The 137500-nt window shown below is 35.6% G+C and overlaps 3 protein-coding genes across 3 annotated transcripts; 2 read left to right on the plus strand and 1 right to left on the minus strand.

The window, feature by feature from the left end:
- Window positions 1-27162: 27162 nt before the first annotated feature.
- Window positions 27163-68657, minus strand: LOC144977343 (DNA topoisomerase I, mitochondrial-like). The gene is made up of 20 exons (XM_078922435.1): window positions 68511-68657; window positions 68150-68177; window positions 62808-63766; window positions 61429-61550; window positions 57786-57885; window positions 57458-57552; window positions 57117-57232; window positions 52974-53095; window positions 52193-52315; window positions 50527-50714; window positions 49698-49842; window positions 48199-48342; window positions 47278-47416; window positions 46899-47014; window positions 46430-46544; window positions 41857-41984; window positions 35679-35773; window positions 34562-34640; window positions 30464-30534; window positions 27163-29316 (listed from the first exon to the last, which is right to left on the minus strand). Exons 1-20 carry the CDS (start codon window positions 68550-68552, stop codon window positions 29214-29216), a joined length of 3030 nt encoding a protein of 1009 aa, XP_078778561.1. The 5' UTR covers window positions 68553-68657; the 3' UTR covers window positions 27163-29213.
- A 2229-nt stretch (window positions 68658-70886) lies between these two features.
- Window positions 70887-85994, plus strand: LOC144977344 (GPI-anchor transamidase component PIGU-like). The gene is made up of 11 exons (XM_078922437.1): window positions 70887-71068; window positions 73244-73308; window positions 74108-74176; window positions 74372-74434; window positions 75239-75443; window positions 76095-76192; window positions 78383-78540; window positions 80343-80486; window positions 82185-82309; window positions 83778-83920; window positions 84390-85994. Exons 1-11 carry the CDS (start codon window positions 70936-70938, stop codon window positions 84501-84503), a joined length of 1317 nt encoding a protein of 438 aa, XP_078778563.1. The 5' UTR covers window positions 70887-70935; the 3' UTR covers window positions 84504-85994.
- Window positions 85995-95203: 9209 nt separating this feature from the next.
- Window positions 95204-118046, plus strand: LOC144977345 (uncharacterized). Its single transcript, XM_078922438.1, has 9 exons — window positions 95204-95508; window positions 101064-101158; window positions 101954-101987; window positions 103826-103934; window positions 105550-105631; window positions 109872-109891; window positions 115440-115484; window positions 117029-117107; window positions 117763-118046. Exons 1-9 carry the CDS (start codon window positions 95376-95378, stop codon window positions 117874-117876), a joined length of 711 nt encoding a protein of 236 aa, XP_078778564.1. The 5' UTR covers window positions 95204-95375; the 3' UTR covers window positions 117877-118046.
- The last annotated feature ends 19454 nt before the right edge of the window (window positions 118047-137500 follow it).

Genomic DNA, 137500 nt, shown 5'->3' on the forward strand with positions numbered 1-137500 from the left:
CATTCTGCACTCATCACTACATTTACTTTGAGCACTCTCTCTCTCTCTCTCTCTCTCTCTCTCTCTCTCTCTCTCTCTCTCTCTAACACACACACACACACACACACACAAACACACACGCAAACACAAATCAATAAAGTGCACCAGATTCTTTTGCCTCGAATATTTTTCACTGTTCATCTTCCTGTACTTACCAATGATAGATCATCACAAACACATTGATCTCACTCTCCCCCTCTCTCTCTCTCTCTCTATCTATCTATCTCTTTCATATATATATATATATATATATATATATATATATATATATATATATATATATATATATATTAATATTTACCACAATGTTTGAGACAGTCTACATTAATGTTTCAGGCCTAATTAGCCATCGTCAGGACTGTGTGTTACATGAGTTTGGTTTGTTGACTGTTGTTGTTTGTTGAAGTGATTCCGGTTTGTTGTTAATCAACTACAACACGGAACCACTTCGACAAACAACAACAGTCAACAAACCAAACTCATGTAACACACAGTCCTGACGATGGCTAATTAGGCCTGAAACATTAATGTAGACTGTCTCAAACATTGTGGTAAATATTAACATAATAATTCGCTCCATTGCTACATGTCGAGCACTTTTCGTACCATATTTGTATCAAACACGATTTATATATATATATATATATTTATATATATATATATATATATATATATATATATATATATATATATATATATATATATATAAATATATATATATATACATATCACAATCTCAAAGTGTGCGTGATTAAAGACATCAATAAAATTTGGCACATCGTTGAAAAAAATGGTCAGTCAAACGCAAATAGACCGTGGGCTGGCAGTCGAAACCCCCCCCCCCCCCCCCCCCCCCCCCTTGGGATTTTTGTACACCCATATTTTCTTAAAGAGTACCCATAGAAGTGTTCAAAAATCGATGTTAGCCACTTTGCAAGTGTAGCCTTTACAGAGTTATCGCCCCTGACAGGTCACGTGGTGCAGAAAAATTAGACAAGGACTCACAAACTTTGAAGGTCGATAACTTTGCCAAATTTTGTTGTAGAGCCTTAATATTGGTTTAAAAGAAAGCCTGGAAGTTATTTTATACGTCCATATTAAAAAATACGGTACTGAAAACGTTATCTTTTAAAATATCGACGTTAAAAGGTCGAAAAAATATTTTTTTGCGATTTTGAACATCTGTCAAACTTTTTAAAACAAAAACTATAAACAATTTTATATGTCTTTAAAAACAAAAGTTGTAGAGAGTGCAATGTACAAAGTTTATGCCAAATTTGGAAGTATTCGAAGAAGTTGTTACGGAGTTGGCGCTTATTTAAGATCAAAATAGACCTAAAATTGTCCAAAAATGACTATTTTAGAATTTATGTAAACATAGTCTTGTAGCATCTCAAATAAAAGATCTCAATGAGTGGAGTGCTGATATGAACAACAAAATCACATATTTTATCTTTTGTATGTTAGTGACACTACAAAGCACAGTTAAGCAAGAACGACTTAATAGATCGATAGCAGATGACATTTGCTATTGTGTCACCAATGGGCACTGGAAGATGCCCAAGCATATACTGCTGGGTGTATCAGTAAGACACCTTACAGGTAATGCACAACTCATTCATATATTGAACAGATTTGGACACACTATTTCATATTCAGCAATTCTGGAAATCAAAACTGCCATTTGTGACAGCATTACCAACTCCAGCAACATTCTTCCTCAGCAAATCAAAACAGAGAACAACCTTGTAACTCACTTCTGCTGTGAGAACTTCGACCTAGCTGAGGAAATATTATCTGGTTCAGACGCAACACATACGACACACGGGATAGTGATTCAGGAAGTAAGAGAAAAGCCTAACGAGGAAGTGACCAATGAAAAAGAAATTGATGGCTGCCAGACAGACACAGGTCAAACAACTGTTACACAGAGTAAAAGGCGATCCATGAATTACCAACCCAAAGATTTACCACCGTGTTTCTTAAATCAAAAAACAGAACCAACCATACCGACACTTGAAGTATGTGGACCATGTTCTGTACTAGGTGAAGTTCCACTGTCAGATTTCCTGTGAATGTTTTGTAGATCCAATCTAGAGGGATTGAGAGAGACAGTTCCTGGCTGGCAAGGATGGGTTTCTACTTTGGGAAAACTCATGCAAGGGACAGGTTTAAAAGAAGTTATCATAGAATCTGGCATCTGTGCAAGTGGTTCTATGAACAAAGTGATGAGTGGAGAGCACTATAATAGAGCACTGAGAGTTCACGTGTTGATGTTAGAGGCTCTAGAGAGATGATTATTTAAACAGTTTGAGAAGCATACCAACTCCAACATTCTCATCAAATCTGTGAAAAAAGAATCAGAGAGTCCATGCTCTTCATGGACGAAACTAGTCTCGAGTTTGCATCAGAGAATGAAGACTTCAAAGATTTGTGGATGCGATACTCACACTTTAGGGAAGGAGTTCACCAGGGACGTCTTGGAAAAACAGTCCAATTTTGGATTAGGTATATGGATAAAGTTTGGCTGTTGCTAAAATTTCTACGAGACACAAAGACCAACAACTTCATTGTTCATGTCCAGTGTCTTCAGGAACTATGTCCCTTATTCTTTGCAATGGACCATCAGAACTATGCTAGATGCGTCTCTGACCAATCTTTCCCATTCGCATCCAGGTGCTGATGAGTTGCTGAAAACTGGGGCTTCAGTGTTTCTCGATCGGACGTTCCAGCATCAAGAACAGCTGTAGACATGTCGATCGAGCAGACTATCAATTGGCAAGCAAAATCTAAAGGGGGGATTATTGGCTTCAGCAGAAATATGCCTGCATATCATCGCTGGTGTCTTACCAGACCCACAAGAGCTGAGTATTTAAATGCCACTCTCGAACAAGCCGACATGAATAAGGAAGACACCTCCATTCACAAAGAAGAAAGACCATCAAAAATACGGGAAAGTGAGGCTGCTATTCAGCGTGTGCATTCTGCAGTGAGCAGATTCATAAATCCCTTTGATATTGACGAAAAGGAATCTTTAATAATATGTTTATCTTCAGGGATGAGAGCAGCAGAAAATATTTCTGATGATCTTTTGTCTGTTGACCAAAAGGGCCAGGAACAATTTAATGAATTTGTTCAAAAACGTCTGGTGGAGAAAGAACATTCCTTTCACAAGCCCATAAAAAAGACATCCCTGAAGACGTTTCATAACGACCATAAAACTGTCACTGTAAAACCATCAAAACAACAAAGTGTACAGATCGCTGCACAGAGAAACATTTTTGGGCAGTTATTGATGGTCAGTACACATCGTGACTTGGATCTGCAAAAAGTGTTGGCATATCCTCTAAGTCCAATCCCATGGGCCCTTGCAACACCAGATGGACTTCCAACAAAAACAGACAAAAGTGCATTGATGCATAAATTAGAAAATCCTGTCGCTTATGTTGATGTCACAAAGAATACGAATACATGCAAAGAAGTTGTAATTGATGGAAATGCTCTGTTTCATTCCCTAAAAAGTATTCCGGAAACTTTTGGCCAGCTGTCAGAAAAGATCTTTCAACTTTTACCCTCAGCTAAACGTATTCATTTTGTGACGGATTCGTATAACACAAAATCCATCAAATCTCTTGAACAGACCAGAAGACGCTCCAGTCAGACAAAACCCTTGTTATTGCGGGGACTATCTACAAAAACGCCAAGAGATTGGAAGTCTTTTCTATCTAATGATGACAACAAGAAAAATCTCATCAACCTTATTCAAAAGTCATGGGAGGATAATACAAAGGCAAGGAAATACTGTTTGTATCAGAAGAACAGTGCACTTGCTTGACAAGTAGAGATGGAGTAACAACAGAAGCCACCATCGTACACTCATTGTGTTCATCACACGAAGAAGCAGACAGCTGCATTATACTTCATTGTTTCATGCAGCCAAGAGTGATTGTGATGAAATTATTGTTCACTCTCCGGATACAGATGTCTTTCTACTGATGATGTACTTTGCCACTGAAATTTCAAAGCCGCTGTTTTTATGGACTGGAACAGGGTGTCATCGCAGACTTATCTCTATTATCTCAGATGCATGACACAAGTTTGATTCGTGCAATTTTGGGATTTCATGCTTTTACAGGATGTGACACCACTAGTGCATTCATTCGAAGATGAAAAATTAAGCAATTGAAAATCATGAAGGCAAAACCAGTTTCTTCTTGCATTCGATGCTCTTGGTGTGAATGAAATTGTGGATTCTAAGCTTCTATCCAGAACTTGGAACAGTTTGTTTGCTTTATCTACAATAAAAATACTTATTCAGATGTGAACATATTGCATTTTGATATGGTTCGTCAACGGTTCCACACAGGGTCTGGAAATATTCTGTCAAACTCTGTTGGAATTGATTTAGCCTGCTGCCCCCATGCCGATTCACTCTTCAAATGCACATCATGCGTGTGAATTATCAGACGCCTCTTTGGAAGAAATCCAATATCTCATTTCCAAATCTGCCACCTCCTGAGGATCATGGCTGGAAGATGACTGCTGATGGAGACCTAGAATGCAACTGGTGTGCCTGAGACATTGTTCCACAAGATCTGGTGGATATCATGTCAACTGATCAGCCAGATGATAGTGAAGATGATGTTTTCAAAACCCTTTCAGCCGATGAATTTGCCAGTGACAACAATGAGGAAGAAACGAGTGACAGTGGCAGTGACAGCGAATAGGAAAAAGATTACCCAGTTTCTGCAGCTGAGTTGGTGGAGCAAAGTACATCTTGAACTAAGCCCGTCATATGCTGCCATTGATAAAATGTACGCTTTACACTGATTTTAACACTTTAGAGACTTTTATGTCCTAAATAATGAGGAAAATTATTTTAATGAAATAACTATATTTTGTTAATTGAGAGCTTTAATTTGATATCCAACATGAATATATTTACTCAACTTTGAAAAAAAATAAAAAAATTCACGGGCTTTCGGTATTTTGGACATTAAATGACTTTCCATTCAAAAACTATCACTTCAGATGCTTTCAAATTTGGCATGTACGTTAAATTACAGTACATCTACATTTTCATTTATTTAGAGCATATTGAACTATTCATTTTTCAGTTGTTATTCTTAAAAATAGATATTGAAAAACACAAGAAAATTGCTTTTTGACCTTTTGTCATGGATTTCCTTCAAGACAAATATCTTGAAACCTTAATATCGTAACTTATGTTTAAGGTATAGACTGTGGCCTTTCATTTGGAACCGATTTGAATGTTCTAGAGATAAAACTAAAAAAGTTATGAATATTTTTAATGGGTTGGTGCTTTTTTATTTATTTTTTTTTTTTTTGCACCACGTGACCTTTCAGGGGCAATAACTCTGTTAAGGCGACACTTGCCAAGTGGCTAACATGCTCAGATCACTTCCTTAGGAGGTTGCCTAACATAAAAAAAGTAGTGGTATAAAATCCCAAGGGGAGGTGGGGGGGGGGGGGGGGTTATAGCCAGCCCACGGTCTAATAATGAGGTCAATCAGGAGTCAGATAGTCGTCAAGGGTGAAGATTTAATGACTTTTGGATTTTCAGCTAAATGTTCGTTCGTTCGTACCGTGCTTACCGTTGTGAGTGGTAAGTGAAGGCTTCCGAAAAAACGGATGTCTCCTATCTCCATGTTTCTATGGACATGGGGCCTTAAGTAAAACGGTCCGAGCAAATAGTTTTTATGGATTTTACGAAGTAGCAACACTTCTAGGTAATTTCTGCTTCCATAAAATGAAAAATGAAAGAATAGTAAAAAAACAAAAACAAAAAAAAAAACTTAAATGAGTACAATGGAAGCCTGGCAAAGCCAACACCGTCGGACCAGAAAGATTGGTTGACGTTAAGCGATGTTTACTTTAATCATTATCAATGGAACACAGATAAAGAACAGAAAATGTCCACTCTCTGCCTACTATCAGTATGAGTATGAGTGTACGTAGTTAGTGATTTCCTTGAAGTCTCGTCCAGACACAAGCACAAGATCCCACCGAGAGGATTACACGCAAATGCTTACAAATCATTTATACGTATATTCAAACAAACAAACAAACAAAATATGGCAGTAAAGAACAGATGATTTAGAAGGGGAAAAAAATCATCTCCCAAAACTCAATATATATTTGATTCTCTCTTGCCAAGGATTCTTGTACGGCCAGTACAAAACCAAGACAATGACAAAGCGCGTTGGAAAACTTATACTGTATTAGGGAGATAGAAGACACAGCTAGTGACCTCCCTGCTCACTATGCGAAGGCAAAATACTCCCCCCCCCCCCCCCCCCCCCCCCCCCCCCAGAGAAAAGGTAGAGCACAATAGAGAGATCATTTTTAAGAGAAAAAGAAAGAAAAAAAATCATCTAACAATAATAATAACAGTTTTCCCCCTTCAACTAACCGAGAACCCCGACCAGGGTCAGGAGAAACCCCAAGTAATCTCATTCCAAGACAATTTGTTTTTTTTTAAAGGGTTTTACGGCGCTTGCAACACATAAATGTCATATCAGCGCCAGTAAAAAGGAAGAAAATGGTTTAGTAAAAAGTTCTAGAATTACAATCAAAGCACACAAGAAAAAGTAAGACAAAGGGGAATTGCTTCAAACAGGAAACAGATGTAGATTCCAAGAGCACACTATCAAAGTACTTAGTTTGAGATCACCTTAGTCCATAGCCCTACTATAATACTGGCCGAAGCACCAGGATGATTGACCTTAGGGGTTAAGGCTATCGTATTCGTTACACAAGGCGGGGAAATTGAATGCGATTGAATGTGATTAGGTACCGTGTGTAGTCAGTAATAAAATTTTCGCCATTCTTTGTTTCGTTGTGTTCGTAACACAGAGAGGGGTTATTGAATACGTAATTAGGTACCGTGCGTAGTCAGTAATAAAATTTTCGCCATTCTTTGTTTCGTTGTGTTAGTTACACAGAGCGGGGAAATTGAATACGTAATAAGGTACCGTGTGTAGTAGGTACCGTGTGAAGTGAGCAAGCACATTTTCATTCTTTGTTTCGACTTCACTGGTCACAACTGCTTTGTTTTCTCTCGCTTCATTCAATTCGCTGGATTTTTTAAATTTTATGTTTTTAATTAAGTGGAAATGTGATTATCATTGTTGACATCAGGAATTTAGTTTACTATTTCTTTATCGGATTATTTATTCATTTTTCTAAATCACTACTTGACTTAGAATTCCATCATCATGGGAAAGAAATGCAGCACGTATGGCTGCAAGTCGGGCTATGCTAGTGCGACAGAAAAAATTCCAGTGTACAGATTTCCTCTTGATCTTAATGAAAAGTTGAAATGGGTTCAAGCCATGCCTGACCAATTATCTGTTGATCAAGTGACCAAATATATGGCTAAACATTTTCCAGATTCAAAAATGAAGAAAGCAGGAAAATTTATGGTACCAGCTGTCAGCTGACCCTCCCACATATTTCCCTGACGCACCATCATCGTGTGCTGGTGTCCCTCAATCAAAAGGTAGAGCAACAACAAAATCAACCGCTGCATCTAGGGTTCCTGATGAGGATCAACAATTGAAAGAATTTCGTATGAAAGACATATTAAAATCCTCTACATTTCCTGACGATTTGCAGAAAAAATTAGAAAATTACTCAGGTACTTTAATTTGGGGAAAAGACGATAACTTTTCTTTCCTTAGTGAATCGAGAGATGGGCCTATTTAATTTATGCTTTTTCAATTCATTTTACTTCCTTGGGTGTAGACAAACACGGAAACATAAAGGGAATTATTTATGAAGCATACGCAGGTGTCAAAAAAGTAAAGCACCCTGCTATTTGTAAAGAAATCAAATGCTGGTCACAATTCCAGGAGCTAGTTAATTTCATTTGCTCATCTATTGACACCCAGGATGACAAATTCAAATTTATTGAGAGACAAATATTTCTGATGTACCTTCCAAAAAACAAAAGGATATATGCAATGGATGATTTATGCAAAGCATTTTCATGGTATGCCGTTTCAAGACATCTGTATTCTCAATTGAGAGAGGTACTTCAACTTCCATCAATAACAACACTTCAAAGAGTAACGAGATCAGCAAAGAACATTGATGATGTCAAACTTTTTTCGTCTTTTTTTAATTCTAAAGAAGAAAGGAGCAGGGCTTGCATTATAATTGCAGATGAAGTTTGTGTCAAAGCTTCATTAACGTACAGAGGTAATTTTATTTATGAGGAATATCAGCTCCATGAGTGATGCACATTTTTGGTGTTGTAAAAAAATGTATTAATTAAATTAATAAATATTTAGTGAATAGTACAAGGGCTTACTTTTCCGAATTGAAACGATAAACAAATAAATAATCAAGTAAATATAACACAATAAATAACCATTTGACCATTTATATGTAATACATTTTCATAGATTCACCCAGGCCATTGTGTCCGTCACAGGGTTACATTTACCTATCTAAAAGTGTAAAATAAAATCGTAGAGTATTGAAATGTAAATTAATATGGCATAATTTAAAAATTCTGTTTAAGACAGTAAGGAAGTATCAGATAAAACTAGAAGGAGCTTTGAATATTAAAGTGACAAATATTTCAGAATCATTGCAATCAGGTTTACAGTAAGTCTTAAAATAAAGGTCATACTTTAAATTTCTTGTAAATCTCATTAAACCATATTTATCTAATATCTTTTCATAATACAGTAATTATGTTACAGTGCCTATTACTGGGATGCCCAATGCTCATGTATAGAATCGATTTAAGAATAGAATATTGTGGTTACAGGCATATACAAATTGAATCTGGTGTGATCAGACAGGTAATATTTAAAAGTATGACCTTTCATTTTTTGATACAACTTATTATTACAATATATTTACATTTTAGGAGGGGAGGTATTCGGCAAGGTCAAGATCAGCATGGAAAGCTTGCAAGAACATTATTTTGTATTATGGTGAAATGTTTATTTACGAGGAAAAAGTTTTTAGTCTCGCTAGTTCCATGCCATTTCTTAATGCAGAGTTCGCCTATCGGTACATCTCTAGTGTTATTCAAACTCTTGAAGCGTATAATTTTAAAGAGACACTGCCTAGCATTTCCATCAGAGAATAAGAGTAAAGCAACAAGAAAAGTTGCCAAATTATCATCAACATCAATGTAACCGACTAAAACATCGCCACTGTTGCTTGTTTAACACCGCATTTAAGGTAAGATGCAATCTTCATCATCATCATTGACACCACATATCATTATCATCATTGTCATCACCATCATCATTTGTCCCTTCCCCAAACTTTTATTATCTCTCAAACATAATATCTTTTTCATTGTATGACCTACCCCCTTCCCTCTCCAACATTTTTCTTCCCGTTATAAATTTTTTTGCTCACTATAAAATTATCACAACTATCTTCATCATTTCCTCTTTAACACTACTACTACTGCTACTACTACTACTACTACTACTACTACTTACCATCACCACCATCACATTGAGGTGCTTCTTTTCCACAAAACTATGTTCGTTGTTACTCATCAAAGTTCAGTGTTGACTATCAAACTGCCCACTACTGTTAAAAAGAAACAAAATCCCCCAAAGTTCTCTCTCTTCTCTCTCTCTCTCCTCTCTCTCTCTCTCTCTCTCTCTCTCTTCTCTCTCCTCTCTCTCGTTGTTGTATTTTTAGTCCATCTCAAATAAAGTTTTGTGTACGCTTATTTCTATACAAAGCTTAACTTGCTATCTCGTCGTGATTTATAATTTGAATATAATATAGACTATTTATTAGTAAATCATCCCTCCGACACGTTTAATGAGATAAATAATTACAACTCGCCTCTTACATCACTGCCCATTGCATACCGGTCTTTAGTAATTCTCACTAACACTAGACTAACACACTACCTGCACACTACACAGCGCTAGTCAATGGCCTTAACCAACTCGGCTCGATACGCGTGCGCCAAGGCCTTGACTCTTTTAGTACGCCATGCCTTAGTCTCATCCAGACACGAACACAGGTCCCCACTAAGAGGAATACACTCAGATGTTTACAAATTTATATATATATATATATATATATATATATATATATATATATATATATATATATATATATATATATATTATATATATATATATATATATTATATATATATATATATATATATATATTATATTATATATATATTATTATATATATATATATATATATATATATATATATATATATATATATATATATATATATATATATATATATATATATATATATATAAGTATCAATCCACTGTTAAGGTGACCACTGTGAAATGCACCAATTGGAGGACCAAGCATATGTCTTGTTCAAATTGATTAAACTGTTCAATCTTTGTTCAAATGAGTATAGTTTGATGCCCTACAATGATTTATGAACACAATTCTGATGCTTGATGATCACAATGGTATATAGAAAATTACTCGGTCCCCTACTGTTTTATAAGTGTTTCTGTAGCTTTAAGGAGACATTTGGTAAAAACATGTTTTTAGGGAGACCACATTAAAAAACCCTTTTAGGGAGCCCAGTATATGTTTATATATGTGTATACCTAAGAGTGCATTTTCAAGTGAGCTACCACCAAATTGTCTAAAATAAAGTAAGTCCTTAAGATTAAGAGCTTCATGGCCATAGTGTCGAAGCTTATCCCAGTGTGCGTAGAGTGAAGTGGCCGAGCAACGCATTTACTAACTCCCGGGAAGGTCCATCCCTCAGAAGGGGCGCTCAGGGAAATAACCTGGGACTCAAACACGGCAAAAAATATTCCCAGTTGCTCCGTGCGCCATTGTTTTTGCAGTCCCCGACCCCTTTAGAAACCTGACGACCCAGGTTAAGATCAGAGATAGAAGGGACCAGGCAGAGGAGTTTATTTGTTGTTGTTGTATACCACTGAATGGACTTGGTTTGTTTTGTTTTGTTTTTAAGGGTTTTACGGCGCTTGCAACACATTAAGGTCATATCAGCGCCAGTAAAAAGGAAGAAAATGGGATAGTAAAAAGTTCTGGAACTACAATTAGAGCACCCAAGAAAAAGTAAGGCAAAGGGGATTTGTTTCAAATAGGAAACAGTAGATTCCAAGAGCACACTATCAAAGTACTTAGTTTGAGATCACCTAAAAGTCTCATTCAGACACAAGCACAGGTCCCAACAAAGAGGGATACACTCAAATGTTTACAAAGCATAAATAATATGTAAACAAAACAATAAAGTGCATAACAGACAGATGATTTACAAGGGAAAAATATAATCTCCCAAAACTCGAACTATACATTTGACTGTTTCCCTCCCAGCCAGGTCCTGGACAAAACCAAGTAATCCCATCCCGAGACAAAGACATAAAACAAGTTGGAAAACAGACATAGGGGGATAGAAGACGCAACGAGTACGTCCCTGCCCATTATGGGAAGTCGGGAACCCCACCCAGTGAATGGAGTTGGATGGATAGGACAGCAGATCTGATGGACACAATGAACGGCTTCAATCAACATCTCATTCACTTTAACTTGCACAATGCTTGCTTTGGTTTCGTGGTAGACAGTTCGTCTGCTGCCCGAGTTGCCAGGGTTCGAATCCATATTTGTGGCGATGCAGAGTCATTGTAAAAGTCTCATTTACAGTCTCACTTGTGTTAATTGGAGTACGTTACTGAATTGTAACAACGTTGTTCGTGTCCATATAAATGTACTACCAGCTGCACGTTGAGCTCATTGTGGGTTTTATGATACATCAAGCTCGTGTAAAATTACATTTACATTTGACCGAAAAATGATACATAACGATAGAAGTCTACAAATCATATTGCAGGTTTATTTCAGTTCCAAAAGCCATCAAAACATTCATCCACTGTATCACATAAGTCTTTGGTCACCAAATAAAAAAAGCATGAAGTTTGTTATGTGTACAGTGCAACATAAAAGGATAGAAACAGTTTTACTGATAAAACCCTCAAATGATAACAAACCAATATGTTGTTGCTGGTAAGTTGCTTAATTGCATTTGTTAAAAGCATAAACTGTGAAGCAAAAGTGTTGAAAATCGTTTGAATAAAGTTTAATGCAAAAAAAAATAATTCTTAAGCACTTTATGCCGTTCTAAGCTGTCGTTGCTGCATTTTTTTTCATTATTAATTATTATTATTATTATTCTGATTAAGGATGAGGGGATAAAGAAAGAATGAAATTAAATGCACAGAGGTGTCATTTCTTGACAGTCACCTCTAAAGATTGCAACTCTTAAAATTATCATAAAAAGAATAGTGAAGTTTTACATTAGGTATCGAGAAAATGCTGAACATAAAGCTACATTGGCCAATTAAGTTAGGGTTAGTAGAAAGACTTTTTATTCTGTCATATCTGATTCTTTCAGATAGTTCTACATAGCTGCCAACTTTTCAAAAATAAAATATTGTTTGTTTGTTTTTAAGGGTTTTACGGCGCTTGCAACACATTTAGGTTATATCAGCGCCAGTAAAAAGGAAGAAATGGGATAGTAAAAAGTTCTAGAATTACAATTAAAGCACCCAAGAGAAAGGAAGACAAAGGGGAACTGGGAACAAATAGGGATCAGATGCAGATTCCAAGAGCAAACCATCAATGTACTAAGTTTGAGATCACCTATAAGTCTCATCCGGACACAAGCACAAAATCCAACAAAGAGGAATACACTCAAATGCTTACATTATACATTAAAAATAACAAACATAATAATACATAACAGAGAGATGATTTACAAGGAAAAAAATATCATCTCCCAAAACAATAAATATGCATTTGACTGTTTCCCTCCCAGCCAAGGAATTCCAGCCAGGGTCAGGACAAAACCAAGTAATCTCACTCCAAGACAACGACAGAAAACAATTGGAAAACGGGAATGGTGGGATAGAAGACACAGCATGTACCTCCCTGCCCACTGTGGGAGGTCAGGATCCCCACCCAGAAAAATAAAATAAAATAAGGAACGCTCATTTGGCCCGGGATGAGGGGACGACGTGTGCCGAAGCTCGTGTAAAATTACATTTACATTTGACCGAAAAATGATACATAACGATAGAAGTCTACAAATCATATTGCAGGTTTATTTCAGTTCCAAAAGCCATCACAAACATTCATCCACTGTATCACATAAGTCTTTGGTCACCAAATAAAAGCATGAAGTTTGTTATGTGTACAGTGCAACATAAAAGGATAGAAACAGTTTTACTGATAAAACCCTCAAATGATAACAAACCAATATGTTGTTGCTGGTAAGTTGCTCAATTGCATTTGTTAAAAAGCATAAACTGTGAAGCAAAAGTGTTGAAAATCGTTTGAATAAAGTTTAATGCAAAAAAAAATAATTCTTAAGCACTTTATGCCGTTCTAAGCTGTCGTTGCTGCATTTTTTTCATTATTAATTATTATTATTCTGATTAAGGATGAGGGGATAAAGAAAGAATGAAATTAAATGCACAGAGGTGTCATTTCTTGACAGTCACCTCTAAAGATTGCAACTCTTAAAATTATCATAAAAAGAATAGTGAAATTTTATATTGGGTATCTAGAAAATGCTGAACATAAAGCTACATTGGCCAATTAAGTTAGGGTTAGTAGAAAGACTTTTTATTCTGCCATATCTGATTCTTTCAGATAGTTCTACATAGCTGCCAACTTTTCAAAAATAAAATAAGGAACGCTCATTTGGCCGGGGATGAGGGGACGAAGTTCTAGAATTACAATTGAAGCATCCAAGAGAAAGTAAGACATAGGGGAACTGGGAACAAATAGGGATCAGATGTAGATTCCAAGAGCATATCACCAATGTACTTAGTTTGAGATCACCTATAAGTCTCATCCGGACACAAGAACAAAATCCAACAAAGAGGAACACACTCAAATGCTTACATTATACATTAAAAAATAACAAATATAGTAATAATACATAACAGAGAGATGATTTACAAGGAAAAAAAATATCATCTCCCAAAACAATAATTATGCATTTGACTGCTTCCCTCCCAGCTAGGACTCCGGCGAGGGCCAGGAAAAAAAACAAGTAATCTCATTCCAAGACAAAGACTGAAAGCATGTTGGAAAACAGATATAAGGGGATAGAAGACACAGTGTGTACCTCCCTGTCCGCTATGGGAGCTTTCCACAATGAGATCAAAATTCAGAACGGACAATATAAAGAAAGAATTCAACTGCCTCAACTTTGATAAGGACCAATACACAAGAAGCACAATTGTAAAATAAATGAAATAACTTAAGATGGTTAGAAATGCATAACTACCAACCTGGTACATCACTTGAGAGGGCGTTTTGGGGTAAAAATTAGGTGAGTTCAGATAAAAAGTAGACGATTGCATATATGTTTTCTTTCATGCAACATAATGGTCTTTAAGTAGTATACTATAATAGTAGTTATAGTAAAATGCACCTCTAAATATTAGAGAATTCCTACTTCTTTACTTTGACAAGATAAACACACCTAAAAATGGAGTATACTTATTTTTCTTGAACCTAAACCGTTACAAAAGCTTGCTTGAAAAAAAAAAATTAAAATCAGATGAAGATGTTTTTAAAGGGATTAAATTTATATATTTCATAAATTAATAAAGGGAAATAATCATTGTCATCTTTAATCAATATAAGCAATTGATTTTCTGATTGAATACCTTCCAATCAAAAAGGTGGATTTAATTTTATTCTTAATTAAAATAATATTTGTAACAAATAGTGAAAGTATCAATACTGTCTTAGAATATTCAAAGTATATCGAGGCTAACATCCATATCCTATGCAAATCTCCAATACATTATGAAAGGTTTGAGTAAAATACAGGCGTCATATAAACGAATGGAACTTTTTTAATTGTTGAAAATCATTTATGATAGAGGCATAATTCAAATTAAAGAGCTACACAAATGGAGATTATGCTCTCACTGGACACCAATAATAATGATAATAATAATAACAACAATAGTAGTAGTAATAGTAATAATAATGGATCAATAATAATAATTCATTAGGCTCACATGCCTTTTTTACCACAAATTAGTCAAAAACTACAAAATACGGATTTTGAACTAAAAATAAGCACTTACGGACTCAGGAAGTCAAATACGGAACAAATCCGTTTTTAACAGAACGGTTGGCAGCTATGGTTCTACAAAGCATTTGTCTCTCAAGCTGAGCAAATGAATGTTCATATAATATAAAAAAGGATATTGCAATGATGAACAGATTGTACTATATAAAGATAAAACTTTTTTGTAAACCCCCAAAATATGTCAATAACACTATACAATACAATGAATGTAATACAAATCAAATTCATGATTGTCATTACACCGATTGAAACGCTCTTTCCCTTCTATATTTATTTCTTTCATTAAAAATCTTTGTCTTCACCAAACTAATTAGTGTACCTTCAGGGATTCCTTTTTGTGAAAATACCCTGTGGTGTTTTAAGAACAGAATAATTTCAGACTTTCCAGGTAATGATCCCCTCGAACCATGTGCTGAAACATCTTCGACAAAGTTTTTAAAATATGACTTGACTCTATCTGTATCCTCATCTGACCATGACATGTATCTCCGATTTTTGCTTGAATTCCTCTTGGGTTCAGTTTGTTTTGAAGAACACGTAAGCTGATTTGGCACTCCTGCTTCACCATCAAATATTTCTTCTTGATTTGCAGTGTTACTATGGATGTTCCAAAATTTGCATTTGAGTCTCTATTCACTACAGAGTCATTTGTTTCAATGTTACAATTTCCTTCCCCAGTGACCGATGCTGAGTTATCAATTTGACCCAAAAAATGACCAACTTCTGTTATTTCTCGTATTGCAAGTGGACACTGATAAATGTTTTGATTGATTGATTCACTGTGTCCCATATGTCGATAGAAGACATCTCTCTCGTGTTGTGGGACATCAAGTAAGGCAAATAATGTCGAAGCTCGGTGCCTGAATTTATCAGCTATTAACAACTGGGGTTTCTCTAAATCCTTTACTAAGGAAGTGACATATTTGATGGCAATGTAACCACTTACATGATCTTTGGATATTCCTGTATTTGGAAAAAGAAATGGGTTGTCTGAAATATCAACAGCTTTACGCTCCTGTGCAAGTTTCCTTAAAGGCTGAATTGTGTCATTGGGTATCAACACAGGGACCAACATCTTGCTTCCCTTTCCAGACTGATAGGCCAGCTTATACTTCTCAAGTAACGCTTTTTCCAGAGGATCAGTGACATGTTGTACAAGCTGGGGATCAACCCATACACCTGAATCTGCATCATTCCAGTCTTTTAACAACATCCTTGCGGGTTCTCCGCCTCTCCTCGCATTAAACATTGTAAGCCTAGCTACGATGACATTGCGAAGCCTAACAAACATATGTGAATCAAATAATTGATAATCATCCTCACAAATACGGACCATCTCTTCAGTAATAAATTGCCGTAGCTTCTTTATATCATTCTCTAATGGCATCTCTTTGGGTTTTCTCAAATTTGTTCTCTTTGCTTCACATTGAACTCTGGCTGTAAAAAAAATACTATCCCAATTATAATCCAGGACAGCTTTGAACAAATCTATCTCTGCGGATTCTTCCATTTTGTTTTGCATTATATATTCCCCTTTTAAGAAATTAATTAACTTTTTCAATATAAATCCAATTGAAAGCTTCAAGCCTGCTTTCAATGTCCCATCCTCTTTCAAAGTCATTTCAGAAATGGTTTGCGATATTTCATTAAAGTTACAACGCTTCACCACGTCCTCTCCAGAGAAAGAAGGTTGATTTGTTCTCTTCCTAGTTTTTAAAATCAAATTTCCTAAGATGCGTAAATCACTCATAATAACTTTTCTCTCCTTCTTTGAACTTTTACTCCACAATTTTGTTCCTAACAATACTATAGCTTTGTCTGATCGACACAAATTTCCCACTTCATCATTCCGAAATTTGTCAAGAATATTCTCCTTTATTTCTTTACTTGCATTGGGAGCCACGGGATAAAATTTTACAACCCCAGTACACAGAGCATGCTCAGTACTACATTTCTTTTTGTGTTCATAAACCCTTCGTCCAGAGTAAAACCCCTTACAGCCAGCACACATAATAACTTCATGTGACCCTTGTGCTCTCTCACGCATAACTATTGAATTGTTTCTAGTGTTTGAATAAAAAATGCCCTTTTTCTTGAGATACTCCATTGTTCTATCCCTTTCCTTTACAGGCTGTTTCATGGCCTCTGTAACTTCTGTCTCATCTTTGTGTTTCCTCATCAAATGACTTGAGAGTTTTGTTTGCAATGTCCACAGTATGGACAGGGTCTCCTTGGCTTTTTGTATTTCTCTGGAAAAAAAAAGAAGAAATAAAGCACATCATGCTATGAACTCTGAAAATAAATCAATAGACAGATCGTATGCACATCAGCTACATGACAGCGATAGAGAGGAATAGCATTCCAAATATTTAAGGCCTGGACAAGTAACTGTCATAATTCCTTCTTGTTATATACTTTTCTACCATCTATTCCTTTGGAAGAGGTATGTTAGATTTGTGGAGACCTCTGCCACATAACAAATCCAGTGAAAAGACGCCATATTTTTGTTTTGAAATAGAAATAAATAGATCAATCCACCCACTTCACTGGGTTCAGGTTTCCCTCTTCATTATAATCAAAATATGAACATAAATCGGAATAGTAACACATTGAAGTCTCATCTGAATACATAGATTGTCCTTTGTTGTTTCAGCGAATAATCAGACAGAATGTCAAAAGAATTTTAGGTTTTTCCCCAACCACCCCTTGGAGGTATCAGTATCAGCGGAATGGTAAGCGTCATGTTTTTTACGTTGAGCAACAAAATTTACTCCAAATGCTTCACTCGACCCAGGCGGAAAAGCAATCAAGAATAGACCCAAGTCCTATCCAAAGACTAACATTTCATTTAAGTTTATTGTAGGCCCTTGGCCAATCGACAAAATTCAATTCACATAAATTATTTACAACAATCAGAAATTAATTATATCAATAATAGTAATAGAATGCAATGAAGGCAATATCATAATAATAATAATATAATAATAATAATATAATAATAATAATAATAATAATAATAATATAATAATAATAATAATAATAATAACAGTAGCGGCAATAAGTAACAATTAATATAGTAACAAAAGTAATAATAGACTATAGTTCATAGTCATAACAATGACTTTCTTTGTCATTGAGGGAGTGAGAAAACATCACCGGCTGGCAGAACAAACAGCCGACATCAATCAAACGTCCTCCAGACCGGTTGAGCATCGGCTTCATTAATTCCTTAAAGACTTCCCCCCAACTGCCTGAACGATGCTGATGCCCAGACAACTTAATCCTGATTTATATTTTGTGGGAATGAAATATGACATGTATATGCCGGAAATATTTCAATAACAAACACACTGTTCAGATAGAAAATATTTGAGTCTTGCCTTTGTTAATTGACACAGGTAAGTTAGGAAAATAAATGCTAGTAAAAACGATCAGCAAGTTCGTGAACACTGCTTCTCAACTCGAACATATGTTTTCATCAAATCTACACACATCATGTTGTGAGCTGAATTTTAATGATCTCAGTTGTCATTGAAAGGAAACCCAAGAATTTTAGAATAAAGAAAAATATTGAACCTGGAAGTCAAAAGGGTTTGTAGCACAGCAGACATTATCAAAGTATAATTTTAGTACCGACAAATTAAAAAGAAAATGTGCTTTTCTTTAAATGCTCCCAATCATCATATACTGTTTAGGTTGCAAGATTAATAAAAATGTTATCTACTCTGATTCTCGTTAAGTTTCCAGCTGGTCTGTGAAAAAAAGCCTTAAGCATCATAGAAATACAAAGAAACAGTTTTAATATATAGATGGGTTGTAACAAAAAAACCATTTTAACACTTACAATACAAGCAATTTAAGTCTATTACAGACAAAAAAAACCCCAATAAAATAAACATGAACATTTTTATGGCTGGTTTCACTGATATCACTCACACATTGGGGTTTCAGATTCTAAGATGTCCACCCTATCAAATTTGGATTTGTGCTTGTTATGTAAATGGTAGCATATTTTGCGACGCAGCACTGCCAAAACAGAAGAAAATGCAATAACACAAATGCAGCACCATGGAGGGGGTGGAAGTTTTCTTTTAAAAGGAATGGGTAAATTAAAATTGATCCCACAAATATCAAAGGAGAAGAATGACAAAAAAATGACTCACCATTGCACGTAACACGTTGGTTTGCAAGTGTATAGCATTCGGGTTGAACCTGGGTCCCAGACTGGCAACGAGGTTCAGTCTGTGATAGTTGTGGATGAGGCTCTGACTGAGTTGGGGAATGAGCACTAGGTTCCAAAGACAATGATGTACTCAGCATTGGGTACCTCACAGAGTACGTAGAGGAATCAGACTCGGAGTCAGCAACAAAATCGGGACCCTGTATATTTTGTGGAAAAGATGACAGATCAATCAATTTATTCATGTTGACAATAAACATGAAGAGCCATTGTTTAATAATCCAACTAAACAATTAGCTGGTTAATAATGCAAGTATAATAAAAAAGAGTTGAGAAAGGCAGACATATTGTCTAAGTATTTAATATGTTCAACTGTGCTTGGATAAATATAGATACACCAACCAGGGTTTCAGTAAACCGTTTTTAACCAACTCTTTAAATCCTACACCAGGACCAACAACTAGAAAACAATTTTTTATATCACTACGATTCTGGACATATAAACTGTTGTCATTGCAACAATATGAACTTCCTAACCTTGCAACTGCAATATAGTTAACAAAAAAAGTTGATAAACATTACGATGCAAGAGAATTTGGACAAAATGCGAGATCAAAAGTATAATCCCAACAGAAGCTATTTTAATTTTTCCTGGAAACGCATCATTTTCACATTTTGTCAAATAAAAAACAAACGACTTCAAATGTGAATGGCTCATCAATGAATATCACTTCAAAATATAACGAGGAAGGTTTAAAATAGTGTTATTGTTTGCGAAGTCCACTGCAAAGAAAAAATTTTAACAACAAAAAACTAGGAGATCTCACTGGTGTAAAACAGTGTTGTCCTTGTCCTGAAATATTGTATTGCGCCTAACAGACTGCAGGTCTCATCTTTTGTGGCAAATGTGTTTTGTCCACCACAAAATATGGTGATGTGAAGCATTTTGAGCATGGTGCCAACTGTGGATAAACGCTATACAAATGTTATGATTTTATTTTAATGTACATACTTACCACAATGAATCATGTGATATGGAACTTTGTTCTGCATCACTTTCAGGCTCTGAGTTGGAGTCTATATAGAAAATAAAAACAACAAAAAAAAGCTGAAGACTATCATGTGCAAGTTTTTCTCTAAACTCTTAAACAAAAAATCATGCCATCTTGTGCTGTAAAAGGATTTTTATTTTATTATTTACCTTATGACTATTGTCCTTTGGAAAAAAAGAAAATTAAGTCCGAAACCTTCTGGCAATTTTCTTTTAAATTTCAAGAACGTCAGAGTTGGCAAGGGAGGACGGAAATATAATTCCAGAAACCAATCTGTCTATAATCATATCCATATGATAGTTTTTCGTTCAAGATTCAGGTACAGTCCACTTAGGATAATCGCAATACCTTGGGATCATCGAAAATGTTGCGATTAACCGAAATTCAGTTTCCTGTCCACTATTTCAACATTTTACACATTTATTGTCAACTCAAACCAGTAAATAATATTCTTAGTCCACCACATACAGAGCAATTTGATTAAAACAAAAACCATATGGCAGCCCCGTGTAGATTTGTCAACCAAAAGCAGCTATGAAGCAAGCCGATACCTTATTCAGATTGGAAGAAGTTTCAATCTTTTTTTCTCAACAATTCAACATTTGTCAGAGTTAAAGAGATTAGCCTTAATGAGAGACAATAAGCTCTCACCAAACTCGTTGGTCACAATGCACAGTTGTTAATCCTAAAACAAAGGATATCGCTCAGTCTCTCTTTATAACTGTCATTTATAACCTGTTGTCAAGATTATGACCAGCCCCACCCCTCTTCTATTTAATGGCCACCGATGACGTCACAAACCCATACCGCAGAGCCCCGCCCTCTTTCGACTCTAATAGAGTGGTGACACACTACTGTAGCATTAAATCCTGCTCACTCTCGATTCTTCAACCTGTCACGATTTCATCCATGATGAAATTTAATCATGATATACTGTTTGATTTCTTGAATTTACCACTTTTTCAAAAACCGAAGTTTGTTGCAATTAACCAGTGACTTTTATATAGAATTATTTCCATTGCTTAGGAAATATTGCGATTAACCGAAAGTTGCGATTAAACGAGTTGCAATTATCCGGAGTGGACTGTAATAGTATTACACATCATGACTCAACAAAAAAAATAATAAAAAGCAAACTATGTGTACCTAAATGTTATTCATTTCCTCATCAAATTACATTCTTACCATTAACATCATAGATCACATCAAAAGGGTTGTCTGGATTGACAGCAAGACATTTTTCAGGATTTTTAAAGCTCAAATCTCTCTGATCTGAAGTTACAAAAGAAATAGCATATTCTCAACATTAAACTATGATTTTGTGATATGGCATACTGTATGCATAAAGCCAGATGCAAAGACAGGTTTAAGTTTAAATTATTTTATATTCTTTTCAAAAATCCATTCTAGTTTTGCCAAAATAAAATAAACACGAGAAGTGTTGAGTTGGATAGCGCTAAAACTAAAAGTAGTAGTGGTAGTAGTAGTAGTAGTAGTAGTAGTAGTAGTAGTAGTAGTAGTAGTAGTAGTAGTAGTAGTAGTAGTAGTAAACGACAGATCTTACTCACTAGTGTGAATCTACAGTCTACAGAAGTTCCCGAATTATCTGACTCCACTTTCAAATGACTGACTGACAAGTGACAATCATCAATCGGTGTGTGTGTGATGTCTACCCTATTGAAAATCTTAAATCAACAGTGATGTAATAAGAATGGCCAATAACTTACCATTTAAATTATCTCGGTGTCTCTTCAATGATGCCTCCAGCATCAATTTACCCCACGATGCCATAGACGTCTAGTTTGGAACTCAGCAAGTGACGAAAAAATACTTGCGGCTATAGAGAGGACGTCCGTCGGCCACTCTCTTCGCAAGTCAGTAGTCAGTGGTTATCAGCTAATCCTTGTTTTGTTTTTGTTTTTAAGGGTTTTACGGCGCTTGCAACACATTTAGGTTATATCAGCGCCAGTAAAAAGGAAGAAAATGGGATAGTAAAAAGTTAGGGAATTACAATAAAAGCACCCAAGAAAAAGTAAGACATAGGGGAACTGGGAACAAATAGGGATCAGATGTAGATTCCAAGTAGGTACCACAAAGTGATTTTTCAAATGCAGTATAGCTCTTTTTGCGTTACACAGTCAGATAGAATACAGCAAAACTAGAACTTCAGTCTTTAAATCATCAAAATCGGACAAAAATTTTAAAAGTTATGAATGTTTAAATTTATTTTTGGACTCCAACAATAAGCGACAATTTTCAAACAGCATAAAAGACAATGTTCACAACAAGATTGCAAAAAATATATGGGAATGAACTAATAACTGTAAACATATTCTTATTCTATACAACTTTTTCTATCCATATACATAATTTCAAAGGTATACAGTGAAAGGTAAAAATTTTATACCCATGTCAATTCGAGAGAAATTAGTTCGGACTTAGTCATTTTTTACGAGAAATCAGCATCTCCTATCAAATACTGGAAGTTCGCAATGCTACTGTGCAATGAAATTCACTCGTAAACTGGTGAAACTTCTCGGACTTGTTCAATGTGTACTGAAATTTGATCTTATTTTTTTTTACTGTGATTGTTTAATAAAAAAGTATTGAAATGCAGTGGCGAAGTTGGCGAAAAGCTCCATTTCGCAGAATGTCCACAAAAATACGACAAATATCGAATAATTGACCATAACTTTGAAACCAATGCTCAGAATACCTTGAAACTTGCTATGTCTATGTATTTTCATGCACTGAATTCAAATCTGATGCTTACAAGTACATAAAAACACATATTGGGATAAAATTTTACATTTTGAGGGTAAAAGTAAAATTAACGCGAACACGCCACAGATGAATCACGAGCATCTAATAACACAGCGTAAAAATCTTCTCAGTTCATGGAACGGAATGAAACTTTGCTTGCATATACAATACGATGCTCTGATATCAAATACCAAGCTCAATTACAAAAATAAAGCTCATATAATGACTTGACTTGACTTAGATGCCTTTCGCGTCTCGACCGAAAGATCGGGTCGCCTTGGCTGTTTCCAGTATTTCCTGTGTGAGGTGTCTCCAATATTGCCGGTCCTCTGCTAGGGTTCTCAGATTTTCAAGGTCCCCTGCCGTTATGAGACTAATGCTTTGTCCAAGTGTTGTGAGGTTTTTGTTTAGGATCACAGGGAGTGTTGTGATCGGTCTTCCTCTGAAAAGGTTCCCGTGTTTTTGGAAGTATCCCGACATGGCTTGGTTAGCTGGTATGTTTTTGTCCCTGTGTAGTATGTGACCGCTAGAGCATCATATCCAGTATCTCCTGTAATAAGAAGCAAAATACCTATGAAAAAATATTCAAGGTGACTTATGGTATAAAATGTTTATAAATAAATTGAAAGAATCCCATCTGTATCGAAGCAAAACAATTCGTTGACAACAAACCGGAAGTCGCCTGTCGATTTCGTTGACTTGACTAGGCATACCCGGTTGAAAGGATAATAAAGTTACTAAGGTGATAAAATAAGAAAGATTGTCATTTTTCAGTTTTAAAACGATACCTTACTCTAATAAAAAAAGTTGGTTAGGTCAACCAAGGCCTAATAACCTATCGAGAACAGCGTAAAGTAGCGAATCGAGGACAACAAAGTTAGGCTGTTCCATAGCTGTGCTTACTCCCACTGGCAAAAAAGGAAAATGGAACGTAATATTTGATATAATTAATCTTGGTAATTAAACTGCATTTAATTTTATTAACAAAAACACTTACTTAGCACAGACATTGGGTCAGTATCCTTTTTGAGAGTCTTTTTTTCACAGTCCGTTGAGTCGGACCGCAGGTCACGACCAGCCGGTAGATCTGCATCGAGTTCAACGATTGGAATGGCAGCCATAGTTCAGAAGTCAGGAGAACGGTATAATATAGGGTGTCGTTGCGTTCAAATCGCTGTCGCTGTGATTTTGCTTTTAACTTTTAATAAATATGTTTTTGTTGATGAAAAATTTGTCTTTCTGATAGTGTAACACAAGCCAAGGCTTATATTCGGCGTCGGGTGAAAAATTAGAGCTTTCGCTTTCACAACGATATTTCGACGGCTTCGCGGATATAAACCTTAGCTTGTGTTACATGTTTGTAAAGCTTAATTCCCGCTCTTTTCAGTGGTGAAAACCGTAAGTCTCTACGACACACACAGCTAAAGCGCGACCCGTTTGTTTACAACCACTGCAATCCGGTGCGTGGTTCACCCGCCGATATCGTAACGAAAAAGTTAGAAAATTAAGCTGTTCATTCTAGTAATTGCCGAAAAACAATACAGCGTAACAAAACAACATTTACAAATTATTAAAGAGTGAACTTTGAAGTTTATACAGATATAAATTTTCTTTTTCTTTTATTAATATCTTTATAACAACGATTTGTTGAAAAAGCCCAACTTACTACACTTCGACGGGCTTACGATAGATTTTCAACCGATTCATTGCGTGACTTTGCGGTACCTATTCCAAGAGCAGACCACCAATGCACTTAGTTTGAGATCACCTAAAAGTCTCATCCAGACACAAGCACAGGTCCCATCTAAGAGGAATACACTCAAATGTTTACCAATCATTTAATATAATATGTAAACTCAACATAATACAATGCATAACAGAGAGATGATTTACAAGGAAAAAAATATCATCTCCCAAAACTATAACTATACATTCGACTGTTTCCCTCCCAGCCAAGGAGCTCCGGCAAGGATCAGGACAAAACTAAGTAATCTCATTCCAAGACAATGACAGGAAACAATTGGGAAACGGGTATGGGGGGATAGAAGACACAGCATGTACCTCCCTGCCCACTATGGGAGGTCAGGATCCCCACCCAGAGCAACGGATTCCACCAAGATGAATGCACTCAAATATTTACAAAATATAGTATCCAAAAAGTAAACATAACTTACAATACACAACAGGGAAATGATTTACAAAGGAACATAAAATACTCTCCCAAAACTAATACTAAACATGTTACTGTTTCCCTCTCAGCTAAGGACTCCGCCAAGGGTCAGGACAAAATCGAGCAATCCCATTCCAAAAGGAAGACAAATATGATAGAAGACACAGCAAGTGACCTCCTGCCCACCATGGGAGGTCAAAGGACCCTACCTAGAAAGAAGAAGAAAATGGCACCACAACATGTTGAGCACATCGTTTATTTATTTATTTATAAAACATTACTTCATCATTTAAAATTTTATCATCAAATTCAATGTATAATAAATCCATATTAAAACCTGTGACAAATTCAAAGCATGTACCACATAACAAGTGACAAATGGCATGAAATATTAATAAAAATCAGCTACCCCACACGAATGCAACAAAGAGCTGATTGAATTTTAATCCAATGTGATAATATATAACAGATCACGACCCCCCCCCCCCCCCCCCCCCCCCTTTATAAACAAAACAAAAACAAACAAACAACAACAAAAAAGACAATTAAAAAAAAACTTGCCAAATGCGACATAAAATATGTATAGCAATTTTGTTTTTCATTTATGGGATTTTATGGCAATCGCATCACACTTTTGGGTCATTCAGCACCAGTAAAAAAAGATAATAGAATGGCGAAAAATACTTGACAATCCGAAAAATACTTGACAATCGAGCTGACAAGCAGCAAAGAAAATGTAAGTCAAAAGGGTTTGTTTGTTTCTAAGGGTTTTACGTCGCTTGCAACACATTTAGGTTATATCAGCGCCAGTAAAAAGGAAGAAAATAGGAAAGTTTGTTTTTGTTTCTAAGGGTTTTACGTCACTTGCAACACATTTAGGTTATATCAGCGCCAGTAAAAAGGAAGAAAATAGGATAGTTTGTTTTTGTTTTTAAGGGTTTTACAGCGCTTGCAACACATTTAGGTTATATCAGCGCCAGTAAAAAGGAAGAAAATGGGACAGTAAAAAGTTCTAGAATTACAGTTAAAGCACCCAAGAAAAAGTAAGATATAGGGGAACTGGGAACAAATAGGGATCAGATGTAGATTCCAAGAGCATACCACCAATGCACCTAGTTTGAGATCACCTATAAGTCTCATCCAGACACAAGCACAAAATCCAACAAAGAGGGACACACTCAAATGCTGACATTATACATTCAAAATAACAAATATAATAATACATAACAGAGAGATGATTTACAAGGAAAAAAATATCATCTCCCAAAACAATAACTATGCATTTGACTGTTTCCACCCCAGCTAGGACTCCAGTCTGGGCCAGGACAAAACCAAGTAATCTCATTCCAAGACAAAGACAGAAAGCATGTTGAAAAACAGATATAAGGGGATAGAAGACACAGTATGTACCCCCCTGCCCACAATGGGAGGTCAGGAACCCCACCCAGAAGACAAAGTGACTCGCTGAACAGAGACCACAGGTAGAAAAGGATCAAATATCCTTGTCGGCATTTTGTTTGTGCTTTGATGGGGTTTACAGCGCTTGCGACACATTTAGGTCATATCAGCGCCAGTAAAAAGGAAGATTTACAATTAAAAGCGCACAAGAAAAGTAAGACAAAGGGGAATGGTAAAAATAGAGAACAGATGTAGATTCTAACAGCACATCATCATTATACTTTGAGATCACCTAAAACTCTCATCCAGCCACAAGCACAGGTTCCCTGTACCCTTTACCAATCTCTCTTCCCATATCAGTCAAAATCACATTACTAACAAAAACATTGTCCTATACTAAAAATAAAAAAAACAGACACAGAGCCTCAAATCAAGCAAATGTATTGTCAGTTATCGAGACTATTTTGTCACCAAAACAAAATAATTTTTTTAAAAACAACCAATTCTCACTCAATTGATAATATCAAGTTCAGATGCAATCAACATAATATGAGGTCAGGATAAAATTCTCATCATTTTTGACAATCTGTACAAAGGCATAAACAAACATAATAAATAAAAACAACTGGCAACAAACCAAACGGATGTGGCTTTAATATGTAGCAGCTTATATCTACAATTGAATGCAGCGGATCTGCCAACCTCAATATTGAAAGAAACAAACAAAAAAAACTGTAAGATTGCTTTTCAAAAAGGGTAAGACTTAAGAGAAAAATGTACAATTTAAAATAGAATCCTGGAGCCATCCTTGATCTTTGAAAAATTGGTATAAATTATTGGTGAGATAAAGTTCTTACTGGCAATAAATTTACTGTATATTCTTTATTAACTCAATCGAGTTCAACATGAATGGAAATTAAACCGTTTTTTTTTATTCACCTGAAAACAAGAGTGTCATTAGAAAGTCTTTAAAATTCTATTATACTGCATAAAATATGTTTCTGACAATTTTACTCCTTGATATGATCATATATGGCTTGCTTGCTTGCATGTAAACAATAAGAAATAATCAAATATATAAAAGTAATAGAACCCTTTCGACCCCTTTAGGATACCTGTCCCAGTCTTTGTTTGTTGATATCTATGCAGACATTAAATTAAAAAGGCCGTAAAAGGTGATTAAAAATCGACATAGCATCAAACAAAAGGAAAAGACAAGGGGCATCATAAGTATCATGCACAAACAGATAATATAAGTTAAAAAATGGAATAAAACCAGATGCTTCCCCCTCTTTCCATCAGAATGAACTCCTATCTGTTACCTCTAGCAATGCGTAACAACAGCCTAGTTTACCTAGATAGTATTCAAAACAGTTTTCATGACTGCTATATAGGGTAAATTTTATTTTTCAATAGATATATGGCTGTGAAAGAAGGTCATATTTTTAAATTTCTTCACATAAAAACACAATTGATATTACATACTCGTAGTTTGAAGAATTTTAGAACTGATCTCGCTTTCTTCAGTTTCCTTGGGTTAAATAAAGACAAATGACCAAAATAATTAACAAAACTGGCACCAAACGCAAAGCAGGAATATCTTCTTAAAGTGAGGAAAAGGTGTGAACTAGATTGATACACTGCCCATACGTATTTCATTCACAATTTGAGAAGCTATTCTCATTATTAATTTGGTGACAGAGTGTCTCTTAGATTGTTTTTCATTTTTTTTTTAACCTAGAGAGATGGATGAAAATGATGATAGCTTTACAAAACAATATATATTGATGTCTTTCTAAGCCATATAAAGACGTAAGAGATATTTAGTAAATGACAGTTTGTTACCCAGATTTATAGACCAGGCCCGGTATCATCGCACAGCACCGAAAAGCAGACATGAACAGGCATGTACGTTAAATACTTTGATTAAAAAACTAGACACGACAAGAAACATGCCAGCCAACGATTAACAACCAATCTTCCGACATGTAAAATGTCAGCTAACGATTACCAACCAATCTTCTACTTGACCTCATCCATCATGACAATAATGGAAATATATATTCTTTCTCCTTAATAAACACAGCATTGTCAGATGAAAAGTGGGGGACCCATTTCTGATTACTGGCTACGCGTAGTTCATCGTTCATCGGGAAGGATGGGTATAGTTATATGTAAAATGATCAAAGGATCATCGCATTTCAACCACAGTGGATATCCATCAATGAAATCTGATAAAGATATGGATTGGTTATTGCAGTCAAGCAGGTAGTCAGCCTACTCAAAAATGGAATCTCACGAGTTGTAAAAAAAAAAAAAATCAAACCAATTCATGAAAAACATTGGTAGCAATAACAATTAAAAAGTTTTGAAGTCAGTCATCATATTTCAACAGTTATCGTCATCATCATCATTGTCTTTACAGAATAACACGGACCAATCCTTTGGTATTGAAGGCAGTCCCATCAATACGTCATCAAAACTTGAAATGTTCAGTAGCCATGTCAATGGCCCAGCGGAATTTGTCTCTTTGAGTCTTGTTGTATACTTTCTCAATGGGAACTTCAAACTTTTTGCACCTGCAATTGAAAATTTTAAAAATAATCATTTCATTCTCATTGTATAGATATGAAGTTGTGCCAAGAGGTTATATTTGTGATGTTTGCCACAAAAATACTCAAATACTAAGTTATCTGGAAAAACTAAGGAAAAAAATTGCTATCATAACTTTGTTCTCTGGATTAATACATTGAGAAATTAACCAAAAACGGACAATCTATCATCAAAATTATAGTAGTTAAAGCTTTTTAAAGTGTTGAAAAAAGTGTAGAAAAAGCTAACACTGTCCATACTTTTTGAACCTTTGATAACATATTACTGCCATTCTATTGGATCTAAATCGCCAGTTGTTTTTTGTTTTTTGTTATTTGACATTATTCAACTGATAAAAACTGATGAAAAATAGTTTTTCCCTTAATTTTTTCCAAATAATTTAGTATTGGAGTATTTGTGTGGCAAACGTCACAGAAACAACGTTCAGGCACATCCTCATATGCATATTATATTTGGAAAGTATTAAGGACAAATAAAAAAAAAAAAGAAAGAAAGCTAAAGCAACCACTCTATACCATTCAATACATAAGTTTATTGAAGTTCCCCAAGGACTTGAACCTGCAACACGATCACAGATTCCAAAATCCACGCTTAAGAGTGCAATAACATGAACAGTGGTTTTTTTCCATCAACAATTAGAATTTGGAACAGCCTGTCTGCGGTTGTAATTAGCTCTGAAAACCTGAAAGCGCTTTGAACTTGCTATATAAAAACCATAGGGAGGGAGGTCCGAATTTCAAGAGAAACAAATTGCATAAATCCAAATGAAATGTTTCCCTTCCTATTTCTCTTGAATCGTCATATTGAATATTTTCTAATTGATGTTATTTCATTCAATTCTGCCCTTCACCCATTTCTTTAAAAAGTAACAATCTTTCAACCAGTTTTCTACAAAAAATGGGAGAAAAAAGAAAAAATATTCGAATTTGATCTATTTTGACTCTTAAAATTCTCAACATGGCAATTGAGTGTAAAGTCTGACTCTGAATCATCCTTCTTATTATAAAAAAAAAATTCCTGTGACTTATTTCAAATTTTATAAAAATTTTATAAAATTTGAAATAAGTCATAGGAATTTTTTTTTTTAAGGGTCAGTAAGAAGAGTCTACTCACCATGCCACAGAGATACGGGGATCCAAATAGTTGAGCTTAGAGGTACCCAGTGCAATTTCTTTGTTCTCGTCCTGAAGGAAAACAATATTGTAATCATTACCCTTTTTATAGCACCAATCTTTTTTGTGAAAATCAATTATTCAACTTAATTGTGATGACAATTAACCAAGGCCAATTTTAACAATCATCTTATATAATTTTGCCTATTCATATCCGATAATGCACTCCTTGTAAAGCAACTTCAAACCGGTAATATTAAATTCAAACAGCAATTGGAAGATAAAAATGAAAGAAAATTTATTAGTCATAATATAGCACATACATCCAAAGATCACTAAAAATTGGCAGATAAACAGAACCCTTATAGCGGTTTAACTCCCTTTTACTTATTCCAAGATAATAAGAAGAAGAAGAAGAAGAAGAAGAAGAAGAAGAAGAAGAAGAAGAAGAAGAAGAAGAAGAAGAAGAAGAAGAAGAAGAAGAAGAAGAAGAAGAAGAAGAAGAAGAAGAAGAAAAAGATGATGATGATGATGATGATGATGATGATGATGATGATGATGATGATGAAGACAAACGAGAAGAATATAGTCAATGATGATGAAGAAGGAAAAGAATACAGTCAAGGCCGGTTTATTGGTTTATTGTTATGTGTGTATGTGTTTCATTTGTTAATCATAAATATTAAGTTAACGTATTTCATGTTGGCAATTGCCAGGAAATTAACATTTTAATTGAATCATGCATGTATGTGTGTGTGTATCATTGCCAAGTACAGGATGATGAAAAGTGAAAACTTATCGAGGCTAAAGAACAGGGTGCACTTTACTGATGTGTGTGTGTGTGTGTGGGGGGGGGGGGGGGTTGTGTAAGAGAGAGAGAGAGAGAGAGAGAGAGAGAGAGAGAGAGAGAAAGAGAGAAAGAGAGTTTTGTTCCAAGGATTATCACGGCGCTAGCTTCACTTGTAGGTAATTTCAGCACCACTTAAAAGATAGAAATGGGGTTGTAAAAAATATATAGATTTAAGTAAGATCAAAAGCACTGGAGAAAAGGTGAGACTGGTTCAAATAGGTGACCTCAAACTAACTATATTGATAGTTTGATCTTGGAGTCCGTTTGTGAGAAACAGACTCCAAAATCAAACTATCAATGTAGTTAGCTTGAGGTCACATAAAAGTCTCACCAAGACACAAGCACAGAATCCTTGTGAGAGAAATACAAAATTTAGAACAACAAATCTAACATCACACAAGAGAGAGATGATTTACGAGGACAAACATATCATCTCCCAAACACCACGACTATACATTTAATTGTTTCCCTCCCTGCCAATGAATCCGGCCAGAAAAAAGATCAAGCCAGGACAAAGACAGAAAGAAACTCTGATCTATGCAAGTCAAAAGATCCCACCAGGAAGATGATGTGATACTGGTGCTTGCTCTAGAGGTTGTACTGATTATAATGATGACAGTGATGATGTGGTTGTAGAGATGGCTTTATTGATGATGTGATAGTTGCTGTCGTAGTGGTAGGGATGGTGTCATGATGGTTCAGGGGTGAGAATGACTGGTCACAAAAATGGAGGAAATTTTTCGGTGAATAGTTCAAGACCCATCTATGCCACGATAACTTATAAATTTGAATTTCATTAAAATCTACTGAGATGCAATCCAAAATGTGTCTCGCAATAATTTCTGACACAACTTGGAGGAATTTCAAAAGTTGAAAGTGTAATTACAACATATTGTAGTTGTTGTAAAAAAAGGTGGCGGTAGGGATAATGATGTGGTGGTGGTTGTAGTAGGGTCGTGATAAGGATGATGATATGGTGGTTGTAGTTGTAGAGGTGTTGGGAATGATGTTGTGGTGGTGGTTGTAATAGTTGTGATAGGGATGATTTGGTGGTGGTTGTAGTAGTCAGGCCTGTAAATGGTTGGTGAAAAAATTGTCGGAACTTTTTGAACACGCGAAAATAGACACAACAGGACAAATACATGGACACAACACAGATATGACATGTCAATTGACTAGTCAAATCATGTCACTTTCCCCTACTTATTTATAACGAGGTCCTTATTTTATAGTACCAAATAAAATCCCAATTATTTGAGGGCCCAGGTCTGAATTAGTTGTAAAATGAAAGGAAGAGAACAATTCCTACCCTTTTGAAGGATGTATATCTCATGCTTGACATGGGAAGCTGTGTATCTTCGCTCTTGTTTGTGTTAAATGTTTACGCTGATTCTTTCCTTTATTTGGATTAATTCTTATAGAAGAAGAAGAAGAAGAAGAAGAAGAAGAAGAAGAAGAAGAAGAAGAAGAAGAAGAAGAAGAAGAAGAAGAAGAAGAAGAAGAAGAAGAAGAAGAAGAAGAAGAAGAAGAAGAAGAAGAAGAAGAAGAAGAAGAAGAAGAAGAAGAAGAAGAAGAAGAAGAAGAAGAAGAAGAAGACGACGAAAAAGAAGGCGACGAAGAAGAAGAGGAGGTGGTGCGGTCGTGTGACTGTCGCAATAGACTTAACAGGAGATACAGATAAATTCTATTGTTCTTTTTGTTTTTATGTTTTTAAGGGTTTTACGGCGCTTGCAACACATTTAGGTTATATCAGCGCCAGTAAAAAGGAAGAAAATGGGATAGTAAAGAGTTATAGAATTACAATTAAAGCACCCAAGAAAAAGTAAGACATAGGGGAACTGGGAACAAATAGGGATCAGATGTAGATTCCAAGAGCACACCACCAATGTACTTAGTTTGAGATCACCTAAAAGTCTCATCCAGACACAAGCACAGGTCCCAACTAAGAGGAATACACTCAAATGTTTACCAATTATATAATATAATATGTAAACTAAACATAATACAATGTATAACAGAGATGATTTACAAGGAAAACAATATCATCTCCCAAAACTATAACTATACATTCGACTGTTTCCCTCCCAGCCAAGGAGCTCCGGCAAGGATCAGGACAAAACTAAGTAATCTCATTCCAAGACAATGACAGGAAACAATTGGGAAATGGGTATGGGGGGATAGAAGACAGAGCATGTACCTCCCTGCCCACTATGGGAGGTCAGGATCCCCACCATAAATTCTATTGTTCACACTGTGTAAACGGTACAAACACACACACCAGGTTGACCGCCCCATTGGACTAATTTGCATTTATGAACCATCATTATAAATGATTGAAGGCAACAAAAATTCTCTTATGGGGATGGTCATTGTCAAATTTCTTCCCCATTATTAAGCAGTTTTTTGTTTGTTTGTTGCTTTAGGTCTCTTCCAACACAATTTAGGTTATATGAGAGACCGCTGAAACAAAAAAACAAGCAATCCAACAAAAATAGTACAAATGTAAATCAAAATCATAACCTAAAGATATCATAAGCTAAATTATAAATAACCAAGAACAAACAGGCAGAAGATTTACAGAAAAAAAAATATCCCCTGTCAAAAATACAATCACAAACCAAAGAAGCAGGATAGGCTAGTAAAGAGAAGAAGAAACGACATCACTATCGGATCGTACACCCTTGCGAACAAAATAGGTATATGATTCAAGGGTGATGCTCCCATCCAACCACCCGCCTTATTAAGCAGTAGAACGTCCCAATTAAGTGGCTTGGAATTGGAAAGGGTATGATTTTTAATATAGAAAGGAATCGTCCCAATAAAGCGGCGTCCCCAATACCAGCTTGGGCTGTAATAATAATAAATGACACTTGTTGAGCACTTAATCTCAAAGCGCTTTACGGATAATGAATTACGTCATGAACACAGACAGTCAAATTAAAACATGGAAACAAAAGAACCTAATTGCTAAAATAATAGTTACAGTTGACATGGTGTAAACTGAATTGCAAAAAAGTGGATTTTTAAAGCAGATTTAAAGTTTTGAGATATTCTCGACATCTCTAATGGGTTGGGGTAGGGATCTCCAGAGCTTAGGGCCATAATATTGAAAAGAGCGATCAAGGTTTTGTTGTTACCATAACTGATTTTCAAGATTCATGAGCATTTCAGAAGATAGAACCCAGTACCAGTAATTGCTCTCATTTTCACATTTTCAAAGGAACAATACAGACAACGAAACTTTCCTACCTTATCTGTTGCATCTACTTCCAATTTGGTAAGCTGCTCCTCCAGTCTGGCAAGAGTTTTCTTCTTCTTCTCATACATGCTGATGATGATAATGAATAATAATAATAATAATAATAATAATAATAATAATAATAATAATAATAATAATAATAATAATAATAATAATAATAATAAAAAACAGTAAGTAGAATTTACACGTCATTGCAGGCTTATTTTTGTTTGTTTGCTTTTAATGGTTGCAACACGTTTAAGTCATTTCAATGAAAAAGGAAGAAAATGGGATAATATAAAACATCTAGATTACAATAAAAATAACAAAAGTAAGACAAAGGGGAATGGTACAAAGAGGGAACAGATGTATATTCCAAGAGCATACCATCAATCCTGCTTAGTTTGAGATCTCCTTAAAGTCTCATCCAGACACAAGCACAGGATCCGACAAAGAGGAACACACTCAAATGCTTACATTATTAATTTAAAACAACTAATATTTCAATGCATAACAGACAGATGATTTACAACGAAAAAAATGTCACCTCCCAAAACTATTACTATACATTTGACCCTGTCCAAGGAAAGGACAAAACTAAGTTTCATTCCTAAGTCTCATTCCAGGACAAAGACAGAAAGCAAGTTGAAAAACAGATACAGGGGTATAGAAGACACATTGCCTCCCTGCCCACTATGGGAGGTCAAGAACTCCATCCAGATTACCAACCAAGTTTAAAATACTAAAATTTGTAGATAATCCAATTGCTTTGAGTCAAAGATGAACATTTATTTGGTTTTGAGAGCAGCGACATAAACTGAACAATTTAATAATAATGATAAAAGAAGGACATTCATAACAATCCTATCACAAAGATCAGAGGATCTGGGAGTATTAATTTTTTTTTTTTTTTAATATATAAAGAAATATATTGGAATAAATATTTTGTGGATAGATTTTATATCATTTTCAAAATACAAAAGCTTTTCAAAATTTTATTTTCAAATCTTTTACAAAGTGCACAAAGAGATTTCTTTGTGAGGTTAGATCATTCTCAAACTTAAATTAGAAAGTAAAAAAAAAAAATCTCATAAGAAGAATCATTATGATCACTACACAAAGCCTTACGTTTTGGTCTTGACAGATTTCTGTTGTTTGTACTCAGCTTTAATCGCCTTGATGTCTTTCTTGACTGATTTTATTTCATCATTCTTGGAGTCAATCTTTTGAGTGGAAAGATAAATCAACACAATTAATTAGAAACGCAATATCAAATATTTTTAACAGCTTGAAATAAATTCTAAGAAATGAGACTTGAAGCTCTCAAAGAGAAGGCGAAAGTTCAGCCAAAATGATCTTCCAATGGGAAGAAAATCCAACTCAATTTGTCATTTACAGTCTGAATTGAAATTTTATTTTCTGAAAGGATAGTTACAATCAAACTAAATTATATAACAGTAGGATTTCCAAAAAATACATTGAAAATGTCTACTGATACTAAAGAGGTGCAAATTCTCACGAGCTCAGATGAACAGTTCTTGTTATTATTTAATATTATATCAGACATGTCACAAGCTACAAACAAATAAAAATCTCCATACTTTTTGTTTAAAAATGTGAACCTACTCTTAAGAATATTAGGGGTCAAAATTGTTCCCTACAATCCATATTAAATTTTTGGCAACGATCACAGAATTACTGGAACATTAAAAAATGATAAAACTACTTTAAACAGATTGATATAAACGTGCAATTCGTAAATCTTTTGTAAATAAGGGTAATTGTATAAACTGTTGACTCAAATGATTATTTATAAAATCTGATAGGGCATAATGATTTGTCATTTGATGTTGGGAATCACCATCTGGCTGCCTTGTTGCCAGATTCACTTGTGTGCATCTACATACTTTATTACCAGACCGATTTTGATGTTGATGGCTCAAAAGAATCGTCTCAGTTTGTTGATTTCCCAAGTATTGCTGGTTCTCCACTAATTTTAAGAGAAATATGTATGAATACAATAAGTATAACTTATAGCTAGTTTCCATGAATTTTCACCTCAAAATGCTTTTTTGTAATTGTAATTCACAGACCTGCCAACCTTCCCAGAATGAAAAGTATATTCTATGATCCTAAAAAGTGTATTTTTTAAGCAAAAAAGTGTATTTTGTCCTCATGTGTGGAAAATAAAAGTGTGCAAAATACAAAAATTTATATAAAAGCTAACATCAAACCCAAATCAAAAATAAACTGCGATCTTCATCATTCAAACATTCGTTTGCAGCAATCACGAGTAATTATAAAATCATCGGTTTATCGAGAAACTAAAACTTAATGACCATTTTAAATCAGTTTAAGGCTCAAATTGCAAATATCTAAGGATATTGCTTTCCAAACACTCAAAGAAATGACCAAAAGACCCCAAATATGTTGGTAGTATTGATGCTAGTGCCTGTCAAAGAAATGACCAAAAGACCCCAAATATGTTGGTAGTATTGATGCTAGTGCCTGGTGGTGGTTGTAGCGATGGTGCTCTCGTGGTGGTGGTGAAGGAAGTGATGTGGTGAAGGAAGAAGTGATGTGGTGGTGGTGGTGGTTGTGGCAGTGACAATGCTGTGATGGTGGTTGTAACTGTGATGATGGTATGAGATGATGATGCTGATGTCCCAAATGAAGTTGTGATGGTGATATACCAGCCCAGTAAATCAGTTGAAGGTTTTGAGATAAAATATTTGTGAGAGTGGTCTTCAATCTAATAGAGATGACAATTTGCAGCAGTGACAAGATAATTTCCATTATGTTATCAAATGATCCATATCTCTATCTCCCTTTTTTATAGCATTTACTACTACTCCTTCTACTACAACTACAACAATTCCTACAACCACTACTAGACTAGTACTATTACTACTACCACTACTACTTCTACTCCTACCACTATTACTACAACTACTACATGCTAATACTATTACTGTTGGTCAAATGATGGGAAATTCACACATATCACAGACAAGTTAAATACTTCTAGAGGATCCATATTGTTCCTAAAGCTGCCCAGTTGGTAATGAAAAAAAAAAAAATCACTCATACAAAATAATAAATCTTAAAAAAAAGATCATTAAATTTTTAAAAACAAAATAGAGTAATTTTAGTAGTTATAAAGGGAAATAATCCATTTATGTTTAAGCTTATCAGCAATACAGTTTTTAATTGAAAGCTTCATTGCCAAAGATGTTAGTTAAATTTAATTTTCACTTAAAATTTTCTATTTAACAAGTGGTAAAAGCTTAAATGTGGCCTGACGCCATTTAAAGTATAAAATAAGCTTAAATGCATAATTCTATGCAAATCCTCAAAAAGTTATGAGAAAAATATTGGTGAAAACCGGCAACATATAACTAACTGAAATGATAACAATAGTACAAACTGTGATGTATCATTCAGAAACACGGTCAACAATTGATGTATAACATGTTGTCATTTTCAACATCATTCATGCTTGAGAAGAAAAAAAATCAAAATATTACAAAAACAAAAATCGTACTAAGGAATCGTATCCACGTATTTGAGTCCAAAAATCGTACCGGTTGGCAGGTCTGAATTCATAGGTCCAGAGACGCCAATTTTCAATTTGACTCACAGGAATTTCAGACACCACTCGGAGGAAAGAGAAATTTCTGCACACATCAAAAGGGAATTGGGATGATATTTGGTATTGTGTTTACATATTGTATAGATCTAAATAGATAACTGATTACAAATATTTTCTGATATATGAACACATTGCCAAATACAACCCCAACGTTTCCTTATTTCAAGTGAAGAAAAGCTCCAAAACATAATGATGGTAGTGAGGATGATGTTGTGTTGGTGGTTGTAGTAGTAGTAGTAGTAGTAATAGTAGTTGTAGTGATGATGACGATGTCATAATAGCTGTTGTAGTAGTGGTAGTGATAATGATGTGGTTGTGGTGGTGGTGACTGTGGTTGTAGTAGTAGTGATGATGTGGTGTGGGTGGTTGTAGTAGAAGTGATGATGTAGTGGTTGTAGTAGTAATGACGATGTGGTGGTGGTGGTTGTAGTAGTAGTGGTAGTGATGATGATGTGGTGGTGGTGGTTGTAGTAGTAGTGATAATGATGTGGTGGTAGTGGTTGAAGTAGTTGTGGCAGTGATGATGTGGTGGTGGTGGTGATTGTAGTAGTAGTGGTCGTGCAGTGGTGATGGTTGTAGTGTGTGTGTGTTTGAGAGAGAGAGAGAGAGAGAGAGAGAGAGAGAGAGAGAGAGAGAGAGAGAGAGAGAGAGAGAGAGAGAGAGAGAGAGAGAGAGAGAGAGAGAGAGTATGTGTGTGTGCTCAAAAAGCATCAAGTGATAAGTTGAGCAACACGAACTTTAAAAACAAACGAGGCTTAAGTTTGAGGTCAAAGTATTTGTTATTAATCCAGTGAGCGCAATTTATTGATTTGTGTATGTGTGCGTGTGTATGTGTGTGGATAGAGAGAGAGAGAGAGAGAGAGAGAGAGAGAGAGAGAGAGAGAGAGAGAGAGAGAGAGAGTTAGTTGAGCTAAATTTGTTTAAAGGGTTTTTACGGCGCTTGCAACACTGGTTGCAGTGGTATTGGTGGTGGTAGGGGTGGCGTTGTGGTGGTTGTAATAGTAGTTGCAGGGATGGAGATGTAATGGTGGTGGTAGAGATGATGAAGTAATAATGGTTGTAGTTGTCGTGGCATGGATGGTGATGTGGTGGTTGTTGCAGTAGTGGTGGTAGGGATGGTGATGTGGTGGTTGTTGCAGTAGTGGTGGTCGGGATGGTGATGTGATTGTTATAGTGTAGTGGTAGTGATGGTTGTAGTCAGAGACGCCAAATTAAAATTTGGCTCACAGGAGTTTCAGACACCACTCGTAGGAATTTCAATGCCGAAAGAGGAATTTCCGCACATCAGAGAAAGGAATTGGAATGTTACATTAACACATTGCCAAATACAATCCCAAAGTTTCCTGTAGTATACTGGTGATAGTGGTAGTGAGGATGAGGTGGTGTTCGTGGTTGTAGTAATAGTGGTAGTGATGATGATATGGTGGTGGTTGAAGTAGTAGTTGTAGTGATGATGATGTGGTGGTGGCATAGTGGTTGTAGTGTTGTGGTCGTGATGTTGATGGTTGTAGTACAAATGGTAGTGATGATGATGTGGTGGTGGTGGTTGTAGTAGTAGTCGTGATAGTGATGATAATGTAGTGGTTGTGGTTGTAGTCGTAGTAGTGGTAATGATGATGTGGTGATGGTGGTGGTTGCAGTAGTAGTGGTAGTGATGATGTGGTGGTGGTGGATGTAGTAGTAGAAGTGGTAATGATGATGTGGTGGTTGTAGTAGTAGTGGTAGTGATGATGTGGTGCTGGTGGTTATAGTAGTAGTGGTAGTAATGATAATGTTGCAGTGGTGGTTGTTGTAGTAGTAGTAGTTGTGGTGAAGATGATGTGGTGGTGGTAGTCGTAGTAGCAATGGTAGTGATGATGATGTGGTGGTGGTGGTTGTAGTACAAATGATAGTGATGATGATATGGTGGTGGTTGTAGTAGTGGTGGTAGTGATATGATGTGGTGGTGGTGGTTGTAGTACAAATGGTAGTGATGATGGTGTGGTAGTGGTGGTTGTAGTAGTAGTGGTAGTGATGATGTGGTGGTGGTGGTTGTAGTAGTAGTGATAATGATGATGTGGTGGTGGTGGTTGTAGTAGTAGTGGTAATGATGATGTGGTGGTGGTTGTGGTAGTTGCAGTGATGTTGATGTGGTGGGGGTGGTTGAAGTAGTAGTGATAGTGATGATGCGGTGGTGGTTGTAATAGTAGTGGTAGTGATGATGCGGTGGTGGCGGTGGTGGTTGTAGTAGTAGTGGTAATGATGATGTTGTGGTGGTTGTAGTAGTAGTGGTAATGATGATGTTGTGGTGGTTGTAGTAGTAGTGGTAGTGATGATGTGGTGGTGGTTGTAGTAGTAGTGATAATGAAGATGTGGTGGTTATAGTAGTAGTCGTGGCAGTGATGATAATGTAGTGGTGGTGGTTGTAGTAGTAGTAGTGGTAAAGATGATGTGGTGGTGGTGGTGGTGGTGGTGGTGGTGGTGGTGGTGGTGGTTGTAGTAGTGGTAGTGATGATGTAGTGGTGGTGGTTGCAGTAGTAGAAGTGGTAATGATGATGTGGTGGGGCTGGTGGTTGTAGTAGTAGTTGTAGTAATGATGATGACGTTGTAGTGGTGGTGGTTGTAGTGATGATGTGGTGGTGGTAGCTGTAGTAGCTGTGGAAGTGATGATGATGTGGTGGTGGTGGTGGTTGTAGTAGTAGTGGTAGTGGTGATGATGTGGTGGTGGTGGTTTTAGTAGCAGTGGTAATGATGATGTGGTGGTGGTGGTTGTAGTAGTAGTGACGATGGTTGTAATATTAGTGATGATGATGAAGTGTTTGGAGGGGGGAGGGGGGGGGGGTATCCTTGGAGCAAATTGACCTCACCGGAATTTGACGGGAGTTGCCCGGGAACCGAAATTTTTGGCTCCAGACCGGAGTTTTTTTCCGGTGAGACCGGAGTTTTGGCATCACTGTGTAGTAGTAGTGATGATGGTTGTAGTTGTAGTAGTAGCAGTGGTGATGATGACGATGTGGTGGTGGTTGTTGTAGGAGTGGTAGTGATGATGATGATGTGGTGGTGGTGGTTGTAGTTGTAGTGATGATAGTGTGGTGGTTGTAGAAGTAGTGGTAGTGATGGTTGTGGTTGTAGTAGTAGTGATAGTGATGATGATGTGGTGGTGACAGTTGCTGCTGTAGTGGTAATGATGATGTGGTGGTGGTGGTTGTTGTTGTAGTGGTAATGAAGATGATGTTGTGGTGGTGGTTGTATTTGTAGTGACCGGACTGAACGAGGGGCGGGGGGGCTTGGGGGGGGGGGGGAAGAGTATCCTTGGAACAATTAAGCATCACTGGAATTCGACGGAAGTTGACCGTAACCCGGAATTTTTTGCTCCAGACCGGATTGTTTTTTCTGTGAAACTGGAGTTTTGGCATCACTGCATATGTCACATTATCAATTTCTCACAAATATGATAATAATTTCATCAGTTTTCCCCTGAATTTTTTATCTGAAAAATCAGAATCAGGCCGACTTTGTACACTTGTACAAGTGGCAGATTTGCTATTTACTCCAAGGATTTTTATATACCCTGTAAACAATTCATTTTTTCAGCTTTCACTAGTGTTTGCAGAGAGAAAAAAAGAGAGATAATGTATTAAAATTACAATTTTTTAAATTGTTTTAAAAAGTAACCTTTTTCTGTAAGTTTTCCATGGTCTTTTCAAACGTCTTGGGCACAGCACGTTGATGGTTACACAAGATGGCCACAGCCCTGTTAGCACGATTATAAGATAGTAGCTTGGCAGCTGGCAAGTCATCGGCTGAAATCAGGAGATTCCAAATGGAGATTATTGTCAGAAATATCACTGTCAATCCTATTGTTAGGGTCAAAGAATTAAATGACATCAAATTTGCTTCTTGGTGATTGGTGTATCAGAAATTGATGGTAAACAGGGGAAATAATTTGGAAAAAAAAGTAAAAAATTATTTAAATAGCAAAGTAAAAATAATAATCCTTATAATACCATTGTTTATACTCCTCTACAAAAAAAAATAAATAAATAAAAAATAAAAACTTTTGTTTTTTGTTTGTTTGTTGCTTTAGGTCTCTTCCAACACAATTGAGGTTATATGAGAGACCGCTGAAACAAAAAAACAAGCAATCTAACAAAAATAGTACAAATGTCAATCAAAATCATAACCTAAAGATATCATAAGCTAAATTATAAATAACCAAGAACAAACAGGCAGAGGATTTACAGGAAAAAAAATATCCCCTGTCAAAAATACAATCACAAACCAAAGAAGCAGGATAGGCTAGTAAAGAGAAGAAGAAACGACATCACTATCGGATCGTACACCCATGCGAACATCATAGGTATATGATTCAAGGGTGATGCTCCCATCCAACCACCCGCAAATAAAAACTTCAAAGTAAGGATCATAACTAAGACTGGGAGATTGGTAATATTTCAAAATATTATTGAAAATCCATAAATCACCACAAAAATCTAGTGTAAATTTTGTTTCGGGGTTTTTTACAGCACTTGCAACATTTTAGGTAATTCTGGCACCAATGTTTGTTTGTTTTTTAAGAGTTTTAAAGCGCTTGCAACACTTTAAGGTCATTTTGGCATCAGTAAAAAGGGAAGACAAAGGGGACTCAATGTGCTTTTTTTGACATCGACTAAAAGTTACATCCAGGCAGAAGCAAAGAAACCCGTTATGAACGATACCCTCAAATGTTTACAAAATACAATATATCCAAAACTACGGAAACCAATACAGAGATGATTTAAAAGAGAAAAAAAGTATCATCTCTCAAAAAAAGGAATTATTAGACCTGCATATGAGTCCTGACCAAATTGTCTGAACTTTTTCACACATATCGCCTTACCGGATCTTGTATTTTGTAACTCAGTACTTAGTCATATAGATTTTCTTTTGGATTGTCCTACCGAATATATTTATTTTAAAATGTTAAAAAGTACCAAATATTTATAGGGAGAAGGAACAGCATGGAGGTAGAGTGGTAGTTTGATATTTTTTCAAACATAAAAATTTATAATTATTTTTGTACATAGACAGATAGGCCTTTAAAAACCATTTAATAAGATACCTTACTTTTGGATTTGGATAAACGGTTCTAAAGTTATGATGATTTTACTACTCTAAATTTACTCTTACAAAAATCTCAAAATTGATTGAGAATTTCCCCACTGGACAGCCTATCGATAAGGTGATTACTGATTAAAACGGGATTTTAGCATAGAAAAAAAGAGGGTTGGTCACTTGTGGTCAACATTAAACATACTGCACTGTCTTCAATCTTTATGAAATTTGATATAGACATAGACAAATGAATTATCTAGATGCCTTCACTTTTATTTTTTTTGCTATCTCAATTTTGAAAAAGATTTCAAAAGTTTTAAAATGACGTTATTTTTATCAAATTATAATTTTTGATACAATATGTCAACATTGATTTCAATCACATCAAAAGAAATCTTGATCTCTGCCCTTTAAAATGATACCAGAGCCGTTCATATACTGTGAAAAATACAGAGCTGCCAACCCCATCTGATGAGAATGTGTACAATGGGACCTCAAAATGGGGGAGATTTCATAAAAATGGGTACAATCCTGAAATCGATGGAAACTAACCATTGTGAAAGTAAGAGGAAGGTATATTTACATAAAGTCACACTGCACAAGCTCAATTGCAGCAACAATGATGTTCTCAAGACTATTATCCAATACTTTCAGAATTCTACCTCTCAGCATGACGATAATAATTGGTCAAAAAAATATATGAACATCCACTTGGTCAATAAGGTTTCTCACAATAGGCTAGTAATAATATGAATTACAACTAAAGAAAACTGAAGTGACTCTGTACACAGAAAATGGGTACAATCTTGGGGGAAATGCGTACAAGCGTACAGTCGCTGAAAATGCGTACAATTCCGCATTTTTTGCAGTAGGTTAGCAGCTCTGAAAATAATGCAACAGTGATTATGTGAAATTGTGTTATTCAAATTTTAACCCAAAGTTGCACTTCACTTGTCCAATGGCTAATCGGCACCTGTCTACCTACAGACTGGAATCAATTTCAGTTAGGGCTAGGGTTGAGTGAGTTAAGAAATCTTGTGAAGCTTGGAGAGAGGACGAGTCTCTGTCTCAGCAGTGAAAACAGCCGCAACGACTGAGTTGGTTTTTTTTCTCTTGTGTTACTCACTTTGACTTTGAGAATGCCTCTTTATGACATGAATGATTTTCCTTTGCCACCGTAACCGGACCCCCCACAGTAGTTTTTAACCTGGAATAATTGATCTTATCTCTAAAGAGCAATAACCATCCCAATCATTAGACTTTAATCCACTGGCAAAAAAAATTTTTTTAAATGCAGCACCCGGCTGTGCTGGCTTTCTCACGTACTCCGAAAGAAAACCATCGGTGCAGTCTTTCTCTTCCAGATCCCATTTGAATAGATTTCGAACACCATTCTCAACTGACTTCAGATCCGACGAACGGTCAAAGAATTGTTCAGGCATGATAACAAAAAAATAATGTAAAATATACGACAAATCCAGAAAGTTGATTGATAGAGCGAATAAAAGTGAAATGTAGCAACGTTCAATTGAAAAACAAAAGTTACTTGAATGGAATAGCGAAAGTATGAAAACGAAAGTTAACGAACTGCGCAAACTCGATTATATCGACACACTTCTCGTTTTTCAGACAGTGAAGAGTTGCGGTCAAAGTTTCCCGATAATTGCCGAACGAGCGCTTGAGAGTGCCGACAATATGGTCGGCAATCCGATGCCCATTCATCGACACTTGACTGCTCGCCGCTGGTCGAGTTGGGGATCGCCGACACTCCGACAATTGACGTCACTCGCAATCAGATTACTTTAGCAATAAAAAAATAAGTGATCCGGGAGATCGCAACGACCGTGATTGTCGGAAAACTGACAATTGTCGGCACACATGCAGGTCTAAATTATACAATTAACTGTCTGTCATAACCAAGAAAAAAACAAGCAATATATTACAATATCAATCCCAGAACAAATACAAGAGCAACAGGGATAGGGAAAACAGATAAGGGGAAAAAGAAAACACCTCTTCAACAACCACCATGAAAAGCCAAAAGACTCCAACCAGAAAACTGTTATCATATGATTATTCATTAAGATGAATCATTTTAATGTTTTTTTTGTTTTTAAGGATTTTACGGCGCTTGCAACACATTAAGGTCAAATCAGCGCCAGTAAAAAGGAAGAAAATGGGATAGTAAAAAGTTATAGAATTACAATTAAAGCACAAAAGAAAAGGTGAGACAAAGGGGAATTGGTTCAAATAGGGAACAGATGTAGATTCCAAGAGCACACCATCAAAGTACTTAGTTTGAGATCACCCAAAAGTCTCATCCAGACACAAGCTCAGGTCCCAACTAAGAGGAATACACTCAAATGTTTACAACTCATATAACATAATATGTAAACATAATACAATGCACAACAGAGAGATGATTTACAAGGAAAAAAATATCATCTCCCAAAACTCTAACTATCCATTCGACCGTTTATCTCCCAGCCAAGGAACTCCAGCCATGGTCAGGACAAAACTAAGTAATCTCATCCCAAGACAAAGACAGAAAGCATGTTGGAAAACAGATATAAGGGGATAGAAGACACAGTATGTACCCCCCCTGCCCACTATGGGAGGTCAGGAACCCCACCCAGTAAGATGAATCAAAAAGTGTTCAAAAGCTATACAATATTAAACACTTTTATTCTGTGAAAACAAAATATGTTAAATTTGAAAGACTGATTCATACATTTTTAGTGCCTCTTTAAAAAGAGCATTCATCAAATGATGGTTATTACAACCTCAAATGATGGGTATTACAACCATGACAGCCAAACACAATCCTGGATACTTTTCTCGTTATTTTATTGCATCTTGCTTTAAAAAAACAAAAACAAAAAAAAAATAATTTCTTAGCTTTAAAAAATATCCAATAAAGTTGAGATGGGTGGACAAGGGAAATGAGAAATAAAAAAAATATGAAAGACTGCAGAAATATTTTAGAAATTTCCAGGTTAGTTAAGAAAAGGTTTTATGAATAAACTGCATAGTGACAGGTACGATTATGAGTGCTTTGTAAAACCACAGGAAATTCAGATAATTTCCATCAGCTTACGTAGCAAACATACCCACAATGTAAAATGCTGAAAGTATTTTGATAGTTTCCACTTACAATTTGTGAGAAGTTCAAGTTGCTCTGATAAGGTTCTTGAGGCATTGTAAGTACGGAATACTTTAGCTGTCAGGCCATCCATCAAATCTTGTAGATGTTTATTCAGAATAACCGTCTGTGAAAAAAGACATTAATTAAACACTTAACTTACAAAATTATCATTAATTTAATAATATGTGACATTAAAAAATCAGCTTATCCACACCAGCAACCAGCTGAGCTCAAGCCCTTTGGTCTTGTGTCATGAAGTAAAAATTGGATATTTTAATAATAATAAAAATAATCCATGTATTTTAGCACTACTATAAATTCCAGTACAGAACAATTTATCTCTCCCAAGGTGGAATTTTTAAAAAAAGATCTAGCAGATAAGCACTGACACTAAAAACGAAACGAGAGAAAACTGGTACAATGAGCAACGATACTATCCAATAACGACGAAGGTATTCAACAAAAATTTAAAACTTACATTCAGCCTGTCGAATAGATCATCTTCAGGTTGTTTGTTTTCCATAAACAACTGGAGATTCTTGAAAACCCTTTTTTCCACAGGTATAGAGTTTTGGTAACGGATAGAATCCTTACCTTTAGAATATAGGATAAAAAAAAGAAAAAAAAAAAACGTGGTAGAAACAATTCCTATTCTTGGTCAATCACAAGATTTACAAGTTCTTCAAAGTATTGACAAAAAGTATATTATATTAAGAATTCCTTCAGTGCCATTTGGCCCATGAAGCCGTGGTTTATCCCAGTTTCCATAGTGTTAAACAAACAGTAGCATGCCCTCTGTTATTACATAAAATAATGACAAATTACTTTTTAAAATGAACAAGAAGGATCATACATACCAAGAAAATCAAATTCGACAACGTAAGGCTTTCCACCCTTTTCTTCATGTAAAGTGATGTGCTCAACACGCAATGAACAGCAACCTACTGTGTCTGCACTTTCTTCTCCATCTTTCTCATTTCCAGCCCTGAGTGCGAGCTGCAGAGAAAATAATTCAAAAATGTCACAAATGTTTTGATTTTCACATAAACACAACTATCTATGTAATGGCTCTTACAAAAAGTTGTGATGTTCCAAAAATATCTAATATAAAATAAACATTTATAATGGACAAAAAAAAATCCTTAATAAACAGGAATGCAAATGTTTTTTGTTGTCCTTGTTGGCTGTTCAATCTTTTCAGCTGACAAATACATACTTTAAAAGAATAAATTAAAAATTAATGTGGTAAAGTTTCGTCACTTTAAACAATAATATTTAGCTCAATTTAGCAATCCTTAGTTACATAGCTAATGCTTCTCTTTGTTTACATTCCGAGAAAGGACGTACTGAATATTTCTCTGCCATCGACCTAGTTCTATAGTAGTGTATTTATGTTTTCATCTGGTTTATTTTTGTTGTTGGCTGAAGAAGGGTTTTGAGCCTAAAACATTCCGTGTTCGGCATTTTGTTATTTTTTAAAGCTATTATATTCATTTTTGGTATTAATTTTTACAGTCAACAGCTTCTAGCAGCTTAGCATCACTTTTACCAAGAGTAGCGGTTTCTTATATGAAGTGAGCTAATTGGTAGATATCATTGAAATAAAATGTGTTTGAATAATAAGCAAATGATTTTTTAAAAACCCAAAAAAACTGAACAACTTTTTCTTTAAAAACCACAAGTTCAGATACTCGAGTATACTGATGTCTTAATTGCACCCAAAAAGAGAAAAATAAACTAAAACTTAAAACATCTAATCAGTTGATGTTGACACATACTTTGTCAATGAAGTAAAGGGCAACAGCTCTTTGTCTCACTCTCATTTCCTTAGACTTCCAGTCCTCTTGGTAGTTGGCTCTGATCTTGTCTACACACTTGTGTAGCTTTCTAGCTGTTTCATACTTCTGCCAATCTTTCTGACCCTGATGAAAATAGTGAAGAACAAGGCTGCTATTGGAAGTCCATAATGTTTTTGTATTTTTAAAACTACATTAACTCTCACAAAATCATTGAATGAAATGAGCTAATCTTGTGTTGACGTAATCCTAGGTGCACTTTGGCAAAAAAAAAATAATTTATGAAACAAATAATTGTCATATTGAGAAGAAAAAATTATCCTCAGATCATGAGGATATCGTAGAATTCAGGAAATGTGATTTAAAATAATTTTTTAATGCCATCTTTGAGCCAAACAGTTTAGTTCTAATAGGTACGGCAAACCCTCTTATCGAGTCATGGCTTTATTGGCAAACCGAGAATTTCAACTCAAATTGTCACTCTCTTTTTCTCATTTTCAGTCCGTCAAATAAAACGTTTTTGGTATCAAATTAAATCTCAAATCTTCATCTTTTAAAAAATGTTTATGCTTTTTTCATAGGATATGCCATTATTTCATGGCTTTGAGTTGAAGAAGAGGAGTAAACTTCGATTTTGGAACCGGCACTCCGCTACTCAAACACCGTAAATGACGGTCGTCTTTTCTCTCCAGTCGGCTGGTCGCGTCAGCGCTATTTATAGTAACGTCAATGGCTTCATCAGAAAGAAAATTGATCAAGCTTTCATTTAATACCAGATTCACATTTTTATGATTTTTTCCAAAGTTTGAAGTTTCAAGTTAAAAACTTTAAATTGATAAAAAAATTTAGAAAAATTTGGACGATTCTGGTATCAAAAGAAAGTTTAAAATCTCAGCTTTAAAATGATGTATACGAAAGCAAGATTTATAGCTTTGCGTTCACCAGTCAACTGAAAACGAAACTACAACTACAACATTTGCCGTATTCACTTCACTCATATGCCGGCTCAGGCAAGGGGCACAATCGCTGATATTTCGTAACTTCGCGTTGAAATTGACAATTTTGGCTTTGTCAGCTACTTTGGGGGCAAATTATTTCTATTTTACTCAGAGTTGAGCTCAGGAAAAAAATACACATAGTTTATAAAAAGATGTGTATTGTTAGAAAGTTACAGAGGTCTGGCTTGAATATTTATGAAAATACGGCATTTTGAAACTGACAAAAGGTTGCTTTCAAAGAAGGACAAATTTTGGCGATTTTCTACAAATTTTGAAATAACATATCTTTTTAAATTTTTAACCAATTTTAATAATTTTTATACCATTTTAATCAGGAAAAAAAAGTTCTAACTATTGAATGCAACTTAAAGACAACAATTATATAATCTAAATTTGGGTTTTCCGTACCTATTTCTAATTACTAATGAGGGGGAATTCCACACATTTGGAAAACAAGAGAAAACGCAATGAGGATAGACCTACCTTTAGCTTGGAAGCCGCATTCAACATGACATACTTGGTAGCTCCTTGGATGTTCTCAGTCCAACTGGCAAGCCAGGTGACAGTGTTGTCATGACGAACTTCCTTCCATTTATGACCGTCAGGAGCTTTAGGAAACGTGGAGTCTCTGTTGAAAAATGAAACATTGATTACTAAAGTTCATGGAGTCACCTGGAAAAATAATAAAACATTCAAAAGCCCTTTCTTTGTGACTAATACAGTGCTATACATTTCACCATGCTGTGAAAACAATTTAAATCAACAGTGAAGATTAGACCTCCAACATATAATCAATCAACAAAAGATGACACAGTACTATTCCATTTTTCTGACACGAGGTCATACAGTACAACAGGTATTCCTCGCCCTTGCTCTTACAAAATATTTAAGACAAGGAATCCATGTAAACAAAGAATATGTGAAATTTGTACCCCCCAAAAAAATTTCTACATTTCAGACATTATTAGTACAAGGAATCTGTGACAATGAAGAATAAGATAAGGAATACATACTGTACACTGTATCTTTAACTAAATATCAGGGGTGAGAACTGACGTAAAGAAAAAGAACAAAACAAAAAAAAAAAAACAATAATGAAAACCAGCATGCTATGCCCATGTACCAGCAATTGATGTCAAGAAGGGAGTGTTGAGAAATTAATAATGAACTTGAGAAATTAATAATGAACTCTTAACAAGGTGGGGAAATGTTTTATGGGCTTCTGGGTTTTGTTTTGTTTTCTTTTTTTTGGCTCGTTTTCAATGTTGTTGATAACAACTCTCACCAGCTACCAAGTAATTGATAAGCTCACTTGCTACAGTTGATGATGACATCTTCAGGCACCACTCTGCGTTTCAACATTCCCTGTTTAGGGTGGTCACCTCTTCCTCTAAAAAGGCCTGGAGGTTCAATCTTAAAGTTGCCAATCTTCTCTTTATGTTTGTCAATGATACAGAAGCCATACTCTTTTGTGATCTCCTCGTTCTCCTTCTTGATTCTCTGATAATCATAACAACAAAATTAATGAGATGGCAAGAAAAATTACCATCAGTCAAAAGTCTAAGGACCAAAATTTTAAAGAAAAATGAAAAATTCAAAATTTACAAAAGTTCTTAATTAGTGCAATTAATATCCAAAGACAAGACGGGATGGTGGTGCTGGTGTTGACCGGTATAACGATGTAGATTATAGTCAAAGTAGCCCATGAAGTAAACCCAAATCAGTATAGCAGTAATGCTCTGCATAATAATAATAATAATAATAATAATAATAATAATAATAATAATAATAATAAATGGCATTTATATAGCACTTTACCCCGTTGTCACAGGCTCTAAGCGCTTTACAGTGATATAAAACAAAACATATTACAGTGAGACAAGTGTGAAGGAAACGTGATATGAATTCAATTTAACAACAACAAAATATGAAAATAATATTGCAACATTATGACGTAAAAAGATAAAACTTTGAGCGAGATTTGAACGTTGTGTTCACCTATTTTACGCAATGGCTTAGGTTTGACAAGGATTGATTGGTCATTGCTTGACCTCAAGTTTCTATTGGGGACATATATGTTTAGAAGGTCTTTAATATAGGAGGGACTGTTCGGGCTCAGGGATTTATAGACAACAGTACAAATCTTATAGGCAACTCTTTTTTCCACAGGAAGCCAATGCAACTCAGGGAGAAGAAGAGTTGCTGACGGGTAAAAATTAAAATTAAGTCCATTTGAGCCACAAGGCCTAGAGCTGTGCTTTTTTTTTTCTGGCTTCAATGGCATTAAACGCAAACTGATAATTGTTTATAACCTCTTGATAGACCTAGTAACCCTATCAGTGATTGACAGAAAGTCAGAAAAAAAAAACAACTAAACACAACAATGATACTGAGCTCTATGTCGTGCAGGTTTGTGGTCTTGCAGAATGACATTTGACTGCTGACTGTAGGTTCAAAGTTCAAGCTTTTGCTGAGGAGTTGCAAAGTTTATTTCTTTGAAAAGGTTATTTAGCCATTCTCTCAACATATTCAGGTGTTGACAACAGAGAGTAAGAGCATTGTCTTGTCAAAAAAATGGGAAAGTACTTTATTGGCACTGTGTCTCATCCTATATTTTAAGTCTGCCGTCAGCTTGGGACCCTGTGTAAACGAAAGACCGATGAAGAATCCACTGCCAAGGGGTGGCCAACGCTCCCCCATCCCAAGAGGATATCCATCCACTGTATGCAAGACAAGTGCATTATTAAATGAACAGCCAGGATCCCAAGATGACAGGGGATAAAAATGCTTCTTCAAAATCAATTTCCATTCAAGTCGTTGAAATGAAATGTGGCATCCAAAGATAAATTGATGCTTCTAGTAAGTCTTGAGCAAAAATGGATTTGAATTTCATTTTAAAAGAAAGAAAGAGAGAAAAACTAAACTAATCCAGACAAATATGGCATCACCTAACTTTTAAAATTTGAAAAAGGAATTACCTGTTTCTCTTCCTTGGACATTGCTTTCCTTTCTTCTGATTTCTTTTTGAAGTAGTCATTGTATTCTGTGAAGTTACACTTCTTTAAATCTGTGATTTTCTTCTTTTCTTCCTCATTCATTACCTTTAAGTAGATAAAAAAAGTATAGCTTTAGAAGTTTGTTTTTTTTTTTTTTAAAAAGGCGTCATTAAATCCTAATTTTAAAAATTGAAATTCAATTCTTCAAATGACTCAAAATTGGAACTGTAATATCAAACCACTTGGCCACCTTGCATAAGCAAGGAAGATGGGGGAAAAAACACTATGGTTGTGTATATGATAAAAAACAAAATTGATTAGCTTAAAAATAAAAATGAACCTAAACAGAAAAGTGCTCAATTGATAAAATTTACAAACTAAAAACTCTTAATCATTCCTGCAATTTTGAAATAGTAGTCAGAAGGGACTTTGTAGTTCTACAACTGTTAACCCCTTCCACCTGTCCAAAATAAATATCTGCCAGCTTAAAATACAGCGATTATAACAATTAAAATAAATTTTTAAAACTACAAAAAAAAAACAACAAAAAAACAAAGATTTATGGTGTTTCCCTTTGGTCTCACTTACTCAGAATCTAGGTTGTAATTTAAAGCACATACACAGACAATAAGGGAATTCCTAAGCTGTGACAAAAACCTCCACATTCACAACCTCTTAATACAGCTGTATATCTACCAGCTAGCTTTCAAGTGAAAATAAGAAAGGCTTTTAGTAATGTCATTTCTTTAAAAACTATTCTTACCTTTCTCCAATCTTTAAAGAAGTTATTGTTGAAGACATCCTTGGTGGTGTAGTCGTGATCCAACATACGGCCGTAAAAAGTCGCCACTTCCTCAGTTGGCCCACTTAATTCCATGGGTTTACCTATGAGAAATATATATAAAACCATAACAATCGACAATCAAGACCAAATCCCAGCAGTTTGAGTCTGTAACTGTAACACAACAGAATTGAATGCCACAAAGCTACTTTCATAAAAACAAAAAAATAATTAGTAAATATTGACAAAGCTGGACATAAATCAATACCTAGGGTGTTGGCATGTGGAATGTGAACAACACCTCAATAAATCCATAACATTCACATAGCTGTCAACTTTTCAAAAATAAAATAAGGAACGCCCATTTGGTCCCCCCCACTTCATCGAATCACAGCATATAAAAGCCTTTTAATTACTACTACTAACACTGACAAGCTTGAGATGACAGAGGCTCGAACAAATGTTGCTTAAGTACCGGGTATAGTTTCAGCACATTTAAATCGTTATGAAATGACATTTTCCACAATGAGATCAAAATTTCAGAACACACAAAATAAAGAAAGAATTCAACTGCCTTAACTTTGATAAGGACCAATACACAAGCACAATTGTAAAATAAATGAAATAACTTAGGATGTTTAGAATGCATAACTGCCAACCTGGTACATCACTTGAGTGGGGGTTTTGGGATAAAAATTGGCTAAAAAGTACGCGATTGCATATATATATTTTCTTTCATGTAACATAATGGTTTTTAAGTAGTATGTAATAGTAATTGTAGTAAATTGAACCTCTAAATATAGGGTAATTCCTATCTCTTTACTTTAACAATATAAACACACCTAAAAACGGAGTATAATTATTTCTCTTGAACCTAAACCGTTATAAAAGCTTACTTTTAAAAAAATAAAATAGAATCAGATCAACATTATTTTTAAAGGGAATGAATTTATATTTCATAAATTAATAAAGGGAAATAATCATTGTAATGTTTAATATATATAAGTAATTGGTTTTCTGATTGAATACCTTCCACACAGCGTACACAACGACAACAGTTTAGTTGAGACGGTATCCCGTTCCTGACACCTGCTGACCCGGTCACGGTGAGCGGTCAATCACCCAGAGGAATTTACCTAACGGGGATTGCCGTTTCACTCAATTTAACAATGTTTTGTTTTATTGTCTGTTAGACACCCATATTGAATGAGTTGAAATATCACTACTTGGTATAAAAGTTTATATTTTCTACTTTTACTGTGTGTTTTTTATTTTTTCATAGTATTACTAGATTTTTCAATATAATTTATCAATGAACAGTAAAAAATTACACAAAAAATATAGCGGGTGCAACATTTCAAAAATTAGAGAAAAAAAAAACGTTGCTATGGATTTGTCTGATTTTTATGTAATATAAAGACAAGATGTAGATACTTCTCCTCACAAAAAACGTATTTGTCCTCAACAAAAATATATCCGCTACGAGCATTCAAACTCGTCAGTGTAGTTTGGGGCTGGTCTTTAACTGCATTGCGTTGATGACAAATCGCATTTTATTCATATCATTGATAATGCCGGATGCTCTTTTTTTCCAATTTTGCTGTTGTTTGGTGACAGTTCACTGTGCCTTGTTCTCCAAGAAGTCTAAGTCTAAACTTATATTGAGTGATGTGTGGTATGCAGTGGTACTCAAGGAGGTGTTTTGGGATTATTATGTTTGGAAAATATTTTCTGTATGTATCCGTGTAATGTTTTATTGCACTTTGAATATATTGGATTGTGTCTGCTTTGATCGATTTTGTGTGTGATATAAAGTTGTGCACATGACTATAGGCCTTGTTTATATTGTCGAAAATTAATCCAATACTGCATGCGTCGTCAATGATGAGTGGGTCGTGGGTGCAGTTCTTTGTTTGTTAGATAATTGTAAGTGTAGACTTTTTCTTGTAAGTATTTGTGGCAGTGGTTGCCAATGAATGACCTGCTGTGGTAAGCCTGTTGTGTAATGTGGTATTCTGTCCAATTCAGAGGCAATAGGACCATCCCTGAGGGTGAGTGGCTCGTGCATGAGATTTGAAAGTCTCTCCTGCGTTTTGGAGTTTGTTGTTATATTCTACTCTGTCGATATCAAACATGCAAGTGCAACTCGTTTCAAGGTTGATTTTATTTATTATTAGCGTCTTGGCAATGAGAAAATACAAAGAAGCTATTGAGTCGTGTGTTCAATGTGCTTTATAATGTGTACTTTTTACACATAAATTATGAGTGTGCTCCATGCTTGTCCAATGCCGTGTCAGTCCCATAGACTAAAAGAATGTCATTAGAATAATTTGAACATTTAAATGGTTTCTTGCCGGCACGTTTCTATTTCTGTGTTAAACAAATCATACCACATGTCCTACATAATGAATTCACTGCTTGGTTATGACTTGCAATTGTGTGGTCCATGCTGTAAGAGAAAATTCAAAATTGACTGAGCGATGTAAGCAATGATATAGTGAATTAATGAATAAAATGAGTTTTAAAACACTCGGTATTACTTCTCATATCCATGCATACATAACAGCGTACATAAAATTTGGAAAAAGAAAAACCAAATACTTCACCCAATTTGGTGAAAGAAAGGGGGGGGGGGGGGGGGGGGGGGGGGGGGGGGGGCAGGAAAATTCTAACAAGCAGTTGAACTAAGTTGAGGCCCAACACGCAATGTCATTTAAAATTAAACATTAGCAAGATAATTCAAATTATGCAATTTAAAAATCAAATTAACTCATCATTGAAAAAAATAAAAAATAAAAATATAATTAACAATAAAACCGCAGCGAAATATACGTTTCAAGAACAAGGCTAAAGAGCTAATATCATTATTACCTGACCTACCGCGGAAAAATAATCATTACAAAATAATGAAAACTGAAGAGTAAATGAAACTTACCTCATTTCGTAGTAAAACTTGTGCCTTGTGAATCACACCCAAAAAAATTTGAAGTTTTTAAGCAACGTTTTTTTAGAATCCTGAGGTAATTACAAGTAATTTTATTTAAATGTTATAGAAAAATAGGCGAATTTGAATCACGGCTTGTGGAATAAGTACTGGAGATATTGAAATAAAAATTGGACCGATGGAAAGAGTAGGTCTGCGAGAATTCTTTGCATTTTGGGTGGAATTGCATCGTCACGAAGATCATGAGGTTAATTGGTACGGAAATCATCCATTGGTATCACCCAATGCACGTCAAATCTACGTTCTGGGAATTGATATCGGCTGACCGCTGTTGACCCCGGTTACCTGTCGGGTGAGGTTACGTCGGCGCTCGGAACAGCGGGAAACTAAACGGTCAGATTTATAGTGCAGTTTAGACGCAGTGTCCAATCAACGATGTTAAGTTAATTTTATTTTTAATTAACACAATATTTGTAACAAATAGTGAAAGTATCAATTCTATTTGAGAATACTAAAAGTATATTCGAGGCTAACATGCATATCTTATGCAAATCTCCAATACATTATGAAAGGTTTTAGTGAAAAACAGGCGTTGTATAATCAACTAGAATTTTTTTAATTGTTGAAAATCATTTATGATAGAGAGGTATAATTCCAATTAAAGAACTACATGGGAATGAAGCATATGCTGTGTTGATTTATAAACCCTGCTAATCATCTCTCGCTGGACACCAATAATAATAATAATAATAATAATAATAATAATAATAATAATAATAATAATAATAATAATAATAACAATAATAGTACTGAAATAGTAATAATAATTCATTAGGCTCAGATGAAGTGTTTAGCACAAATCAGCCAAAAATTACAAAATACGGATTTTGAACTAAAAATACAGACTTACTGACCCAGGAAGCCAAAATACGGAACGGTTGGCAGCTATGCATTCATCCATTCCGATATTATAAACAAACTTCACAAGAGAGTGATGGCGCTCTATCATTTGCAAAATGAAATGTGTTCTGATAAATAAAAAAATGACTTACACAAAATATAACCTCCTAAGTTGCATTGTGTATACTGAGGTGGGTAGAATATGTCAAATATAAACATGTATAAAAACTACCCCCTCCACCACCACCACTCAAAACAATTTTTAAAAAATCAAAACTCACTTTCGTAGTAAAACCTAACATTCTTCGGAACAGGTTCATAGGCTGCTGCAAACACAGGTCCCTTGTGCTCTAAGTAGGTCCATTTCTTTCCACTGTCTTCTGGTTGCTCCTCCCACCTGGTGAAGTAAAAAGAACAATAGACATTGGAAGAACTGTCCAGACCAACTATATACAGAAATTAATTTAGTAAATAATAATAATAAGAAGAAGAAATAATGTGCCAATCTCAGTCAAAAAAATTTTTTTTTAAACTTCTATTTTTGCAATTAGTGGAGTTTAAGAGGCTGATGGTCAACGAGGACACATAAATTCCCGGAACCACTATTTGATAAATTACCCACCATCTCCAAACTTCCTGCTCTTCCTCCTCCTTCTTCTTTCTCTTTGTAGGGGATGCTGTTTGCTCTACAGGCTCTGCTTTCCTCTTCGAAGCACTCTGTGAAGCATTCAATATAAAAAATATTAAAAAATCATCATATTTGACTTTTCTATTTCTATTCAAGTAACAAATAAATAAAAAATCTAATTTTAATTTTGGAAAATTTGATTTTAAAAATGTAGGGGCCAAATCCAAATGTAACAGTATTTAGTAAGACCCACCTTAGTTTTCTTTTTATAAAAAAGCAACACACAAACACACATACACAAACACAACACCCAACGACTTACAGCCTTTTCCTTCTTCACAGCCTTTGTTTCTTTCTTGACTTCAACTTTTGGAGCCGGGGCTGGTTTCTTATCCAACTTTTGCTTTTTTGCTTGTTTGGCTCTGGAAAAGTAATTGAATTAAAAAAGCTGCTTTTTGATCAGGAAAAAAAAATCAAAAGTATTTTCAATGAAAGACAACACTTCTTAAAATTGGCTCAGACTTTACTTTTCCAAATATCCTTTGAACGATTTTGTAGTTAGAGAAATTAAGTCATTCAACAGTGATATTTACCAGAAAACTCCAGATTTATTTGTTTGAAACAATTTTAGGAGGAGGAGGAGAAGAGGAAGGAAAAGGGGATAAGGAAGAGGATGAGGAGGATGGGGATGAGGAAGAGGAGGATGGGGATGAGGAGGAGACGGAGGAGGAGGAGGAGGGAGATGAGATGAGAGTGAATCAACAGCCAAAAAGTTTAAGAAGTAATCAAACCATTGGACTTTACATTCAACTAAATTGGGGAGGACACAATCGGGACATGTACAGAGATAGACGCCCACATAAATGAGTCTTTCTAGGTAATAGAAACAAATTACAAACTTCTTAATCCCTAGACCCAAACTTATGGTATGATTGCATGACATTGGTCTAACCTATCAAAAAATAAAGCAACCTCTATTTTAAGTCACTTTTTAAATGGGTCAATTACACTTTCAGACATGCAAACCAGAGCATGGGTAGATTCGTAAACAATCAGAGGGGAGACAAATTTTGATTAAATGGATCTTAGGGGCAATGATATAGCACTAAAAATTAGAATCCGTTTATAAGCACAGTCCAGTTATAAGCACCCTCTGTCTAATTCCACAGACTGTTTCTCCCTCAGCCAAAAACTCCAACTCCAGCCAGGGCTAGGAAAAAATCAAGTAATCTCTTTTCACGAATGACAAAAGCAGAAAACTACATATGGGACGCTTTTTCGGCTTTTTTTTCTTCTTCTATTTATGGCTTTATCTCGTAATAAGTGGAATAAGAGATTGAGACTTGGCAATTTTATGGCAAATTTGATAGAGACTATGATGAAGACATTAGAAGAGTTCTAACTTATAATATAGTTTTAGACCCGGATGGCATATAACACACACAGATAGAGAGAGATAAAGAAATATAATATAACACACGCACACACACACACATATATATAAATTGGACAAGTTATCAGTGATGATACTCACAAAAAGTCAAAAAGGAGGAAAAGTCTCGGAAAAACGGAAAACTCACCTAGAACATTCTTGCACCACAGGAAAGTAGGCAGGATGACTTCTTTTGAGTACAATTTTAAAACGCCCGAAGTCCAGTAAAAGGAGGAAATTTTTTATATATATATTTTTTTTAAAAAGGAGGTATTTTATCTGAGGAGGAAAACCGAGGAAAGGAAAGAAAACCGCGGAAAAGTATCATCACTGAGTTATATTCAAAGGGGACAAAGGTTACTGGTGGAATGTGACTTGGAAGACAATAATTAAAGTCATGCTGAGATTGTAGACCAAATTGCAATCGAAAATGATGATGTGGTGGTGGTTGTAGTAGTGGTTGAGGTGGTTGTAGTGTCTTTTTTATTTATTTTAAAAAATGGAAAAAGGCGGAATTGTGAAGGTGATGGGCAAAGATAAACCACCCTTAGGCGAAAGATTCTCAGCCCTGAAATAAAAAGAAGAAAGGTTCACATCTTACCTTGTAAGCGGCAAAACCTCCACACCCGGTAGTTTTAGAAAAATTTCACTCGAAAGCAACAAAAACGTATTTTTATTGAATTTCTAGTGACCGCATGAATTTTTCCCTTTGACACAACATTAAGTAGCCTCTTCACTTGCCATCTGCCAAATTTCAATCATTTTCATTCGTAAACAATGCCTTAATGAATTTTTTTAAATAGCATATATACGAAACAGCCGAGTCTCATATTTTGTCGCAAATTTGGGCACTTCGCGAGATCGTCATTGCTACACCATGGAAGGTCAAAAGAACCCATCTCCACTCCGGGTTCATAATTATTTGGTATTATTATAACAGTTTTATACTCTACCAGCTAATAATGTGGGAAGCAGGCACTAATGCAAGATAAAAATTTGAAAAGGTATTGATATTACTAGACAGAGCAAAAAGAAAAGAATAAGAGCAATTATTGACTGGAGAGCAAATCTTGGGAAGAATAATATAAGTATAATTCTTTCATTATAATAACAATGAGAAAAAATCAAAATGATTGCCGAAAAATAAAAACCCAACAACAACAGAAACTGGCTGACATCTATAATAATATTAAGTGTGACTGGTTTCTTAGGGTTCATCATCATCTAGTCAGCTGATCCTGCGTAGGACGTTGCTTCCCGAACTTTCTTGCGAAACAGATTCCGGTTTTCCGCCAGTCTACTTGCTTGAGTTGTTGTCATTCCCAGCCATTCACATATATCTTGTTTCCAGCTTCTTGTTGGTCTACCTCTTCCTCTCTTGCCTGCAGAATGTGCTTTTCTAATGATTCGTGGCGAGTCGTATGGCCAAAATAGTTCAGTTTCAATTTCTTTACAGTTTGAAGAAGAATTGGTGATTTTATTCCGATCCTTCTCAAGCAAAATCCTTCTAAAAATTATCATGAAAAGGATTGAACGTAAACTGGAAGAAGAAGTCAGTAACACCCAGGCAGGTTTTAGAAAAAACAGAGGGACAAGAAACCACATATTCAATTTGCGTCAAATTATTCAGAAGCATCGAGAAGTAAATTCTGGCCTCCACACTTGTTTTATAGACTATTCGAAAGCTTTTGATTGTGTTAATCATGAGAAACTATGGGAAACTCTCCTGGAGATGAACTTTGATCCTAGAATTAGAAACCTGATAAGATCCCTCTATGAGAACCAACAATCAGCGGTACAACTAGAAAGCGGAACAACAGAATGGTTCAATGTTACAAAAGGAGTAAGACAGGGATGTATTCTATCACCCCATTTGTTCAGCATTTACACTGAAGGTATAATGCAAGATGTGGAAAACAGATGTCAGGAGAAGTAATTACAACGAACCTAAAATGCAAGGTCTACCCATAAAAGATCTGAGGTACGTAGACGACACTGCACTATTGTCCACAACACCGGGGGGACTAGAGAATCTAATAACATCTGTAAAGGAACACAGCGAGACCAAAGGCCTTAAGCTGAATATAAAGAAGACCAAAATCATGAATACTGACAAGTGCAAAACAGATGCCATCATAAAAATCAATGGAGAAGAAATAGAAAGAGTAAAGAATTGAGTACAACGGGAAATCGGCCCCAGAGATCAGGAGGAGACTAGCAATGGCAAGATCAAAGCTAGAAAAGATGAATAATATCTGGAAAGGGCAGTGCATTCAAACAAAAATCAAAATCCTCAAAAGTGTTGTTTTCCCAACTGCAACATATGGATGCGAAGAGTGGACTATCAGCAAAGCAGAGAGCACAAAGATCACAGCTTTTGAAATGGCATGCTACAGAAAAATACTCAGAATATCATGGACTGAAAAACAAACAAACAAAGAAGTCCTGAACTATTTCTTAGGATTAGAGACCGATTAAAGGTTATAAATAAAAACCAACAATTTATAAACATAGAAAACGAAGATTACCATACCTTGCTAAAAGAGGAACATCTTCATCATCATCATCCTCTTCTTCTTCTTCCTCATTTTCATCTTCATAATCAGACTCCTCTTTAGGTCTTTTTTGTGGCCGAGATGCATTGATTCGAGCAGACTGAAACCAAAAAAAAAAAACAAAAAAGAAAACATCAGTTTTACAGTTTTCAACATTTTCAAAGATAGAACCACTTTTATTTATATAAAGCTAAATTGGAATAATTTTTTTATTTGAATCAAGTTTTAAGGACCTTCCATAATGTTTTGTTTTTTTCAAGGCCTTATAAACAGGAAAATCTTTAGACCCCTTGAGCATGAATGAGGACTTGCATAATTCATATTTAGTCAACACATACTGGACCTGATTAAAGTTGAAATGTAATATCTTAGTATATCTATTTTGGGAGGATCAAGTCCTTTATCATTTATCATAAATATCACATTGTCCAAGAGTTTGTTATGCCTCCAAATTGGACTGTACCGTACTGTAAGTGTAAGTACATAAAATAAAACTCAAGACACTAAGTTCAGTGAATTGAAATGAGTAATTTCTTTTCGCTAAAACCATGAGAAACTCATAAAGATTCTTCTAAAAAAAAAGGTAGATAAAGTTACCTCAAATATTGAAGCAGGATCTTGATATTTGAAAACAATGAAAAATAGAAGTATGTCTATAAGTGAATAATATTTAAGCCTTAAACTTTAAAAATGCACAACAGACTTTCATGATCCGAAAATGATTAATATTTATCTTCATCTGTCATTATTTATCTTTTTGTTTTCTTATATCTCCTTAATTATCGGATTAAAAAATTTTTATTTTTATTTTAAAGGGTTTTGCGGCATTTGCAGCACACTAGATCATGTCAGCGCCAGTACATAGAAGAAAATGTAATAGTCAAAATATTCTAGATTTACATTCAAAGCACCCAAGAAAAAGTAAGACAAAGGGGAATTTGTTAAAATAGGGAACAGATATAGATTCCAAGAGCACACCATCAATGTACTTAGTTTGAAATCACCTTAAATTCTCATCCTGATACCAGCACAGGACCCCACTAAGATGAACACACTCAATTATTTACAGAATAACAATACATAACTGAGAGATTATTTACAAGGAAAAAAATATAATTTCCCAGAACTATAACATTACATTTGACTGTTTCCCTCCCAGTCAAGGACTCAAGCCAGGGCTGGGTCAAAACCAAGTTATCCAATTCCCAGACAAAGACAGAAAGCAACTTGGAAAAGAGATATAAGGGGATATAAGACACAGTGTGACCTCCTGCCCACCATGGGAGGTCAAAGGACCCCACCCAATATTACTTTTGTGATCAAAGACCAAATAAGAACATAAGATTTGTAAACTTACCAAAGGCTTGTCCTCATCCTCGCTCTCCTCTTCCTCCTCTTCGGATTTAACAACTGGAATCTCTTTCTTGACAGGAGAATGCTCTTTCTTGACAGGAGAATTCTCTTTCTTGACAGGAGAATGATCTTTCTTAACAGGAGAATGATCTTCTTTCTTGACAGGTGAAGATTGTGGCTCCTTTTTCACTTCAGGGACAGCTTCAACGTGGTTGCTGTCAGTGGTCAGTTCCACTTCTTCTTTAATTTTAACTTCTGAATTGGAGCTGCCACCTCCAGAAGATTTATGCTTGTCAGAAGATGAGGATTTGTGTTTATCAGAGGATGACCTATGTTTGTCACTGGACGATGATGACTTATGTTTATCTTTGTCTCTACTGCTACTACTTGAGCTTGACTTATCTCGATGTTTGTCCTTATCAGAACTTCTGTCCTTACCATCTTCCCTGTGCTTAGAAGAACTGCTATGGCTACTACCATCCTTGTTTTTGCTGGATGAGCTGCCGCTACTACTGTGCTTGCTAGACGATGAAGAGTGGCCATCCCTATGCTTGTGGCTAGAACTGCTGCTGCTGCTGCTCTTTCCATCTTTATCTCTATGGGAAGAAGAAGAGGAAGAAGATTTATGCCCATCCTTAGATTTGGAGGAGGAACTTGAGGAGGAATGCTTAGAACTGCTGTCACGATGCTTCGATGACGAAGATGATTCTCTGTGCTTTGAAGAACTGCTGCTGCTGCTGTGTCCATCTTTGTGCTTAGAGGAACTTGATGATGAGCCATGTTTTGAGCTGCTATGGCTACTACTACTACTGCCCTTGTGATGTTTGTCAGAGGAACTGCTGCTCTTATGGTGTCCATCACTATGCTTTTTACTGGATGATGATGAATGCTTTTCACTTAATCCATTCTGCTTGGGTTCTGCCCCCTCACTAAGTCCATTTACTTTTGTCTGATAATCCTCAGCTGTGAACATCAAGAGAATAATTTGAAGAGTCTCATGCTGAGAAGTAAAATCCCACAAAGACATAGATACTACATAATAGTGTAACATTCTTCTGAGGTAATGACAAAGAAAATTTTTCTCAAAAGTATAATAGAAAACTTCTTAGAAATCATCTATGTAACGGTATTAAACCACATGCTATTAGCAAAACAGGTAACCACTGCTAAGAACTTCATCAATTGTTTTAGACTTATTCTCCATTACTAAAATTACTAAACTCTATCAACTATCTACCAAGAGCTTTAAAAGACCATGTTATTATTGAATCTACCTTTCAAGCAAACTGCAGAAATAAACAAGTCATTGGTTCCAAATAATTATTACTACAAAGAATCCCAATGAATAAAAGTACAAGAGGAGCAGGTGATGATTTAATCAATACTAATTATATGGCATTTCTTTGTGTACTCGAGTAAGCTGCTGCTATCAAAAGCAAACAAAATGGAATGAGAGAGGGGTGGGGATAAACTGGCATGAGTGACAGCACTTTGGTTTAAAAATCAATATAATTTTACCATACTAAATGCTCCAGGGCTTTAATAATATTCTATGATTGGTTTAACACTTAAATATACCACGGATTTAAAAATAAACCAATTATTGAAGGAGAGGAGGTGGCCTGTGAGTTTGTGTGTGTGTGTGTGTGTGTGTGGGGGGGGGGGGGGGTATTGGAGAGAGAGGGGATAAATAAAGAGGCAAACATACAGAAAAGGAGGAGAGAAGAGAGGATGAAGGTATAGAGAGATGGAGAGAGAGGGAAAGAGAGAGAGAGAGAAAAGAGAGAGAAAAGAGAGAGAGAGAGAGAGAGAGAGAGAGAGAGAGAGAGAGAGAGAGAGAGAGAGAGAGAGAGAATAAGAGGAAGAAATACAGAAAGGGGGGGGGGGGAGTGTGTATGTGTAGTGTGTGTGTGTGTGTGTGTGTGTGTGAGAGAGAGAGAGAGAGAGGGGGAGGGGGAGGGGGGAAGAGATCAGTTGAGATAATGCTGTATCGTTGCAGTTATTGAACAATGTACTGCAGTGATTTGGATACATTATTTCGTTTACTTTATTTAAAAAACGTTATTTAATGATTTTTAAAAGGAAATAGCTATATCAACACAGTAGCAAAACTTGCTCATTTTTTTCAAATGAATGTGCCCTCTGAGTGTTCCATGATTTGATGGCTGTTTGCACCTTTAGAAGAAATTTCCAGCCAATATCAGGCCACCTAGTAATAAGGAATTCTCAGCCCGAATATATCAAAAAAATTAATGGCCAAATTGAATTTGAGTCAATATTGACAAAGAAATTGATAAAATCAAAAAGAAGCCTTTAGGGACGTCCATTTGTTCTCAGCACACTCACAGTCGCGATTATCTTTGATGTACGGAATTGTGACCTAATGACAAGACAAGAACTTGCTATCATAAGGCTGAAAATAAATTGCAAAACCAACGAAGACTTAACCACTCCACTGGCCTTTTTTTCAGGAACTCTATAGTGGGATCATTAGGAATATATGACTCTTTCAAACTATTTTATAAACCTCTCTCTACTACTAATATTAAGGGATTCCCCCCCCCCCCCCCCCCCCATATTTCATATTATATTTTTTTTTTAATCGATAAAAATAATAAAAGCAATGAGCTCACATCCAGTAAGGTGTTATATAAAAATTATCTGCTATATTATCATTATTATTTGTACCCTCAAATAGTTCAACAGCGCTCAGTTACAAAGATCACTTAGATTGATATGCTTAATGTAAGCAAGAGTGAAAAGGCTAATATATGAGAGCATTTAACATGAGGTTCACATTTGAGGATTCTATTACAGTCAGTATAGTAGTAGTGGTTAATAATGGTTTGAAAACTGATTCTGCCTTGACTCAAATTTATATTCTAAGGATGAAACGTTTTGAAATTGCATCGTGATATCGGAGTGTCAGGCATTTACAACAATATACAACTTATACTACAATAGATCTGTTTTTAAAATTTTCCCCCCCCCCCCACCCCCAATTACAAGTAGAACAGTTAAAACTGTTATATTGTCTAACAGGTGCCATGTCTCGTCCAACGTGGTAAGTGTTGCTGTTGGCTTGGGACTCCTGTTCAGGTGCTTTGAGCACTTTTAGAGGATATTGCGCACATTTAATACTCCAGATTGCTTTTTTTTTTTGAGAGCTTATTCATATTTTCCCCATTCACACAATTATATGAAACTTTCAAGTTATTTATCTATGAATTATGACATCAGATGTACATTAATTATTTTTACATCGGTTATTGTTTACATCAGTGCCTTGGACTTACTGGTACAATGAAGTTCTTTATAGAAAATTACATTATCTTTCTTGACTTTCTAATATGGTAATCGATTTAATAACTTGATGTTTTAACTAAAGACCAGTAAACATATAAGTTATAAGTAAAAAATTTTTTTAATTGTGTGTGCTGTGTGTACAAAATATTGATTGCCAGGATACAATTGCAATGTCATCTCAGGTAAATATGCATTTGAGTACAATCCCCTGAATTACTGTGGTCCTTAGCCAACTATCACTTGACCAAGAGGTTCCTAATCCTACCCTCAAAAGCTCCAGAGGAATAAGAAGACAAAAAAGTCGAATCAACATACCATATTTGACTATGACATTGCTTTGCTGCATGCATAATTTTAACTTAAGACAATCCAAAAGTACTCCAATGAAACTATATAAAATGTGTAAAAGTAAGATTGCAATCCAGAGAAATGATAAAGAACAGTACATGTACTAATAAATCCACAATCCAGAAATGAAAAAATACAATATAGAGATACATATTATATATCCAAACACAAGAATTAAATAAAAATAAATGAAAAATTTTTCTTTTAATAGTCTTCAACAGTCGTAACGTCACTTCCTTCCTAATGACGCATAGTAACTTAGTAACACTGGCTCTAAACTATCGGAACAATGGCGGACGCCCGTATGAAATATTTCTCCGGCGAGCATAAAAGCGTTTCCAGAGGAAAACAAACACATAAATTTGATCATGTTTTGACTTTTACACATTCTGATCACAAGGCATATGAAAAGGGAATGAAAAGTTCTAGCCAGCATGAAGAATAAAAAGTAATGATTTTCTTTGTTTAGAACCAAGATGGCTGCCGTTGCCAGGCGGCGTGACATCAGAGTACTGAATCCTATTAATGATTAAGTTTAAAGCTCCGACAGAGAGTAAGCGTTTTTGCTTTAGAAATAAAAGCTATAGAAACGCATAATATTAATTTTGCCTTGAATATGGAATCACTGAATGTAGAACAATTATGCAAAATGATTCAGTGAATAGCTGAAAAGTAGGAACCCCTTTGACCCTGATACCCTGAAACTGATTCTTTTAACTTTTAGTTTGTAATAGTAATAAACTTTATTCATCCATGAAAAACTTGGATTTTATACGATATATATATATATATATATCAAATGAATTAATGCTTTAAAGGTAAATATTTCCCAATTTTGCTTGATAACGAACCAGTTTTAAATCACCATAATTACCACAACTTATTCCAGAAAGATGCAGTCTTGTAATAAATTAAACAACTTTGATGGGGGTGAGAAATGAGTGATACAACATAGATTTTCTCAGCATTCGGCACATATCTTTTAAACTGTAGGCAAGAAATCTAAATGAGAGAGGGGGGAGAGAGCGAGAGATAGAGAGAGAGAGAGAGAGAGAGGGGGGGGGGGGTTAAATGAGGAGGGAAAGTTTGCTTTTTAAAATCATTTTAATGTCTACCAACTGATTCTGATATATTATATGTAGAAAAATTATTAATACCGTGTGGATCTGGATCGACTAGTAATAATAATATAAATTTAAACTTTTGGCTTTTGGAAGAAAACTTGGCGCCCCTCAAAATACAAAGTGTAAAAGAAGAAACTGATTGGCGCCCCTCAAAATACAAAGTGTAAAAGAAGAAACTACAAGTCATCAAGTCATCACAAAGTGTTCTTGGTTATAGCTAGATTCTAGGTTATCTTTTATCTAGTCTCTAGTAAAAGCATCTTTTTAAAAGTAATAAAAATAAAAGTAATCTAAAAGTAACCAAAGTAAACAGTCTATAATCAAAGTAAACGCGCAAAAAAAAAAAAAAAAAGAAAAAGAAAAGTAAAGAAATCTATAAACTACTAACTACTAAACTAAGACTAAGACCTCTACCTATATTTAAATTATATAAATTACTAATGCCAGAGAAGTGATCATTATGATTCTCAATTGTAATGTAAAATTCCTTAATTTTCAAAATTCGAAATAAATTCTAATTCTACTTTTTTTCAAACTTTCACACCTCATTGATCATTTAAAAACTTACCAGGCTTGGAGTTGGAGCCGTCCTCCACCTGAAACATAAAGAAAATGATAAAATTCAGTAACGAAGGCCCATCCAGATATTAAAAATCAGATAATTGTTAATTTAACACTCAAACAAAGCATATTGAGACAACAACTCTGTGTTTACTTGAGTATCTGCGCATTCAAATAACAACTTGAGGTTATCTGCCATTGATTCTGTCAAGGAAAATGCGGACTTAGAAAATTTTCACAGCCATCTTGGACTTAGCCTGAGAAACGAGGTTATTCACGATGATTATATTACAAGCAAACAACATCTCAAGAAACCTACAATAAATATATTCTCACTTCAAAATGATCTTTATTACAATTAGACTTACACTGGACGCCTGAGAAGACTGGTCATCGGTCAAATTCGACATTTTTCAAGAAATTCAACAAAGAAAATTCTGCTTTTAGTCGAGCTGCCGGTGAGATCCTGAAACAAAGTCCCAATTTTATACGTCTGAGCATGCGCAGTAGAAGAACTTAGCCGCAGACGAGGCTTGTTTTGCGTCAATGGTCGAAATATTTTCTAAGTCCCACGAGGAGGGAAACCAACGAGCAGTGGTAAACCAGCAGAACAAGAGACAAGCTATGGATTGATGAGAAGAGATACAAGTTAACTTTAAAGCTTAGATTAAAATGTCGCTACAACGTTGGAGAAATAAATAAAATATAAGAAAATAAACATACAGATTTAAGGGAGGGAGATGTGAACGAAAAATTATATATTTAAAACACAATCTGTAAAATAAAACAGTTGTCTTGCATTACAAAATAAAAAAGGTCTGCCGTTTTTACTTCCATATTTATTTTCTCATACCTTATTCTATCTGAGTTTGTCGAGCGAGCACTTCACTCAAAAGTAGAGGAGCTAATTACGATTCCTTGTCCGATTGAAGCCTTTCCATACCTGATCCCTCCGTCCTCATTGAATAATTTGGGTAGCTGAGCCTGTTAGACGTGACAGAAAGTACCCCGCGACCGGCTAGCGTCCAATCCAAAAGGTGAAAAGCATTTTTACAATTCATTTAACATCTTGGAAACTGGATAAACGTCGGCTCCATGGACCATGTTTCTGGGCGACAATACTACAAGATATCCTTCCTTATTACAGAATAAACGATGTCCTCTTGTCCACGGGACCCTTTATTTGTCTTTGGATAGACACTTTGGACGCATAAAAAAAGATGAAAGCCTCTACCTATAGCCAAAGCCACCATTCGCGAATGGAGGGGAGGAAGAAGAAGAAGAAGAAGAAGAAGAAGAAGAAGAAGAAGAAGAAGAAGATATCGACAGATTCTTGCACATTTTTTACTAAAATTGATTCTCTAACATTTGCATACCGTATAAAAGAACAGACCGAAATTCTTTGTCCATGAAATACGAGTATTAAATTTTGAAAATAAGCTATAAAACTAAGCCAATATAATCTAACAGCATTATTCATGACAACATTCTAAAGTAATGAAAAAGATTTTAATTGTTATTATTGATTATAGTGTCATGGATAAAAAATATATTATAGATATTTGTAAGAAGACAAATTCCATCAAAAGTTCAAGTATTCACAATTTGTCCGAAGCCAATTTAAGAAAAACAATGATATAAAAAAAAAATAATTCTGGGCGATAGTTGTTCATTTTGGTCTACGTCATAAAATATAGGCCTATCGGAAATACACAGAGGAATTCAAGGAGATCGACGAGTATCGCAGGTCTGAGGGTCTGAAGAATCAAATCATTGTGGGTTCATAGGTGAAAAGGAAATGCTCTCAAACCAATGGAAAATATTGTCCATAACTAAAATTTGTTATTGACATAAGAGCGCACATACGTCGGTCTTGACCAACATGGAAGGATACAACAATTCCAGGAATTATACAGTAAGATCCTCGAGAAATTAAACAAAAACAGCAATTTTCAATCAAGTCATCATTTTTTTTTTCGTATATGAAAAACAATCAAACTGGACTTCTTTAAATTCTAATCATGTTCACTTGAAAACAACGTTGAGAATTAGATAAAGATGGGCTTGAATGAAAATCAATTTAAACAATGTAGACCGGTTCAGGTTCATATCGTAATACTTAAGCAACTCAATATTCCCTTTAAAAAAAAATGTGCTTTCTTGTCTAAGACGAAATTTAAGATAGTTTGTCGCGTGAAAAAAATATATACTGGCGCATGACCTCGGATCGTAGAGCTCATTTTGACTAGTAGTCTATATTAAAATAGAGATGGAACATGGAATTGAAAGCCCATTGCATTGAAATTGATAGTGGTTGGTATCTTCGAAAACGTATTTGCAGTTCTTATAACGGAACGCACTTATGGTCATGGAGTATACTTTCTTCTGGTTTTACCTATGTTCCAACGATAAGCCAGTCAAAATGTGGGCAATCAGACATGTAAAAAACAACTTTTAAAAACTTGAGCTTTTATATAGTGGCAACATCCACTAAACGTGTTCAAAGCGCTTCACTCTTTATCATCGGACGGCATTCCCTGAATGAGGTGAGGTCATTATAATATGTATGAGGACTACATTGATAGTTTTGGTTTAAAACTTTTTTTGATATCGCAATCTAAATAATATTGTGTGAGGAAAGGATGTGGGGTAGGGGGTTTTGCTTGGTAAAATAGCTTAAGAACACGCCTTAAACTAATTTTATAAACGTTAACACTACTTTGGTTGTTTTCCCGGAAGTTGACGGCTCTGTGTTGATTGTTGACAGTTGCCGGTTGTCTGCAAACTGCAATCATGGCTGCGGTTGGCATTTATGTTTTGACCCTGTTTGGGATTTTAATCCGTATTGGATTGACTTTTACATATTTGCCAGGATGGTTCCAGTCTAGATGTGAAGTGGTGACACCCTTGACTTCATGGGAACGAGGTATCGTAATTTTTTGACTCTTACTACTGATCACTCATCTCTATCTCCTGCTTACTTTACACGGCACGGCTTACTGGAAACTGGAAATTACTTCATTATCATTCATTTAACTAACTTCAAATCCTTCACTCCTTCCTCCTCGGTCCCAGTCTCAGTTCAGTCCTCAGCCAGTCTCCTCCTCATCCTCCTCCTTCTCCTCCTCCTCCTCCTCCTCCTCCTCTTCTTCTTTTTCTTCTTCTTCTTCTTCTTCTTCTTCTTCTTCTTCTTCTTCTTCTTCTTCTTCTTCTTCTTCTTCTTCTTCTTCTTCTTCTTCTTCTTCCTTTTCTGCTAGATAGGACTGTTATTATTATTATTTATTAATTTATTATTATTATTATTATTATTATTATTATTATTATTATTATTATTATTATATTATTATTATTATTATATTACCACTGTTATTTACCAAATTGAATTGTTGATGCCCCTGTACTGTAAAGCCAAAGTCAAAGCGCTCTTCTTCTGAGCACTTCCTCGTGATATGGAAGAGCGCTCAACATACTCAACAATATTATTATTATTATTATTATTATTATTATTATTATTATTATTATTATTATTATTATTATTATTATTATTATTATTATTATTATTATTATTATTATTATTATTATTATTATTATTGTTAAATTTAAATGGTGAAAAACCCGCAATATTTGCGGAAAAATAAAGGCTATTTTGCTAGATGAACAGTCATCTTTTTTACTTCTGCATAATGTGGAAATTAACAAGGATTCTAAATAAACAAATAAATCATTTTAAAAAATGAAGATACACAGAACTTTTTTTTAAAATGATAAAAGTGTTTTAAAAATCAACAAAACAAAAAAAAAAAAAAGCAAAAATAACACCAAAAAAAAAAACAAAAACAAAAAAAAACGGGGTTAATGACTACTGATGTTAATAATTAAGTATTTAAAAATAGATTACAATAATAAAAATACCAATGTTTTTTTGTATTTGTTTTTTTCCCCAATGAAATATATAGTAATAAATAATAATTCAAAGTATCAAAAATATATATAATAACAATAGCAATAGATTAAAGGCTCTTTACTCACATGCTCACACCATAACCAGGTGTAAAATGAGTACCTGGCCGTCAACAGCGTTGTCTCTGTTGAAAAAATATAATTGTAATATTGTCTAACAGGCATCATGACTCGTTCTATATGTTACGTGTTACTGTTGGTCAGGGGCCATTTGTAAAGCACTTGAGCATGCTAAGTGGATGTTGCGCTATATAAAAGCTCGAGTTTTTTTTTTTTTTTTTTTTGGGGGGGGGTTTAGTGGCTACAGTTATAGTGATACAAAATAGAGTTTTTTTGTTTAGCTTTTTGATCAAGAATGTCCTTGATTTTGGGTTAGGCTTCAGAGATGAGGTATTTAATAAATGAGTCATCTTACAGTCATATGACCTGTTGAATCGTATTTTATCCCGCTTTCTGTAGCATTAGATGGATAACAGCAATTGTTTGCTACTCTTTTAATAACACGCCACTCTGACAGATAATTTCTTAATTACTGCTGGGTTTCAGGGGGATCAGAAAAAATATAAACTTCACCCAGGGTTGATACCAGTCCTTCCTTGTGAGGCATGTACTCTACCACTAAGCTGTCATTTATTTAATAATACCTTTTTAAAAAAAGTGGTCCTTCAGAGCCATTAGCCCATGGAGCTTGAGTTTCTATAGTGTGAAATGGACAATAGCGATCAAATTGCCTGCTACCCTTTGAATAGAATGCTCATCTATCCCAAAGTACTTTCTGCCAGATCTGAAAGACCCAGGTGGGTGGACATTAGGGTCAGAAAAAAATCTCGACTGCACCCAGGATTGATCGTGGCCCCTTCTCTTGTGAATCGAGTGCTCTACCAACTGATCTATTGGAACCCCTAATACCTTACAAACATACTACAATAAACATCCTTCAAATTAAGATTTAACAGTCAAGCATTTTTGATGATTGAAAAAAGAATTTCTGTTTGATAAATAAGAGAGTAATTTAGTATTTGAACAAGTTTCTGATGGTAAAAAAAATCCCTAAAAAAACAACCCAATAGTGAAGTGTTACATATTTTTGTTTTGTTCCCCCCCCCCCCCCCCCCCCCCACTTCCACCTCCATGATTTCAGTGGAAGAGGGCTTATCACTTCAAGAGCAGTTCATTTCACCATATTCAGGAGATGTTTTTCATGAGGTAGGATAATAATGATGTGCCTCTGTTTTATGTTTATTCAAAGGGGAAAAAATTACTATTTTCTTTTGCTACATTAATAATTAGACAAATATTTTCACACAATATTTAATACAGGGTTGCTTGCAATTTTCAATTAACGATTTGTTATTTTTAAAATGATTTTTCATCATGATATCAATACTAAGACATGGCCATGATAACATTTTTTGAAAGATTTCATATATATATATATATATATAGATTACTAGCATAGCTCTCCGTCCAATGAACTCAAATTTATGATTCAAGTGTTGGATAAAATTTGAACTCAATTTCTATTGTTTTAATAAATAATTCATTTTTCAGCTTCCTAAGAGAAATCCTAAGAGCTTTTTAATTTGGCACGGAATGAAATATTTACTGCATTTAATATCTTATATATTTCGCTCAATTATTGTCAAATTTTTTCCCAATCTTAAGAACAGATGATCATATAAATGTTAAGAAATTGATTGTGTTCAAAATAATGAGAGGGCCACTAACTGGTATCGATTTACTGCAAGTACTCCCACCTCATTGGTATACTCGCTAACTGGAAGATTGACACACAACCCAAATGCTAAAAATGATGGCGTCTGGTTTCGGTGGGATTTGACAAAACATGTCTAATCAATCTCATTATACACGCAAATCATCTTCATTGTCAATTGTTAACACCATGCAACATGTGGTGACGATTGGTCCAGTGGTTTCGGAACCTTAGTGTTACAAAAAATCCAATTCACCAATTTATAATAAGATATGTTCTTTTGTTTTCCAGACCCCCCTTGCTCTTCGATTGCTGAAAGTTGCCAAGATTTTCCCATTTAAAGAGAGAGGATTCTTTATGGTGAGTGATGAAATAACAGGGCTAAAAGAATGTATATAAAAATATATATATTTATTTATTTTTCACATTTCCCCACCCTAAACTTTTAATTTTCATGTTCAGGACTCATTTATAGTTATTTTCAACTTTGATCAAGTATCTTGGCCTCTATATTGTTATTTACTAAGCAGCATCTTTACATATTTTTTTCCACAGTTTGTTGAAATTTTGACATTTATTTTTCTGTACAAAGTGGCAGCTGCATTCACTCGGCATTTGGTAAGGACATTATTATTATTATTATCATTATCATCATCATCATCATCATCATCATCATCATCATCATCATCATCATCATCATCATCATCACTGTCATCAAAATTAAACAAAATTAAGAAATGTTTTTGGAGATCGTATCTTTCTACCATTCTTTATCTTTGGTTGATCTCTAAGCAAACATTTCCAGTTTTCATATCAATATTGGCAATCTGTCTAGATTTTGTATTCTATCCATTCCTCTAGACCTTTTCACTGTTTCTTCAGCATTCCTCTGTAAAATGAAAGCTCTGCCGCTTTTTGCACTGTCTTTATTTTTGTACATATGATTGCACCAGGGAGTACACAAAATAAGAAAAAGCCTGCCTTTATATAGAGCTTGTGGTGATTGATTTTTAAAAAGTTTGAATCGATATTTTGTTGAAACAAAATCAATGTCAATTGAGAAGATCAACTTTCAGAGGTCAGCTTTAGATGATCAATAATAATGATAATTTGGAATTTTTATAATGCTTTGCCCCATATATATCAAAATTGCCAAAATTTTAGAGATGAAAGGCAGGTTGAATAAAGGGCAGCAGTTTTTTAGTTAATTTTGGTTCAATGATAGCTTTTTGATGGAAAGATTGACAATTCGTTTTCTGATGTCTTCATTTTAGTTTATCAAATTACCTAGTTTACGTACACTTTTCCATTCATTTAAATTTCTGTTGATTCTTGTATATTATGTTTTGGATTGATTCACTTTAATTACATTTATTCATTAAACAAATTTATTTGTGATTTGTTGTTTGTTTTTTTACATAGATTAAAAGACAGATGCAGGAGATAAAATCTTATTCTGACCAGGCCACGTCAATATATCTTGATGGGGAAAAACTTGCATGGCTGCCGACAATTACTGTGGCTGTTCATGCCTTCAGTCCTTTCAGTATAATGACATCCTTATCCATGTCGACTGCTGCTATTACAAACCTTACAACAATCATGACATTCTATTTCTTACTTCAAGGTATGTAATTTACTCAATTTGTTGGGATAAATTTTTCATGATAGTCTAGTTGGTTGTAATGTTTATCTTCTGTTTGTCATTTAGAAAAAAACCCCGATACATTCATGATATTGGGCAAATAGCTTCAATACATCATAGGTAAATGAATATATTTGAATTTGTTACTGACTGACCCAATCCGGAATTATGTCAAGATGGAGCAATTGCTGAAAATGGAATTTTAATTCTAAATCATAAAATTTAGTTTAAATAATTATACTTTTGTAAATGGATATAACTATAACTTCTTAAACTAGGTACTGAAACAGATTTTTAACATCAGATCGGCAGTAAAAAAAACCCAGTAGATTCAAATAGAGTTATAATTTACATTTAAAAAAAGAATTAATCTTAAAATATAGTGTGACTCAATATATCTTGTTTGGTGCCAAAGCACATTTATTTATTACATTGTAATTTTGCTGAAGGCAAATTTCGAATTTATAAATTTAGTTTTTGTAAGTCTTATTCTGTTTTGTTGTGAACTAAATTGTCTTTCAAAATTTCCAAGAAGGCAAGCGAGTCTGCCCTTGTTTACATTAAGTTACTCTTCACGTGTTAAGTGAATAATGATTTTAATATTATCCAATTTTTATTTCATCTCTCTGACAGAGAACCGTCTCTTATGCACATTTTTCCTGGCTGTGTCTACCTACCAATCTTTTTATCCATTTGTTCTCATTGTGCCTGCGGCCATCCATTTCTATAAGGTATTTAATTCTTTTTCTTCTTAATTGCATATTGCTGATCTGATTTATAATTCCAAAAATAAATGGAGAGAGAGTAGCATAGTTAGTATTACAATTGATAAAGCATTGATATTTATAGTTTTTAACAGATATATATATAGTCCTTCAAGTCGATTTCCGTCTGTGATTGTTGATTGAAATGGATAGTAACTTTTTTTTTTACATCTCTCTGATGCTATTTATAATTACCATCCATTGAGTCATAGACCTGGCTACCAATTCAAATGTATCTGGAAATGTAGTCTATCAGAGTTTTAAGTGACTATAAAACCCTTGTAGCCAGAGTTAAAAAAAAAAAAAAATAAATAAAAACCCAAAAAACTAGAGCTTGTATATCTCGCAATATCCACTAAATGTTCTCAAAGCGCTTTTCAAAGGATCCCAACACGTAACATGTAGGTCAAGACATTTTCTGTTTCTGCTTGGATATGAAACTAGTCTGTTACAAAGCACTTTCCTCCAGGTCTAAAAGACCCAGCTACCTAATCATTGCTGGATGGACAGGGGGATAAGAAAAAAAAATCTTAACTACACTCGGGATTGATTGATAATGATGCCTCTAAGAGTGCTCAACCAATTGATCTATTAGAACTCCCAGGTTGGACATGTGGACTTGAATGGATCACTTAAGGAATTGAATTACAGAGTCCTTATCTGCCACTATCCAGGGTTTATTTCTTTATAGAGATTTTAAATTTTGTCTCTCTTCTCTCCTTGTTCTCATCAAGTATTATTATCGTAGTCATAGTTTAGCTATGATCTGTCAAAATGTATGTTATGTTTAAACCAAAATTCAGCAAGACTGCAAGGAATTTTGTCATCATTCCATGCTACAGATATAGATATGTCCTCTTTCTGAAGGTCTCAACGCTTTTAAGAATTGCTTTAAACACTTGGGGTGGGGATAATAATTGTTCAGTGGTAGAGCACTCACTTCACACGGGAAGGGACCAGTATCACTCATTTTCTTGACCACTTGTCCAACCAGCTCTTATTGGATGTGTTAGATCTGGTAGAAAGTTCATTGTAAACCACCAACTTGCTAGGCAAAGAGTAGCAAACAAAATTTGTTTCCCGTTTTAAACTTCAGAAGCTAGGATATATCTATGGGCCTTATGATATTGAAGGCCTACTAATAGTTTATTGGTGGGTGTTCCCATGACTATTTAGCAGCAATGAGTTAGGTTTATAGAAAATAAAATCAATTAGGAGTTACTTTTATTAACTTTCTGTCATTTTATTAACAGATACATTCATGGGTGAAAGTTCGCCGGAAAAATCCGGCATGGCCGGATTTTTATTTTTGAAAAAGAGGTCTCGCCGGTTTTTTTTGTCTGGCCGGAATTCGAAAATGAAAAAAACCGGCAACTGTATAATAATATAATTAACCGCACTTCTGTTTTTTCCTCTTATTGGTAGTTGCAGGATTTTTTTTTCTGAGCACCTGCCTTTGCAGGATTAATATCATTGAGTAACTTTCACCCATGGATACATTATATAATGATCATGAAAATAAATCAGTGCTGATGGCTTTTCCTCGGATCCGCAGAGATCAGCAATTTTGGAGTTAGAGGAGGAATTTCCTCCTTTTAAAGAATTACATTTCCCCTTTCAGATGTACTAGCAGTGAGGGACTTGATGTGTGGAGGGACAAAGAAGTGCAGTTTCCCACTCTCCACAAGTTATCTAGAGTATCAATGATAATATTTTATCTCATTTGCTCTAAAAGTGGGGGTTAATGCAGTGAAACTGCGGCTTAAATGAATTTTTCCCCCTTTTCCATTTTTTGTCACCATTAGCACTGATCAATAGATTATCATGTTCATCATTTTATCATTTTCTGGTATCTCATTTTTCTCCTTGTTCTTCTTTCATCTTATCCCGCATTTTGCAGGGTTGCCATAATCATCTTTCTCCAGGCCCAGTTTTTTCATGTTGTCCTTTACCCTATCGAACCATTTAGTCTTTCGGCATCCCTTTTTTCTCTTACCTGCTAATTGTACAATACTTTCTTTCCCACATGCTCCCTCTTAACATGTCCAAACCATTTCCATCTATCTTCTCTCATCTTAATCTCATATTTATGTCCTTCAAAATATCACCAATCACTGAAGCTTTTTTTTTTAGTTCTATGATATTCCAACATTTCAGCTGTCCAACCCATCAGCTGGATCATATTCCAACAAACAAGCAATTTCTAGCTACTTTGAAACTTGCAGCCTATTTGCCATGCTTTGTGGTCTTCTCATTGGATCATCCTTCATGATGGAAGGAAGTTTTGATTTCCTGTTTTCAACATATGGATTTATGTAAGCAGCTGTATTTTTAAAACTATTTATTTTCTTTTATTTCATATTTCGAACGTACATATGTTTTTTTTATTTGATTTGATGTTCTTTTGACTTTAAAATGCATTTAAATTTCTTTTTTTTTGGCACAGGTTTGATAATTGCAATATAACTAATGTAACAAGAAATTATGTTAGGAGCTATAGAGCTTTGAATGTGTATATGCAACTCGTCATTCCGAGGTTATCTACTACAGTGGAACCTCCCGATAACGACATGCCACGGGACCGAGTTTTTATGTCGTTATCCGGAGGTGTCGTTATTTAGAGGTTTCCAAGATGGCGGACAAAGTGGGCGTGGTAAGGCCCGCGGGACCAGTTTTTATTAACATTGACAAAACAAAAAAACATTGTAGTGTATTCCTCTTAGAGGGTTCTTGTGCGTGTGTCTGGATGAGTATTTTAGGTGATCTGAACTGAGTAAACTGATAGTGTGCTCCTGGAATCTACATCTTTTCCCTATTTAAACCATTCCCCTTTGTCTTACCTTTTCTTATGTCATTTCAATTGTAAATCTAGAATGTTTTTACTGTCCAATTTTCTTCCTTTTTGCTGGCACATAGATGTGTCACAGGCGCTGTAAAACCCTTTAAAACAAACAAAATTCCTCCTCCTCCTCCCACAAAAACACTACTACTACTACTACTACTACTACTACTACTACTACTACTACTACTACTACTACTACTATACCACTACTACTACTATTATTATTATCATTATTATTACTACTTCTACTACTACTACTACTACTACTACTACTACTACTACTTCTATCACCACATAATATCACATTTTCCAAGATTTTGTGTTTACTTGCTTACACTTACATTTATACCTTGGTTTTTATTAATGCATATCAGCCAAGATTCGTCAAAAAAAGCTGCGTTCTCATTGGTTCAAGCAGGAATCGTTTTTATAAACTTTTGAGTACTCATACTCGGTATTTTTAGTATCAGATATCTACGAAAACTGCCGAAAATAGCCAAAATGATGTCGTTATTCGGAGGCTTTATCAAAAAGTGCGTCGTTATTTGGAGGTTATTTTTACTGATCTTAAATAGAAAAAAAATCGGGACCACGGGTCAATGTTGTTCTCAGGAGGTTGTCGTTATTCGGAGGTGTCGTAATCGGGAGGTTCCACTGTATTATCTTTGCCAGATCTATAATGATGGGCCACGAAGTCAGTGTGTTGATTGCTCGACTCTGCATGAATTATGTTTGCGCAGCCGCATCAGTATCAGCATTCGTGGGTAGTCACTGCTTTTTTCTCTGTGGTTCAAACCCATGCTATTCAATTTTCTCTCAGTTCTTAATAATTGTGGTCAAGGCCTGTTCCTTAGGTGAGGCAAAGCAAGACAAAAAGCTAGCTAAGGTGGAAGCATTTGCTCACCAGTCAACCACTTGTTTGAAGTAGGAGGTGGATTCATTAATTTCTTATTTGTGCATGAGGTCAGCTATCAAAGATGTCAACAGCAGGTCAATAGTGAAGTGAGGCATAATCTGTTGGTGTGTTGGTTCACCACCTGGTCAACTGCCATGGTGTTTGTTCACGCATTAAACTAAAAAAAAAAAAAAAAGTTTTTGAGGGTGTTGTCATATTAAAACTAAATTAAGAAATAACTAAAATATTTACTCTAAATTCTGTGCATGTCTGTTTATTCAAAGACTAATCCTATTTGTAGGGAATATCACAGTTTGAAAGAATAAATAAATATACAATCAAAAAAATATTCAATTTACATGTGCTGTGTCTTCCTTCAGACTGGCTGTCCCTGATCTCACGCCCAACACAGGAGTTTTCTGGTATTTCTTCACAGAAATGTTTGACCATTTCCGTACCTTTTTCGTTTGCATCTTTCAACTCAATGCTGTCATTTATACATTCCCACTGGCTATCAAGTTCAGGTATGGCTTCGCCTTTACTTTCACTGGATTATTGCCTTGTTTAAAGAAAATAGGAGTCATGACAGCTCAATTAGTAGATCACTTACTTCACACACAAAGGGACTGAGATTGATCCTAAGTAGAAATTTTTTTTCTGACTCCCCTCCCTCTCTGTCCACCCAGCAGTAATTGGGTAGCTTGGTATATTAGACCTGGGAAAAAGTACTTTGCGATATACTGGCAGCCTATCCAAAGGGTAGCAAGCAGTTGCGATTGCCAGCTTCACGCAATAGAAACCAGGGCTGGCGAGTCGGAGTAGGAGTCGGTTGTTTGAGGGTGGAGTCGGAGTCAGTTTTAGAAGTCCCGACTCCGACTCCTTACCACTTTCAGACATTGCATTTTTATATCATTCAATGTGTAATATTTTAGATACTAGATATAGATAGTATCCAGGCCTATAGAATTTGAAAAAAATTACATTGGTATTAGCTAAAGGTGAACTTTGCTTCCAAAACCCCCTTTCCTACCCAACCTTCATGGTCTCGTGCTGTACATTTAAGTTGGCATCAATGCCAATCACCCCGTACCTGACTAGAGTTGGGGATGGTTATGAGGAATACTTGCATTGTTTTAAATTTAAGATTTCTGTATCGGATCAAAATCAAGAAATTCATTTGAAAGGTAGTGGATGGAAATCTTAAACAATTTTAATGATGTTAGCAGTATGCAATATTTTATATATAATGGTCATTAAGATCATTTTATCGCGCTGTACGGTAAATAGTAAATATACATATTATACATAAATTTGACATACCAGCCGGTAGCTGAATCAAATCACCTAGAACCAAATGTCATTAGATTCATGTTATTTTTCATAAAACCAGATTAGTATCTGCCACAACTGTATTGTTATAATACATATACTGGGGAAAAGCTAAAAGTAGCTGCGAGTGTTGGTTGCATATTATTACCTATTAATACTATGCTTGAGGAGTCGGAGTCGGGAGTTGGAATCGGTTTCAAGGCTGGAGTGAGAGTCGGAGTCGGTTTTAAAATAACCGACTCCGCCAGCCCTGATAGAAACTGAGATAAACTCTGGCTTTATGCTTCATGGGCCTAATGGCTCTGAATGACTAGTTTTTTTACTTTAGAGAAAAATGAAATTATTAAAATTTGAATTTTCATTTTTTTTTTTAAACTTTTTCTGAATACAAATCTTTGACTTTTTTCAATTGGTGGCTGTATAAGTATAAACCAAAAGGCTCGAATTAGATGGATGTATGAAAGTCATTTTCATATATTTTATGGAATCATTTTTATAATTGTTGTGATTATTTGCTGAGCATCTTTATTATTAAGATTAGGGCATGTGCAGTTGAGGCACAACATGTTATGTGCACATAATGATAATAGGGCTTGCCATATTCCATGACCGTACAACTGACGGAGGTGAACAAACTCAACGGTTGCACTCTTTTGAACTTCTCAAAAGCCCTTGATAAAGCTGGTGGCCAAACCTTGGTCATCAGTTTGAGAAACAAACAACACCTACTCTTATTTCTAAATACAGAATTCTTTTTAATGTTTTCTTTTTTTAATCTGATATTTTCAATTCAAGTGAAAATACATTTTTTAAGACTATTTTGAGATTAATTATTTATTGTTGTTTCAACATTGAAAGTGATTTTGACTTCATCTTTATACTTTCACTTTCAGTGAACGGCCATTTTTCCTCATGTATATTCTCATTTTCTTGACATCAATATTCAAGTCATATCCAAGCTATGCAGACGCAGCACTTTATCTTTCCTTACTTCCTTTGTGGAGACACACTTTCTCTTGTAAGTATTTTTCAAGATCAAAAATGACGAGTAAAGGGCCAATTCAAATGGCTATAATGTATGATTCATTGTCTACGTTAGTTAATTACTATACATTCTCTAATCACACCGCGATTTGGGACCCGCCTAATTGGCGTCACATCTCATCCTACATGTTGGCAAGGGAACCCCTGTAAAGCGCTTTGAGCACATTTAGTGGATTTTGTGCTATAAAAATGCTCACGTTTTTTGTGCTGCTCTGTGGTCTTGTGGTATGACACTCGTTTTTGTATCGGAAGGTCCTGGGTTCAAGCCTCCCTTGGTGCATAGTTGAGTCCTTGGAAAAGGCTCTTTACTCACATTCTCTCACCGTACTCAGGTGTAAAATGATGTAAACTGATGTCCTGTTCTTCATGTTAGGTGTTGCTTTTGGTCAGGGCCTTGAGCACATTTAGTGGTTATTGCGCTATATAAAAGCTCAAGTTTAAGTTACACTTTCACTCTCCGATGTCTTTTGTCATTATGTTGATTGTAAACAGTGTTCAGCAGACTCGTCACAGGCTACTGTACTTTAAAGACAATCTGAAAGTGATAAATTAAGAAGCAGGCACTGGTAAAAGATTTAAAATCTGAAAAATCGTCTGGCACTGTCTCCTATACATTTTTTCAGATCCATATTTTTAAGACAATGCCATCTGCTGTTTAAATCTATTGAGCCAACCATTTCTTACAGGCCTGTAAATTTGCCGTCATTTCCGGCAATTTTGCTCCGCCGGAAAAAAAAAATAATTAGAATCTTTCATTTTGTTTCACAGCCTTTTGAATTGATAGAATTCTAAGAAAATATTCTGGGAAACGGGGATCTTTGCTCATGTTATATTGAAAAAGCTTCGGCTTCAGAGGGACGTTGTCCCCCGACCCACTACCAGGGCTCTGCACTGGACCTGGACCCAAACGTCTCGCGGATTTTCAGCAATTTTTTCAGGAGGCAGATGCAGGCCTGTCCAGATGATGAAGCCAGAAGTCAGTGCATTTGAGGCTGTGAGAAAAGTTCATTTTCGTAACACTATTCGCAAAAATACTCCTGAATAACCAATGACAAAACTGGTTTTCATCAGTAGCACAATATCATAAGTCGGAAAGGAAAAGTTTTTATTTGCTCAGATGATGAGATGACATTGGTCGGAAATGAGGTTGCGTTTTTGGCTAGATTTTTTGTGTCAAGTGTCAGTGTCAACTGCCGATTATTGCTATATCAATGTCGTTAAACAGGGGTTGTACCAAAAATGTATGTTGCTATTTTAGGGGTTTTATTAATAATTATATATAGCAAAAAATATAGGACCATCTGTCAATATCCTTATTCAGGGGTGACGTTACCCAAGGTCGCACATAAGGCTCTTTTTTATCATTTGAATTCATGCATTTATTACAAATATGGCTTAATATTTTCATTTATATGTTCTATTAAAAAAAATTTTTTTTACAGATCTACGTAACACTCTAGTTGTTGGTGGCATGTACATTTGCTGCCTTGTTTTGGCTCCCATTTTCTATCACCTCTGGATCTATGCAGGAAGTGCAAATGCTAATTTTTACTTTGCCATTACCCTCACGTACTCTACAGCACAGGTTAGTGGAAATCTTTGTAGGTTTTCTGTTTTTTTGTTGTTGTTTTTTTTTCCTTTTTAAATTTGTAAGAAATTTTTTTTTCGAATTGAAAGATGCTGTATTAACTATGGGAAGTATAGCTTGGCCAGACAACACAATCATTTAAGTTTTATATGTCAAAGTTGAAATTAATTTAAGTTTATTCTCTTCATTATTTTTATTTATTTTTTTTTTTTTTCTTGTGTGTTTTTTTTAATTATCTATGATTGAAAGTTTAAAGATTGTTTTCTACAACAGAAACACACAAAAAAATCTACTTGAGAGAGAGAGAGAGAGAGAGAGAGAGAGAGAGAGAGAGAGAGAGAGAAAGATTGAGAGAGAGAGATTGAGAGAGAGAGAGAGAGAGAGAGAGAGAGGGGGGGGGGGCAATTTATTATTATATTAATCATTTTCAAATCTCTTTCTTTCTCTCTTTTCTATTCTGTTTCAGATATTCCTCCTCACAGATCTCTTGTTTGCCTATCTTAGAAGAGAGTACGATCTAGTCCATGGTACAGAACACAAGAACCCTGATGGAACCAAAGCCAGAATTATGCTAGAATGAAATGTGAAATCATTCTCGTGGTCATAGAGTCAGGGGTTTTTTCCGATCATTTCATTAATGTTATCAGTTGTTAAGGCCTTGCAGTTTTCAGAGGGGACACCTTTTGACTTTAAAGAAATGTTTTTTAAAATGAGCTTTTATATAGCGCAATATCCACTAAATGTGCTCAAAGCGTTTTACAAGGGGTCCCTGGTCAACAGCAACATTTAACATTTAGGATGGGACATGACGCCTGTTAGGTGATGTTACAATTTTTTCAGACAGAGACAACGCTGTTAACGGGTAGGTACTCATTTTACACCTGAGTACAGTGAGAGAATGTGAGTAAAGAGTCTTTTCCAAGGACTCAACTATGCGCTGAGTGAGGCTCGAACCCAGGACTTTCCGATCCGAAAGCGAGTGTCATACCACTAGACCACATAGTCGACTTCAGATTATCAAGTGAAGCAGTGGAAATATTTTCTCCCGCGGACTTTCATTTGATTTCCAAGAGTGACAGAATTTGTTTCCTGATAGCATCCTCTCTATAACAACACAACAACGGAAAACAAGTTTTCATTTTTGTCATTGCTTGCATCTGTTGCAATGCTGAAAGATTTATGTTTTCATAACATCAACAGTCTCAGGTGCCGCCGTCTCCCTCACTGCAGCAGTCGCTTTTGTCCAAGCTCAACCATATTTGTTAATAATATCAGCTGATGAAACTCTCGGCTGTAAAAACATAGCCCTAAAAAGCTTGCCGGCATGGTCAGAAGAAGAAAGTGGAATGTTATGTTCAACTAAAAATCTGGAGAACAAGATTTCTGCTTTGGTGAATGCATCATCATTCGAACGATTACTAAGACTTTAAATATGGATTTTGACGCCGTGGCTGCATTTTAAAAATGCTTGTTTCCAGAAATGTGCCGTACACAATTGTCACCCGCCATGGAAAACAAAATCACAATTGCATTTGGTGCATCTAGCAAGTTTATCATTCGTCCTTACGGCAATGATGCAAGGCCATTTGTCGGTATACTCCTAACGAAAAAAAACACATGAACTGGTGGTTTGGAACACGAATCCAATGGTCACTTAGGCCTTTTGATAGATGACCGTGATTAGTCACAAAGGGCTCAATGTTCTCTTCAAAATCAAAGAAATGAAATTGTAAACGAAACTCGATAGAACATTATGCGCAGGGCATATTGCCACTAGATGTGATTACCTAGAGTTATGGTGGATAGAAAACAAATGCTTCCGTACTGATAAAAAGTACACAAGTTATCCAAAACTAAAACTCCCACCTGAAATGTGACATGTGGGAAAGGGGTCCCAAATGTGGGACACTTGGCAGCCCTGCAGCATTCATTTGATTTAAATATTGCTTGCTACTCTCTAGATACTTGTCTATTGATAAGTATTTTCTTTGGTCATATGCTGAAAGTGAGAGAATTTTATATCTCTATTTTGTCATTGTTAGGTTCTTTAATATAAAGTTTTATATGTAATCAGTTGAGTGTGTCCCTTTTTTAGAGTGATCTTGCAGCAGTGTCAATGTGAGATTTTAATGGGATTTCAAACTAGCTACATGTGTTTATTGCTCTTCAATCTACTTTTACTCTTAGTTGAATTCCTCACCTTTGTCTTACTTTTTTTATTTTCTTTGATGCTGTTTAGCTTGATCCAAATCTTTCGACAAACATCACCTTCCTTGTTTACTGGTGCTGAAATGACCATAAAATGTCGCAATTTCCTTGAAACAAAACAAGCAAACATCATAGAAAGATTTATCAAATTCTCTGTGAAGTCTTGCTTGTTATAATGGGAAATATGTAGCTGTCATGAAAGTGAATGTTTGTATAATTTGTTGGATGGATGAGCATGTCAGGTAACTGGCAGTAAGTGGTGTGTATACAGTTCTTGTACTTTGTATGATAGTCATTCTATTTGAAGATGATTGTTCTACTTTTCTCCCCAAATGGTGCTAGTAGATATTTTATTGCAAGTTTATGAACTATCATACATTTCATGAATATTGCAACACACATATTCTTTTTCTTTTCCTCGTCTTCATCCCGTTTTCTTCCTCCTCCTCCTTATTCACATTCTTTATCTCTCCCTCTCTCCACCCCTGGGTATGACTGACTCAGACTTAAGCCTTTACAGTCAATTATAAAGATCAATTTTCATAGAGGCAATCTTTACAAAACCAGTGAGTTCCATTACAAGAACTATCAATACTGTGAGCTATTTTATATTTCTTTGATGTTGATTTCAAAATTGTCTAGTCTGTCTATTGTAAAATCAATTGGTTTAAATTACTGTCACTTTATGAATATTTCCTTAAATTTTAAATTGATAACCGAATGCTGAAAGCACTTAAGTCACTTCATGTCAATTTTGAAAAAAAAATCGAGTGTGAAGTTGAACCAGTCCTAACATGTTCGCTGGCAACAGAATCATAATTCAGGTATAGTATTTCAGTTATTTTTAACAATAAAACAATTGTTGAGTACATCAAAGTGGTTGGTTGAAAGTTGAGAATGTGACTTAATTGCTTTTAGCTATAAATGAGAACGCTATTGGTTGATTAATATTTTATATTATATTTTCCTGTTTCCTCATACCTGTAGTTTGGAAAAAAAAAAATTTTTGATGGAAATCTCCCCCACCCCCTCAAGCATTAAAGAATGTATATATATATATATATATATATATATATATATATATATATATAATGTATGTCTATATAGATAGATAGTATGCGCTTGGCTAAGGAGCTCACAACATTGCCATCCAGAAGTATAAAGGACCAACACACAAAGCTATGTGTAACCATGAACTTTTATAGTCGGGATAATACAGTTTAGTGAGAATTACTTATAAACGTGGATGGCAAAAAGCAATAACAAAGAACTGGGTGACGTCAACTTCTTTCTACCTATATATAATATATATATATATATATATATATATATATATATATATATATATATATATATATATATATATATTTATATATGTATATATATATATATGTATATATATATATATATATATATATATATATATATATATATATATAGATATATATATATATATATATATATATATATATATATATATATATATATATATATATATATATATATATATATATATATGATATATATATATATAGATATATATATATATATATATAGATATATATATATATATATATATATATATATTATATATATATACAGTAGAACTCGGAAATAGCGAGTTCGACGGGCCCACTCCTGATTACTCGCTATTTCCGAGTTCTCGCTATTCCCAAGTTGCCAGAAAAGGTCACTCGGCCGTACAAAAAGATGGAAAGACAATGTGTGTGTGTGTGTTTTTGTGCGTGTGTGCCGCAAATGACTGTGTGTGGATAAAGTGGGGTGGGGGCGGGGTTGAACACGACCTTCGTTAACTACGTAATGATGACCACGGGTCAGCGACATCAATATTATTATGTAGTCCTAGCCACGGGTTGAAGTTGATCCACCCCTAAAACCCACCCCTTCCATTTCCATCAAGATTTCATGTGTGTGTGTGTGTGCGCGCGCGAGTGTTTGTATGCACTAGGCATGTTTGATGAGGTAAGCAAGCGCATCACTCAATCACTGACCCACTGAAATGATGGTTCCACGCTCCCTTCTCTCGCTGATCGTTTCGTTCGTCGCTGACCGATGCTGCTAAGTGAGGCATGTTGACATGTTGGCTGCCAGTGCTTACCTCGCGCGTCGCGTGGCACCACATTGAGTGAATAATTGACCCCCACCCCCAATACACACACACGCACCCAACCCCCACCCAAATTTGTTTCTCCTCCTATGTACTACTACAGACTAGGCTACTATGTAATATTACTCTTAACGAGAAATAAGAAAAGGAAAGAAGCTAGGCTAAAAATATTTAAATCACCCTTGTCTGTTGTTTTGCTTTACTTCGTTCGAAGTCCTAGGCTGGGGCAGGAAATGCTCGTTATTTCCGAGTTGACCTCTTTTTCATACTCGCTACTTTCATGCTAATTTTATTGACTCAAATAAGAGAAAAACACGGGGATTTAAATTTTACTCGCGATTTCCGAGTTCTCGCTATTTCCGAGTATGTTACTTTCATGTTCTACTATATATATATATATATATATATATATATATATATATATATATATATATATATATATGTGTGTGTGTGTTTTTTTTTTGTTTTTTAAAAAAATATTATTTTATTAGGAGAGAAAAAATCAAAATAGTCCGTATCAGATGTGTTTGCTTGGATGAATTGAAAATTGAAACATTACTTATGGAAAGATGTCATTAAGATTTTTTAAAATGTAATACTACTTGTATTGTAATTGTAAATACTTATCTCTTAAGGTTTTAAATATTTGTATGTATTCTTTTCTTTTTTTTCCATTTGTTTATGTTAATCTTATACCTGATTAAATATACTTTGTTGAACAAATAACAAAAAAGAAAATCACATTTGTTCTTTGGATGTTTCCTTTGTCGTTTGGAAATATGTTTTGGATGAAATTCCCCTTAGGGCAGGTAAGGCGTTGGCCTTGCTATCTGCTATCTCCTCTAACTTATCTTCTTATGTATAATTTATCCTTTCTCTTAGCCATCTGTCTTTGTTCTGAAAGGATTCCATTTTTTGTTTTGTTTTGTTGTTGTTGTTGTTGACTTTCCACGAACTACTTAGGAAAGCCAATCCTACACCTCTAGAGGTCAGATTTACACACACACACACACACACACACACACTCATACACAGGAACAGCAATACAAGTATTAATGATACAGTACGGTCAATTATGAGTTATCAAACTTTGATGGCTTGCGCTCCTACATGTTAAACTCAAACAAAAGTTGTAAAAATATTAATGGCAGGGGAAACCGATTTTTCATTCATTTTAACAAAGGATAATTAGCAGTTTGAAATTAATTTTACAGTGCTTGTGACGTTATGTATGAGTTGCATTGTACATTAATACGGCACCTATAAGGTGCCATGCTACATCAACATAAAGTGTCACAGTCACAGGGAATTCACATATTGGGACCAAGCACGTCTGTTCCTGGCTAGAGTCACAATTTCGTCAATGGGCAAAGAATCCAGCCCATGTAGTAGAGTGTCTGCTGGTCAAGTTGTCGAGCTCTTCAAGTAGGCAATAAAAGTTTGATGCAGGAGGCAGTCTGCGTCCATGCGTAAGATATGCGACGTTAGAGTTAGATCATTTCCTGGATGGGGTTCCCGACTTACCATAGTGGACAGGGAGGTACTTGCTGTGCCTTTTATACCCCTATCTTACACATGAGTACGGTGAGAGATGTGAGTAAAGAGCCTTCATGGATTCAACCATGCACCATTCAGAGTGGGACTCAAACACACGACATTCCGATTCAAAGGCGATTGTCATAGACCACATAGCCGCACAATAAGACATGACTTATGATGATGATGATGATAATAATTATTATAATAATGATGATGGTTGCGACGGCAGTGGTGACGACGACGACGGTAATGATGATAATAATAATAATAATAATAATAAAAAGAATAATAATAATGATGATCATGATCATTACTGGGCGGGGTTCCTGGCCTCCCAAAGTGGACAGGGTGGCACTTACTTGTGTCTTCTATCCCCTTATATCTGTTTCCAATTTTCTTTCTGTCTTTGTCTTGGAATGAGATTACTTGGTTTTGCCCTGGCCATGGCTGTAGTGCTTAGCTGGGAGGGAAACAGTCAAATGTATAGTTATTGTTTTGGGAGATGATATTTTTTCCTTGTAAATCATCTCCCTGTTATGTATTATATTATTATTTATTTTATTGTTATTTTGAATGTATAATGTAAGCATTTGAGTGTATTCCTCTTTTTGGGATCTTGTGCTTATGTCCGGATGAGACTTATAGGTGATCTCAAACTTTAAGGACAACGGTGGTATGCTCTTGGAATCTACATCTGATCCCTATTTGTTCCCAGTTCCCCTTTGTCTTACTTTTTCTTGGGTACTTTAATTGTAATTCTAGAACTTAATAGTATCCCATTTTCTTCCTTTTTTACTGGCGCTGATATGACCTTAATGAAATCTGCTGCAAGCGTCGTAAAACACTTAAAAAACAAAAACAACATGATGATGACAATAATAATGATAATAATAATAATAGTAATAAAGATGATAATAATAATAACAATAATAAAGATAATAATAATAGTAATGATAATAATATATCTTTATTGTCCACAAAATAGAAAATCTTAAGTGGTTTACATTGCTCGAACAAATATAAGACATTTATAGAATGGATCTTATATTAAGATGATCCTCGCTCATAACAAATTTACTTCACAATGCACACAGACATCTTTACAATTTATACAACAGGGAACATAATATTTTAATGCATTGACATTAAGACTGATTTCAAATGTATCCACAGTGACTAAGTTACGCACTCGAACTACTCACTCCTCCTTCAATACATATTATTAAACCGTCCACATTTCCTTCACATATCATTCCTATTTTTCGCTTCTCTCTCTCTCTCTCTCTCTCTCTCTCTCTCTCTCTCTCTCTCTCTCTCTCTCTCTCTTTGCCATTGTATGTGTATCTGAAAGCATACAAACGCATTCCTTTATTAGGCATATGCAATATTCTTTCATATCTCTCTCTCTCTCTCTCTCTCTCTCTCTCTCTCTCTCTCTCTCTCTCTCTCTCCCTCTCTATTTATCTATCTATCTATCTCTCCCTCTGTCCCTCTCTCTATCTATCTCTCTCTCACCCCATCTTTCTCTCCCTATCTAATAATGATGATAATAATAAGAATAATTATAATAATAAGAATAATGACGATGTTGATGATGATAATGATGACGATGATGGTGATAATGATGGTATTGATAATAATGATAATTATAATAATAATGATAAATCATAAATACATGCATGCCGACAGACAGACATGCACTATAATAATAGGGTTTCTCTCTCTCTCTCTCTCTCTCTCTCTCTCTCTCTCTCTCTCTCTCTCTCTCTCTCTCTCTCTCTCTCTCTCTCCTCTCTCTCTCTCTCTCTCTCTCTCTGACGTTCCCTTCAACATATATTCAAGATCCTATAATTATAACTATAAAGCTATCTCTTTTTTTTTCTTTTTTTTTTTTTTTCTTTGTTTGTTCGTTTTTGTTTGGTTTTTATCCGGACTCATTTATTGTTCTGCAAAAGGAATGCACAAGGCAATCGATTTTGACTCAATATCTTACTTAGTGGATTAATTTCAGTAACTTTTACTATTATAACGAAGTACTTATTAAATTATGTCAGATTGAATGAGAACAATTTCACCGAGTATAAAGTCGTCATTTTCCCAACAAACCTCGCCTGAACCTGGCATTATAAGTAAGAGAAACACAATAGTCAGCTTAAACTTAAAATTCATGTCTATTTACCCAAACTACAGGTGAACGCATTAAACTACAGGTCTTTTTCAGGAAAGAGTCTCTCGTATTCAGTCTTCTTCTTCTTCTTCTTCTAGGTTCCATGCCTGGTCCAGGCTTCGGATACTGCATGAATTATCTCTCTCCATTCCTCCCTGTCTCTTGCTTTTTCAAACAGCTCTTGGATTGTTAGGTTGGTGAAGCCCTTCAGTTGGTCTATGAGTGTTTTTCTTTGTCTCCCCCGGGCGCGTTTACCAGGTATTTTTCCACAACTTGCCAGGTATTCATTTTTATCTTTCCTTACTATGTGTCCGAAAAAGGATAGTTGTCGATCCGCTATTAAGGGCATTAGTTTCCTTTGTTGGTATGTTTGTTTTAGCACTTCTTCGTTCGTTTTGTGTGCAGTATACGATATTCTCTGCATCCTTCTCAAGCACCACATTTCAAAAGCTTCAATGTTCTTTTATGTTTCTGCATTTGTAGTCCAGCTTTCGCATCCGTATAACAAGATTGGCCACACGTAGCACTTCAAGACTCGGAATCTAATCCCGAACGACATCTGTTTGTTTTTCAAAATGTTTCCCAGGTCCATGAAGGCCTGTTTGGCTTGAGTTATTCTTGCTCGTATGTCTCGGTTACATCTTCCATCTGTTGTCACTATTGAACCTAGGTATTTAAAACTTTCTACGTTGGTAAGTTGCTCGCCGCGAATCGTTATATTGCAGGTGTTGTTGTTTTCGGGGTTTTTCTGTATTACCATGCATTCCGTTTTGGTGATATTCACTTCCGTTCCCTTGGCTTCACTATCTACTACCACTTTGTCAACAATCTTTTGAAGTTGGATTTCTGATGTTGCAATGAGTACCGTATCGTCTGCGTATCTTATATTATTTATGTTGTGACCTCCTACTTTTATTCCCTCCATATTATTTATGCCCCTCATGATTGTTTCTTGGTATAGATTAAACAGATCTGGTGAGGCAACACACCCTTGACGGACTCCTTTCTTAATAGGAATGGAATTTCCTGTAGAGTTTCCGATTTTGATAGATGCCTGCTGGGTGTAGTATAATGTTTGCATGAGTCTGAGGTCTTTCTCATCAGCGCCAATGGAGTGCAGTTGTTTTAGTATTTCTTCGTGGCGTACTCTATCAAAAGCTTTTTGTAGTCGACAAAACAGAGGTATAGTGGGGTCTGAACCTGTATAGCTCTTTCACTTAAAACACGGAGGAGGTATATTGCGTTCCTTGTCCCTCTGTCAGGTTGGAATCCATATTGTTCTTCTGCGATTTCGGGGTTAATCTTATTCCTTAGCCTGTTGATAATTATACGCAACAGTATTTTGTTGATGTGGCTTATTAAACCTATAGTTCTAAAATTTTCGCATCTGACTGCACCTGCTTTCTTTGGTATTGCTATGAAAATAGAGTTACAGAGATCTTCTGGAATTTTCCCAGTGTTGTATATATTGTTGAATAATATGTGAAGTTCATCAATTGCTAGATCTCCTAGGCTTTTTAATACCTCTACAGATATTTCATCAGGGCCTGTTGCTTTACCATCCCTCATTCGTTCCATGGCATGTTCAATTTCACTTTTGGTGATGTTTGGTCCGCTTAATGGTTCTTTGAATTTCAATGGTGGTTCATTTCTATTTGGATCATTGTACAGTTCGCCTATGTATTCTACCCATCGGCTTTCTATATGTTGTTCTTCAAATAGCAGTTCCCCTTGTTTGTTTTGGATACAACTTCCTGCTGCTTTGCTTTTCCTTTTCCCTGATAGTTCTTTTATTCTTTGGTGAGCTTGTTGGGGGTTGGGTTTGTATTCTCTTTCGATTTCGCAGCATTTCCAGTCTAGATAGTTCTCGTGTGCCTCGATGCATTTGGATTTAATGTTCAATGTTTGGTATTCTGCAGACCCTCTGTTGCATTTTCGTCTTTCTTCAAATAGGTTTAGAATTTCATTTGTCATCCATTCCTTTTTGCTGTTTATTTGAGCTATTGGTAAATGCTTTTCTGCAGTTGCTTTGACACACTTTTGGAATATATCAAATTGTTTTTCACATTTTTCATTATCAGGTTCACTTTGGCTTTGTATCATGAGTGCATTTTCAAATTCTTCTCTCATTTTTGTTTGTATGCCATTGTCTTTGCATAACCTGTAATCCCTCTTTATTCTACCAGCTGTTCTCTGAATAGCTTTAAACTTTATCCTTACTGTACAAACAACTGGGACATGGTCACTGTCTACATCGGCGCCTGGGTAGGTTTTGCAATTTAATATGCCATTTCTGAATCTTGATGATACTGCTATAAAGTCTATCTGGTTCCTTGCTCTGTCCCCTGGTGATTGCCATGTCCAGGTTCTTCTTGGGTGTTGTTGAAACCAGGTGTTTGAAATCATTAATTTATTTGTTCTACACCAATCTGCCCAGATGTTTCCTCGTTCATTTCTGTCTCCGAGTCCATGTGGTCCGATGATGTCACCATCTCTGCCTCTGCCAATCTTAGCATTTAGGTCCCCCATTACCATAAGGACTTCTTGTGATTTACACATTCGTTTTGCTTTGTCTAGTGAATGGTAAAACTCTGTCATATCTGCATCTGTCGCCTCTTCTGTTGGTGCATAAACTTGAATAATATTGGTGTCAACTACAGGTCCTCTTAGCTTAACCAACAAAACTCTGTCTGAGATTGCTACGTGCCCTTTGTAAAATTTGGTTGATTGTTGGTCTAAGATCATCCCTACTCCTTTTTGGAAAGAGGTTCCACCACTCCATATGATCTTATATGTCGTGTTGTTTTCTCGTTTTGACATGGTTCCCTGCTCTTTCCATCTCATCTCTGCCAGGCCAAGAATATTTATTTGGAGCCGTTTCATTTCTTTCATGAATGTAATTCATTTCAATTCAGTCTTCACTGTGTCCTAAATTAAAACACATAATTAAAAGTGAGTAAAAGTAAAATAAATAAAAAATGTGAAAAAGTCGATCAAACTTCTCGAGTCACTCGGAATGGTGTCAACGTGTTGAAGTTAAATATTCTGAATTTTTGCCAAGGGAATACAAAAAAAAAAATAAGAAAGAAAGAAAATATTATGCCTAGAAAGGTGCTCAAACCCCTATTTCACCACCCCGGTTACAGTTTAGTTACGCTATGCCAAAACAGTCGGCCATGTTAGGATTTTGAAATTTTAAAAACTGAATGTAACGGGTTGTTCTGCATTTAGACATAATATTAAAAACCAACTTCCGTCCCCAAAATATAAACAAATTGACTTTGTCTGCGGGAAATTCGAAAGGATTTTAACATTTTTTCAGTTTTTATTTCAAATTATTTCATACCCAGCTCTTTTTAGTTGACCAAGATCGTATAAGGATCTTTGATACAGTCCGTATAAAGGAAATAATGCCCAATAGACGCACAACAAGAAAAGCGTCGTCAAAGCCGAAGGCCTCGCAAGTGAAAATGAAGGACCGAACATCTGTGTCGGATAAAGAGGAACAAATGACGATGACTCTCAGTGAATTTGATGCAAATGGTAATAACAGTTATTTACGAATTTTGTTTTCTTGATGTCTCATATGATATTTCTGACAATTTTATGTAGTTTGAGTGTGACTAAGGGTGCAAACTGATTGTCCAGTGTAAACTCAAATATTCAAGGCCAAGGCGAGGTCTACTTAAGTCTGAGTCTAGAGTAAAAGTATAGAACAGTGATATCTAGTGACCTGTTAGGACTAGGTCGTGCTATCTAGTTATCGCTAAGAAAAATTTTCACTGATTGCATTGACTTTTGTAAGTTTACTCTAGTGACAACAATAATGTCTAATTACCACCATAAATGATAAAATTTGGTAAAAGTATACTGAATTGATGATGGAAAGTAATAATGACAATATTTAAGAAATAATTTAAAAAATAAAAATAAAACAAAGATTTTAAGAAGAAAAACAATGATAAATAAACAAATCCATAAATAAGCTTTTAAAAAATAAATGAAATAAAAAAAAAAATTAATGTAAGTAATGTTAATAAGTAGTAAACTGTAATAAAAATTAATTTTGACCAAAAAAAAAAGTCCCTATTTGAACCCAGGACCTTCCAATCAAGAGTCAAATGGCTTAACCACTGCGCTACAGATCCACCCAACTTGTGAAGATATTTAATTGAGCTCTTTTTTTTTTTTAATCATGTATATAAATATAAGAAATTTAAAATTATTAATTATGCCACTTCTGTCTCAATATTTTCATTGTAAATTGTACATTTTAAATTTTAAGTACATTAAAGAAAAAGCAAGTTATACAGATGCTTTCCTTTTATACTTTTAGTGACCCTATTTTTGTGATTAATTGCAATTAGTAAAATGCTGGAGCGATATTGCCTGTTACGTTAGGTGCTGCTCTATCAGAGCAATATCTAGTTGTTGCGTTAGGTGTCTCTCTATTTGGGTGATATCTGGTTAACATATTCATTTACTGTAGCCGTAACTCTAGCAGCAGTAGTGGGAATCAAATGGTGATCCAACTCGCCCTTAAGAAAGCTGTCACTGGAAATTGCTGTTTGCATTTAGTAGGGGAGTTCAGTTAGAGATGTATTATAACTTAGTTATGAAGAGGAATTTCTCAGATAGATGACTGGGAATCCACAACCCTGCTCCTAAAACTGAATGGTAAAGAATTCCAGACAGTGGGCGCAGCATGATCAGCATAGGTCTTAAAGGCTCCATACACGCACGGTTTTGATCGTGGTTCGAATGCCGATCAGGCAAACCGGGGTGAAAACACAATGTGTGTGGCCAAATACCTGGCCGATAAGCAGAGGGACGGTCGATCGCTCGCAAAGCCCGCCTTGCTTAATATTTTTCGAGGCGATCGGCGATCGCGGACGTGGCAGTATAAAAAATTGGATAATTTTTTTTTCAGATTTTCGCTGTTTTGACATCAGATTCGTGATCAGCGTCGAATTTGCAATAGGTTTGATACCAAGAACTATGTTTTAACTCCATAAATTGATGAAATTAGAAATAAATTTTAATTAATATTGAGGCTATGTGGCCGACAGAACAGTGCCCCTCCCTGTTTTGTGATGGATCAAGTGGTATGACTCTCGCTTTCGGATCGGAAGGTTCAGGTTTCGAGACCCGCTTTGAGTGGCACAGAGTTGAGTCCTTGGAAAAGGCTCTTTACTCACATTCTCTCACCGTGCTCAGGTGTGAAATGAGTACATGGCCGTTCATTGTCTTTGTTGGGAAAAAATGTCACATCGCCTGACAGGCGTCATGTCTCGTCTTTCAAGTTTAATATTGCTGTTGCCTTGGGACCCCTTGTAAAGCGCTTTGAGCACATGGATATTGCATCAAATAAATGCTGTGTTATTATTTTTTTAAAATGATATTTTTATAAATGTTGCGCCAGGAAGTGGTAGATGGCAAAAGTTTCGTTCTTGATCATCGTAAAATTTATAAAGGATTTCATACAAAATAAAAAATAGTTTTCATAATTTTCAATGTAATGATATAATAATATGCCAATTCTTTTTCTTTTTTTTTTCCACCTCACCCGTTGACGCGACATGACGGTCGACCTTGACACAGACATTTGGGATTGGCAGATGCCAAAAAGCCTTGATGACAGGGGTGGGCATTGTAACCTTGAATTATAATCTACAAACAACCCCCCCCCCCCCCAAAAAAAAATAAAATAAAAAGAGCTGTGTGTGGGTAGGGGGGGTGGGTGGGTGGGTGCGAAAACGAGTAGTCCCGAGGAGTACTCGTTTAACCTGCCACGGGAGCACTGTCTATTTGTTTTATGAAGAATAATAATAATAATAATAATAATAATATTAATAATAATAATTATGACGATAAATAACATAATCTTTATTATCCACAAAATGGAAAATTTTCCGTGGTCTACGTTGCTTTTAAACTTAAATCGGATTGCAAATGTATTGATGTTATGCATATTGGAAAAATACTCACGACATCTCCATCGGGGTATAACATATTAACACACAAAACTGCAAACTCAAACGTTCATAGTCTGATTGATATAACAGTGATAAGTTAATTATAAAAATGTCTGTCTAAAAGCAATAACAACAGGTTGACTAACGTCAAATTAATTCCTTCTATTGATGCTGTGTGTTAAATTAAAATACTCACAAAGTCTGCCAGCCAGACATATCACTCCATCCCAAAAATCTACATGGAACCTTGAACGTTATAGTCTAATATATTTTAATGAGAACTAATCATAAAAATGGGTGTCTAAAAACAATAACAATGAGATGAGTGACATCAATTTGGTTCCTTCTATAAATATCCAAGAACTTTACTCACTCCATCCGCTCTCTCCTCCTTCAATATATATGAATCTATTCTCTCATCAATTTTTTTGTGCGGCTATGTATGTGGTCTTGTCTCCCATAGCGGGCAGGGAGGTACATACTGTGTCTTCTATCCCCTTATATCTTATCCAACAAGCTTCCTGTCTTTGTCTTGGCATGAGATTACTTGTTTTTTTCCGGGCCCTCGTCGGAGTCCTGGCTGAGAGGGAAACAGTCAAATGCATAGTTATTGTTTTGGGAGATGATATTTTTTTCCTTGTAAATCATCTCTCTGTTATGTATAATTATATTGGTTATTTTTAATGTATAATGTAAGCATTTGAGTGTATTCCTCTTTGTTGGATTTTGTGCTTGTGTCCTGATGAGACATAGGTGATCTCAAACTAAGTACATTGGTGGTATGCTCTTGGAATCTACATCTGATCCCTATTTGTTCCCATTCCCCTTTGTCTTACTTTCTCTTGGGTGCTTTAATTGTAATTCTAGAACTTTTTACTATCCCATTTTCTTCCTTTTTACTGGTGCTGATATAACCTAAATGTGTTGCAAGCGCCGTAAAACCCTTAAAAACTAAACTAAACTATGTGGTCTTGTGAAATGACACTCGCCTTTGGATCGGACGGTACTGGATTCGAGTCCCACTCTGAGTGGCGCATAATTGAGTCCTTGGAAACGGCTCTTTACTCGCATTCTCTCACCTTGTTCACTGTTAAAATGAGTACCTCGCTGTTTACAGCGTCGTCTCTGTTGGGAAACAATTGCAATATCGCTTAACAGTCATGTCTCGTCTAACATGTTTTTATGTTGGCCAACGACCCTTATAAAGTGATTTGAGCACCTTTATTGAATATAGCGGTATATATAGCGCAAGTAAATTTTTCTCTCTTTTTTCTTTCTCTCTCTCTCTCTCTCTCTCTCTCTCTCTCTCTCTCTCTCTCTCTCTCTCTCTCTCTCTCTCTCCCTCTCTCTCTTTCTCTCTTTCTCTCTCTCTCTCTCGACATGTTAGATTATTATAGCTATTGCTACATATGATGCGAATATCTTGGACGGTTATTGATGCTATGAGTTTAGGTAAAATGCTCACAACATCCACCAGTCGGAAATAACATACCGTCACACAAAACTACGAGTAACCTTGAACGTTAAAAGTGATTGATATAATTTAGTGAGAACTAATTACCAAAATGACTGCCTTAATACAATAACAAAGAGTGGAATGAAGTCAATTTCGTTCCTTCAACAGTCTAATTGATATAATTTAGTGAGAAGTAATCACTATTGTGCGCAAGACGAAAGATAGAATAACAGACAGTCACTGGGATCGGTTCTGTCGGCCACATAGCCTCACTATTAATTAAAATTTATTTCTAATTTCACCAATTTTTGGAGTAAACACACAGTTCTTAGTATCAAACCTATTGTAAATTTGACGCTGATCACGAATCCGACGTGAAAACAGCGAAAATCCGGAAAAAAATTGTCCACTTTTTTATACAGCCACGCCCCCGATCGCAAATCATCTGCGATTAACTCAGGATCGGGTCACAGCGACCCAGCAGTGCCTGTTCGACGATACGTCCCGCTATGAGATCTGTCTGTCTATGGGGGGCTTTAGATCCTTTTTTCAATGAGGCCAACTGCCAATTCAAATGCCTTCACTTCTTGGAGAAATCTTTTTGTTAGAAACCCATACGTATTTTAGAAGCTTACAATTCAGCTTTCCTTGAAGGGCAGTCAGCTCTTTAACTTTTTAGACTGTTGTTCATTAAAAAACCACAAAACTTTTTTACTAGTTTATTCATCATCCGCCATCATGCGTAGTTAACAAAGTCACTTCAGAAATCAAGCTTTCCTGTCATTCTTAATGTCTCATATCACCATAACATATTTTACAGAAGAATGTCATCTGCTTTGATAGTTATGATACCTATTGACTTTTATAAATCCTTTCAGGAAGCAGAATTTATAGAAATGTTGTTGTTTTAGAGACAGAAATCTCAAAATTCCAGGCCATAATCATCTACAACTGTTTTTTTTTTTTTGGTAGACGTGGTTGGTTTTACATGTGTTTGAATAAGGGGGACAGAGGTTATCAGTATCAGTGGAATGAGATTTGAACCTGATAGTCACAGTACAGTCAATTTTCTAGTCAAATAATAGTAATAGCCACACATTCATTTTAGATAACAATTTAATTTTTAGTATGATCAATGACCAAATGTGAACCAATGATCTGATTGCAAAATTCTGGCCTTGTCATCATGTCCTTGCATCAGTAAGTTTATACACTTTCATTTTCGCAAAAGAGAGGTGTGTTTGTGTGTGTGTGTATGTAAGTCTGTGAGGATGGATATTTTGGTGTTTTGAAGCAAATGGGCAGGGATTTTTCTTATCCCCATAAATGTTTATATTCTCTGGATTCGTTTCATTCTATCTTAATTATACAACCCTGCAGTGTGATCAACAGTTTGAAGGCCAAATTTAAAACCAAAATAATAAAAAAAGAAACCAAGAAAAAACCCCAGAAAAACACACACATACACACACATACACATACACACACACACACACACACACACACACACACACACACAAAAGAAATGTTTGACATCCTGGGATAAACTAATGTTACTTTGTTGTTTTAAAAGTACATTTCTGTATTGTCTTTAAAGTTTGTTACCCGAAGCTTTCATGCTTGATATTTCTTTTTTTTTTTTTTTTCTATCTTTAATTATTTTACAGTTGCAGCAGCATTGGCAGATTTAAAGAAAAGTGCTAAAAGTGCTGCATTACAACTTAATAAAAAAAGAGATGACGCAATCTCAGCCATTCCGTCAGTAAGTATGATAAATTCTGAAGATAGAATATAGTCTCCCACTACTACACAAATCAAACCAAATGAAATTTCTTTCTTTCATTCACATAATTCTGTTTTTTATGCTTCCAATTTGCAATACCAGTTATTTATTTTAATTAGGTTCCAAATGTGGCGTTATAACAAAGTGGGATTCTTATAATTCTCTTACTTATCCTGACTCCTGTTCGAATTATCAGCAGCGTGACTGGTGTAAAGTTACCGGGCATCAGCATATATATACTACAATTATAGAATAAGATTTCTATTTATTAATTAAATTTTCAGTTTGCAAATTATTGCAATTATTCTTTACCACCCACCGCTCAGACTATTAGCTAGAGAAGGTGATAAGACAAATGTTTGGAATGGCGTCATGAGTTGTCTTAAGTTTTTTCTTAGTGGAGGTATTTTCTGTATCCTAACTATCTCAACACGAATATCAAATGATATGGCACTGTGATTACATTCAAGATGAACTGTCACAGTGTTTAAAAGGAAAACATTCAGCAAATATTTGAAAGATATGTTAGTGTCAATTCAAGTTATGATCGTTGTGCCCTACTATATTAATATTAACGTAGCAATGTTTAGATTTATTACTCGTTAGAAGTATAAGTGACCAAATAATTTTATTTATTACAGAAATATTATATATAATTATTATATTATTTGTAAGGTTCTTTTTTTTCTCTTTTTTTTTTTTTTTAGAAACACCAGTTCTTGTTTTCTTTTCTCTCAGTTTAACCTATTTTTCTTTTCTTTTCTATTTTCTAAGGAAATTCGACACCTCACAGTGAAAGAATTTGCAGGTAGTGTATTTTATAATGATGGTTTACTCGATTTTTTTCTACTAGACTCCATGTGGAAATTAGGGTCTCCATAATTTTCTGCCTCTATGCTGTGGTTTACAGACCTAAGTCTTCAGTGTCCTTTTAGGATGGAAAACTTTTCATAATCACCACATGTTCCATCTGAGGAATTGGCAAGTAATGTTGCTTCTCTTTCCTCCCTTAGTGTGGCCAATCCATTTCCATTCTTGACTCATCGATAGAAGCAGTAATAATATAAATAATAATAATAATATAAAAAGTAATAATAATAATATTAATAATAATAATAATAATAATAATTATTATTATTTATATTATTATTATTATTATTATTATTATTATTATTATTATTAATTATACATTTTATAGATTGATAAACAATTTACTTGCACACCTTATTCAAAGTATTGGTAATTCTATCACCCGTTGACTCGAATGAATATTAATAAAATTTGTTGGGGTGTAATGCTTTGGCCTTGGTAATGGCCAGGTTCTCACTATCACATAAGGCTGTCATTATTCGAAGACTCATCTGTCTTTAGTTACCGGTGATTAAATTCAGATGCGTTTGTGAATACTCAGAGTCTGGCTGATTTTATACATAAACGCTTGGCATATTAATTCTATGCAAAATGCCAAACTGGTAGTAGTAGTAGTAGTAGTAATAATAATAATAATAATAATAATAATGGTATAAAATAATAATAATAATAATATAATGGAGCTAAGAGCATAATACCCGCTGTTCACACATTAACAGGTCTAATAATCGAACGCAATTATTGGCTGGATTTAACATTGTTGTGATGGATGACATTTTGCATTCGTTTGAAAGCATTTCCATTACAACAATGAACCCATGATAATTTTGATTATCAGATCTGCAAATAAGTGCTCGTCATTGTGACCCCAAAACAAATACTTGTAAATGGTATCAAGCACTGACCAAGCATGGCAGTTTAGGGGCATGCTTGCAGGATGTTATTCCATCAATTAAAACAATCTTCAACCTACCTGCAAGGTAGGATAAAAACTATTTTAAACAGTACCACGAATTCCAAAGTGGTCAGGAAAAGTTGTGAACAATATGTCGCGGTCATTCATATCGAATGCAGCTGACAACTCAAGCAACAGCAAGACCTATATTGTCAGAATGTTGTTTAAGAGCTTTAGCTGTACAGTACCATTTTTTGTATGCCAATTAATACTTTTCAACCAGCTGGCTTTAGCCAGGTGCTCCAGTAGGTGTTTCTAGATTATCTTTTTGAGAAATTTTGAGAAGATTGTGAGGTTGGACTCTGGATGGTAGTTTTTTTCTTTCAATTGTCAGGCTCAATATTGAGCTTCTTCAAAAGCGGTCATTATTAATTATAATAGTAATAGTAATGATAATATATATATATTTTTTGTCTTTATTGAATTTTAAAATTTGATGTTATAAAATAGTCCCCTAAAACCATGGAGCCAGAATTTATCCCAGTTCCTATAGTGTGAAACGGATAATAGCAATTGCTTACTACCCTTTGAATAGGATACTAGTCTGCCACTGAGTTCTTTCCACCAGATCTAACATATCCAGCTACCCTGTCATTGCTGGGTGGACAGGGGAGGGGGGGGGGGCAGAAAAAAAATCTCAAAGCTACCGGGAATGATCTTGGTCCCTTTGTGTTTGAATTGAGTGCTCTACCAACTGAGCTGTTTGGACCCTCATATGATATTATGACATACCTTACTTTTCATCTCTCCTTGAATTTGTTTGCTGATAATAGTTCTGCTTTATTTCTGGTTTCAATGTTTATTTTTGTGTGTTTGAACAGCACTGGGTGGCACCTTTGAGAAGGCTTTGGCAAGCTTACAGAAAGTAAAATTAGACAAGTCGAAACGTCACAGAGCAAAAATCTTGGATGAGATAAAAGCCATACAATGGTAAAGAGACTTTACAATCCAACTTGCTTTCAGTTTGGTGTTATCAAGTTTAGTATTTGATTTGAGTGTACATGTTTCTCCCCACCTTATATTTTTTGATATCCTATTAGATAAACTAAAATAGAAATGATTTTTTAGGGAGGGGAGGGGGTGGGGGGATTGATGAGGAATGATATGTTTCATTTCCAGGAAGGGTAATTTTTATTTTCAGGTACCGTATATTACTATGTCAGAGGCTCCAACCCTTCCGCTTTTCGGGGAATCATTCCTCTTAATTGGTCTTCATTCCGCGATTCCGCTTTCAAGGCAAAAATTCCACTTTTCAATCAAGAAAAATAATTTTAAAATGTTAGCTATGGTTTATTTAGTCATCATCCTCTATGGTCAATCAACACACATTTTGTGTGTCTGACTATTCCCTTCATAGTCTGTGCAGTTGATGTCAGATAATATTATATTTTGGGGGGGGGGTGGGAGGAGTCAATGACCGATTATTATTATTGTTGGCTCCACAATGTGAGGTAAATGACCTAGTAATATTATATGTTGGCTCTAATCGGTAGTGTTATTGAGTAGGCTTCTTTCCCTATTTAATTTTAGCGCTGTGTATTTGTGTGTGTGTGTGTGTACATGCGACGGCATGCGCATTTGTTTGATTAGGTGTGTGTGGGGAGGAGGGGGGTGAGGTCCTGACAAGGTTAAATCCAACCATTTAATGATTTGCTCTGAGACTGCCAGGGCCTGTGTCCTCTATTATTAGTTGACCCCCTATTTAGTCTTTAAACAATTTGCAATTTTGTAGACATTTTATAGTATATCATTTTAGGACTTTGGATTGTCTATTACATTATCTGCAGCAAATCATGCCATAGTTAATATTTGTTGTAAGTTTATTCCACTTTTTGGTCTCAAATTCCGCTTTTTATGTACTATGATTCCTCTTTGGGGCTATTGGGGGTAGGAGCCTCTGCCATGTACAAAATACAACGTTTTGGTCTTTAAAAATAATAAAAACGATGCTTCAGAGTACGTGGTGGGTATAATCCACCCAGACCAAAAATAGGCCAACAAAATTTGACCAGGCTGAATGACATAATCACAGTCTTGTAAAATGAGAGGAGTGAACTACCGTATCATTCTGGTGATTGGATTTTGTATGATTGCATCATTTATTCATCGCTTTATTACGTTATTTAATTACCATAGCCACGAATAAGCTTACTGTTGTTTTATGATGGCATTTTGATCTGTTGATAAAATCAAAATAGGCGATGAGATATTTACATTATAAGAACAATTTACTTATTTATTCTGGTTATTAGAAAAAAAGAAAAAAAACATCTGCATATTATATATTGAATCGTTTAAACTAGATTCAGATTTCTAATGTAGGGGATGTTATATATACGCTGGCATTTTCTACATGGTAATGTACAGTATTTAGCTCTCTACATATTGGTTTTTTCATTACAAATTAATAAAACGATCACTCAATATTTCAAATTCCTTTTAGTTATGATCATATGGCTGGTAGATTCTATGTTATGATGGCTTTAATGTTTACTGATCTTATCAAAATTGAATGTTTAAATTTAAATGAATTTTTATTTTACAGTGATAATTCACGCACCAAATCAGAGGAAGATGAGAATGAGGTGGTTGCTGAGTTACACACAGTACAGACAGCATTAAGAAAAGTAAAATATTTTACCTTTTTTTTTAGTAGCGTTTGAAAAATAAATGTAAGAGTTTTTACCCAGATAAAATAGTTTTTTAATTTATTTTAAGATAATTATGGTTGCTGTCCATACCAGTAAACAGTAAAGAAAAAAAACAAAGAGGATTTTTTGTTTAAGTGTAAGAGGTGTGACAGGATAGTTAAATTGAATTGAGGCATGAATTATGAATATTTCAAGTTTATGAAAAAAATAAAAGCTATGTTGGTGCAGATTAAGCTCTTTTTAATGATTTTTATTTTTTATTTTTGCTGCTTCTTAAAAATTTATAGTCTGAATCTGGTAATTTTATTTTTTCAAATTTTTATAGCTTTCTTGGGCTTTTAAAATCATGCTTTCACATTGAATTCCCATAAATGAAAAATATATACTGCAGAACATGACACAGATGATCTCTTTCCTGTTGTCTTAGTTATACTATTTTAACATTGGATTCATCTCCGCCTTGTAGTTTTTAAATTGTTTTGTTTTTAATTTTCTAAATGTGCCTCAAATTGGATTCGAATATTAGATAGTCTAGCTTAATGTAGAAATAATGATGTTTCCTTGGTTTATTCGGAGCCAAGATTTTTCATTTCTCTCACACATGATAAATTGTTGTGTTGCTGCTGGGATCTACTTCTTTGTGTTGTTGTTTTCTTTTGTACTAATCCCTTTGAATTTATGATTATTTTTTTGCTTGTATAAACCTGCCTTTTATAGACCTGCATGTGTGCCAACAATTGTCGGTTTTCCGACAATCACGGTCGTTGCGATTTCCTGGATCACTTATTTTTCATTGCTAAAGTAATCTGATTGCGAGTGACGTCAATTGTCGGAGTGTCGGCGATCCCCAACTCGACCGGTAGCGAGCAGTCAAGTGCCGACGAATGGGCGTTGGATTGCCGACAATATTGGATTTGTCGTTGTATATTTTACATTATTTTTTTGTTATCATGCCTGAACAATTCTTTGACCGTTCGTCGGATCTGAAGTCAGTTGAGAATGGTGTTCGAAATCTATTCAAATGGGATCTGGAAGAGAAAGACTTCACCGATGATTTTCTTTCGGAGTACGTGAGAAAGTCAGCACAGCCGGGTGCTGCATTTTGTATTTTTTTTTTCTGCCAGTGGATTAAAGTCTAATGATTGGGATGGTTATTGATCTTTAGCGATAAGATCAATTAGTCCAGGTTAAAAACTACTGTGGAGGGTCCAATTACGGTGGCAAAGGAAAATCATTTATGTCATAAAGAGGCATTGTCAAAGTCAACAAAATGAGTAACACAAGAGAAAAAAAAAAGAAAAAAAACAATTCAGTCGTTGCGGCTGTTTTCACTGCTGAGACAGAGACGCGTCCTCTCTCCAAGCTTCACAAGATTTCTTAACTCACTCAACCCTAGCCCTAACTGAAACTGATTCCAGTCTGTAGCAGGGCTGAGAATCTTCCGCCTAAAGGCGGATTTCCGCCTAAATGGTAGTTTATCTCCGCCCATCCCATCACATTTCCTCCTTTTTCAAATTTGCCGTGTCAAACATTTTCCTCAAAACCACAAAATCACCATTATGTCATATGTCATATTTTGACACCTGTGCTCAGTCTCGTGAAATTTAGTGACGGTCCCGTTTTTATGACGTTGGGCCAGACAGTATGGCACCAGATGTCACAATAGACACAGAAGACCAGTAGTGTTCTTTGATTAGTTAGTTGATGGTTGAAGGGGAAGGGGAGGACAAATGGGTCTGGATTTTTTTCCCCTGTTGTAGGTACCTATTGCCTTTTAAATCTCTCTCTCTCTCTCTCTCTCTCCTCTCTCTCCTCTCTCTCTCTCTCTCTCTCTCTCTCCTCTCCTCTCTCTCTCCTCTCTCTCTCTCCTCTCTCTCTCTCTCTCTCTCTTTTTTTATTTTTTTTTTCTTTCCCTTTGCCTTTCTTTCTATTTCTGTTTTCTTCTTCTTCTTTTTTTTTTTTTTTTGGATATAGAATTCAAAAGGTCAATACATAAGTTATTCTGGTAAAGAAGTCTCTCCTCCTCCTCCCCCCCCCCCCTCTCTCTCTCTCTCTTTTTCTTCCTTTCGCAACCACATTAAATCATCTGGTATATAGAGATGATATATTAGAACAAAGCAATGGTGGTTGGCTTAGTTTAATCTTTTTTCTTTTTACCTTTTGACTATGGCTTTAAATTTGAGAGATTCTTGGGTTGTATTTATAAGCTGACTAACTACTAGGTTTCTTTGCTTGTGTTTGATCGATAGACCGAGAAATGTTCCTCCTTTTTGACAATTGCTATTATCATCACTGAATAAAAAAACACTCACCAAAACCACTCCATCAACATCTCTACCACCACTACTATTACAATCACCACCACATCATCATCCCTACCACCACTACTACTACAAATAGCACCACATCATCCCTACCACCACTACTACTACAACTACCACCACATCATCAACCCTACTACCACTACTACAACCACCATCAATTCATCATCCCCACCACCACTACAACTTCAACCACCACTACATCATCATCCCTACCACCACTACTATTACCACCACCACCACACCATCATCCCTACCACCACCACTACTACAACCACCACCACACCATCATCCCTACCACCTCTACTACTACAACCACCATCACATCATCATCCCTACTACAACCACCAGATGTTGTAATTACACTTTCAACTTTTGAAATTCCACCGAGTCGTGTTAGAAATTGCTGCGAGACAAATTTTGGATCGCATCTCAGTAAATTTTAGTGAAATTCAAATTTATAGGTTATGGTCGCATGGATGGGTCATGATCTTCACGATGAAAAATTTCCTCCTTTTTTGTGACCAGTCATTCTCACCCCTGACTGTAGGTAGACAGGTGCCGATTAGCCATTGGACAAGTTAAGCGCAACTTTGGGTTAAAATTTGAATAACACAATTTCACATAATCACTGTTGCATTATTTTTCACAGTATATGAACGGCTCTGGTATCATTTTAAAGGGCAGAGATCAAGATTTCTTTTGATGTGATAGAAATCAATGTTGACATATTGTATCAAAAATTATAATTTGATAAAAATAACGTCATTTTAAAACTTTTGAAATCTTTTTCAAAATTGAGATAGCAAAAAAATAAAAGAGAAAGCATCTAGATAATTCATTTATCTATGTCTATATCAAATTTCATAAAGATTGAAGACAGTGCAGTATGTTTAATGTTGACCACAAGTTACCAACCCTCTTTATTCTATGCTAAAATCCCGTTTTAATCAGTAGTCACCTTATCGAGAGGCGGGGGAATTCTCAATCAATTTTGAGCTTTTTGTAAAAGTAAATTTAGAGTAGTAAAATCATCATAACTTTGGAATCGTTTATCCTAGATCCAAAAGTAAGGTATCTTATTAAATGGTTTTTAAAGGCCTATCTGTCTATGTAAAAAAAAAAATTATTAATTTTTATTTTTGAAAAAAAACTACCACTCTACCTCCATGCTGTCCCTTCTCCCTATAAATATTTGGTACTTTTAACATTTTAAAATAAATATATTCGGTAGGACAATCCAAAAGAAAATGTATATGACTAAGTACTGAGTTACAAAATACAAGATCCCGTAAGGCGATATGTGTGAAAAAGTTCAGACAATTTGGTCAGGACTCACATGCAGGTCTACTTTTATAAATATTGATATAGATTTGACGAGCAGAGAGGAAGGGAATTCATATTTCAAAATTTTAGAGAAACATTTGGTAAAAATACCATTACTATGGTCAGAAATTAATGTTTGATTTAACTAACTGAATTTCACCATGTTCATTCAAAATCTTATTTGAGTGATAGTTTGTTGAAATAAGGATGGAAATCATCCAATTTGGGATTGTGCATATTCTTTTCTGTAGAAGTTAGGACGATTTAAAGGAAATAATAAAGGGTTTTTTTTTTTCTTGCCTGCTATAGGTCTGATTGAGTTGCTAATATTAATCTATTTTCCAATAATATTCTGAATCATGTGCCATTTTACTGAATAAATTAGATTACAACGCTTGGTTTGATAACTTTAATTATTATTAAACTCATATGTTTTTTAAAAAAAACAAACTTTTTTGTTGCTAGAGTTGGTATTCATCCTTGCTCATTTATTTTCATAGAATAGCAACTCCTCTTCTTTATGAATTTGTTGTACATGAAATGATATATATATTTTTTTTCTTATTCAGGGACAGCGAAGGAGACTGAAGTAAGTTCTTCCTATATTCTGAACACAAATGGTAGCTAGACTTATTTTACTAGTCCAATATTTAGTGGAAAGCATCCCAGTTAACTTGCATGTCCCACTGAGTACTGAAGTACTCTTCTTGTAGAAATAGAAATGGGAATAATAAGTTAATAAACCATTAAAGAACCTAATCTACATTTTATCAGGATTCATCAGCTGCACTTTATGACAGTCTTCTCCTGTACTACGCCATGCTTTTAGAATGTCCTTATTTGCTAGCCAACTTCTGTCAAATTTATCACTCAGGAAATGCATGAAGACCTGAGTTGTTCTTCAAGGCTTATTTATGATGTTATTATTGATGTCATTATTGTTATGACCCATGTTATCACTAGATTGTATTTTCTGTCAGTCTTTTAGTTTGTTAATGCAATGCGATGCGCTTCAGGGATTTACAGGTGCTTTATAAATTAATTCTTACATATTACATTTAATTATTTTTTTTCTGTCTATTTATGTTCAAGTATAGTTTTATTACATAATCAGTTGCTGCTTGGTTCACATCTTATTCGATTTTTTTTTTTCTAGAGATGAGTTACGTATGCTATTGAGTGTTTGACCAAATATCAAGAGTTGTATTTTAAACGACTGCATCTATACTTTTGCAAATTGTGCAGAAGAGTCAATAAATTGTTTTGTTTTATGTTGTTACACTTGTCATCACTTTTCTTCACAGTGCTCGGGAGAGCTGAAAAGTGTGCAGTTATCCGATCGTGCAGTAATCTTATATGTGAAGGGAGACAATTCTTGCTGACTCTCAGATACTTTAATGAATGTCCCCGATAATTTATGACATGTGAAAGTGTGTTTCCATTGTAATGTATTTACATTATTATTTATTTGGTTGTAAAACAAAAATCTGATGGGAAAAGTAGAAGATGGTCGACAAAGAGTGTGCGGTTATGAAGTTTTATTACATAAGTAGACATAATGACTGAGTTGTTTAAATTCTCATTAACAAATTACAACACCTCTTCATGGCCTGGCTTACATTATAATTATGATACATAGCAAATGACAAATGTTCACCATGTAGTAATACATAATTAGTCTTCGTAACGTTATGGCACTATCGCATGCCCCCGATAAATTATGATGTTTGAAAGTGTGTTTCCATTGCCATTGATTTACATTAGTTGTAAAAATATCGGATAGGACAGTAGAAGATGATTGAAGCAGAGCGTGTAGTTATCTGAACCTTGCCTGCAGTTATCCAAACCTTGCATGCAGTTACGGAGACATATTATATAGAAAAAAATTCGATCACCCAGGAATAGCCTGCAGAAATTTGGCATTGCAGAAAAGCAATGACTACTGTATTACATTCGCGTTTTTCCAAACATCCTTAACCAAACGGCTGGGTGCAATGCACCTGGGATGACCAAACAAGTGTAGATGTTTTAGCCCAGAATCAATTTTTTTCCTTGAAATTCAGAATGAGCATTTCAATATTGGTCATAAATACACATGCAAATTATTGAATTATTTTCAAAGAATATAAAATTTTATTCAGGAACAAAGTTTTGACCATGGTCCACCTCGGCTCGGCTGGGTGCAATGCACACGTTAACAAAATAGAGGGAAAAAACTGGCTGTGACAACTTTGACATTAACAGGAGCGTAGTAAATAACTTTCACTCTGGAAGGCATTTCTCACACAAGATAGACAAATGATCTTTGCAGACATGTGTTATAACACTTCCTGTCATCCTACCTTTGGTTAATTGGCAGTTATTGCATCTTTTTTCGGTTTTGTACATTTTGGGGTGGCAAGTCTTCCTTCTTTCATTTTGATGTTGCCTTTGATGGTATGGCAGCTTTCTTTGATGGTGTGAGTACGATTCTCTTTTCTGGTTGACAGCACACTCGTGGGTGAATGTTTGCCGACATATGCTGGAAATTCCGGTTTTTTAGTAATTATAATAATAATGTCGGCATTATGACTCCTCTGCCAGCTTTTTTCATTATTGCTCCACCAAAACTTTTAATACTAGGAATTACTGGTGCATCAGTCCTGTAGACTATTTTAATTTTCTTTCAAAGGTGACAACCAGACATGTGTCACTTTTCTGTCAACATTTGTTTGTTGATAGCGGTCACATTTTGTACAACATTTATCTTTTCAGTTGGTTATTAAATGAAACGCAGGTTTTCACTAACACCTTTCAAACCATTTTTGAAGATTTGCATTGAATTATGCATATAAGCTTATTTTATTCTTCAAATGGTCTCAGATCTCATTTAAGCTTCTACTTCTTGTTAAATAGAACTTGTTAAGTGAAAATAAAATAGAACCAACATCTTTGACAATGAAGCCTTCAATCAAGGACTGTATTGCCAATAAACATAAACATAAATGGGTTATTTCCCTTTATAATAAAGTTTAAAATACTTTATTTTGAGTGAATGAATTTATAGTATTTTTTTCTTTAATATTTTGTATGAGTCTAATTTTTAAATTATTATTATTAATAAATGGGGAGCTGTAAGAACGCTGTAGGTTCCAAAATATGCACTAAGACTATTTTTGGGGTATTCAACTTGTATATTATTACAAAGGTGAGTATTTCCCATATTTGAATCAAAAGTAGTAGTAGTAGTAATAGGAGTAGTAGTATTCACCACTGCTATAACCACCACCGCAGCATTGACACTGCTACAACCACTACAACCACATCATCATCATTATCACCACGACCACTAGAGCATCATCGCTACTACAACCTATACCAACACTAGCATCAAAACAAGTACCATGGTTGGGGTCTCTTGATCACTTCTTTGGGGTGGTTCGAATCATTATAGTCCTTGGTATTGTTATTCCTGAGCCTTTTACTTTACAGATTTAAAGTGATGACTTATCTTGGTGTCCCCATAAACCAGGTAATACTGTAATCACTAGAGATTTCTGTTAATGAGTGTTTGAATGATGAAGATCATTTAATTTGCTTTGGGGTTGGTGTTAGCTTTTATATCAATTTTGTTTCAATCGTGTGGACTAAATACTTTTTTTCTTTTTTTGCTAAATAAAAACAACAAACCTTTAGGACCATAGAATTAAATACACTTTTTACGCTGGAAAGGTTGGCACTCAGCCGGCAAGTCGTGGATCCCTAAAAAATTAAATTCGCATCTTTTTCAGGCAAACTGGCTTCACCGGTATGTTTTTCAGGCAAATTGATCCCCGTTAACTTTCACCCATGCAGCACACCTTCTTCAAACTTTCAACAATATTGTCTATGTTCTGTCTGTATGCCAGGTTTAGTGTCCTGTTCGCTGCCCTCCGCTTGACTTGCCCAAAAACAGGTTCTTTGGCTGTTTGGATCAGGAACTCTTGACAATTGTTTACATTGATATATTGATGCATTGGGGGGGGGGGGGGGGGGGGGGGGGGGAAATTACTCCAAACCACCATGCAAGCGATTCTGGCAATTTCAATGGCAATCTTTTTGTTATCCGCTTGGTCGAGAAGGAATGTACTTCTGGTCCATTGAGTCCACTCCGCCTTTTGTTCGTTTGTCAGTTCAAACAATCTATGGTTTGCAATCTCCACATACATTGCTGTCATTGTGCATTGAACTTGACAGCACTGCTTGTGAGGAATAGAAACTTCGATTCCGAAAGCCCCAGGTCCTTCTCACTTTGAAAGGTAGGAGGGAGGAATTGCTTGTTTGTCGTCAGAAGCTCTGTCACTAGTTTTAGGTTGGTGGAAAATTTGTCGCATGTTACATTCCGCCCAGTGTCAACACAATTGTCTGCCAAGTTTTTGACAATGTCACAATCAAGAGAATCTCCCATGGCGGGCAGGGAGGTACATACTGTGTCTTCTTTCCCCTTATATCTTATCCAACAAGCTTTCTGTCTTTGTCTTGGAATGAGATTACTTGTTTTTTTCCGGGCCCTCGTCGGAGTCCTGGCTGAGAGGGAAACAGTCAAATGCATAGTTATTGTTTTGGGAGATGATATTTTTTTCCTTGTAAATCATCTCTCTGGTATGTATTATTATATTGGTTATTTTTAATGTTTAATGTAAGCATTTGAGTGTGTTCCTCTTTGTTGGATTTTGTGCTTGTGTCCGGATGAGACATAGGTGATCTCAAACTAAGTACATTGGTGGTATGCTCTTGGAATCTACATCTGATCCCTATTTGTTCCCATTCCCCTTTGTCTTACTTTCTCTTGGGTGCTTTAATTGTAATTCTAGAACTTTTTACTATCCCATTTTCTTCCTTTTTACTGGTGCTGATATAACCTAAATGTGTTGCAAGCGCCGTAAAACCCTTAAAAACAAAACAAAAACAACAAAACAATCAAGAGAATCATTTGTAGCCACCCTTGTGAATATGCTCCCAAATTAGATAAGGAATTGCCTTCAGAGGATAACTTGTGGTAGCCTCACAAATTCAAAATATTTTAAATCCATATTTGTCAGGCTTTGATGGCATGCACAGAATAAATGAACAGCATCCGCGGAAAGATTCTAGATGCTTGTAACAAATATCTAATTAACAATCTTTTATATAGCACAATATCCACTAAAGTGCTCAAAATGCTTTACAAAGGGTCCCTGACCAATAGCAACACGTACATGTAGAACTAGACATGTTGCCTGTTCACCGATATTAAAATTATATCCAACAGAGACAGCGCTGTTAACTGCCAGGTACTCATTTTACACTTGAGTACACTGAGAGCTTGTAAGTGAAGAGCCTGTTTCAAGGACTCAACTATCTGCAGAGAGAGCCTCGTATCCAGGACATTCAGAACCGAAAGAATCATACCACAAGACGAAAGAGTCACATTTTCATGCTAAGAATTGAATTAATGGTCAAAAATAGAAAGCAACAAGAGAGCACATGCTTGAAAATAGAAGAATGAACGTGAAAGTGGGATATAAGTAGAGGACCTAACTCTCATCATAAAGGGGACCACTCTTGATTGATTTAGATATCTGCCAATCAATAAGCACACTTTTCTATAGTGCCAGTGCCTGAATCTTATCATTTAATCACCGGGTGCAATCGGTGGGAATCGGGTGTAAAATATGTAGTTCGGAAAGGGTTAAAAGTGGAACAAGCAATGATATTGATTGTAATATGGATACCTAGCCCAAACTATTAGATATCCCTCATTTTATTCTTTGTGGCTCTATAATCAACTCAGTATCGACAAAATATTGTGGTTACCTTCTTTTGAAATAAATCTCTGCATGACGTCTTACTCAATTTAGAATCAGACCTTGAAAAAATCTCACTGAATTTTAACAATACGAATCCCATTGATAACAAATTTTATCCCAAACCAAAAAGCAGGGTTTTTTTTAATTTTTAAACAGACACCATAAAGGTAAAAGCCAGTTTACAAAAATTATTTTCTTTATTCCAAAAATCTGTATCATTATTTGAGGTAATGAAATAAAACTTAACTGAGCCGTAAAAATGGATGTATGGTTACTGCTTTCAAAATTAATCTTTCTTGATTTCACTATTTTCTTTTCTTTTTTTTTCAGGTCAACACTAAGAACTCCTGCAGTGACACCAAAATTTGATCCCAAGTAAGTTCTTAATTTGTTTTATGGACATTATGGGTTGTTCTTATGACTCTGGATGATTTTCTTTTTACTTTCAGCCATGCATCCCAATTCTGTGCCTATTAAAACTTGTTATTTTCAAACGTTTTCAAACGTTTTTTTGGGGGATTTTAAATACAACACCCACCCCGCCTCCTCCCTCAACTCTAACATTTATAAAATGATTTATTTTTCTAATTACAGTCTTTTGAATATTGATTTATTTGGACAATAAAGATTATATTATTATTATTTTTTATTATTACTAGTAAAAAGCCCGCAATTTCGCGGGGAAAGAACTATTTTCATTCGATATTGCCAGAATCATTTTCTTGATTTGCTTGATTACGATTAGATGGACATTTTAATCGATGTGCTTGTCGTCGCTGCCATGCTTTATTCGGCATGATTTTAGTTTATCAGTCAGTATATATCAATATCAATAAGTCGCAAGTCTTTACCACGCTTTACTTGGGACTGCTTTGCACTACCTTCAATACTTGACAAATTAAAATGGCGGCCGAGAATAAAAACAATGGTCAAATTAGGAAATTTTAAACTTTCACAAATCTATCAAGGTTTGTTCTAGAGTTTTTAAAACGCTTTTATATGATGACAAATTGAATAAATAAACGCCTGACAAAAGATCAACAGTGAAAATACAAATTGAATGAATACTGGGGATGTAGGAGCTTTCGGAATGTCTTCCCTTTACTTAACTCATGTGAGGTCAAATGAAAATCTGAAGCGGACGCGAAAAATATCAAGTCCCCGAATCTGTCTACTTTTGGTTTGTTCGGGCTAGAAGCTAGAGAGAACCAATTGACAGTTTGCCGAAACGTTTAACTAAATATTTCCCAGGGCAATAATTATCACATCGATGGCATAAAAACGACAGTAATATCAGCAGTAATATTAGTTGATGTTGTTAATCAGTGAAACTTGTTTAAAACTTCTGTAAATCCGAATACCGTCATGTGATCAAGTGAATTATATCACTATGAATGCCACGATTTGCTGAAAAATGCCAATCTGACAGTTCCTAGCAAACACCACCCCCCCTCCCCCCCCCTTGCTCAGGAATTTCTCTACTTGATGGACACCACCACCCCCCCCCCCCCCCCTTTTTTTTTTCTTCCTCGCAACCACATTCCAAAACACACACACACACACCCACACATGTATACACCACACACACACACACACACACACACACATAAACATACACGCAATGAGAACACACTACATAACAAAACTGATCACCGCTAAATCAACACAACGGAAGTAAGGACTCTACTGGACGGATCAATTTTTTTATTGACTCAAATAAGCACAATGTACTCCACAAGGCTATATTTTTTTAAGAAAGGATTATTATTATTATTATTATTTTTATTATTATTATTATTATTATTATTATTATTATTATTATTATTATTATTATTATTATTATTATTATTATTTTTTTTTTAATTTATTTATTTATTTATTCTTTTAAAAGTAATTTCTTTTCCATTTTTCTCCCTCAGTCTTCCAGCGACGCCAGAAAACATCCGTCAAGAAAAGCCAGGAGAAAGATTGATGTCATTAGCTGGGACACCAGTTCAGGTAAGGTAATCTTTTACTTGACCCCTCCAAAAAAAAAAAACTGGCCATAGACACACACACAAATCACACACAACACACGCAATTCCAACTTCCTTACTAAAACGTAAGCTTTCATTGAGTACAATATTCACTAAAACTAAAAGGGCTCAAATACTTTCACTAGGGGTCCTAAGCCAATGGCAACAATAAAAGTGTTGGACGAGACATGTCGCCTGTTAGTAAGACTTATATTACACTTCTTTTTTTGGACAGACAATGCTTGTACCAGCCAGACTCTCATTTAACAGCCAAGAATAGTGAAAGAATGTCAGTTGTAAACAAAGAAGCAAACACACTTTGCATGGATATACCCATGAGTTTGTTATAATCATAACTTAGTTATAGCTTGTTTGCTTCATTGAAATAATGAGATGACCCCCCCCCCCCCCCCACTCCCAAACAACCAAAAGTAAAGAGGACACAAAACATGTGTACATTATTTCCATCAATTCATAACAAGTATGTTTGTTTTCTCTACTATACCTTCAAGTTCATAAAGCAAAATATCAGTCTAGTGAGTTAGTTGAGTCCCAAGTTTTCTTAAGTCTTTATATTACCTTGATCATTATATGACCTTGTGGACAAATAAATACCTCCCTTTTTTTCTTTTAATCAGAGAAACAAGCTGGCCAAAAATCAGATCGAGCACACATTGAAGGAATGCGGGCTAACCCCCACCAGAATAGAGATGGTTTTTGGTTCTTTGTCAAATGCCATTGGTATGGAATGATAGAGTGTGGAGACATCCGCAACCCAGACGCGGCGACGCCTTGTGTATATAATATTTATATATATATATATTTATATGTCATTATTGTTATTTCTCATTCGTTCCATATTGTAGCAATCTGTTACATTGATGGAAATCTAAGTGAAAATAAATGCATCATTGTAAGTCAATGTGTTTGGCTGGTTTTAATTTGAATAATTGTGGTGGGTGGAATTTCACTAAGGGTGGGGGAATGTTAGTGTTAGTCTCATGCTGGTGAGTTTTAAATCGCTCAATGCTCTTGCTATTTCATCAATCTGTTCGTCTGTAACATTCATTTGACTTGTGCCTTTGGCCTAAATTGAGACAATTTGGTTTTGCCTTGGCCTTATATGACGTCTTTTAGACCTATCAATTGTGCTGAATTTATCAGGAAATTCATGATATTTTTCTAATTCCCAATTTTCTAAATTTCCAACTTGTTTGCCTGATTTTTTATAGTATTTAATTTACCATTTCAGAAAAAAACAGACCCCAAAACATCTTCATCATCATCATCATCGTCATCATCACATCTTCATTTAAGTCCCAGATTGAATGTTGGTAAGGCTGCTTTTCCAGAGAGGGAAACATTCAGATAGATTTATCTGAATCTTCACAATTAATCTTCACAAATCATCAACAATGAGGTCTTTTTGAACAGTCTCTCTTTCTCTTGAATTTCAGTTATTGGTGAGACATTTATACCATTAAAATTAGCAGCCTTTGAAGATTATGATACCACAAGATGGGCCTGCTAGATTGTTTCAACGCAAAGAGCCATCTATGTTTAAAACAAAACCTATTTTTTTTCTTCCTGTGTTTTTTCATAAATCATCAAAAAAAAAATAAATGAGGCCCATTTGAACAGTTCTCTATTTGTCTTGAATTTAAGTTATGGGTAAGAAACACCATTACAATCAGCAGTCTTTGAAATTTACAATATCAAAAATTGGACCAGCTATCTTGTTTTAACGCAAAGAGCCATCATCCTGTGTTTTTCTTCCCCAAACCAAGATTTATTTTTTTTCACAAATCATCAAAACACGAAGTTTCTTTGAAACTTTAAAAACCCATAATTTAAAATATTTATTTTCCGATTTTGATAAAAGATAATAAAAGAAACGTCGTTTTTCTTGGTTTGGAAAGTCACATACTTGACTTGACTTAGATGCCTTTCGCGTCTCGACCGAAAGATCGGGTCGCCTTGGCTGTTTCCAGTATTTCCTGTGTGAGGTGTCTCCAATATTGCCGGTCCTCTGCTAGGGTTCTCAGATTTTCAAGGTCCCCTGCCGTTATGAGACTAATGCTTTGTCCAAGTGTTGTGAGGTTTTTGTTTAGGATCACAGGGAGTGTTGTGATCGGTCTTCCTCTGAAAAGGTTCCCGTGTTTTTGGAAGTATCCCGACATGGCTTGGTTTGCTGGTCACAGCGTACACAACGACAACAGTTTAGTTGAGACGGTATCCCGTTCCTGACACCTGCTGACCCGGTCACGGTGAGCGGTCAATCACCGAGAGGAATTTACCTAACGGGGATTGCCGTTTCACTCAATTTAACAATGTTTTGTTTTATTGTCTGTTAGACACCCATATTGAATGAGTTGAAATATCACTACTTGGTATAAAAGTTTATATTTTCTACTTTTACTGTGTGTTTTTTATTTTTTCATAGTATTACTAGATTTCTCAATATAAGTTATCAATGGACGGTAACAAATTACACAAAAAATATAGCGGGTGCAACATTTCAAAAATTAGAAAAAAAAACGTTGCTATGGATTTGTCTGAATTTTATGTATTATAAAGACAAGATGTAAATACTTCTCCTCACAAAAAACGTATTTTTCCTCAACAAAAATATATCCGCTACGAGCATTCAAACTCGTCAGTGTAGTTTGGGGCTGGTCTTTAACTGCATTGCGTTGATGACAAATCGCATTTTATTCATATCATTGATAATGCCGGATGCTCTTTTTTTCCAATTTTGCTGTTGTTTGGTGACAGGTCTCTGTGCCTTGTTCTCCAAGAAGTCTAAGTCTAAACTTATATTGAGTGATGTGTGGTATGCAGTGGTACTCAAGGAGGTGTTGTTTTGGGATTATTTTGTTTGGAAAATATTTTCTGTATGTATCCGTGTAATGTTTTATTGCACTTTGAATATATTGGATTGTGTCTGCTTTGATTGATTTTGTGTGTGAAATAAAGTTGTGCACATGACTATAGGCCTTGTTTATATTGTCGAAAATTAATCCAATACTGCATGCGTCGTCAATGATGAGTGGGTCGTGGGTGCAGTTCTTTGTTTGTTGGATAATTGTTAGTGTAGACTTTTTCTTGTAAGTATTTGTGGCAGTGGTTGCCAATGAATGATCTGCTGTGGTACGCCTGTTGTGTAATGCGGTATTCTGTCCAATTCAGAGGCAATAGGACCATCCCTGAGGGTCAGTGGCTCGTGCATGAGATTTGAAAGTCTCTCCTGCGTTTTGGAGTTTGTTGTTATATTCAACTCTGTCGATATCAAACATGCAAGTGCAACCCGTTTCAAGGTTGACTTATTTATTATTAGCGTCTTGGCAATGAGAAAATACAAAGAAGCTGATGAGTCGTGTGTTCAATGTGCTTTATAATGTGTACTTTTTACACATAAATTATGAGTGTGCTCCTTGCTTGTCCAATGCCGTGTCAGTCCCATAGACTAAAAGAATGTCATTAGAATAATTTGAACATTTAAATGGTTTCTTGCGGGCACGTTTCTATTTCTGTGTTAAACAAATCATACCACATGTCCTACATAATGAATTCACTGCTTGGTTATGACTTGCAATTGTGTGGTCCATGCTGTAAGAGAAAATTCAAAATTGACTGAGCGATGTAAGCAATGATATAGTGAATTAATGAATAAAATGAGTTTTAAAACACTCTGTATTACTTCTCATATCCATGCACACATAACAGCGTACATAAAATTTGGAAAAAGAAAAACCAAATACTTCACCCAATTTGGTGAAAGAAAGGGGGGGGGGGGGGGGGGGGGCAGGAAAATTCTAACAAGCTGTTGAGCTAAGTTGAGGCCCAACACACAATGTCATTTAAAATTAAACATTAGCAAGATAATTCAAATAATGCAATTTAAAAATCAAATTAACTCATCATTGAAAAAAAAAAAAATATATATATTTAACAATAAAACCGCAGCGAAATATTACGTTTCAAGAACAAGGCTAAAGAGGTAATATCATTATTACCTGACCTACCGCGGAAAAATAATCATTACAAAATAATGAAAACTGAAGAGTAAATGAAACTTACCTCATTTCGTAGTAAAACTTGTGCCTTGTGAATCACACCAAAAAAAATTAGAAGTTTATAGCAACGTTTTTTTTAGTATCCTGAGGTAATTACAAGTAATTTTATTTAAATGCTATAGAAAAATAGGTGAATTTGAATCACGGCTTGTGGAATAAGTACTGGAGATATTGAAATAAAAATTGGACCGATGGAAAGAGGAGGTCTGCGAGAATTCTTTGCATTTGGGTGGAATTGCATCGTCACGAAGATCGTGAGGTTAATTGGTACGGAAATCATCCATTGGTATCACCCAATGCACGTCAAATCTACGTTCTGTTAATTGATATCGGCTGACCGCTGTTGACCCCGGTTACCTGTCGGGTGAGGTTACGTCGGCGCTCGGAACAGCGGGAAACTAAACGGTCAGATTTACAGTGCAGTTTAGACGCCGTGTGGTATGTTTTTGTCCCTGCGTAGTATGTGACCGAAAAGTTGCCATCGTTGTTGTAAAATGTCAAGGGAGATTGGTCTTTCTTTTGTGATCTTATAGAGTGATTCATTTGAGATTTTTTTGGGGTATTTGATGTCCAGGACCCTTCTTAGCTGTGTGCGATGGAAGGCATCCAGATGTTCTTCTTCGGATTTTGTCAACGCCCAAGTGTCGCAGTTATACAGAAGTACCGGTTTTACAAGAGCATGGTACAGTTTCAGTTTGGTTTTTCTCTTTATTTTGTCACCTCTAATCCATACATTGGTGAGTTTACTGAGTGCGGCATTTGATAGCTGTTTTCTTCTTTGTACATCCTCGGTGTCTCCAATTAGTGAGCCGACTTTCTTTGTTCTTTTCCATTCCTCTTTGTTCCTCGATATTGTTGTAAATTCGGTTTTATTGGCATTGACTTGGAGGTTATATTTCATGAGGGTATTTTGTATGATGTCTATATTTGCTGGTGTTGATCCAATAAAATCGACATCATCTGCATAGGCGATTTCTCTAGGGATTGCATTCTCAATATGAGTCGTTGGTTTTGGAATGACTTTTCGAACTTCTTTCAGAGCGTGTTCTAAGTATATTGTGAACAGAATCGGGCTCAGACTATCTCCTTGGGGGGTCCCGATGTTACTTTCGAACTGCGTCTGTTTTGTGGCCCCGTATATCCTTGGTTGTATCTTTGTGTTGCTGAGGAGAAATCGGATTATTCGGAGCTCGTCTTCGTCTACTATTTCTGTTAATATCTCCAAAAGTTTTCCTCTGTCGATCGTATCAAAGGCTGCGGACATATCGATTCCGGTTATTGTTATGGATATGTTTTCTTTGAGTGCCTTTGCTGCCAACCATTTATGTGTCCATACAACGTCCGATGTGCTTCGGTCTTGGCGAAACCCGCTTTGGCTATGTGATAGATATTTTTCTATTTTCGGTCTAATTCTGTTGAGGACAATAGTTGACAGTGTTTTTCTTATGGTATTCAGTAATGTTATTGGGCGCAGGTTGTTTACGGGTCCTTTCGTTTTTCCTGGTTTTTGTATTGTAATTAGGACACCGCTGTTTATGTCCCAGTCTTTGTGTGTTGAAAATGTTTTGTTCATTATGTTTGCAATGCTCAGATCCAGGGAGAGGGTACCGCATTTCAGCAATTCAGCGGGAATTTCATCTTCACTATCTCAATCGTAAATGTTTACGCACCAACAAGTCAACGCGCAAAACAATACCCAGAGGAAACATAAATTTTACAAAGACCTAGACGATACACTGAACAAAATAGGAAACAAATCAATATTAATAATTGCTGGAGATTTTAATGCCAAAGTAGGAAAACGTCTCGACAGTGACACACTATGTTTAGGATCATACTCAAAAGGAAAACGTAACGATAACGGAGAAAAATTAGTCCAGTTCTGTGAACAGAGAAAACTTTTCATAACAAACAGTGCTTTCAACCACCCATCAAGACACCAGACAACATGGGTAGGACAAAGGAAAGACCAAACCCAAGACAAAATGATAACAATACACAACCAAATAGACTATATCATATGTCGACACCGCCATAAACACTACTCAACCAACTCGCGATCATACGGTGGTACACTGCTAACATCCGATCACAAACTTGTAAAAACGAATTTCAACATAAATGTGTACAGACAACGAAGACAGAAAGGTAAAACGGCAGTCAAAATAAACACGGCAAAAATAGTAAATGAGCGAGAATGTCGCATTCATTACCAATATGAACTTAACTCAAGTCTATGGAAAATAAAGCAAAACAGCAATCCAAACAATGAATGGAAAGAGACGCAAGCGGCAATGAAATATGCGGGGGAAGAAAGTGCAGGCTCTATTAATACAACTAAGAACAAACCAAATCGAACGCCTAACATCGCTATTAACGATCTATCGCGGCAACAAAAAGAACTTAGGATCAGGATACAAAACACGAAAGACTCGGAAGAAATAATAAACCTGAAAACGGAACGAAACAAAATACTGCATTCAATTCGATCACTTACAATAAAACACAGAAACGAGGAATTAGACAAAAAAGTGGAAGACATAGAAAAGTCCAAAAATAACGCATCGTCTATGTTCAAAGCGACAAAATCTCTGAACCGAAAACCATTCGAGAACCCAAAACTACAGGATAAATTTGGCAAACAGACAACAAATCCCAACGATATCCTTGACATTGTAACTGACCACTTCCAGCAGAAATTTCACAAACAAGTCTCACAAATATCGCCCTTCTCAGGAAACCCTAGAGACCTAAACAACCGCATCACAACAACTGAAGTTAGAAATAGCATAAAGTGCCTAAACAATAACAGATCCCCAGGCGAAGATGAAGTCACATAAGGCTTTGTAATTTAACTTTTGATATTTGTATAACGAAATTTTAGTTTGTGACACCTACGCATAGGGCACTGCGTATAATCTCACTAAAGTTTTGCACCAATTGTAATGAAATTACTTCTGTTTCTACCCACAATATTTAGAATTCCATGACAAAATGGGTTTACTGTGTTTGTTTTTGTGTTGTTATTTGTTTTGCATTTTTTTGTCTTGTTTTATTTTATTTTATTATTTTTTTTTTTTGGGGGGGGGGGGGTTCTTTGTATTGTATTGTTTTTATTGGGGTGTATTTTTGTTTGTTTGTTCTTTTTGGGAATTTTTTTTCTGTCTTTTTCTTTTCGTTTCTTTCTTTTTTGTTGTTGTTGTTATTCTGCTTCGACAATAAAGAAATTTTAGAGAACTAGTTTTTAGATAAACAAACATATTTTGTTTTTTTTTCAAATTCTTCATTACTGGAATAGCTACGGGGTCGACTAGCGCAGATTTACCTGATGTGGAATCGTAAAATGCCCACTAAACATTTCTGGTTGTTGATCATTAAGATAAAAGTAACGCTAAGGTACTTCACACACAGTACCCATACGTACATGACTGGCGTAAATTGAGTAAAACCTCATTCACCGCTATCCATAAATGTTTATTGACTTTGACAAAAGCGTTCGATAGTCTGGACAGAGAAGCTCTATGGAAGCTCCTTAAACATTTCGACATCCCCGACAAAATCACCACAATAATCAAAAACACATATAATGGCATGACATGCAGGATACTTCATGGAGAACAGCTATCTAACTGTTTTGAAGTCAAGAAGGGCGTAAGACAGGGATGCCTTCTGTCACCAGTGCTTTTCTTATTAGCAAGAGATTGGATCATCTGGGTGGGGATCCTGACCTCCCATAGTGGGCAGGGAGGTACATACTGTGTCTTCTATCCCCTCATATCTTATCCAACAAGTTTTCTGTCTTTGTCTTGGAATGAGATTACGGTACTTGGTTTTTTCCAGGCCCTCGTCGGAGTCCTGGCTGAGAGGGTAACAGTCAAATGCATAGTTACTGTTTTGGGAGATTATATTTTTTTCCTTGTAAATCATCTCTCTGTTATGTATTAGTATTATTATATTTGTCATTTTTAATGTATAATGTAAGCATTTGAGTGTATTCCTCTTTGTTGGATTTTGTGCTTGTGTCCGGATGAGACTTATGGGTGATCTCAAACTAAGTACATTGGTGGTATGCTCTTGGAATCTACATCTGATCCCTATCTGTTCCCATTCCCCTCTGTCTTACTTTCTCTTGGGTGCTTTAATTGTAATTCTAGAACTTTTTACTATCCCATTTTCTTCCTTTGTACTGGCGCTGATATAACCTAAATGTGTTGCAAGCGCCGTAAAACCCTTAAAAACATAGATTGGATCATGAAATTCACCACAGACGCAAAAAACAATGGAATCCAATGGCGTCTCTTGACACAGCTGGATGCCTTGACCTTTTGCTGATGTTCTTGCTCTTCTAACAAACAATTTCAATCAAATGCAAGACAAAACAAATAGACAACAAGATTTCTCCTGCAGCACAGGACTGACTATCAACATCAAGAAAACTCAATTATTGAAAATAAATACTACTAATATCGAGAAACTAGTGATTGATGAAAGTCCCATTGATGAAGTTACAGAGAGAGATATTACAGCTAGGATATGTAAAGCAAGAGCAGCCTTTATCGTGTTGAAATAATTCTGGTCTTCTAGAGAAATACGAAGGAAAACAAATTTAAAATTTCAACACCGATGTGAAATCGGCGTTGTTGTAGTTGTATGGCTCAGATACATGGCGCATGAATAAGAACGCAAGCCATAAAATACAGTCCTTCATCAACAACTGTATGAGAAGAATACTACAAATTAAATGACATGACAAAATTTGAAATGCAGATCTTTGGGAAATGACAGGCCAAGTAGAAATTAAAAAGAGGAGATAGAAATGGCTTGGCCACACCCTGAAAAGGCCTGCAACAAACATTACTAGACAGGCCCTTATCTTAACGAGGAAGAGAGGGCGGCCTAGAAATAGGCCTAAAAACTGAAGGCATAACATGGTGAGAAGATGGCACAAAGCCGGACAAGATGGAGGGGATTCGTCGATGGCCTATGCTCCAGCCGGAGTGAAGGGCCTAAGTAAGTCATTCTAGTAATAGTAAAACTAACATTCTACAATATGGAAGAAACTTCAAAATGTCACACCTTCTACTTTTCCGATTCCAAAGTCATTGGAAGTCTGTATGTAACTAGTCCTTCGGGGGATTAATAATGAAAACGCTACATATTGAATCATGACGTGACACATAACTATGTATTTTAGTAGCAAGATGTCACGGTACCTTCGGACTAAGTTTGACCAAGTTTTAGTCATTTGCAGAGGCTGGACTTCAAGCTTAGTCTGAGACTAGTTACTAGGATACATCATAACATCGACAAGATAGCAGCTATTTTTAGATTGAGAGAGCTTCGATTCGGAAGGAAAATACGTCGGTTACGAATGACAGAGGCAAAAAGTGTCTTGTTGCTATTGACACTGGCTTAAAAAAAATATAAGATAAGTGCAGATCGTCGAAAGTACACATTTTTGTGAGTAAAAACCCCGAATCTAATCGGCTCCCGAGTGCGAGTGAACGAAGACGAAGGGTTCGCCTCAAAGAACAACCAAAAAAAAAAAAATAGATCAGAATGTATAGTGGAGACAAAAGTTATTATGCTGGCATGGCATTGTAACTGACTGAAATAATGCGATTCATCAAAACACACTTTTGTTTTTTTTTTTTTTGTTTTTTTTTTTTTATTGTTAAATTATTTTTTTTTGGAGTTTTAATGAAACCTTCATTGGACCAAATATAGAATTGACAGTCGACCATGAACATCATTGTAGTCTGATCAGTCGATAGTCAATATCATGTGATTTGATTCATCATGGCAAAAATAAGTTCAAATATGAAACGGATCGAAATGTTATCTATATCGGATGAGTTGCTAATTTTCTCTTTGTAAATCTTTTGCGTTGAAAGTATGAAGACTGGTGTCTTACTTGCCATCGTCTACTAGAGAGCGTGATGGTACCAGCACAAAATAGCCGAATTATTCACCGTCCTTATAACGCCCACTTCTAGGCAAGATACTAAAAAACGTTCATGAAATCAGTTTTTTTAGTCACTTGCTCCGCTTAGGCTTAAGACTAGCAAGTCATTTACTAGACTAGTAAATGACTAAATCTAGTTCGCTTACATGAAATTGGGCCCTGGAGCGTGTGTTACTGAACCGATAGGGCCGGTCCTAGACGCAGCCTGCCACCCGAGTAGGCGGGCTTCAGGGAAGGGAGATGCACATCGGAGCAGGCCATTGCCCTTACATAGCACATTGAAGCAGGGCTCGAAAGGAAACAACAAATCGGTGCTATATCTTTAAACCTACCAGCGGCATGCGGCATTTTTTTGTTGTTGCAATTTTCAGCATTAACCCTTCACACCTGACCGTATCTGGTGTCTGTGTGAAGTATTGATGCTGAAAATTGGAAAAATCACAAGGTGTAAAAAGACATTGAAGCTGTTCTCTTCAATCCTAGGGGAAAGTCAATTCCATATCACCCTAGGAGACACCACGAGCAAAGTCAGGAAACTGAGTCCCTCAGGGATCTGTTTTGGCACCATGTTGTTTAATGTCTGCTTTAGCGATATACCGAACACTTCCTCCATGAGGATAATGACTGGCACTTGTTACTCAAAGTAACGTGTGGACCCGTCTGTTAGGATGCTACCAGATTCAAATCCTACTTTGACAAGTAGTACCTGAAGATGAACACTTCAAAAACCGTGGTCACAGCATTCCATCTATGCAGTGGCAGGCACACTCGTAAATTGAACGTCCTGGTTAGAGACCAGCTTCTCCGATATGAGCCGTATCCGAAGTATCTGGGGTTACGCTGGACCGCAAGCCTTACCTATCGAGTCCATCTCGAAGGTGTTGCCCGCATGATAGAGAAACGCAACCGTCTTCAGGGGAAGTTTGCGGGAACAACTTGGGATGCTGATAAAGCACTTCCGAGGACTTCCGCCCTGGCACTATGCTATTCCACCGCGGGATATTGCGCTCCGAAGTGGGGTAGGAACAGAAACGTTGAGAAGTTTGATGTAAGACGTCGCAAGTCCATGTATATAGTGTCGGGAACGCTGGCAACAACACCTAGAGAATGAGGCCCACTAATGGCAGCAAATTACTGTCTTAACAAGAATGAGAGTGGGAGTGGGGAACCCCTCTCAAGCGCATAATGGAAGGTGCCTACGTTTCGAGCCGAAATAAGTCATGGCAACCCTTGCACTAAGCTTCTCCAACTTCGGACAAGGTTGCGAATACGAGATGGAAGTAAATTTGGACGAATTCAATCCCTCGAGAGGGCGGGGACATCGACTCCTTGAAACTGGAATATAAGTACCAGCAAAAGGGTGGCGGCGAATCGACTTTAGTCGAGAACCTGCCTTACGATAGCGGCGCTTCATCTGTGAGGACTTGCCACCTGTCCCATATACACGATTTATGGACAAGGGTCCGAAACAGCAGAGCATCTAGTCGAACGTTGCGTTAAGAAGAAGCTTCCGGGCGGGTTCGCGACCCTACGCGAATGCGGCGATGAATTTGCGGCTTGGATATATCATCATAACATAGTAGTGTGACAACATTAGAAGCTGCTAGCAAGTATTGTGGACATTGCTAATGCAAGACATGTCCACACTTATTGATCGTGGAAAATTCCATCCCCTTTCCTGGAAAATAAAGTGTCGGGACTCCCGACTCCCAATCACTGACCTTCCCTGACTCTGAACGAGGTAACATACGAGATGGAAGTCGATTTGAAAAAGAATCGGTCTCTCGTTTTGGCGAGGACGAAGTCTGTTCAAATGTGGAAGATAAGATGCCAGGCTTATGTGCCAGCAAGAGGAGGTACTGGGTGATTGAAAACAGACTAATGTCTAGAACATGTCTAACAGCGGCTACCCTACATTAGCGGGGACTTTTCATCTGTCCTATATGTATACGTTGCGCCTGAAATGGACCTAAAACTATAACCGCAGAGCATCTGGTTCAACGTTGTATTGTATCGAGGCGGCTTGGCGGGTTCGCGACTGTACACAAATGCGGCAACGAGTTCGCCACCTGGAACTCCCTGGTGGATCTCCGACCTTGACGCATATCGGGGGCAAAGGAGTAAATCCCGATTGACCGTCACGAGACCATCCCGGGTATCGAGCCCAAAGCGAGCCACATAAGCGGCACGCCTATATGTGACTAATGGAGATCCAACCCGGTGCCTGAATGGCCTCGGACATCCCGGGGTCCACACTTTTATCGAGAGCTCTTCCGCGCGGAGTATTGCGCTCCAGTGTGGGGTAGAAGCAGGAACGTTGAGAAGGTTAATGTTTAACTTCGCAAGTCGATGCAAGTAGTGTCAGGAACGCTGACAACAACGCCTAGAAAATGGAGCCCGATAATGGCAGCAATCCACCCCCCCCCCCCCCCCCCCCCGATGTCCGGATGGAGACGATTACGAAGAGCTGGCTTAATAAGATCAAAGAGAGAGGGAATGGGGATACTCCTCTCGAGCGCATAATGGACGGTGCCCCCGTTTCGAGCCGAAATAAATCCCGGCAACCCTTGTACGAATATTTCCTGACTACGGACAGAGATGCATATACGAGATGGAAGTCGGTTTGGACTAATTCAATCCCTTGAAGGGGCGGGCAAATACACTACTCGAAACTAGGTGAGAAGTTGCCAGGTTTCTCCATGAGTAAAAGAAGACACTGGGTGGTAGCGAATCGGATTCGGTCAAGCACCTGCCTTACGGCAAAAAGGCTTCATCAGTGAGGAATTTCCACCTGTCCAACATGAACCCGATGTGGGAAAGAACTCGAATAAGCAGAGCGTCTAGTTGAAAGGTATGCTGTGACCACATTCCGGTCGACGGTGCACGAGTACAGTAAATAATTTGCTAATAGGGTCGATCGTCATAACCATTTGAAGCTGCTGCTACCTAGAACTATTTTATTAGTATCATCATCATCATCATCATCATCATCATCATCATCATCATCATCATCATCATCATCATCGTTATTATTATTATTATTATTATTATTATTATATATATATATATATATATATGTATGTATGTATTATATATATATATATATATTATATATATATATATATATATATATATATATATATATATATATACATGTTTTTTTTTTTTTTTTTTTTAATTACATTTTTTTTATTGACACTATTTTCTCCTATTAAGTCATTAACTCTTTTCTCGACACAACCATGTGACATAGGAGAGACGATTTTGACATGAGTATGTTCCTATACCTCCGCTACTACTACTACTACTACTACTACTACTACTACTACTACTACTACTACTACTGCTACTACTACTACTGCTACTACTACTACTACTACTACTACTACTACTACTACTACTATCTACTACTACAACTTCTCTACTACTACTACTACTACTACTACTACTACTACTACTACTACTACTACTACTACTACTACTACTACTACTATTATTATTATTATTATTATTATTATTATTATTATTATCATTATTATTATTATTATTCTACTAAAACTACAATAACAACAACAACAACTACTACTACTACTACTACTACTACTACTACTACTACTACTACTACTACTACTACTACTACTACTAGCTGCTGCTTACTACTACTACTACTACTACTACTACTACTACTACTACTACTACTACTACTACCACTACTACTACTACTACTACTACTACTACTACTACTACTACTACTACTACTACTATCACCACCAATACCACTGCTGCCCTCAGATATTGATAATACTACTACAACTACCAACGCCACTACTATCATTATTACTTCTTCTATATATTCCCAACAATCAGAACTTCCCATCCGGTGCTTATTCAAGAAAGCCCTATTGTTTTCGTGTATTATCTACACAATATATTCTTCTTCTTTCCACTTCATTAGGTCCGCGCCCGTCACAAACACCCATTCAAATTTCAATAGTGATGAAATATAATTGACCTCAGAATGCTTTCTTTTCCATTGTCACAGCTCCAAACAATAGATGAAATGAACCAATGTGCTTTATACCAACAGAAATGTATCTAGATATGCATCTTATCGATGTATTCTCCATCCATATAACATTGGAAGGTGGTACTTTTGTTTTGGCGTGCCCACGTCAACTGTTCTTAGAGGCGATGTGGTCTTGTGGTGTGACACTCGCTTTCGGATCGGAAGGTCCTGGGTTCGAGTCTCGATTGGCGCATAGTTGAGTCCTTGGAAGAAATGCTCTTTACTCACATTCTCTCACCGTACTCAGGTGTAAAATGAGTACCTGGCCGTTAACAGCGTTGTCTCTGTCGGATAAAATGTAATATCGCCTAACAGACGTCATGTCTCGTTCTACATGTTATGTGTGGCGGTTGTAAAGCGCTTTGAGCACGTTTAGTAATATTGCGCTATAAAAAACTCAAGCTCAAGCTCAAGTCCTTTACTAAACTTCATATGTAAGAGTTCCTTTGCTCTATCTTTTGGAGGTCTTGACTGTTTGTTATCCATAGAAACGCTTGAATGCCCAGTCTGTTTTGTATCATTAGAAACATTAAAATTTCGTGTCTTCTTGCTATCTTCAGAAACGTTTGAATGTTTTGTCTGCTTGGTATCCTTAGAAACGCTCAATGGTCTTCTCTCTCACGATTTCAATAAAAGTTTGAGTCTTATCTGCCTGATTTTCTTGAGAAACGCTCGGTCCTACCTGCTTAATATTGTTAGAAGCGTTTGAATGTCCTGCATATTTGGCTTAGAAATGTTCGAAAGTCTTTTCTGCTTGGTATCCTTAGATGTACTGCCGTTGTATTAAAAAACACAGTTTTTGCTACCGTAACCAAATAGCAAATACTATGTTCTTAAAAAAAAAACGGAAGTATGCTGGAACTTTTTGTCTGCTTTGTATCATTAGAAACGTTTAAAGGTCTTGCCTTCTTAGTATCCTTGAAAATATCGGAACGTTTTGTCTTCCTGGTATCCTAAGAAACGTTCGAATGTCTTGCCTGCTTGAAACCCTCAGAAATGTTCGAATGCCTTCCCTTCTTGGTATCCTTAGAAACGTTTGAGTGTCTTGGCTGCTTGGTAATGTTAGAAATGTTCAAAGATCTTTCCTGCATAGTACCAGAAGGGTCAGAACTCTTGCCTGCTTGGTAACCTTAGAAGCGTTCGAAGGTATTGCCTACTCGCCATAACCATTCGGAAAAGTTATTCGTGCTCTTTATTGTGGCTCCCGAACGCGTCCGATCGAGAGATAGCGTTTGAAAATGAGAATGGCTTACAAACTGCAAACGAATAACTCGACATGAGTATTCAGTTCGACTCGAGAGGTTTACTGGATCACTTTTCATCACGTGTATTTCATGCTCGTCTGCATCGCGAAAGAGGATTTCCTACATTTAATGTTGATGAAAATTTTATGTAATTGGTGACCAATCGTCTCTAACCGTATTGACTCGGTTTGGTTTAGTTGATAAAAATTGAATTCTATTGCTAAAATGTGAATCTCTAGTTTATTGTTTTTATTCTTTTTAGGAAAATAAATGTGAACTCTTAAACTGACAAAAGATAACGTCATATTTCTTGTCATTTCAGCTTTAAAATCTCTTTTAGGCATTGCGTTTATCCCAAAATATAACTTTTTTTTTCTTTTAGTAGTATGATGTATCACGTGACCCACCGCAGTGGTGTGATATCGAGATGAAGGAGTTTCCAAAAAGAGAAAAGGTGAAATGATAATGATAACGATAACAAATACACACATTAAGGAAGGGGGGAGGGGTAGTCTCATCAAAGGTTATTTTTATTCTATTTGGACTTGAAGTGGTTGTGTAATATCAATGTGGTGGTTAATGTTTTAAGCTCATCATCATCATCATCATCATCATCATCATCATCATCATCATCACCATCATCATCACCATCATCATCGCCATCACCATCATCATCATCACCATCATCATCATCATCATCATCATCATCATCATCATCATCATCATTATCATCATCATCATCATCATCATCATCATCATCACCATCATCACCATCACCATCATCATCATCACCATCATCATCATCATCATCATCATTATTATCATCATCATTATCATCAGCAGCATCACCATCATCATCATCATCATCATCATCATCATCATCATCGTCGTCGTCGTCGTCGTCGACATCATCATCATCATCATCATCATCATCATCATCATCATCATCATCATCATCAATCATCATCATCATTATCATCATCATCACCACCGTGTACATCATCATCATCATCATCATCATCATCATCATCATCATCATCATCACCCTTATCATCATCCTCCGGGTTCCTTTCCTTTCTAGAGGTTGGATGCCATGGTCTTCCATCTTTTTCTATCGAGGAAGATTCCGCATTTGCTGATCTTCATTGATGCCACCTGACAAGTTGTCCATGATATACAACGTCGTTTACTTGTTCCACTGTTTTCTGATCTATTTAAATGGTTATTTGTAGAATCTCTTTCCTATTATTGGTAATGAACACTGCCTTTGACTTTTTCCCATTCATCAGTATCCCGAATTTTTCACTATCGTCCTTAACAATTTTCATCAAGTGTTGGGGATCCTATTTATTTTACGCTAAAACGCTGTATTGTCAGCATAGTTACTAAGCCATAGAAATACTTTATCATAAAGGTGACCAACGGTATTATATTTGGGCGATTTCGAGGATGAACATTTTTAGTAAAATATATTATGAGACTAAGATACCGTACTCTGAAAATTTTTTTAAAAAACACATTAAAAATATTTTGGCCAGAGAACTGCTCCTTCAAGTATTGATCGATCAAGATGACCCTCGTCTTGTCAAAACACTCTCAAACATTGGACTTCAAAGAAGCCCCAGGTTTGAAAGTTTTGAAAAGATGAGCGTCGTTTTTATCGATCAATAATTGATTGACAAGTTTTCTGGCCAAAACATTTTTAATGTGTTGGTTGTTTGTTTTTTGTTTTTCAGAGTACGTCAATATATTTATAATATGTTATATAAGGAAAACGGATATTTTTTTCTTCTTAAAGTGCCAAACTCTATATCTTGATATCATAAGTGGTTATTCTAACTTCTGGGCATCTGCATCACCCAGGTATATTAGCGATTTGAGACGAAGGGTCATGTGTTATTTGTGGCTTAAAGAACTGAACACGTTTGTATGAAAGGTAGCAAAGCAAGCAAGAAAAAAAAACTTCCCAAAAAAATCAGTCGACCTCGACTGGGGATCGAACCTCAGACCTTCTGATTAATCAGATGGGGTTGTTTGGTTTTTTTTCTTGTATTTTTCTTTCTTGCTTTTTCTGGCACATTTCATACATACCCTATGTGTTCAGTTCTTTATCTTACACTGGTGCCTGCTCCCTAATTTCTTAATAGGATATTTGTGGCTTGTATTCTCAAAAGAATATTGTGCCGGCTTGAGAGGGATTGCAAAAAGGGATCTTAACCAGTTAACTGCCGTACTCTGGAATATACATGTAGTTACAAATTTGGCCAGGAAACTCTTCCTTCAAATGTCGATCGATTGAAATGTTCATTGTCTTGGTAAAACACTCTCAAATCTGGCAGGCTTGGCCAGATTTTGAAAAACATGTTTTTGCTGAGTACGACAATTCACTGGTTAAATCTAAATTTAACAGAAATGGGTTCTAGTTTTTATTCTATCATATTACAAAACTATAGCTGTTGTCCTCAATATGACCTATAAAATTGATTCAAATTTCGTACATTTGATTACAAAGTTTTTTTTAATCATCTAAATCATCCCGACATAATACTATTTTGAAAGGATGAGTCACGAGTCATTATATTCCCATGCAGAGACAAGCGCAACTGACTGCAACCGTTGACAATTACAGTGTTTGCTAATCATTAGTTTAAAGATTTATACAAACTTATTGTTAAAAATACAGCTGTGAAACTTGCTGACAATATATTGAATCAAGCATGTTGCCGCTTTTCTTTATTTATTTATTATCATTTCTACAATTGTCATCAGGAGCACTTTCTGTTGGCGTCTTCGAGGTGATTTTTTTACCACGGTCATTTGTGTGACTTGGAGCAACGGATAAACAGCCAGTGTTCTAGGGTGATACCTAACGTCAACACGCTGCGCAAATGTGTGAACGAGTGCAGTAAAGACCAACTCTGTGTTGGGGCGAGTATTGGTCATTATCACGCGTCCGGGTCAATTCCGCGTCAATCACACACCACAGCAGCAAAGGCACCCGAATGTTTTCTTCATCACAAGTGTGGACACGTCTCTGATAGATGCATCTCAGAATGCAGGGATCATAAGTATCTGTCAAAGAATTGTGCCAATGGAGGTGTGTGGAATCCGGGTACATCAAAATGTACCTGTGTCAGGGACGGCTGGTAATAATGGGCAGGGTGGGCAAATACCAGCCTGTTTTTTCAAGTTATATGCTGTATTACCAGGTCCGAAATAATCAAATTTAAATTAAATAATTTCAAAAGTTACTACTTAAACTTGATACTTCGTACTGAAATCAATTTGTGTGTATTTTTGATAGATTGCGAATCACCATGCACCCCTGAATGCATAAACCAGGATACGCTCCTGTTCTTTTTTTATCACTCCCCCCCCCCAACCACTCACTCAGCCCACATCGTCATCTCATCGTCACGTCGCCTGACGATTTTTGCTGTCTGGCCTCTCTAGTACTAGGTCGGACTAATTCAAATGAGCCCACCTTATTAACCAGTGAAAACTAAATAGGGATTTTGGCAAACGAACTTTTTCTTATTTATTGCCTTACTTGTGCTGGTACCATTGATGTAATGACTTTGGGAAGATCCAGTATTGAATTACATTTATTAATTTACTAATTTTATATCAATTTAGTATTAATTTGTGTTGTTTTTTATATATTTGTTTATCCATTTAAACCATTTCTTTTTTTCTCATTTTCTTTAGTGCTTCTCAAAACTCATTTATTTAAATTGTGTTCTTATTTGTTTTTTGTTGTTGTTGTTGTTTTTATTTTTTTTTTGTTTTTTTTTGTTTTGTTTTTTAACAAATTAATTTGTTAGTTTTTTTTTTTAATTCTTAAAGTAATTACCGCTGTATTTTTATTGCCAGACAAAATAATTTTGCAAAACAATGCAATTTTCTATTGTATTCCGTCTAATAAAACAAAACACTTTTATTCAAAAGTCACGACTAAATAAATATATAAAATACAACCACCATTTTGGTTTTCTCAAAAATTGAATTAGTATACGAGAAATTCTCTTCTGAGAAAGGAGAGAGTTGAATTCTAACTAAGTTATAGAGGAAATAAATACGTTTAAAGGAAGGGTGGGCAGATTCCGTACTTGCCCGTCCTGAAGCTAATACATACATAAGATAGTTCGCGATGAAAGGCGGGAAGCTAGGGGTTGGTTGTGTGAGGAGTAAAGATAACACGGTCGTTATTGTGATAGTCTAACGAATGCATGAGGAGAGATTGGTAACATTATTTTGTCTTAATTGTATTGTATGAAGTATTGGCGAAAGCCTAAGATTAAATAAACTCTGTTTTTGTTTGTCTTATTTTGACTATGGAACTAATACTTGTCATAGCAGACCTGCTTACTTGAAATAGGAAAATAAAAATCGCAGTTTTCAGGGCTAATAAAATCGTAGATATTTTAACTACCCTTTAAAAAAAATCACCGGAATTTTCGTCTGTAGATATCAAATTTTAAAAGACGACAAAAAAATGATTGGAAACGTAATAATGATGGTGATGGTGGTAGTGATAATGGGAGCGGTGGTGGTAGTAGTAATGATGGTGGTGGTAGTAATGATGATGGTAATATTATTATTATTGTTATTATTATTATTATTATTATTATTATTATTATTATATTATTATTATATTATTATTATTTATTATTATTATTATTATATATTATATTATTATTATTTTATTGTTATCTATATTATTATTATTTATTCATTTATTATTATTATTATTATTATATATTATTATTATTATTATTATTATTATTATTATTATTTTTATTAATATTATTATTGTACGTATTGGTGGTATTTCTATTGTTGTATTTTTTTTGTGGATATTAATGGTAACAGTTTATTCTTTGGTTCCATTTACCATTTTTTTTCCACTTTCATGTATGTGGTCATCAAATTGTATGATTTATTGTCGAAAGCCTAAGATTGAATAAACTTTGTAATATCGTATGGTAACTATCATTGTCGACGACATCGTCGTCGTAATCATCA

The sequence above is a fragment of the Berghia stephanieae genome, chromosome 7 (assembly GCF_034508935.2).
Source record: "Berghia stephanieae isolate SIO BIC M18660-M18661 chromosome 7, UCSD_Bste_1.3, whole genome shotgun sequence".
In the NCBI taxonomy this organism is placed as follows: Eukaryota; Metazoa; Mollusca; class Gastropoda; order Nudibranchia; family Aeolidiidae; genus Berghia; species Berghia stephanieae.

What these genes read in the sequence shown, in the direction of transcription:
- LOC144977344 (XM_078922437.1), top strand. Translation starts at nt 70,936, where the DNA reads ATGGCTGCGGTTGGCATTTATGTTTTGACCCTGTTTGGGATTTTAATC. An exon ending in CAGGAGATGTTTTTCATGAG is followed by an intron (nt 73,309 to 74,107) that starts GTAGGATAATAA and finishes TTTGTTTTCCAG; the next exon opens with ACCCCCCTTGCTCTTCGATT. An exon ending in CTGCATTCACTCGGCATTTG is followed by an intron (nt 74,435 to 75,238) that starts GTAAGGACATTA and finishes TTTTTTACATAG; the next exon opens with ATTAAAAGACAGATGCAGGA.
- LOC144977343 (XM_078922435.1), bottom strand. Translation starts at nt 68,552, where the DNA reads ATGTCGAATTTGACCGATGACCAGTCTTCTCAGGCGTCCAGT. An exon ending in AGGATGAGGACAAGCCTTTG is followed by an intron (nt 61,551 to 62,807) that starts GTAAGTTTACAA and finishes TTTTGGTTTCAG; the next exon opens with TCTGCTCGAATCAATGCATC. An exon ending in CCCTTTACTTCATTGACAAA is followed by an intron (nt 47,417 to 48,198) that starts GTATGTGTCAAC and finishes TTTTCTCTGCAG; the next exon opens with CTCGCACTCAGGGCTGGAAA.
- LOC144977345 (XM_078922438.1), top strand. Translation starts at nt 95,376, where the DNA reads ATGCCCAATAGACGCACAACAAGAAAAGCGTCGTCAAAGCCGAAGGCC. An exon ending in CAGTGAATTTGATGCAAATG is followed by an intron (nt 95,509 to 101,063) that starts GTAATAACAGTT and finishes ATTATTTTACAG; the next exon opens with TTGCAGCAGCATTGGCAGAT. An exon ending in CACAGTGAAAGAATTTGCAG is followed by an intron (nt 101,988 to 103,825) that starts GTAGTGTATTTT and finishes GTGTTTGAACAG; the next exon opens with CACTGGGTGGCACCTTTGAG.